Source organism: Clytia hemisphaerica, unplaced genomic scaffold, assembly GCF_902728285.1.
Source record: "Clytia hemisphaerica strain Z4C2 unplaced genomic scaffold, Clytia hemisphaerica genome assembly, whole genome shotgun sequence".
In the NCBI taxonomy this organism is placed as follows: domain Eukaryota; kingdom Metazoa; phylum Cnidaria; class Hydrozoa; order Leptothecata; family Clytiidae; genus Clytia; species Clytia hemisphaerica.
This window is the reverse complement of record NW_027104076.1, coordinates 907,996-1,048,215: the sequence shown is the minus strand read 5'-3', so window position 1 is coordinate 1,048,215 and position 140,220 is coordinate 907,996. Positions and strand designations below refer to the sequence as shown.

The window sequence follows — 140,220 nt, the reverse complement described above, 5'->3', positions numbered from 1 at the left end:
GTAACCGCGTCCTGGAACAACGTAAGCCTTGTAGAAATCGTGCTTTGTAGACGTGTGAGTATCGATTTGGAAACTGAAAGTGCTTTTGATGAACATGGTCATGATATAACTAGAATTCGTGAACTGGTTGATAACTGGTCTATTTATGAAAACAGACTAGCTTTGAAAAATATTCTTGAACAAGCTATCCCTAGAGCATAATACATAATCATTTTATTGCAGTTGGAAGGCTCAATAATTGGACTGACTTCTCCCCTTCACCTTCTTGCCCCTCTCCCCCTCATTATACTCCCAGTCCAATCCTTGAGACTTTCAACTTATTTTACAGCATTTTTAAAAAAGAAAACTTATTTTAATATTCATCTAGATATTCTTCTGTCGCCCTCCACATTCATTCGCCTTTAGACATTAGACCTTGACTATTTTTTTGTTTTGTTTACATTTAGCTCGGTTAGGCTCAGGTTTTGCTCTCAGGATTTTCACGTTTTCACTATGTCAGGTTTTACTCCCAGGCTTTTGATTTTCTTTCTAGATTTTCTCCTACATTTACTTCTTTCAATTTAGATATCGATTTAGTGCGAGGTTCTGCTCCAGGCTTTTCGTTCCTTGATTTGTGGTAGGGTTATAAGATTAATATTTATTTATTTTTGACAAAATAAAAACGATAAGCACTACTTGTTAATAACTGTCTATATATTATATATATATATTTTACATATACCAAATCTTTGGTGATGAAAGAGATGTTAAAAAAAAAAAAAAATTGAGGGACCCTATTTGTCGAAAAAGTTTACTAGATTTACAAGAAAGATTTGTTATTGCCCCCATTGACAAGGCTTCTGGCAATATTTCCTTGATTTGCAAAAGATTTTATGCCGAAGTTTTGGCAAGGGAATTAGGACTCAATGGCACAGGCTCTGACACTTACAAATCTGTACGCAAAAAGGATAAAACCATTATTTGTACACACAAAAAAGACCTTAAAGATAAATTTGGGATAGAGGTGTCAGTTGGAAATGAAAAACTACCCAATATCTATTGGCTACCAAAAATGCATAAAAACCCTCTGAAATTTCGCTTTATCATTGCAGCTCCTAGCTGTTCAGTTAAACAACTTTCCCAGGCAGTAACTTCAGTTTTTCGTCTCTTTTACAATCAAATTGAAAATTACAACATGAAGTGCTGTTATTATTCTTCTGTTAAAACATTTTGGGTTATTGAGAACAACCAAGAAGTATTGAAAAGTTTAAATAAATTGAATAAAAAAGGTAAAGCTAGTTGCATTTCCACCTTTGATTTTTCTACTCTGTACACGAAAATCCCTCATGACAAGTTGTTGTTTGTTCTAAACGAGTTGACTGATGTTTGTTTTAATGGGGGAGATCGAGAGCTGTTGTCTGTAACAAAGTCTGGTGCTAGATGGGTGACGCGACCATCCCCAAATGGAGTGATATTTACTATAGAGAATCTTTTAAGGAAGCTGTTATACTTGATGGATAATTGTTTTTTTACTTTTGGAGACCGTGTTTATAGACAGAAGATTGGTATTCCCATGGGTTCGGATCCAGCTCCATTCATGGCCAATCTTTTTCTTTATTACTACGAGTCAGCTTATGTCAAAAAGGTAAAAAAAGAAGATATTTTTATTGCCAGGAAGTTTCGACATACCTTTCGCTTCATAGACGATCTTTTGGCCATTAATGATGATGGTGAATTTGAGTGATGCTTTAAAAATATCTACCCTTCTGAATTAGAACTTAAGAAGGAACACGGTGACACACAAGTATCTTTCCTTGACTTAGATATTTCAATACAGGGAAGATTTTTCAATACTTCACTATACGACAAGCGTGACAGCTTTCCTTTTTCTATTGTGAGGATGCCTTTTAAATGCAGTAACATGCCTTCTAAAATTTTTTATTCCACCATTGGTGCAGAAATTTTGAGAATTGGTCGCGCAAGTTCAACATGTGAACCATTTATCAAGTCTGCCAAAGCTGTTATCGACAGAATGAAGAATCAAGGTGCCCATCCACAAAAAATTACAGACATTTTAAAAAGAACTTATGGTAAACATGACGATTTGAAAAAATTTGCAGCAGATTCGGTTAAATTTGCATCATCGCTTATCAATTGAAGCATTATTTTTGTTATTTTTCCTTGCATGAATCTGCTCTCGGGAGTTTTCCTTATTTACTTATAAAATTACAAAAAAATATTGGACTTGTCGTTTATTTCATTTTAACTTTACTTTATTTTGTTTATTTATTTTATTATTATTATTATTTCTTTTTATTTTATTTTATTTTTTTTTTTTTTATTTTTTTTATTTATTTATTTATTTAATATATATTTTTTTTTTTTCAATTTAATATTGTTCGTTATTGATTTTGTGTCATTTCTTCTTCCTCTCCTCTTTGAGGCGGTCGCTCGGGTACGGGACGCCGAACCGGGTTCTAGGCCGACTTTTCAAACTTTTCTTTTCTGCTGTACTTAACTGTATGGTCAGACTTTGTGCCTATGTTTTATTTTCTTTCTCTTCCTGATAAGCTGACGGGTGACTCTAGAGTGGCAGGAGATGCTTACTCGAGGTACCGCACCTGATCTCGGACTTCGGTCTTCAGCTTATTACTTCCTTTTGTGTCTTGTGCATTTCTTTTGTAGTTCTCTGTGCTATTGTTACTGTTAGTTTGTTTTTTGTTTTTCTTCCATGGTGTACTTGGGTTTTTAATTACGGATTGTTATGGTTAGTTGCTAGTTCGTATTTTCTTCAGTGCATATGACTTCATTATACTTCCTTACGCAAACATACGCTTTTGAGACAACACAACCAACCCCCTTAGTGCATAGTAGACGGTCCCTTTCTGGTCTGTAACTTTTAAATGAATGTAGATAAAATGTAACAAGTTGTATATAAGTAAATCATTTTTTGTTTTCTTTTTCTTATAGAAATTTCAGACCATAAAAATTTACTTTCTATATTTACAAAAAGTTACTCTCCTCATCAATTCAATGTAACATATATAAATAATAAAATGAAAAACATTAAAAGTGGTCTGCCGTTTAAAGTTGATGAAAGTGACCCCTTGCTTATGAAAGTAACCCCAACTGACGGTAGTAGTCCAGACTGTCCCACTCGATACAATTGATAACTTTTTCCGATCAATGACCAATTGATAACCAATCTATGGATTGGATATCAATTGGTTATGATAATTAATAGGTAATCAAAATCAGGAGTTTGAGGGGTGCTTTATTGATTGATCGATTAATTCATCAATTGAATTGATTGAATATTGATTAACCCTTTGATGAATTGATTGATTGATAAATTCATCAATTGAATTGATTGATTATCGATTAACTTTTTGATGATCCAACCCAAATGTTCAACAAATGGAGTCCTTGCTTCTTGTTAGACAGTCCATCAGTCGTTTGACAATTTACGATCAAATGTACATACAATATAACCAGACGATCTCAATCGAACGGAATCGCGATTGATCAAACCAATCAAAACACATGAAACGCAATCGACCAATTGAAATTCGATTGTCGAACGCAATCGAAACTCGATTGATTATTACCACAATTTTCAGATTCGATTGGTTTGATTGAAGACATTGAACGTAATTGAACATAGCCTGGAGATCCATGCTATGTATGATTTCTTTTTTATATACTGATGGCGAAATGGCGAAATGGATAGCATGGTCAGAGCTGAGAATTTGAATTTCAAATTTCCATCCAAAACAATCTGTCAATCAAAAAATCTACCAATCAAAACATGTTATTCAAAGCGTTATGACTAGTGGTCACACTCACTTTCTGAACAAATTCTTGAAATTCTAAAAAATTTTCTTCAGCAAGTGAGCACAGCAATAAAATAGGCTATTATTTTGTTTTTGAGTCTGAAAATGGACTGACAGCTCTGACTCGTCAAGTATACATCAGATCTAAATACGCAGACGGGTTCTCCTGTTTAAATCGAACAAGATTGAATGTAATCAATGGACGACATCGAACAAAACATCGAAGGCTAAAATGGCATGGAAAGAAACTTGTATAGCTATCTAAATGACTACCGTAAAGTCAGGTAACTTGCACCAGTGGATAGCGCGCCATCAAACTGACAAACTACTGTCAAATGGACTGACCACCAATCGCTGCGCAATCAAAACAAAGCAGCAAAATTTCAAAACAAATGAACTACAGGTTCAGGTTCAGGTGGTCAATGATTTGAGGACTATGTATGTTAGCCTCCACTATAAATGCAAGTTTCTAGCCAGATCTCATACACATGATGGTAGCCATCCCCCCATTTATAAAAAAAATAAATAAAAACTCCATGATATACCTATATACCGGGTTGGTGTAATTTAAGATTCACGATCTAACGATTTAAGATCCACGATGCGCGATCCATGCATGAAATATGTTAATTCATGCGTAATTATGCTAATCATGATAAAATATTTAGGCAATTTACAAACTTTCATTCGCTGAAACTAAATTATTTTTAAAAACATCATTTATGTAAGATTATACAAATCATATTTTCTCTTTTCAATTTAAATTCAGTCATAGATTAAAAAAAAGTGAAAGCCACGTGCATTCACCTTCTGTACTCTCTCTTTTTCATAACTTGAATCAATATAGGGGAATTTGTTTACCGAAAGAAAGTTCTTTCTCATAATAAAGCACCCGTTTTTTTTTGCAATATATTCTTTTTATTTGCTTTTTTAAAGAAAGAAATTCCTATGTTCGATTATGATTGTTGAAACTGACAGAAAAAAAAATTCTTGTGTATTGTCTACTTTCACTCTCTGTCTATGGTAAGATTATGTTCACAAGGTAGCTTCCATCATCAACATTATGTAAGTTAGTTTTTTTCATAATTTTACGGTCGTAATTATTCGTGGTTCCATTGCTTACTTATTTCTCTTTTGTTGCATAAATTTACCGTGGTAAACAAAAGCGAGAAAAGATTATGCCATTGTTTTAGAATTATGCTATGATAATTTAAGTTTTATGATAATTATTAGGAATAATCAGCATACTTTATGCATGGATCGCGCATCGTGGATCTTAAATCGTTAGATCGTGCATCTTAAATTACACCAACCCCTATATACCACTATATTCCCCATGTAAAGGTCATCTGAAACATGTTAAATTTAGCCAGCAATCGATTCCAATCAGTCTCAGGATACAGTCTATGCAACTACCCTGCCTAGACCTAGTCGAGGTAAAAAGAAATTTGTGGGAATTCGTTCCAGGAATTCCTTCATATTCCAGCATCCAGGCAGACAGGCGCTTTGTTTGCTTTATCTACTCATTCGCTACTTCAGCTACCATTTTAGACAATTCGAAGCTGCGAGGACGCTATGCGGCGCAATTCGGCTGTTGGTTATACCTTGCGCGACCTTTTGCACCCCTTGTCAGAATCCGATGAGAAAAATAACTCAATAAAAAGGCCAACAGCTCTCGAACTAGTTAGAGTTGGGGAATTAAAAAATTACCGGTCACCGAAAAAAGTATACATAAAAACATACATCAAAAGTCCGATTTTGAAAGTAAATGTAATATGAGAGTAATATATAACACATATAATACGTATAATCCATATAACACATATAATATGCTTATTTGCCTTAAACACGTGCGCTGAGAGCATGGAAAGCTATTTTCTACTGTCAATTCATATCCATATATATATAGTGAAGATATGTAATATCTGTCATTTTAGAAAAAGAAAAGTATTGATATATAAATAACTCAAACTGATAAAAACGAAAAAAGTTAAGAATATTTTTGTTAATTGTGTGTATTTACGATTTTTTTGGTATTTTTTATTTTTTAATCATTCCGAAACAGAGGGTAATTTAGCAAAAAGTTAAAGGGAATTTAAATAGTGGTATGTGAAAGAAAAACCTAATCCAAATGGAGATAGAAGAAAAGTAATAGTGGAGAAACAATGAATTGCAAAAAACTTTTTTGATAAACACACTTCCGTAAGTTCATCAAAATACATACAAAATGGGGACAAATACAAAAGCAAACACATCAAATAAAAAAAAAAAAAAAAAAAAAAAAAAAAAAAAAAAAGGATACATAAACAAAACAAAACAAAACCCGAAGTCCCAGACTTGTGACTGGCATAGTGACTTTCCACGTGTTTAAGGGCCCACACTCAGTCGCCTTCGGAAAACATAGTAGAAAAAGGAACTGACCAGCAGCTTCCAAATAAATAACAGACAACAAACAGACACTACAACAAACACAATCTTACATAAAAATAGAAAAAATCACACAAAAACTGAAAAGAATAGAATCGTAAGTTGGCCGAGAACCCGGTTCGGCGTGCCGCGACGGGAGAACTGCACAGGGCAAAGAAAAGTAGGAAATGAACACCTCCGATGCTAATGCTGATTCTTTAGGATTCTAATATATATATTCCTGCATCACATTGAGTATAAATATAATTCTTGATTAAGTGACTTTAGAATCATTGTATTTTATAATATTACACATTCTTTTTTATAAGCAACCGAGTTGCTAAGGGCTCAGGCCTCAAAATGGCCCAAAAAATAAGCAACTTGCTTAGCAACCCTGAGGCCTCAAATCCAAATTAGCAACTTTTCCCTCAAGCATAAAAAATAACTTTGACACAACTTTAAAAAGAAAACCTTGAAAATCTTCGAAAAATGCCTCTACTGCCCATTAAAAATTGGAAAAATTTTGAAAAATGCAAAAATGTGCTTTTGAACCATTTTGAGCTTGAAAATTTTTAAGCAACCTTACAAGCAACTTTGGGCCTGGATTTCGAAAAATCCTTAGCAACTCCAGGCCTGACCCGAAAAATGGAGTTGCTTATAAAAAAATGTGTATGATCAAAACCTTTATCAAAAAGTGTCAATTTCAATGATAAAAAGACAAAAGAAAGTGTCATTAATTTTCTAGCTTTATAAGCTATAAACCTCTACGAATTTTTTGAGGCTAAGACGACTGTCAATTTACATCCTTTTATACAATAAGCATCACTTGCAGTATGATTAATATTTTTTGGGGAATTTGTTTGACAATATTTTTACAAGAACGTGTACTGTTGTCAGCATTATGACAATGACATAACAGTACTAAGTATTTTAACTTTGCTATAGATAGCACATCACCATTTTCATGATCTTAAAGCCAACAATATGTTTGGTACTGGCTAATTTGAAATTTGTACTTTTGAGCTACATAAATTTAACTTAAAATTTTTCGTAAATTTGTAGCAACTCCCCAACTCGAAATTTGCAACTACCCAACTCCCCAACTCACCAACTAGAAAATTACTCTCTGAAAAATACAGGGGGCTCGTTAAAAAATCCAAAAAAAAAAGATAATTGTTATACGAGGAAATAAAATTCTAAGACCAGCAGGAAAGAAATTAACGCAAAAAAAAGAATAAAGCCCCAAAAAGATTGAGAATGAACATCGAAACTAGAGCGGGATTACGTTATGAATTGTGAAGGTTGAATTTATAGAGACGAATATACTAAAAATATAAACATACTATAGTCGTTAGCAATAAAGTAAAAGAAATAGTAACCTTGTGACCCTTAACAACTAGTCTCGCAACTACAGTAAATAAACCTCCAATTAACGGACACTCTAAGAGGCGGACATCTCTGATTGGCGGACGATTTTATTTTCCCCGGCCATTTTCTAGTCAAATCCTCATAAAAAAGTTTCCAAAAGGCGGACACTCAATTAGCGGACCCTCCAATTAGCGGACAAAGTTTTATGCACGAAATAGCCAAAACCTTAATATTTTCTCTCTAATTAGCGGACATTGAACATTAAACTGGTGACAGACTTAAAAGTCTGAGACAAGAGTAATTTATTAAACTATTTTTTAAAGATTTTTTAGTTTTTTGTACAAATTGCTTTCTGCAAGTTGAAACTTTATCCAGCCGATGAATTTATATGAGCCATAAAATTGGTAAATCACTGATACCTTAACTCTTATGATTTATTTAAATCAAATTTTTACGTTTCAATAATCTTTTTCTTATTCCTCTATGGCCCAATGTCTCTAGTTTAGTACTTAAGGACCAAAATTTCATATTTTTGATCCCTTAATATTGGCTAATACCAAAATTAAGCTCATAGTTCAAAAGTTTCTAAAAGGTGGACACTAACCTGTTTCCCCGATTAGAGATTCCACTGTCGAACGTGCTAACCGCACTGGCTCAACTTCAGTATCTTTTAAATTACTCGTAGGCCCAATTGTAAACATAAACAGACAAGTTTTAATATAAGATATAGACCCCGAAATGGAAATTTTCTAAAGCCTACAGATCATTAATTAACCCTACAACCAAGTGAAGTTCCAGCCAAATTTGAGCAATTATGATTCTAGCCTCATTGACAACGCCTGAATCCTTGAAGTCTTCAGGCTGCCCCAAAGTGTCTAGCCTCGTTTTGGGCCCAAAAGACGTGACCACGCCCTAAAAATCAACATTTTGAAAAAATGAAGAAAACACCCCCAGGTATTCACCCAAGGAACAAGTGTGCAAAATTTCAGCCAAATCGAACCATTTTTGAAGTCTCCAGCGTGCCCCAAAGTTTTTAGCCTCGTTTTGGGGCTAGAACTCATGACCACGCCCCTAAAATCGAAATTTTGAAAACACGAAAAAAACACCCCCAGGGATTCACCCAAGGATCAAGTGTGCAAAATTTCAGCCAAATCGAACCATTTTTGAAGTTTCCAGCCTGTACCAAAGCTTTTAGCCTCGTTTTGGGGCTGTAACTCGTGACCACCCCCTTAAAAATCAAAATTTTGAAAAAATGAAAAAAACATCCCCAGGGATTCACCCAAGGAACAAGTGTGCAAAATTTCAGCCAAATCGAACCATTTTTGAGGTCTCCAGCCTTCCCCAAAGCTTTTAGCCTCGTTTTGGGGCTAAAACTCGTGACCACGCCCTTAAAAATCAAAATTTTGAAAAAATGAAAAAAACACCCCCAGGGATTCAGCCTAGGAACAAGTGTGCAAAATATTAGCCAAATCAAACCATTTTTGAAGTCTCCAGCCTGCCCCAAAGTTTTTAGCCTCGTTTCGGGGCTAAAACTCGTGACCACGCCCTTAAAAATCAAAATTTTGAAAAAATGAAAAAAACACCCCCAGGGATTCACCCAAGGAACAAGTGTGCAAAATTTCAGCCAAATCGGACCATTATTGAAGTCTCCAGGCTGCCCCAAAGTTTTGAGGTGACTGACACACTGACTGACTGACACACACACACTGACATTCTCAGATTCTAGCTCAACTGAAGTTGAGAACTGTAGTGCTGTCTTCATAATAGATTTTTCGCATAAACTTACATAATTACTATCCATGCGAATTCCTTTTCTGGACTTCCTTGCTTTATTATCACAAAACCTCTCCAAGCAAAAATCTACGCACCCGCCGGGTAAGTGTTTGCTGAACGCATCAAAAGCCCTTTGGATAGTAAAGGGGTTGATTTTGTGTTTTTTTGACGTCATTCCAGGACCAAAATGACGTCATCAAAGGGCTAATAAACTTTTTCCTTCACTGTAATGAGTTTTTCATTGACCTAATAGATTTTCCTAATGATTCCCGATCCAATGAGGAGTCAACCATCCCTCAATTATTTTCCAAACTCGAGATATCGCATTTTTCCACTTTGATGACGTCATCGGACCCAAATTGCCCAAAAATTTAGCCAAAAATAAAAGTCATCCCCAAGCCCTATAACCCCTTCCATCGTAATCTCCATAAAATTTCTGATCCAATGAGGGGTCAGAGACCTCTCAGTTCAGCTCCAAACTCGAGATATCCTTTTGTTTCCCGTTTGATGACGTCATCGGACCCAAATGGCCTAAAAATTTAGCCAAAATTAAAAGTCGTCATCCTCAAGCCTCATAACCCCTACCATTGTATTCTCCATAAAATTTCCGATCCAATGAGGTCATAGACCTCTCAGTTCAGCTCCAAACTTGAGATATCGCATTTTTCCCTTTTGATGACGTCATCGGACCAAAATGGCCCAAAAAATTTAGCCAAAAATAAAAGTCATCCCAAAACCCTATAACCCCTTCCATCGTATTCTCCATAAAATTTCCGATCCAATGAGGGGTCATAGACCTCTCAGTTCGGCTCCAAACTCGAGATATCGCGATTTGAAGTTTTCCCCAGATTCGTGACGTCATAGGGTCCCTTTAACCCTAATAAAGTCAACGGTCAATTCGCAAATTTCATATCTTTTGCGGTCAATGGGTAGCATATGCCCCAAGGGTCCCAAAAAACCAAAAAACGTCAATTATTTCAACGGGAAAGTGGGTTAAATCTTTAGCGAAAGATTGACACTGCAACGACTTCTCTCAAAAGATCGCTAATTTTCACTCTTTTCCCCTTGCCACTTTCGCTTTCGTTTTCAACCCAAACATAAATCTCGGTCCCGTACGAATCTCCCCCTCCCATAATGGCCCCCTCGTAGCTCATACAAAATAACGCGCTTAGTATACCAACTAGCCGGTACCCGGCGTCGCACCCGCCTGGTAAGTGTTTGCTGAACGCATCAAAAGCCCTTTGGATAGTAAAGGGGTTAATTTGGTGTTTTGTGACGTCATTAGGACCAAAATGACGTCATTATAGGGGTAATAAATTTTTCCTTTACTGAAGTAATTTTTTTGACCAAATAGATTCTCCAAATGATTCCCGATCTAATGAGGGGTCCAACCATCCCTCAAATACTCGAAATATCGCATTTTTCCCGTTTGATGACGTCATCGGACCCAAATTGCTTAAAAATTTAGCCATTTTTAAAAGTTACTTCCAAGCCCTATAACCACCTCCATCGTATTCCCCATAAAATTTTCGATCCAATGACAGCTCCAATCTCGAGATATCGCATTTTTCCACTTTGATGACGTCATCGGAACCAAATGGCCTAAAAATTTAGCCAATTTCAAAAGTCATCCCAAAGCCCTATAACCCCTTCCATCGTATTCTCCATAAAATTTCCGATCCAATGAGGGGTCATAGACCTCTCAGTTCGGCTCCAAACTCGAGATATCGCGTTTTGAAGTTTTTCCCAAATCCGTGACGTCATAGGGTCCCTTTACCCCTAATAAAGTCAACGGTCATTTCGCAAATTTCATATCTTTTGCGGTCAAAGGGTAGCATATGGGTAAAGGCCACATTTTTGGTACACCTGTCCCTTCCGTTACGCTTTTGACTTTTACTGCTCATATCTTGAAAACTAGCATTTAACTTGCAAAACTTCCAATTGATTATTGATCTGGGGTAGAAAGTGCCCCTTACAATCAGAGTTTGGCCAGCAATAGGACAGTCTTTCCTCTTACAGACCCTGCAGAAGTCTAAATTTCACATTTTTCTACGAAAAATGCAAAAAAAATAAGATTCAAAATTGTTTTTTCTTCAGACAGATGCCTTCCCATGCAAGGGGATAGGCCTCACCAAAAGGTGAGGATCACAGCACCTCCTAAAGCTAAAGTGACCACAAAAAGTATATAACTAAGATGAAAAATGAAACATACTAAAGTAGAAAAAAAAAGGGTAATCTAAAGAAAAAAAAAAAAAAAAAAAAAAAAAAAATTATATAGACAAATTTCTAATCATTGCATTCCATTCCAAACGATTTCCAGCCATAACAAACCAATTATCAACATTTATACCACATTTAGACATACATTTTCGAATTGAACGACCATACGTCATCTTAGGACATCCCCTGGGTCGTTTCGATACTACCCATGAGGAAAGCATTTTCCGAGGAAGACGATCCCAGTCCATCCTACTCACGTGACCAATCCACCTCAATTGCTGTCTATAAATATACGTTTCGATAGATTCGAGCCCAACACGTTCAAGAAGCTCATCAGTTGAGATTCTATGTAGAAATGTGTGCTTTCGATTTACTCGGCACATACTACGTATACAACCATGGTAAAAGCTACGAATCTTTCTCAATAAAGATTCCGTCATGCACCAACATTCACTACCATAAAGAAGAATTGGTAAGATTAACGAACGAAATATTGATCCTTTGGCCTTATTGGTAATATCAGATGATGCAAACAAACATTTTCTCAACATTCCAAAAGCACCACTTGCTTTGGCAATACGGGTATCCACATCCTTTCATCGGTACAATCGTTGGTAACTATACTACCAAGGTAACAAACTCGTCAACAATGGGCAAATAACGCTTTTCATCAATAATTACATCAGATAAGTCGACATTATCAAGGGTTTCAGGGTTGTCATACATGAATATCGGTTTTGCACAGAACAATATCTCCGTTTTGGAGTCTGACTTGGGATTTATTGCACCGGTATGAATTTCCATTCCGAAACGATCAAAGTGGACGATTATTGAAGTAGCTCCCTGTTGGATATGATCTCGACTCTCAAATAACAAAGCCGTATCGTCTGCATATTCCGAGTCTGGAAGCTCGAAATCTTCTCCTTTCGTGGTTGTTCTACGACCGGTCATTACAAAATCACTCTTACTCCGAAATATGCAAAACGGTTATACCACAGGATAACTTCCAGGTTTCAATCATTGCGGTAATGTAAAAGGTAACAATAGCGGTCCCAAAATATCACCTTGTTTCACACGACGATGCTGTTAATGGTACGGACTACATCGCCTATAACGAATTTCACAGTGAAGTCAGCGTGTAAAACTATTAAGAGATTTATCAATTTCAAAGGTACTCCATATTTCTCAAGTACCTTCCACAAAGCGATTCTCGGAACACGGTCGAAAGCTTTAACTAGATCTAGGAATAAAATCCAGGTCTCCAGTCCATGTTCTCGTCTTTTCTTTATGGCAGTTTTAACGGTAAACACAGCATCCATACAGCCTCTACCAGGGCGGAAACCTGATTGACTCTCATGATCTAAACTTTCCTCAATCGGTAGAAGTCTACGATGTAGAATAATTGCAATAATTTTATATGGGATATACTTCAACTGGGATAAAATATTCACTTTCAATTTTTTTTCAGTCCACCTAATATTAATAGGAGTGAGTTTTCACAATATTTTGAGTAAATACTATTTTCACTGTTGCTCAGGTTTTGCATTTTTCTAAAAAGCATGTTTTGCGACTCTGATCTTGTCCCTTCCGTTACGCAAATTCATTTTCAAGAAAATCTTTGTCAAATAGCTATAGTTTATGTTAAATTCTCACAAGTTACCATTGGGATTACTCCAAATTCAATTTGCAAACCATTATCCTCTATTTTTGACATGTTTTTTCATTGACAGTCCTTCCCATTGGAAATGTGCCTTGGTTTTGTCCCTTCCGTTACGCAAACATTAAATTGAACAGCATCTCAAGTCTTTGACTTAAAAACTTTTCCTTTTGGTTGACTACTACCTTCATTAGACTTCTTACTTGCAGGTACATTTAAACTTTATATTAACAATGTGGTGGGAGTTATCTCCTTGGAAAATTTGATGTCCCTTCCGTTATGGATGTCCCTTCCGTTACGCCTTTTTTAAAAAGGGAGTGTTACAGGGACTTGGATGTTCATTATAGTGTTTCTTTCTTCAAAGCCAAGATATCTGAAGTTATTGCATTGTTGAAAGACCTATTGTAGACTGTTCTCACATTTGCTACACTACAATGACTTCTTTTTATCTCTTAACCCTTAGGCTCCATAGGACGCGTTTTCGCGTCCTGAAACAGCCAAAATACCAATTGTCCTAAAGCTGGGGTCCCATCTCCCTAGGACTTTATTTAAAGGGAAAGAAGCCAAATGTTTTTGAAAGAGTATAAAATTACCTTTCCAATGGTACCAAAACGAGTGTCTGAATCAAAAGTTACAAGCTTTTACGCTATTTTGAAATTTCAAATTTCAAAAAAAATCATTGAAATTTTTCAAAATTTTCAAAACTACTGCGCGCTCAAAGTGTTAACCAAAAAATTTTTGATTTTTTTTTGAAGACTCCAAACTGCTCAAATACCTGAAAATGACAATTAGGAGTTATTCAAAGTTGTTTTGACCATAACAAATTTTACCAGGGGTCTCATTAACCCTTAGGCTCCATAGGACGTGTTTTCGCGTCCTGAAACAGCCAAAATACCAAGTCCCAAAGCTTGGGTCTCAGCTCCCTAGGACTTGATTTAAAGAGGATTAAACCCAATGCTTTTTGAAAGAGTATAAAATTACCTTTCCAATGGTTGGTACCAAAACGAGTGTCTGAATCAAAAGCTACAAGCTTTTACGCCATTTTGCAGTTTCAAATTTCAAAAAAAAATCATTGAAATTTTTCAACATTTTCAAAACTACTGCGCGCTCAAAGGGTTAACCAAAAATTTTTGATTTTTTTTGAAGACTCCAAACTGCTCAAATACCTGAAAATGACAATTAGGAGTTATTCAAAGTTGTTTTGACCATAACAAATTTTACCAGGGGTCTCATTAACCCTTAGGCTCCATAGGACGTGTTTTCGCGTCCTGAAACAGCCAAAATACCAAGTCCCAAAGCTTGGGTCTCAGCTCCCTAGGACTTGATTTAAAGAGGATTAAACCCAATGCTTTTTGAAAGAGTATAAAATTACCTTTCCAATGGTTGGTACCAAAACGAGTGTCTGAATCAAAAGCTACAAGCTTTTACGCCATTTTGCAGTTTCAAATTTCAAAAAAAAATCATTGAAATTTTTCAACATTTTCAAAACTACTGCGCGCTCAAAGGGTTAACCAAAAATTTTTGATTTTTTTTTGAAGACTCTAAACTGCTCAAAATGCCTGAAAATGACAATTAGGAGTTATTCAAAGTTGTTTTGACCATAACAAATTTTACCAGGGGTCTCATTAACCCTTAGGCTCCATAGGACGCGTTTTCGCGTCTTCTTTTTTGAATGCTCAGTATAAAATTTTAAAGAAAAACTGAAATGCAAGTCACATTTTCGGTTTCAGGGGTCACCTACAGTGGGTCACCTAAATTTTAGGGATCATCTAAAACTTGGGATGAGGCTTGGATGGCCCAAAACAGAGCTATTTTCAAATTTTCAGAAAATTTGTCCCTTCCGTTACGCTTATTCTATACCTAATATTTACAATTTTTAGGAGTATTTGTAAGTTTATATAGTTAGTTCTGGTTAGTTCTATCGTTTTAGGTTAAAAGATCATATTTGACTATTAAAATTCAAACTATCTTTTGAAACAAGTTTTTTCTAGTAAGATGTTAATTAAAATTTGAAAGTTGTCCCTTCCGTTACGCAAATTAGGCTACCCCTCCAACCCGAAAATGTAAATTCATGAAAAACGATTAGGAATTGGTTAAAACACTTTGTAGAAACATTTTAAGAGTAAGTTTAGTCTTATAAGTGTCTCTTTTTTGTAGAAATAACAAGTTTTTAGTTATCATTTGAAAATGAGAAAAAAATCAACCACAACAACTTCTAGGGTCCTACAGTTCTGCAAAAAGGTAATATAGAGGAGCACATACTTGATTATCATCATAGAGGTATATACACATCCAAATAAATAGGTTTTAAGCAATTTTGAGGATGAAATTTTTTTAGCGTAACGGAAGGGACAGGTGTACCAAAAATGTGGCCTTTACCCATATGCCCCAAGGGTCCCAAAAAACTAAAAAACGTCAATTATTTCAACGGGAAAGTGGGTTAAATTTTTAGCGAAAGATTGACACTGCAACGACTTCTCTCAAAAGATCGCTAATTTTCACTCTTTTCCCCTCCCCACTTTCGCTTTCGTTTTCAACCCAAACATCAAACTCGGTCACGGCACTCTCTCCCCCTCCCATAATGGCCCCCTCGTAGCTCATACAGAATAACGCGCTTAGTATATAGACTAGCCGGTACCCGGCGTCGCACCCGCCGGGTAAGTGTTTGCTGAACGCATCAAAAGCCCTTTGGACCGTGAATTTTGATGAATTTTAATCATATTAAACATCTCTTTTTCATTTTAAGAAAGAACAAAATAAAGAATATATTTTGCAGACCCGGAAAAAAAACATTTTTTTAATTCCCGAAGAAAAAACGAAAAGAAAATATTTTGCAGACCCGGAAAACAATATCTTCATTTCAGAAGAAACAACGAAAAAGAAAACATTTTGCAGACCCGGAAAACATTATTTTCATTTCAGAAGAAACACCCAAAAAGAAATATTTTTTGCAGACCGAGAAAACATTTTTCATTTCAAAAGGAACAGCCAAAATTAAAAGAAAAATTTTGCAGACCGAGAAAACTTTTTTTTTCATTTCAGAATAACACCGAAAAAGAAATATTTTTGCAGACCGAGAAAACATTTTTCATTTCAAAAGGAACAGCCAAAATTAAGAAAATATTTTGCAGACACGGAAAACAATATTTTTTCATTTCAGAAGAAACAACGAAAAAGAAAATATTTTGCAGACCATGAAAACATTTTTCATTTCAAAAATAACGCAACCAAAATTAAGAAAATATATTGCAGACCCGGAAAACATTTTTTTCATTTCAGTATAACACCAAAAAAGAAATATTATTTTTTGCAGACCGAGAAAACATTTTTCATTTCAAAAGGAACAGCCAAAATTAAAAGAAAAATTTCGCAGACCGAGAAAACTTTTTTTTTCATTTCAGAATAACACCGAAAAAGAAATATTTTTGCAGACCGAGAAAACATTTTTCATTTCAAAAGGAACAGCCAAAATTAAGAAAATATTTTGCAGACACGGAAAACAATATTTTTTCATTTCAGAAGAAACAACGAAAAAGAAAATATTTTGCAGACCATGAAAACATTTTTTTTCATTTCAGGAGAAACAGCCAAAATTGAAAGAAAATATTTCGCAGACCCAGAAAATTTTTTTGGATTTCAGAAGAAACAGCCAAAATTAAAAGAAACCATTTCGCAGACCCGGAAAACATTTTTTTCATTTCAGAATAACACTGAAAAAGATATATTTTTTGCAGATTGTGAAAACATTTTTTTCATTTCAGAAGAAACAGTGAAAATTAAAAGAAAATATTTTGCAGACCCGGAAAACAATTTTTTCATTTCAGAAGAAACAACAAAAAAGAAATTTTGCAGACCGTGACAACATTTTTTTTCATTTCAGAAGAAGCAGTCCAATTTAAAAGAAAATATTTCACAGACCCGGAAAACAGATTTTTTATTTCAGAAGAAACACAGAAAAAGAAATATTTTTTGCAAACCGAGAACGTTTTTTTTAATTGCGAAAAATGATTTAATCGGTTTAAATTTTAAATATTTTCATGCATTCAAAGAGCGATATGAATATTTTCCAAAAGGAAAAAACGTTGTCCACTGCGAAAAAGATTTAATCCGTTGAGAAGTTTTTACGCTTTAGCAATGAATATTTTCCAAAAGCGGTGAACGTTTTCCATTGCGAAAAGTGATTTAATTGGATTAAATATTTTTACGCATTCAAAGAAGGATGAATATTTTCCAAAAGGAAAAAAAATTGTCCACACATTGAAACGGCTGTGAACATTTTTCAACAGGAAATAACATTTTCCACTGCGTAAAAGATATTATCCATTGAAATGTTCTTTACGCTTAAATAGCAATTAATATTTTCCAAAAGCGTAAAACGTTTTCCTTTGCGAAAAATGATTTAACGGGTTTAAATATTTTTACACATTGAAGCGGCTGTGAACATTTTATAACAGGAAATATCGTTTTCCACTGCGTAAAAGATATATAATCCGTTGAAATGTTTTTTACGCTTCAATAGCAATGAATATTTTTCAAAAGCGTAGAACGTTTTCTTTTGCGAAAAATGTTTTAATCGGTTTTAATATTTTTACGCTTTAGAACGGCTGTGAATATTTTTCAACAGGAAATAACGTTTTCCACTGCGTAAAAGATATAATCCGTTGAAATGTTCTTTACACATCAATAGCAATGAATATTATAGCGTTTTCCTTTGCGAAAAATGATTTAACCGCTTTGAATATTTTTATGCATTCAAGTGTCTGATATATGTAGGTATATCAGAGTTTAGATACATCAGCTTGTTTTGATTTGTGTCTGCCCTGACCCTGTTGGGCTGTGATTTCTCATTTAGCCTCTATTTCATGCACCCATATATAGCTGAACAGGGTACCTGGTGAGTCCTCTTTTCAGTTCTTCACTTTTGCTGTGTTGCTGATTTATAATTGCTATCTTTATCAACTACTATTATTACAATCTTGCTGAATTTAACCATTACTGAACTTTAAATCTACTCTGCAATATGTCTACCAATGAACTATCACCAAAGTCTGCTGAACACAGATCCTCAAGAGGCTCTTAATGTCCAGGTTGCCACATCGAACGAAAGAGACATGACTTTGGTTTACCTGGACCAAACTGCACAGGTATCCCTTCACCTTCTTCTGCTTCACATGAACATTCACATTTAACCAGTCCAAATAACAATAGGGACTCTCTGCGAACTCCTCCGAACGAGTCTACCATTTTGGATAATCAGCGAAGTAGACATCCTGCCGCCCAAACCGCCCATAACCAAATAGACATTTTAAAAGAACAATTAGCTCTTCTTGCAAATGAGGAAGAAGCTCTCAGACGAGATATCCAAGAGGAGGAAACAAGGGGGGCGTACGGGACTTCGTAATACCGATATACCGATCATTTTTTCTCTCAATTACCGATATACCGGTAAATTGTTCGTCCAAATACCGATACCGATCAATTTTTCCCATTTTTCATTTACCAGAGGGGGTACTTAGGCAAAAATGGGTGCTTGGTCTGTGTGGACATTAAAGGTCGGGTTTTTCATCATCCAAAGCCTCTATAACAATTACCTACCAAACTGTAGCGTGGTGGGTAATTACAGGTTGGGGAAGGAAAAGTAGAATTTTGGCTTAAGGTGCCCCCTTGTAGGCTTATTTTGGCACCCCTTGGCCGCATTGGTATACCGAAATTTTAAGTTAAAATTTAGATCATTTTAGATGCGAGCGAAGCGAGCAAGAAAAATTTGCGACATAGTTCATCGAGATGGATTGAGTAAAGCCTAGCAGAGGCGTAGCCACGAGTTTTCGTTTCGGGGGGGGGGGGGCGAGCGAAATATTTCGACGTTTTTTAGGGGGAAATTTTCAGAGAAAGTTTTTTCGTACAATCAAGGTCATAATATTTGAGAAAAAAGGGAAATTCCCCAGGAAGTCTTGAAACCACAATCGATTTATAAGTGCTCTAAAGCAGGTTGGAAGTTTAGAGTTTTAACTCTGAGTTTTAACGCTAACTTAGGATCTGTGGATCCAAAAGTTCAAAAATAGTCGAATGAGGCTCAGAATATAGCCTGGAAGTCTGCCAACCCCTCCCAAATTGAACTATTTGATTAAATTAAAGAGATAGCCCAAAATCGGCTTTCTCGCCTGAACTTCATTCGAAAAACGAGGAAATAACCAAAATTCTCAATATATTTTGACTCTGATTGTAACTTGTGCGCCGCATGCATAGACTTTTGCTGCAAGCTCAAAGTTAGCAAGAATATGGTCACAAAAAGTGCAGAAAGCATAAAATTTCATGTCGCAGAGAATTCTCTTAGCAATCTTGGTGCCGCAGGCGAAAATTTTGGTCTAAGAAATGTCATACAGCTTAAAGAAGGCCTTAAAAGGTCAAAGGTAGCCAGAAAATCGTCAAAAACTACAGACCCCTTCACATTCTGTTTGGAAAACTTTGACCTTTTTGGTCAATTTTTTTTTTGGGGGGGGCGGGGTGGCGACATGCAAAAAGTCAATGCAAAAAGGTTGACTCTGCTTGAGCAAAGCGAGCAAAAATTTTTTCCAGAATAGACCTTAAATTTGACCAAAACTTTAGTAAAATGCTAGAAATGAATAAGAGAGTGGAAAAACCATCAAGGGATCTTGAACTTTCATCGAAAATGGGAGCTTATCTGGTGATAAAATTTCAAATAGTAGAAAGTAACGGATAAAGATATTAATTTGATACTATCTCTAGATCAAAAAAATTTGAAAGAAACTACTGCGAGCGAAGTGAGCGAAAACAAATTAATGATTTCTAAAGTTATTTCTGGTCTTAGGGCGCGATTTAAAGCGAATTTAGGATAATTTTAAGATTTGGGCGTTCAAAAAAGCTCAACTTCCCAAAAGGAAGTTATCAGTTTTAAAACAAAAGCATCCACATTCACAAAAGAATTTACAAAGGAATTACATGTCAAATGACGTTGAGCTACTTGGCAAGATTATTTGAAAACGAGGCCTGCAATGCTTCTATGCATCTCGAGGAGAGTGTATTGGTAGCCTGTGAAAGAACTCTATTGCGAGCGAAGCGAGCGAAAAAAAAAATTGCAAGATTTTAAAATTTATCTCACCAAAATTAGTCTAGGAGCGCAATGGGTCACGATCTTTGATACCGATAGTTGACCAGAAATACCGAAATACCGACATAAAAAAGGGTCTTTTACCGATACCGAGATGATCTTAAAATACCGAGTACCGATCATTTTTTTCCTCTAATACCGATTTACCGATCTAAAAAAAGGCCAATACCGATGTACCGATATCCCGTACGCCCCCCATCTACGGCCGCCCCTCCTACTACATCAGTCCCGTCTTTGACGCCCATGTTTACCGCCCACCAGGGAATCCCCCGAACCTCCACTGAACGCCCTGGAATCGGATTCGAACAAGCGTTTCTTCGAGCTCCCCAAACAACGACGACGGCTGTCCTCCCACACATCGTTTCATCACTTACATCGGCTGTGAACCCTACTCAATCATCCCTACGTGAACAATCTTTCGATCATCAACGTCCAACCATCAGTCAAAGCGAGATCTTCTTACGCCCAACAAGAACAACTGACCCAACTCGTGGTAAGCCTCTACGTATTGTTGACTTTGTTTCGAGGTTACGTCCTTCAGAAGAAGAGAAAGTGTTTGCTAGTGACAATAACTGTGTTCTTAAGCTTTCCTTGCAAGATACAAAACCAAAACTTCCATCTGTTACGATCGAACAATTTAATATAGCGAACCTTAGGATTTTTTACGAACTTTTATTTACCAATAAGCTTTCTTCCATGCAGGAGATCAGGGAATATCTTGCCTATTCTATTAAGGTGCTTGAATTGGCGACTAAGTACACCTGGCAGTCTGTGTTGCACTACGACGACGAGTTCCGAGTTTTGCAACACACTTATGGCTATCCATGGAGTACAGACCACAGTCACCTACATGAAGTTCTTCTTATGCCGCGTTGGGCTGCAAAATCTACTGCGATAGGGGCTGGTTCTGGCTCATCAAACAACCCCAACTCCTCAGGCTCCTCGAAATCATTTGTTGCTAGCCTACCGAGTGGGGAAGAAATATGCAGATTGTACAACAGTAAAAAGGGTTGTCAAAGGTCCCCCTGCAAGTACGCTCACGTTTGTAACCGGAAAGTTGGTTCACAAGCATGTGGGAAGAATCACCCGGGGTGCCTCCATTCATCATCAGGAGAAGGCTTTCAAGGCCAATGACTCCTCTCTCTGCCGTCTTTGCCTTCATCTCCGCTTGTCCTTTCTGTTTGGGAGAGGGAACTTAGAGATGATCCGGATCGAGCCTTTCTTCTTGATGGGGTCGAAAACGGGTTTCAGCTCTTGCCCTCAGATTCTGTTATCACTTCAGCGGAGATGGAGAACTATTCGTCTGCTACCGGTCCGGTCTTCAAAGAGAAAGTAGACAAAGCTATTCTCGAAGAGATTGAGGCTGGAAATTATGTTGCTGTTGATTCCAAACCGTCCATTGTCAGTGCACTTGGAGCTGTTCCAAAGCCGGACTCTGATGACATTCGCCTTATTCATGACTGTTCTATGCCTCCGGGCAAAGGAGTTAACTCCTACATTTCTGTCGAAAAGCAGTCCTTTCAATCCCTAAATGATGCTACCAAGCTAATAGGGAAGGGCTACTTCATAGCAAAAGTTGACCTTCGTCGTGCCTACAGGTCCGTTCCTGTGCACCCGGCCAACTTCAAAGCTTTAGGGTTGAAGTGGAAGCTTCCAGGCGATGATCACTTCACCTACTTTGTTGATACCCGCCTACCTTTTGGGGGTAGTAGTGCCCCGGGTATATTTCATCGCTTGACTCAATCTGTTCGTCGTATGATGGCCCGTCGTGGCTTTTCAGACGTCGTTGTTTACCTTGATGATTTCCTTGTTGTGGGAAGAACCTATGAGGAATCTGAGGCAGCTTATATGACCTTACGCAGTCTTCTATTAGAGCTTGGCTTCACCATTAGCCCCTCTAAGCTTGTCACCCCCTGCCAGAAGCTAGTGTTCTTGGGAGTTGAGATCGACACAATAAAATTGACACTTTCTCTCTCCGTAAAGAAATTATCAGACCTCAAAGACCTTTTGCAGTCTTTCAGATCCAGGGTGAAGGCTACCAAAAGACAACTCCAGCAATTGGCCGGTCGTCTGAATTGGGCCTGTAAGGTTGTTTTTGGTGGTAGGACGTTCCTTCGCCGGATCTTAGACTTGATGAACACTTTGCCTAGACAATCGGCAAAGTGTCGTCTAGGAGAGGAATTTTGGAAAGACATTGACTGGTGGCTTCAGTTTCTAGAGGTTTTCAATGGGTTTAGTCATTTTCATGACCCCCGTCCAGTTGTTGACCTTCACACTGATGCTTGCTCTACGGGGGTTGGGGCTGAGTTTCAAGGAGACTGGTTTTACTCCAATCTCCTGGTTGATTACCCGGCCTTCTCAGGCTCACACATCAATTACAAGGAGGCCTTATGTGTTGTGCTTGCTCTGAAGAGATGGGCCCCGCTTCTTCGGAACAAGGTGGTCCACATTCATTGTGACAACACAGCAGCGGTAGCAATGTTGAACAAAGGTACCACTAAAGATCCAGACATGATGTCCCACCTGAGAGAAGCCTTCTGGCTCTCAGCTATTTTCAACTTTAGCATCAGAGTGTTTCATGTCCCTGGAAAACTCAATGTCCTCGCGGACCACATTTCAAGGCTCCACATGCCCTTTCATCTTCAGGCCTTTGCTCAACATTTGCTCAATTGGTACGGCCCTTGCCCCGTAAACCTTGCTGCTATAGGGCATATGTCTCCTCCTTCCTTTTTCTTTTTGGTTGGTCTGCTCCATTCTAGGTTCTGTTTCTCCTCTGTTTTTTAGGGCAAGACATCACGTCTTCGCTCCTGAACGATGTTCTGTTTTATCGTCAGGCTACATTAGCCCCCAACACACACAAGGCCTATCGTACTCACCGTAAGACCTATCTCCGTTTCTGCTCCATGTTGGACATATCGCCTGTTCCAGTCTCTACTCTACATCTGTGCCTATATGCTGCCTATCTGGCCAGGTTCTTGTTGCCCCAGTCAGTGTGTGTCTACATAAGCTATGTTGGCCTGCTTCACAAGGACTATGGCCTGGCTAATCCCTTGACTGACAATTGGTTCCTGAGCTATGTCCTTAAGGGGATCAAGCGCACCAAGGGTTCACCTCCAGTGCCTAGACTACCCATTACCACTGACATTCTTCTCAGCCTCCGGCGATGTTTGGACCTCTCCGATAGCAAGCATGCTGCTTTTTGGGCTATTTGTCTAGTTTCGTTTTTTGGGTTATTTAGGAAGAGTCATCTCCTCCCCCTCTCCCACAAGGATTTCTCCCCTTCCACCTTTCTTGTCAGGTCAGATTTCACCCTCGGCCCCTCTACTATCCTAATCAGAGTCAGGTGGAGTAAGACTATGCAGCTGGGTCAACGCACTGTCACTATACCCTTGGTTTCCATGTCTTCTCCCCTGTGTCCCGTTTCTGCCGTTCGACGGTCTTTTCAATTGTCCCCAGGGGCGGGTCCTCAGGATCAGGCCTTTTGTTGGAGGGACTCCTTTTTCGGCTCTAACAGGACATTCACCTACAGGGATTTCATGCTCTCTCTCCGTACCTTTCTCTCCAACATTGGCCTGTCTTCGTCTCAGTACGGCTCACATTCCTTTCGGCGTGGAGGAGCCTCCTTTGCTTTAGAGGCTGGGATCCCACTTGACACGATTGCAGTGATGGGTGATTGGAAGTCAGATGCTATGTATCTGTACCTCCAGATGCCTCTGTCGCAGCGCTTGCATGCCCGACGCACTCTCTCAGATTTTCTCTCCTCTTAGTCTTTCAGACTTTCCTTCGTTGTTTTTATTTTATTTTTCCTACACCTCACTTTGGATTTGGGCCTTTTATATTTCATAGTCTATTCCTATTTTACGTGCATACTATTTTCGAAGAACTGATATGATCACTGATATGCCATGACTCTGTTCCATCCCCTTGGGTTCCCCTCGGGAGGACTGTATGTGTTTAAGTGTCTGATATATGTAGGTATATCAGAGTTTAGATACATCAGTTTGTTTTGATTTGTGTCTGCCCTGTTGGGCTGTGATTTCTCATTTAGCCTCTATTTCATGCACCCATATATAGCTGAACAGGGTACCTGGTGAGTCCTCTTTTCAGTTCTTCACTTTTGCTGTGCTGCTGTTTTATAATTGCTCCGCCAGCCCTCCCCGTCAACTACATGGGGGAAAGCTTATACATTTACTGATTGCTATTATTTACTGTACATATTCACATTATTTCATCATTAAACCTTGTGCTATTATCCTACCTTTATTTGTCGCTTATTTTCTTTGAAATGTTATTTGTTTTTGTCATTATTGTTATAGATCGTTTTCAGTAGCTATTTACATTAGATATACATGTATATATTTGTGTTTGTGTCTTGTTACAGTGTCCCCTTTTATATTTCATAGTCTATTCCTATTTTACGTGCATACTATTTTCGAAGAACTGATATGATCACTGATATGCCATGACTCTGTTCCATCCCCTTGGGTTCCCCTCGGGAGGACTGTATGTGTTTAAACGGCGATAAAAAGAAAAAAGTTCTTTAAAAAAATCCAAAAATCTGTTGAAATGTCATTTTCATTTTACACAACATTTAAAAATCAAAAAGTTGAGCACAGGCTGATGGAATGGGGTTTGACATCAATCCTGCCCGGGCATATTTTAAAATCGACTGATTGATGACCCAAAGATTGATGGCCCACCGATTGATGATCCCACCGATTGATGATCCACCGCTTGATTGCCCACCGATTGATGAACCACCGATTGATGGATGAACCACCGATTGATTGCCCACCGATTGATGAACCACCGATTGATGGATGAACCACCGATTGATGAACCACCGATTGATGGCCCACCGATTGATGACCCACCGATTGATTGCCCACCGATTGATGAACCACCGATTGATGGCCCACCGATTGATGAACCACCGATTGATGATCCACCGATTGATGACCCACCGATTGATGAACCACCGATTGATGATCCAACGATTGATGGCCCACCGATTGATTGCCCACCGATTGATTGCCCACCGATTGATGGCCCACCGATTGATGGCCCACCGATTGATTGCCCACCGATTGATGAACCACCGATTTATTGCCCACCGATTTATGAACCACCGATTGATGATCCCACCGATTGATGGCTGATCGGTTGGTTGATGATGGCCGACATATATACACACACACCGGTTCTTGGTGACCGACCGACCGATCGACGGACGGACCGACCGACCAATTCTTCTGTACAATCTCTACCAAAAAGATTTCACTTACCTGTCAAAATCATTGTTGTGGCTCGGCAGGAAGTTACTTCAAACATAATCATGGTTTTGACAGTCATTTTTCTGGTTTATAAATCAATTCCTCAAAAAACAGCCATTTTTCAGTTCCAAGCTTTGTTTTGGTTGGTTCAAGCATAATTTCCAAGAAAAACTTTGTCAAAGTTATCCACAACTTCACAGTCACTTGCCTTACAATGATTGATATCAATTTTCAAGCCATACACATGCTTTTTTGTCATGAAAAGTAGCAAAAATGTCTACTTTTTCAAGAAAATCATGTTTCATATTCCAAACCATCAAAATGTTCACAAAACATCAAATCCAGCTGCCAATGCCAGCCATGATCCACCAACAGTCTTTAACAATTACAATTAGTAAAAATTCAACACCAAACTCAAGTCAAAACAACATAAATCCACTGATCAAAACTCAAAAGAGCAGTCGGTCGGTCAGTGGCAACCGAAAATCGGTTTGTTTATGTTTTGGTTCGCCATTTTGAAGTTTCGTAACGTCTTAGATACGGATTCCGAATCCGAATCGGATCAACACAGATTTAGAGCAACGTACTCGGATTCGAGCGCGGCGTATTCGTATTTTGAGACGTATGCCGTTTCTATACGTTATAATCGTTCCCGCCGCCTCGGATAAAAATCTTTGTTTACATTTTATTCGTTCTCTGATTGGTTAAAAAGATAGTTCGTTCGTTAAAAAAAATTATTCGACTATCACAACCAATGACAAACATAATCAGGGGGTTTGCATATCACAAAATCAATCGAAACCGAGGGGTAAATCACTCGAAAAATTATCGTACACTTCTACAAAAAGTCAAAAAAAAAAGTCAAAAAAGTCAAAAAAAAGTCAAAAAGTCAAAGAAAAAGTCAAAAAGTCAAAAATAAAGTCAAAAAGTCAAAGAAAAAGTCAAAAATTCTTAGAAAAAAGTCAAAAAGTCAAATAAAAGTAAAAAAAAAGTCTTGAAAAAGTCAAAAAGTTTCTTGAATGGGCAGATGGGTGGAGCAAAATTTATGGGCGTTTGGCGTTTTTGGACAGATTTGGGCGGCAATGTTGGGTGACCGAAGGCGGTGGGCGTTTTTGTCGGGAAAAAGTCAAAATGAAAGTTTGAAAAAAGTCAAAAAAAAGTCAAAAAGTCAAATAAAAGTAAAAAAAAAGTCAAAAAGTCAAATGAAAATTTAAAAAGTCAAAAAGTATCGTACACCTTTTTTCAAGTGATTTACCCCTCGATCGAAACAATATATCTATAATAGGAATTTGCTTGTAATTTTCTCAAAATCATTCATTGCATAATAAATATTCATACATGAAAAATAACAAAACAACAAAGAGTAATGTTAAATTTAGACAACTTGAATCGCTATAAACTGTGCAAACCCCCTGACAAAAATCATTATCTCCCCTCAAAATACGAACAAAATCAGGGGGTTCGGAGATAAAAAAAACTATTGAAACAGTACTTATAATAGTAATTTGCAAACCCCCGGATTAAGACTCCATAATGGCCCCCCCGCAGCTCATACAAACACAACGCTCTTAGTATATAGACTAGCCGGTACCCGGCGTCGCACCCGCCGGGTAAGTGTTTGCTGAACGCATCAAAAGCCCTTTGGATAGTAAAGGGGGTATATAGGGTATGTAAGGGTAAGAGAGAGATAATAATGGGCTCACAGAACAAAAACTACCTTTAAAACCTGATCCAAACTCGAAATAGGTCCAATTTCATGATTTGTGACGTCATTCGTGGCCCAAAATGACGTCATCAAAAGTGTAATAAATTCTACACTTCACTTCAATGAGTTTTTTACTGACCCAATAGATTCTCCATAAAATTTCCGATCCAATGAGGGCGGGTCATAGACCTCTCAGTTCGGCTCCAAACTCGAGATATCGCGTTTTTCCCTTTTGATGACGTCATCGGACCCAAATGGCCCAAAATTTTAGCCATTTTCAAAAGTCACCCTCAAGCCTCATAACCAATCTCATTGCATTCTCCATAAAACTTCCGATCCAATGAGGGGTCATAGACCTCTTAGTTCAGCTCCAAACTCGAGATATCGGGTTTTTCCGGTTTGATGACGTCATCGGACCCAAATGGCCCAAAATTTTAGCCAAAATTAAAAGTCATCCCCAAGCCTCGTATCCCCTCCCATCGTATTCTCCATAAAATTTCCGATCCAATGAGGGGTCATAGACCTCTCAGTTCGGCTCTAAACTCGAGATATCGCGTTTTGAAGTTTTTCCTAAATTCGTGACGTCATAGGGTCCCTTTACCCCTAATAAAGTCAACGGTCATTTCGCAAATTTCATATCTTTTGCAGTCAATGGGTAGCATGTGTCCCAAGGGTCCCAAAAAAATAAAAAACGTCAATTATTTCAACGGGAAAGTGGGTTAAATTTTTAGCGAAAGATTGACACTGCAACGACTTCTCTCAAAAGATCGCTAATTTTCACTCTTTTCCCCTCGCCACTTTCGCTTTCGTTTCCAACCCAAACATCAAACTCGGTCACGGCACTCTCTCCCCCTCCCATAATGGCCCCCTCGTAGCTCATACACAACAACGCTCTTAGTATATAGACTAGCCGGTACCCGGCGTCGCACCCGCCGGGTAAGTGTTTGCTGAACGCATCAAAAGCCCTTTGGATAGTGAAGGGGGTATATAGGGTATGTGCGGGTAAGAGAGAGATAATAATGGGCTCACGGAACAAAAACTACCTTTAAAACCTGATCCAAGCTCGAAATAGGTCAAATTTCATGATTTGTGACGTCATTCGTGGCCCAAAATGACGTCATCAAAAGTGTAATAAATTCTTCACTTCACTTCAATGAGTTTTTTACTGACCCAATAGATTCTCCATAAAATTTCCGATCCAATGAGGGGTCATAGACCTCTCACTCAGTTCAGCTCCAAACTCGAGATATCGCGTTTTTCCCTTTTGATGACGTCATCGGACCCAAATGGCCCAAAATTTTAGCCAAAATTAAAAGTCATCCTCAAGCCTCATAACCCATCCCATCGTATTCTCCATAAAATTTCCGATCCAATGAGTGGTCATAGACCTCTCAGTTCGGCTCCAAACTCGATATATCGCGTTTTGAAGTTTTTCCCAAATTCGTGACGTCATAGGGTCCCTTTACCCCTAATAAAGTCAACGGTCAATTCGCAAATTTCATATCTTTTGCGGTCAACGGGTAGCATATGCCCCAAGGGTCCCAAAAAACCAAAAAACGTCAATTATTTCAACGGGAAAGTGGGTTAAATTTTTAGCGAAAGATTGACACTGCAACGACTTCTCTCAAAAGATCGCTAATTTTCACTCTTTTCCCCTTGCCACTTTCGCTTTCGTTTTCAACCCAAACATCAACCTCGGTCCCGTACGAATCCCCCCTCCCATAATGGCCCCCTCGTAGCTCATACACAATACAACGCTCTTAGTAATATAGACTAGCCGGTACCCGGCGTCGCACCCGCCGGGTAAGTGTTTGCTGAACGCTTCAAAAGCCCTTTGGATAGTAAAGCTAAAGGGGTTAATTTGGTGTTTTGTGACGTCATTCCGGACCGAATATGACGTCATTTTAGGGGTAACAAACTTTTTCCTTTACTGAAATGAATTTCTCATTTACCAAAAAGATTCTCCTAATGATTCCCGATCTATTGAGTGGTCAACCATCCCTCAATCTCAAATAATTTCCAAACTCGAGATATCGCATTTTTCCCGTTTGATGACGTCATCGGACCCAAATTGCCCAAAAATTTAGCCATTTTTAAAAGTCACTTCCAAGCCCTATAACCCCTTCCATCGTATTCTCCATAAAATTTCCGATCCAATGAGGGCTCATAGATCTCTCAGTTCAGCTCCAAACTCGAGATATCGCATTTTTCCACTTTGATGACGTCATCGGACCCAAATGGCCTAAAAATTTAGCCAATTTTAAAAGTCATCCTCAAGCCTCATAACCCATCCCATTGTATTCTCCATAAAATTTCCGATCCAATGAGGGGTCATAGACCTCTCAGTTCGGCTCCAAACTCGAGATATCGCGATTTGAAGTTTTCCCCAGATTCGTGACGTCATAGGGTCCCTTTACCCCTAATAAAGTCAACGGTCAATTCGCAAATTTCATATCTTTTGCGGTCAATGGGTAGCATATGCCCCAAGGGTCCCAAAAAAACAAAAAACGTCAATTATTTCAACGGGAAAGTGGGTTAAATCTTTAGCGAAAGATTGACACTGCAACGACTTCTCTCAAAAGATCGCTAATATTCACTCTTTTCCCCTCGCCACTTTCGCTTTCGTTTTCAACCCAAACATCAACGTCGGTCCCGTACGAATCTCCCCCTCCCATAATGGCCCCCTCGTAGCTCATACAGAATAACGCTCTTAGTAATATAGAAAAAAAAAAGAAAACTATGTTGCAAAGTAAGAACAAAAAAGTAAAAAATGGGTAAAAAACAACTCAGTGTTACGATATTTCTAGCCAAGGTTCTAAGCTGAAAGTATAAAGTTTAAAGGCATAATAAATTTTTTTTTTTTTTTTTATTGCAAGATTTCAAAAAATTTTTTCTTAAACTGGTATATACTATTACCGGAGCCAGTCCCGGCACGGGTCTTTTGTGTTACAAAAGTTAATTGTCTTTAAAATTAAATAAATAAATAAAAATGAAAATATCACAACCTCACTCACGGAAAGACGACAAGACTTCGTTCAGCTTTTGATCTTTCAGTGCTACTTGGTCTGGGGTAAATGTGCGACTCGCACGTTCACCTCTCAGACAAGCAACAACTGATCGGATCAAGATGAAGGAAATCTTGCGTCGAATCCCGGCGATCACGACACTCTTCATGCAATTTTGCTTCTCTGAGATTTTCTCAGAAAGTCTATTTAAAAATATCGAACATTCACGGGAAGTTCCGCCAGTAGCACCAAAAATCAATGGTGTGAAAGTCCCTCTCTCAATTTCCTGGATTCGTTGGTTATAAGCTCGTTTCTTCTGCTTCTCAAAGCTTGCTAATGTAGTTGAAACGGATTTTTCACGATAACTCGGAGCTAGAAGGTTTGAAACCTTAACATCAAAGAATGCTCTCTGAAACCGTGTCCAAAAACCGTTACCACTAACATCGGCCCTTGCCTCATTACCACAAATAGCTGATTTTTTAAAATCAGCACTATCAGTTCTTGTGAGTTCCAATAATGCGGGTTCAATTTTCACATCATGTGCAACTTCTTTCAACATCATCGCTAACGCATCACGGATGTTGTTGTGACGATGAATGACGTAACCACCGAGGTGACAAGAAAGTGCATGTTCGATGGAGAAGGATGCTTGACATGCACATTTGACCGGTAGTCTCCTCATCTGCCAACCGTACCGCATGAAAATCGCATCAAAGAATTCTTGCTTGTTCAATATGAAATTTTCTTCCCTCAAAGGAAGAGTCGTCAACCACGATGAAGCACCCGGACATTGAGCAATTTCCAGTGCTTTGCGCTCAATGGATGGTAAAGAAGGCTCAATTTCCCGAAGGGTTTCCTCATATTCCTTTAGTCGTTGGTTTTTTCTCGATTTGATTATCGAAATCGAGCTTGTATAATCAACGGGCTCTTCACATTGTTTTACGACACGATCTCGTAATTCGGCCGTCGCACTTAGGCTCGTTTCGTGTTGGAATTTCGCTTCTTCTATTACATTTATGATACCAAGTCCCCCGAATTTCGTCGGCAAAGCCATCAAGCGACGTTCAGTATCATTGCATTGTCTTCCATCGCAGAAGGCGGGAATCAAGTGGAATCTGATGACGTTTTCGAGTGGTATCAGGTATTCGTCGAGGTCTTTGACCGTACGGAATATGTAGTTGAATTTTTGGCGATATCCAACTACGAATGAAACATACGCAGCTTGTGGTTGTGAACATGCTATCGTCGCCAAAAGAGTGAGCTCTTTGACCCATTCTGCAACTTTAGCTTCGATGTAATCCTTGCGGAAAGCTGCATTCCCGATCAGGGCGCCGAGATGTTTTCGTCCTTTGACAGTCACTTTGATAGAAGTTGTTGCGAAGACGCTTCTAGCATACTCTTCATATTCTGGTTTGACTATCAACCACGACTTGGAAGATTTCGGGTAATATCCGATATTTGGACCGACTTCAGATAGAACATCCCACCAAGCTTTCAGTGCATTAATCTTGCCAGCTCCTGTAAGATCATCTGCATATGCTACTTGTTTGATTCGAGCTGATTTCTTCTTGAGATGAGTTGTTAGTGGTAACAAACTTAGACCGTATAAAGCCATTGCAATGGGATCACCTTGTGTGGTACCTTCAGTGGATTTCAGCTCGACACCACCAATTACAAACAATCGAATTTCATGGCGATAGCAGTTTTCAACAAACAATGCTAAATGTGGACAAATTATCTTTATGTTCTGGATCATGACGGCACGATTAATGCTGTTGAACGCGTTGCTTGCATCCACCAGAAGAACAGCTTCAGTTTCAACGTCGTTGTAGATATCAGCCATTGCATGAACAGCAGTCTCGCAACCTCCGAGTTGTCCTGCACATAGTTGTAGGTTTCCAGCAGCATCTTGTATGTCTTTCTTTAAAATTGTTGTTATTGATTTCCCAACAATCCTTCTAAGTACTTCACCGATGCCAATGGGACGTACACCTGGATTCTTGTTGAGTGGTACAAGAGTGCACGAAAGAAAAGCCTCCATGTCACGGCCATTCTCTTTATCACATTTTTCGGTGCACATCGTGATGGCCATTTTGGCGATAGCTTTCGCCAGATCGTTTGAGCGGTCACCAAAACTTTTTGAAAGCAACAATCGATGCCACATGCTTGAGTCAAGTTGGGAGGGCCCCGATGACCCTTTTGTTTTAGCCGCCATCTTCTGAATCAGTTCTGCGTCAATCACATGAAATGTCAGGGGATGAACATCGACCACTGGACCTTCAAGAAGAAGATCGTCAAATTTGGGTTGTGCTTGTGGGTGCTTCTCTTGAAGTGTGTTGATGATCTGGTCATTGATCGGAACCAGACCAGTCGAGCTTTCATTTGACAAGAGTTTTAATGCAGCGTTGACTTTACCAAGGAACATCAGATCACTAAATCGTTTTTTGATCGTGGATATCTTCTTGGTGGTGGAGCTGAGAATTCGATTTTGGATAGCTCTGCTTTCTCTTGTCAGCTCGTCAAAATCACCCTGCTCCCAAAGATTCAGTCGTCGGTCCAAAAATTTGATGTGATCTTTGGATTTCGAAGACTTGGAAGGTTTTTGTAGCAAGAGACAGGGCATGATAAACAGAGCTTTGAGAGCGATGTTCGATAGAGTAGATTTGTTGTTCCATTCATTGATCAAGCGGGTGCATTCTTCTACAAAGCGCTTGCCGGCAGCACCACTGGGGAGGTTGAACAAATTTTTCTTCCATTTGGTTGTTTCGTTGTATGTTGCGCTGAGAATTTGTGATAGATCTTCGATTGTGTGTGGACCCCATAGTTGTGGTTCGTTGTTAAGTTCATTCATGTTGGATGGGTTGAGTTCCGCATCATGGGTAGCTTTTACATTCTCGTTTACGTCATTGTTGGTTGAGTTTTCTGACGTCACTTTTTCTGATGGTGAAATTGTCGTTGGCGCTGGAATGTCTTCTTGCTTTTTGACACATTTGTTTCTATGTCTCGTCCTTCCACCCTTGTTTTGAAATACTTTCCCACATACATCACATGAGTAGGTTTCTGAATGATTTTGTCTTGGTTGGGATAAGGGGAGGTTCTTGTTGTTTGGTGATACTTCTTGTTCCTGCAGTCGAGGTTTCGCTATTGCTTCGGAAAATAGCTGAAAGAACGATTTCGCTGGTTGTATCGTCTTTGTCGAGGAACAAGCAAGATTCTTCGTATTTTCGCTTATCTTCAGGCCTGGACCAGGTGTCGATTGGTCACGGACCTCGTCTTTTTCACATCCTGTCGCCATTTCTGAGGCAAGACAGGGTAAAGTGTGGTGTATTTTAGACTCTTCACTCGTTCGGCGAGACGCATCTACCTCCTGGCCGCAGAGGATTTTTCTTCGGGCTTAATATTCGAGCCTGTCAGTCCAACTGACCCTCTGCACCCTTGACTGCGGGCGTCTTTTCTTCGAGGTACACGTTCGCCCTCACTCTCACGCTACCTTGACTGCGGTAGTCTTTTCTTCAGGATTTTTCGACCTTGTCTAGCACCACTTCAGACTGTGAGACGGAATAAATTTGTATAAGTGCGAAGAAGAAAGTAAGTTCTGCTTGTGACACGAAAGACTTTGGTTGTATCACGATGCTTTCTTGAAGATTTCTTTCCAATATCCCAGATTTTTAACTCTTCTTGGTTATCTGTTCTCACCGGATTCTTTTCTTCTCCGCAGCATGACCGTCCGCCATCTTTAACCGTCGCAACCGTCCCAAGCATGTTTCATCTCATGATTTATGATGTTTGTCTCATACGAATAAAATTAGTTTTAATAAATTCCTACTCAAATAATATATATATTTTTTTTTTTTAAATATTTTCCTAGCCTATGAATCCTTCCTCAGGCAGGCTCTCAAACAAAAAGAAATTTTGCGTGATATGGGGTACTGTTAGATAAACTTCCCCCATTCACTTTATTTCTTCTTGTTATAACTTCAATTTCACATTTGTCTCGCGCTTGTGGAGAAAATCGGAAATTGAAATTATATCAAGAAGAAATGGAAAAAAATCGCATCTCAAAGAGAGTTCTAAGTGAATCCTGTACGTGGATTCTCCCAAAAACTCTGTATTCATGTTGCAATATCAATCTATTGGGCTCACGCTTGTGGAGCTGTTTAGAGATTGAAATTACATCTTGAAGCTGTGATATTTCTGAGAAATTAAGAAACTTTATTTAGGAGTATTGAATGTGGATAAGATTCTAATATTAGTATAAAATTAGACTAAGTGAGAAAAATTTCGCACTATATGCGCTGTCCCTAACAAGGCTATTTTTTGAGCTTCAAATTTATCAAATTTATGTACCTCAAGATTTAGTTTTTCAATATCCTTATCAAAGCATTTAAACATACAACCCATAGCACCAATAATGACTGGAGTGATATTAACTTTTGACAATCGCCAGAGAGTTTTTATTTCGGTGGAGAGGTCTGAGTATTTTCTTAGCTTCTCTAGGCGTTTTTGGGCAACACGGTAATCGATTGGGATGGCAACGTCAATTATGTTGGCGGTTTTGTTGATTTTGTCTATAACAACGATGTCCGGTTTGTTGTATTGGATACGGTGGTCAGTTTGGATCGGAAAATTCCACAGTATCCTAACATGATCGTTCTGTTCGACAATTTTTGGTTGATGTTGGTACCAGGGAATCACTTTATCGAGGATACCGTACTCGTTCAGGAGAAGCATGTGGATGTACTTGCATACATTGTCGTGGCGTTCAAGGTATTTGGTGGGTGCTAAGGATTCGCAGCTGCTTATGATATGGTGGATCGTTTCTTTTTCTTTTCGACAAACTCTACAAATGTCTGATTCTTCCGTGTGGAAGATGTGTTTTTTGATGTAATTTGTCGTTATCGCTTGTTCTTGTATTGCACATATGGCTGATTCGGTCGCACATTTAAGTGAAGCTGCAGTTAGCCAATGCATCGAGGCTTGTTTGTCTATGTGTGGTTCGTCAAGAAGCTTAGCGTACTGCCCGTGGAGATTTTTCGATTATGCCGTAAGGCATAATAACATTACTTTTTTCGAAGTCTGAATCGCCGTTCAAAAAATGCTGACGTAATTATAATCTTATAATTCATCTTTTCAAACCAATCATTAAAACATTAAAACAAAGAAGCGCGCGTTACGTCATTTAGTTGTTCAACTTGATATCAGAATGAGTGTTTTTTATATTAGATTTTAACGACCCGAAAGTTTGCAATGTTTTGACTTCAAAAATGTTGAATGAGAATTGGAATGAATTGTCTGTGTTTTTAAAGCGTTTTTGCAGTGTAGCAAACAGAGTAGTGAATAGACAAACTGCCTTTAAAGACATATACTATCAGCTTAGTTGCAAACAAACTCGGTAACAACTAGACTAGTAAACTAGTCGTTGAAAACAGAGCCATATACAAAAAATTCAAGCCCCCCCAAAAAAAAAGAATCGAAGAGGTGAGGTTGTGTGTCTTTTCTGAATTTCATTTTATTTTCCTTTTCTCTCACGCGCGCTGAATATTTAATTAGTGTTTACATTATTTGATTGACAGTTTTATTATAAGGTCGTAAGTAATAACCGACTAGTTTACTAGTCTAGGTAACAACATGCTCGCCTTTGCCGAAGACTTTTCTTATTCCCAAGGCAATAAAAATGTTCTGTTATCATCAAAGTCCAAAATAATTACATCTACGCATAGACATATGAACAAATTTTCTCTCTTTGTTTGAAACGCGTTTTTTTTATCGAAACAATCAGAAACGACAAATTGTCGTTTTGATTGACAGGAAAATACTAGAATCTGATTGGGTGCGGTAAAACGAGCCTCAAGAAGATTTGTTTGCAATCAGGCGTTTGTGTAAGTGTACAGTATATGGCCCCCAATATGCAGGTGGCCCCCAATATGTAGGTTTCAATTCAAATGAGAATTCTGACCTGTAGAAATGAGATGATTTTTGATCATTTTGGTAGGTTAGTATTTCTTCTTTAAGAAAAACATGTTTTTGGTGGTCTAAAACATATTTGAAGTAGCTAATTTACTTCAAAATGAAAAAAATGTTACATCAAAATCTGCCAGAAATTGTATAGAACTCTCTGTGGCTCCTCAGATATTGAAATTAAGTTATGAATATGGGGTATAGGAAGCTTTCTATACCTAATACCTATCCGAAAATCCTAGTGTTTTTGTATCTTGAGAAGTTGGATGAAAGATATAGCACTTTTAAATCAACCAACATTTTGGGGGCCCTTGAATTAGTATAAATAGAATTGAAAATTCTAAAGATGGGTAAAAGCTAAAAACTGTGGAATTCTTTGGCTACCAACTTAGCTTCATAGTTTGCAACAGAAAATTAGCTTTATGTACAAAAATATTTGCTGAATCAGCAAAAACGGCAAAAATTGTCAGTTCCTTGAAAAATATAGCGGGAAAATAACTTTAAAGCCTCATATCTTTTGATTGAGCCGAGTTTTAATTCTGAAATTTTCACAGTGTAATCCATACCCAAATAGAATTATTTTCAAAAGAAAACGATTTTCAATCAATTCAATCAAAACGTCATTTCATCTAAAGATTCATTTTCGAAATTTCAAATTTTCCGGTATTGACTTTGTATTATCGAAAATCCTGAAATCCTTTAGAAATATCAACAAATTTTACATCAGTCAGATGGAAAATTTATTGGAGAACAAGCATATGTCAGTGGTTTTTCACTCTAACATCACTGGAATATACAATTTGATTTTAGGCAGACCTACATTTTGAGGGCCACAAACCTACATATTGATGACCAAGGGATACTGTGAACATTTTATCGAGCAAATTTATGCCCATAATCTTTCAAATTATAATGCTAGACTATGGTCAAAATTTTATATTTGTATCTTAAGTACATCTCGAGAAATCGCAAAAATTCCAAACCTGCATATTGGGGGCCATGAAAAAAAAGCTATCTGTCTTCAAGCGACTGAACAATATTGTTAAAGTTGAAACTTTCAGAAAAGAATTTTTGGGAAAAACAGTAGAGATGCCTGAAGTTTTAAAAGTAGAAAAAATTTTTGTAAAATATCTTTTCCTGCGGATTTGAGAGAGCTTTCAAATTCAACCTACATATTGGGGGCCATATACTGTAGTGAAAACTTTAGTGAACGGAGGTTATACATCACGCCTGACACTCTGGCTACGATATTTCGTTAAAAAGATTTAATAAAAAGTGGTGCGTAGTTATAAACAATATGTACAAATGGGAATACTTACAAAGGAATAAAAGGAGTGGTTGAATAAAAACGCTTATATAACCCTTCTTGTTAATTCAGGACAAAAAGCAGCGAAAATCAAAAAGAATAATTATCAAACAGAAGAAAGAGATGACTGATGGAAGTAGTAGATAACATAACTGTGCCGTAGGCATGCCCGTATAGATCATACCAAGCAGTCCAAAAAGGGCGTTCTCCCGAAAATGATAATAGATAATATGTATGGTGTAATGTTGCTGATACGGTACGGCAAAGAATTTGCCGATTCAAGCAATCGGCTGAAACATATACGGACACACGGACACACGGTCATTATTGGTCCAAATATTTGTTTGATCCTTTTGAATTTGATCCTTTAATATGTCTTTTTCTTTCAATCTTAGCTTATTGCTTTCAAAATAAGAAAAAAAAATCATAAGTGTAATGTTGATAAATCGTACACACCAAGCCAAGTTCATTATGCAGACACAAGAAACGGCATTAAATATGTCGATATAGATGGAAAAAAATTCTTGTTTGAAAAATACCCCAGAGAAAATTTTCGTCGGGGAAAAATGACTAAAATTTTAGTAAGTGACAAATATTTTCCCCGACGAAGCTTTCCCCGATAAATGGGGAATTTTTTTTTGATTTAAATTAATAGTTAAATTTTCTGATTTTTCTGATTTTTCTTGTGATTTTTTTAAATATTTAATGGGCGCGCTTCTTGTGTTTATTTAACGAATTTGCGTAATCGTACGATAGATCACAGACATCGCACTTATATGATTTTCTTTTATTGTGCACTCGATGATGTTTCGACCGATTGCTTGAATTCGCATATTCTTTCCCGCACCCAGCAAATTTGCATCTCCATTTTCCTTTTTCAACACCTAAAAGAAAAAGAAATGTAACTGTAAATTCATCTATAAAACACGAAATTAGTCTCCAAAATTATCCCGAATATCATTTCTTATCTCCTTCATCTTAAAAGAATTTCATAATTTCTTTGAAGACAAGGGGACTTTTAAAAATAGTAATCTCAAACATAAACGTCTTCAACTTCATCAACTTGGCTATTTTCAATATACCCTGCTTGCCCGGTTTGAGCCCCTGGAGTTCCTTTTCAATTTTGAGATTAGCGTTTTTAAGAATATGGACAATTTAAACTAGTCTGATTCGCAGACCTCAATAAAACCCAGAGGCGTAGTCACGAATTTTCGTTTAGGGGGGGGGGCAAGATTGGAAAAAATTCGACCTTTTTTGAAGGATAAAATTTTTCTTGTGATTTCAGCGTCGCAGGCGTAAATTTTTCATCTAAGAAAGCTCAAGTATAGGAAGCATGATTCTTAGAGGATACCAGCATCCTAATATTTTCCAGGAACAACCTGGAACAACCCATTGTGAAAAGGTCGAATAGAGGGGCAAATATCAAAATACCCTTGATACAAAATTGGAGGAAAAAGATTTATTTTGAAACTGCAACTAACCAGAGTGGCGTTTCAGGTGCACCAGAAACTTAGCTTTCGTTTCGAAAGTACTTTTACACTCGCTCCAGGAACACACAAAAATTGGCTTCGCATGACAGCCGATTAGGTGTTCCTGGAGCTCTTCTGATGTCTCCATCAATGCTTTGCAATTTTTCTAAAAAGAAAGGAATATTAAAATTATAACTGCGGTGGTACTTCAAAAAGTAATAAAATTTGCCGTGGTGATTCAGTAGCTTGACTGTACGGACTAAAGCTCCAGAAGGGGATGTCCTTTTCAGAAGCCTTGTCTCACAACTTTCTGCAAAAAATTTCCCCAATGTATGAGTCTTAAGGAAGGTCAATTCCCGCCAACCCATTTGGTTACGACCTGTCCCCCGGGAAAACTACAACGAATTTACTGGTACGGCGCAAATTTCCTAAAAAAACTCCCATAACGCCCTTAGGAAATTGAAAGAAAAAAGACCCCCCTTACAAAAATTTTTGAAAGTCTCAGACCCCCTAAGGATAGGGGGTAGAATCTATGTTTATGTTTCAAAAAAAAAATCATGAAAATCTTTCACCATTTTCAAGCGTGTTCAAAGGGTTAAGATAAGTCTTATGTTCACAGAAAATGAAGATTTGGTTATTAAATTTTATGTAGCACAGCATTTTGGTAAAAACAAAATTTGTAAACTGAATTATGCATATAGACTTACATTAGGGTCATGAGCAGCCTTTCGCTCTTTGCATTCTCGTATTGCTAACAACATCTTTTTACGTGGTCCAAATTTACTAAGAACAAAAAAATGGTTGTAAAGGTAAACAAAAATATTCTGCGAATGTCTCAAACTTTGACACAAGAAATATTAGAACATGCTGGTGATAAGAAGAAGTGATTGTGATTGTGATAACCATAGCTGCAAAATCTCATTTGATTTCAGTATTTTTTTTTACTTCTTCTGCTCATAAACTTTCATTGACAAGAAAAGAGCGATTCATACGAACCAAGTAGCCAGTATCAAATTGTTCGTAAAGTTTTTGAGTACATTGTACCGTAACACTCTCTAAACCCTTCAGGGTTTGGGTCAAGGAGCTTATTTCTCCTCAAGGGACCACAAATCTTACGGGGCATTCGAATTTTTTTGAAAACGGGGCATCCAATTAACGAGCGTAGACCATACAAGGCTGAAGTTGCTTCAAAAATCAAACGAGAAAATATTACAACTTACTCAATGCCCAATTCTTTCAAATCGTTATCGCACAACTCCAAAAACGTTGCTACATCCAACGCTTCACCTTCCAGCTTCGGTAAATACATTTGAAGATTGTATTCTGCTAGCAGTTCACCCAACGTGTCTGGTAGTTTGGGCGGAAGGGGGCTGATGGGTGGATTCTGATTAAAAGCGTCGATAGTATACGAATTTGTATACCTTTTTTGATTGGGCGGTTCTAAAAGCAGAAAAGAATTACAAATTATTAAACATTGAATTTTTAGTGAACTAACTCTCCAGGCCAAATTTCATATCAGAATGCAAAATTTATTAACGCATTGCGCAATCTACAAAGATTATTTTACAGTCAAGGGTCTTCAGTAATTAGCGGCTATAATTAGAGTCATCTTCAATTCCAAATTCTAAGACAAGAGGGGTGCAAACTTTGTTGTAGGAGAGTAGATTTTTATGACAAAGCAATTATCTATTCATAGTATATAAAGATAATTACTATGTCATAAAACTGTAATTTGCACTCTTGTCCTTTGGACTTATGGCCAGACTATGTCAATTGAACGAAAAAATCTCACTCAAAATCTATCTCTTTTTCAATATTGTAATTCTTAGAAAATTTTCAAAATTGTAATTCTTTCTTGGTTTTCAAAATCTATTTTCTGGAATATGCAATAGAATTATTCTTGTCATTAATCGAAGGTATTGAAGACTTATCAAAGCTTATCGAATCTAAATCGAAACTTATCAAACATTTATCCAAGTTATCGAACATTATCGAATTAATCAAAGGTAATCAAACTAATTGAGAAAAACCTTGGAAAATTCGATTAATTCGATTACAGCTCGATAGTTTCGATTAATCGAAGCCTAATCGAAGTATTAATTTCGATTAGTTTCGATAAGATAAATTCGATTAAAAATAGAATTTGATTTTGTTCGGTAGATTACGCCTGGATTTTACCATCAAATTGGCCTAGTTTATTCAGTTAGGGATACCAAACGTATACGGCGAGTTTCTCAAAATTAACATAATACGGCATTTTAAAAATAAAATGGACGGTGAATGATTTCTTTTTCTCGGTGAAAACTTTTCTCTTATGTTTAACTTTGTTAGAAAGTAAAACAATTCTGTGAATGGACATTTTAAAGTTGTGAATGGGCCCTTAACATTGGGATTTGACACGAACCAAACAACAACAATCAATATGCTGATATGGGCCTGCCTAACCAATGCAAACAATAGCCAAAATTAGAGCTGCTAATAAAGAAAAAAATGTGTAATCTGAGCAGGCAATTTGAAACAAAATGTAAACAAATGATGTCATCAAGAATCTGTCTATAATTACAGTGGTGCACACGTGCAAAAAAGACAAGCTGACAAAAAACCTCCAACCATATCTCTCCAATCCAGTAACCAGTGGACTTTGTAAAAATAACACAAGACTTACCATTTAGTCGGTTTATGGCTCCTACTCCACGTTTCTTCTGAGAAAGTTCTTGCGATATTGAATTCATCATTGTTGTGCTTGCTTGTGTTTGCGGTTAGAGCTTGTAGCACTGATAATGGCGGTTCACACCAGAGAGTTAAGCCGACGGGGCTTGGGTACTAAATTAAAATTTCGCTTGCTGAAAGAAAAGTCTAGCTTGCTGAAGAAATCTACTAGCTATTATTTGAAACATCAAAACAATTATTATCTAGCGCCGCCGTCGCACCTTGGCTAAAGTAATGAAAAACAGCAATTCAATTCAATTCAATTCAAAGTAATTTATTCGCCTGCATATCATTAAAAATTTACATATTTTAAGTTTGTATAAATTAGGGGAGGAATGCAGGCCAGGAGTCCATCCAATAGACTAGACTTTGGTATCTAATCAAATGGAATGAACACCTGGTCGCGTGAGCTGGTCATGTCGAATATCATTATGGGAGGTATCTTAAGGGTTATTAAAACTATTTAAACATTAACAATCAGAATAAAAACAATGTTTACATCTAACCATAAATAAACAATAAAAAAAGGAAAAAATAATAACAATGCATACAAAAAAATATGACATCAACTATTGAAAAACCTGAAAAATATTAATTGTCATTGTATGTGAATTTCAAGGTTTTGTAGAGATGAACTTTCATTTTCAAGGTATGCGAGAGGATTAGATGTGAAGGAAGTCTCTAACCTTCTTTTTGATCGTATATTCAGATAATGGTCTAAGATCAGTCTTTGTATGTAATAATAGTTGGTTCCAAATTAAAAGTGATTGATATTTTATGGATCTCAATCCAAAGTTGAGTGTTTTTGCATTCTAGCGTACAAGTGCTTTAGCGATCATTGTAAAAAACTCGAAATGCAAAATGACAAAATGGTAGTCAGCAGTCAGTATAGTTGATTCACTTTTCGCTTGAACGAACTGCTGAGTTGCAAAATTTTGCAAAAGTTTCTCCCAAAATATGTGATGGAAGGATTTGCTTGCGACAACTGCAATTTTGAATCACAAACATTGAAACTTTTGTTGCGTCATATTTACTGTTCACACAGCCAAAGTTTGAATTTCAGAACTAAGTGTACTCTCTGTGAGCTTTACTTTACGAAACATAACTCACTATATAAGCATACATTGAGACATCACAGAGAACTGTTTAATGCTGGGATTTGTGCAGATGCAGATCAAAATTTACAGGAAAATGAACGTTATGTTGAGCAGGAAAATCATGAAGATGATTTTATTAATCAAGACTACCATGATGATCATAATGATGACAGTGAAAAAGATGATGACAGTAGCTTAAACGAGACACTCTCCTCAACAGAACTTTCAGATCATGAAGATACAGAAAATTCAGGATTTTCTGATGACAGTAGTGATGAAGCAAGTGATTTTGATGAGGATGATATGGATATACCTCCTGAAAACATACACGAAGAGGAAGATCAGGTAGCTTTAGGGTGGGCTCAATATCAAAATATAATCTAGCTGTATTAATTATCCATACTGTAGTCCTTTTGAATAGTTTTGCTTAATACTTGAGTCCAACTGCTGTAATGAGTCCCGGACAAGGAATAATTATTGAAATTATAACACTCACTTATTGCTGACATAAGCATGGGTGCGCATCAAGAGGAAAAAACTTTTTATTACCGAATAATACCTTTAGGGTAGAATTTTCAGATTTTCATCTCCGTTCAATGTATTTCTTAGACAAAATCTTGTCACTCAGGAATTATTCAGCTTAACGACAGATGTATTTCCAAATGTAAGCCACAAAATGCTCTCACTCTATGAGCAAATTTGTGGCTGACTGTAAAAATGTCACAAAACAGGGGTTAATTTTTGATTAGCATCCATTGTGTTTTCTATTTTCAAGGACGACCCAGATTTGAAAGAAGCCTGTTGTTCCTTTATATTAAAAGTCAAAGATAAGCACAATCTTTCGCAGGTAAGACTGTATGTTTTATGGTAACTTAGAGAGGTTCCACTAATTTCATGTTATAAACCATTCATAATAACACAATAAATTTTCGCAATTTTCGTGTATTTTGGCCATTTTCGCGAAATTTTGTTCACGCAAAATTTTTAACATTGCAATTTTTGCCAAAACCCCTCCGGAAAATGAAACAAGTACATACGGTGAAAAACAGGCTGATTCGCAAAATTTTGTCCACTTGAAAATTTAATCCACTTAAGGTCAAAGGTGTTTTTAATATTTTAGGTGTCATTGGAGTCGATCATGGAGAGTACAAAATATCTATCAACCATTTCAAACCATTTATTGAAGGAGAAAATCAAAGGCGTACTTGAGAGGCACAATTTTCCACACATACAAGAGACTGAAAATGTATTCGATGAAAACCCTGGGCTTTTTGAGGGCCTTGAGACATTACCGTTACAAAATCGCTACATCGCCGAACATTACGATTTGTTATCTTTCAAAGAAATCTTTCTGGGAAACAAGATGAAGTATAAAAAGAAAGGTTCTAAACAGGTGATTGCCGAAGATCAAGATACGTTCATTTACATTCCAATCATTGAAAGTCTACATCAGTTATTAAAGGATTCAATGATGAGAAAAGAACTGTTGCGGGAACCGCAAGCTAGTGCAAAAGATGTTTTATTTGATTTTCAAGATGGTGAACTGTTCCAAAATGACAAATACTTCCAAGATCACAAAGATGCTATCGCTTTGATTATTTTTCATGACGAAATTGAAGTGTGCAATCCATTAGGAAGCAAAGCCGGAAAGCATAAATTAGATCTATACTACTATAGGGGGGGGGGGGCGTACGAGGTTTTGAATTACCGTCATCCCGGCCATTTTTTTGAAAATCACCGTTATCCCGTCCAAATATTTCGAAAATACCGGTCCCGCTGTTTTTTCCATAAAATTCTAAAGACTAGAAGTCAAAAATTCGGCAAAATGGAATAGAATGTGTATGAGGTCGATCACTATTTTTGTATTTTGTTTCGATTGCAAAATTTCAGCCTAATCAGACAATTTTATAAGTTTCTAGTCTGCCCCAAAGTTTAGCCTCGTAAAATTCGAATCTTTGTCTGGTTTATCCTAGGCTACGGTCATTATCTCCTGCGCTCCGGACGTAAAACTTCTTCTCTTCGAAGAGATGCTCAAGTGGAACAAAGGAGATATGACATAGCCTAGTTTCTCCGCGAACAAAACATTTTCATAGGATGGAACCGGGCTTTATAAAGCCCCGTGCACATCTGCATTAACGTTTCAAATAAGGTTTTTTATGAAATGTAAGATCCTTATTTTTTGGGTGTTCTTCGCGTTTTTTCACCTTTGCTGACTCCTGTGACAAGCTTTTTTATAGTCCGAAAATCTTATGTACACCGTCTACGTATCGCTTTTACCGAAATACCGTTGTTTTTTATGAGAATTACCTCATCCCGGACGAAAAATCAGGTGTTTTACCGTCACCGTGGCTCTTGCAAAATACCGTTTCCCGAACACTTTTTATCGTTTTTACCGCTTCCCGGCCCTAAATTAGGCCTTATCCCGAATACCGCAAGATCGTACGCCCCCCACACTATACGGTTGCAAATCTTTCTCCGAAGTTTCGTTCTCGACATTCTGCTGTTAGACTATTAGCCATTGCAAAAAGCACCCTTGTGAAGCAATACGGTGTAAATAGCATTTTGAAACCAATTGTCGATGACTTGAAAACCCTTTACAATGGGGTAGACTTGACATGTGGAAATGTTGTTGTGAAAGTATTCGGAAAAGTTTTTGTCTGCACAGGGGACACACTTGGACAACATTTGTGGGCAGGATTTAAGGAAGGAGTTGGAGTTTCATTCCAAAAATGCCGGCATTGTTACATCGACTTTGATACGATGCAAACTACATTTGAGGAAGATAGTGAAACATTGCGAAACAAAGCAAGTTATGAAAGAGAAGCAGATATGGTCGAAAATTCAGTAAATGTAGCAGTTCGAGAAACATTTAGTTTGCTTTTTGGCATTAATAATAAAACAATTTTATCATCTCTTCCTGAATACGACGTAAGCAAACAAATGCCGCAAGATATAATGCACACTATAGCAGAGGGCGTGTTACAGTATGAGACAAGGTTGGTTTTACTTAACTTGATCAAGGCCAATCAAATAACATTAGAGCAATTAAACAGTGCCATAGCGAGTCATAACTATGGCTACACAGAAACTTCGGATAAACCTCCTCCACTCAAGGAAACAGTTTTTACCAAGGATGGCTATAAACTCAAATATAATGCCTCTCAGGCTAGACTTTTCCTTCGGCTTTTGCCATTTTATTTAGCCCCTTTTGTTGATGCTGATGACGTTTATTACGTCTTTTTAATTAATTTGTTGGAGATTGTGCAAATGATTTATAGCCCAGTTATAATGAAAATTACAGTACCTGCTTTAAAAAAGATGATTTCAGATCACCTCAAACAATTTAAACAATTATTTCCAAACAGCAACATAATTCCGAAGCAGCACTACACGATTCACATCCCAAGTCAAATTCTTCTTTTGGGACCAGCAATAAGATCGTCCTGCTACAGTTTTGAAGCGACCCATAAGTATTTTAAGAAAATTGCCCAAAAGCAAAACTCTAAAAACATTTGTCTATCACTTGCAAAGAGATACCAACGGCTTAATTGCGTTGACTTCGATTTAAAACAAGACACACCACAGAATCACCCACTTTTTTCCAAGTCAATGGAGCATGGTGTAGTGCGATCGGTAGGAGTTGAGGCTAAGAACAACCTCCGTTTGGCTTTTGATAAATTCTCCCTTTTGCCAGGAGTAGAACTTAAAGACGTTTACACTCTTAGTTGGACAGTTTTACATGGTACAAAGTATGCTATTGGTGGCCACGTGATGATTTCAGTGAGTGAAAATCCAATCAAACCAATATTCGGTAAAATTACAAGGATATGGCTTGTTAGTGGATACGTTTATTTTGAATTACAATATTTAAAGACTGTACAGTTTGAACAAAATTTTCAGGCATATTTGGTTGAAAACACAAACCACGTTGTTTATTGTTGCTATGAAGGATTAGTGGACTACCTCTTAGGGGGTCTAAAACTTAATTTTAAGCAGTAACACCTAATTATGTCATCTGGCCACCTGTCAGATGACGTCATCAGGTGGCTGGGCAAAAAATTATTTTTTTCGAAGTTTTCAAAATCTGATGATTCCATCGGAAAGAACATGAAATTCTGATGAAAATTCTCAACCAGAATAAGGGCTTTCAAACATCTTTTTTTCACTCAATTTTTTGAATTTTTTTTGAAAAAGCCGTGGATTATTTTCCTAAAATAAATTCATGTGGAAAGGTGTTGCCGCGTAAAGACTCGCGTAAGGCCACACTCAGATTTTTGTAATTCTCCGAACGATTTCCAGAATTTTTTTGAAAAATGTCTCTACTAGCTACCCCTCCCCCCTACCCTGAATGTCAGAGGTCGAGTTTTCAAAGAAAATATCAACCTCTGACGACAAAGTGTAGAGATTTTATCGCGCATGTGTCAATCTAATAGCTATAAAAAGAATCAAAGATGAAGAGCAAATTTTACCATATTAATGTCTAGTAGACTGTATCAATATACATGTTTACTATTGATGAATTCCCTAGAAGCCTCCAAGTGTAATTGAAATGAATTTTGTTCAAAAGAAATCTTTTACATGATTCCCAAGTGTATAATAGTAATTACTAAACTATCAATTATAGTAATGTTACGTCAATGGAATCAAAATAATAGAAAGACTTTTATGTTATGATTCTCTATCACTGACTCTTTTGTGGACTTTTGTGAAAGCATTTGGGATGATTTCTTGTTATGTTTTCAGCGACGGGAATTACAATGTCAACTTTGAACTTAATCCAAGATCTTAGATTGTCGTCATGGTTACTTATTGTTTTCGTTGATGCGCGATGAATAGAATCGCGATTGGTCGTCACAGCCTACAATTTGATTGTAGCTGTGACTTTCACGGTACCTCCCCCCTCCTCAATGCCAAAAGCAAACTTTTACATTGCTAACTATTTTAAAACTATGCGCTTTTTTAAACAAAAACATGCAAGCAAATAGTCAAACCTAAATGTATTCAGTTCTATGTATGCCAGTATCTTTGCTTTTAATCTGAAGCTAACAAGATCAAAGCAATTCTTTTTAAACTGCCTTTAAAAAGAATGACTGCTTGGCCCCCATCTCTGCAGTTATAGGGAAGTTTAAGAAATTTGACAACAAAAACTATCCAGTAAAAACCACAAACACCATACACCTCAAGTCCTAGATATACACCAGGGAAGGACCGACTGAAAGATAGCAAATAAGAATCACTCACGACAGCCTAAAAATGCTTTTCAATTCGAATAAATAATGGGTGACAAACCTTTTTGAAGAATCCTGTGTTATAAAAAATACCCTACCGAAGTCTCTCTGCTTTCATGGTCACTTCTCTTCCTTGTTGCTGGAACAATCAAACCCTCACTTTGATGATGCTTGAAAACGTGGTAAACGAGTTAAAATATTCAAATTTCCTCCATGCAAAGTTCGATATCCGATTGCAGTAGACATACCTGATTGTGTTGAAGTTTGATGTCTCTCTTAGCAGATGGTGGAGTGTGGATGATAGGATTCAATTCTTTGGGTACATTTGAATTTGCTGGAGGGGGATCTTTAGGGTGGTCTTCCATAGTCTGTTGATGGTTGGTAAGGTTTGTTGAGGACTCGTCTTGATTTGTGGTGTTTGGAGACTGATCATGCTGAATGACGTCATCTGCAGGTAACACGGGCAATTGGTCGGTTTCTGGTGATTGCTCCATTGATAATCTGGTGGTCTTCTGTATCGTGGTGAGACTGAGTTGACATATCAAGTGGTGCTTTTCGACCGTCCGATGCGTAAATTGCAAAGTCAAATCGCGGGAGGTTACGTCTCGGGCGGTCTGTCATGAACGTCAATGGTACTTGTGTGAACAGTTGAATATAGTTGAACACGGTTTCTGTTTGAATGTAGTCGAATTAGATTTCGGCAAGATAGATAAACTTGAGTTGACTAAGCAACGTTTGTAACATTTAATGAAGATTCTTGAAGAAGCGTAGCGCTCAAACTAAAATACAAAATTGAATGACTAATAAATAAACTGAAAATATGACAATGTGTGAAAAAAGTTTAAGTCCGAAAAATCGAGTGAAAATGACTAAGTATGATGAAAAATTGACTAAGTATGAAAAATTAGTATTGAATTCATATAGATTGATTAACAAAAAATAATTGAAAAATAAGGCTTGATTGAGTAATTGAAAATTGAAAACGTTTAACTAAAAATGAAAAATGAGAAAATCCAAGATGGCCGCCAAGACCATGTGGCTGACCTAAGCCTAACCTAACCTAAGGTGACTTGAGGCAAGGACACACTTGGATGAAACAAAAGGCTGAAAGAAACCAAAAGCAAAAGCAAACAAGAAAGCTTACCAGCTGCCATATGGAATCTTGCTGAGTGATGAAACAATATGGCTATCTGATAGCTGAGTTGAACATTCAAATGTTTGAGTATAGTTGAGTGAATCAAAAATTATTAGCTTAGAAAGATGACATCCTGACTTGACCAAGGTCAGGTGTCAACTGTGTCAATTCTCAAAAAGTGGGTGTGGTCAAAAAAGTGAGCCATGCTGTGGTGTGAAAAGTCACCAAAAAGTGATGATGTCATCATGTCAAAATCAAAACAAATATGGTAACCTAAAAATGTAAACAAAGCTACCAAACTACGAAATATGAAAATTATAAAATAAATGAAATTTCTAAGAAAATATATTGACTTATCTTACAAAAATTTCCTATCAAAAGTTATGAGGGTCCAAAGGTTTTCGATGACGTCATCATAAGCCTTTCCAGGAAAAACTGAAAAAGCTCATAATTTTCGAGCCAGTTTACCAAAATTGATGTTTTTTATATGGATTCATGTCAGAATTCGGCGCTCTTTCTGATGGTGTTGCTTTTAAACAGCATCAAAAGCTTTAAAAGATACGAAATATTCAAAATTAATTTTTCACTGTGTTTGCTTGCGAGAATAGTGCAGAGTTTTGCGTTGAAAATCTTGAAATCTAATTTTGGAATATTTTGTGCATTTTGAAACTTTTGTTGATTGTTTGGGCAGCACCATCATAAACATAAAGAGCACAGAAATTTTATATGCTGATTATGGAAACCCAGGTCTAAGTATTTTCAGAGAATTTTAAAAAAGAATTACAGTGGGGCAGTATCAGCTTTCGATACCTTTAAAAAAGACCTGTTTTAGGCAGTCGAGAAGGACCAATTTTCAAAAATTTTCTCCCGTCGGCGCCAACCATGGTGGCGCCTCCTTAGTGAGTAAAGCATGGTCTTCCCTCCACGACACAAAAAATTTTCACCGTACCACCTCTTAGGAGCATGCGGCGTCTCTGTTTATCAAAAGAAAAGATGATTTTCTGTCGTTTAAGGCAATAAAAAAATTTTTGACAAATTTTCAACATAAGCCCCTGGAAATTTGCCAGTTTTTAATTTAGCAACCTCGTCCCAGTCTCCAAAAACCTTTAAAACTCGATATTTCGGCTTCAGATTTTCGTAGAAATAAAAGTGACCCCATTTTCGAACGCAGAATTTTTTCCTCTTTCCAATAAAATTGGTTTTTAAAATTCAAAAATAACTTTTTAGTTTAGTTTTTTTCAAAAAACTGCCAAAAAAGGGACTGGGAACGAGTTTTGAAAATTTTAAAATTTTGAATTTTTTTTGGAATTTATATTTATAGATATTTATAAATATCCATTGGTTTGGCAACATAAAAAGAGTATATAAGCTAAAGTGAGGCTAGTGGGAGAATATTGACCGTATTTTACCGCCGTGGTCTTTCAAAATACACATTTTCTTGGAAATAGCAAGAGATTCTCCATTCATTCATTCATTCGTTCGTTCGTTCATCCATTCATTCATTCATTCATTCATTCATTCAATTATTCATTTTGAAAAAAACATGAGCAAATAAAAATGTGGAGGAAAATGTAAGTCATGAAATTTTTAAAAAACTTGGAATTAGCAGAACAGTGTAAGAGAAGATTCAGAATTTATGCTGTCCGTGTTGACACAGGTTTTGAAGAATTTCTGTAATGTATTCATATCTGTTTAGTTTAAAAGCCAAAACGAGGAATTTACCTCCTTCTCAAAAAACATGTCTTACACGTTTTTTTTATAAAGAACACGTTTATAAGGAACTCGAGGCTGAAAATGGTCCAAAGAATAAGGAATTGTTAAGGAACTGCTCAGGCTGAGAATAAGTGGATTTGAAAATAATGTAACTTATTGGGACTAATTTGACCAAATTTTGATCTTTCAAGGGGCAAAAAGTTCAAAATTCCCTATGTCAATAAGGAACTCAATAAGGAACTTTAAGGCTGAAATTCTCTGTAAAAATAAGGAACTCCAGGCTCAGAGCAAAGTTAAGGTTCCTTATAAAAAAAACGTGTATCTTGATAGATTCACACAAAGTTATCACTGGCTCTAAGCCAAATTGGTCTTACATATTTCTATCATAAAAAAGATACAAAAAACACCTTAAAAATTGTATACAAATTTTTTTAATAAGCAACCAGGTTGCTAAGGCTCGAGGCCTTGAACTTGCCAAATTTTTTTTTCACTATTTCGTAAAGTAAAAGCTTTTTAGAAAATCTAACTATGAAAAACGATAGCCCTTGACCCAATAAGCATAAATATGGTATAATATTAGGGGTGGTCAAAATAAATTTTTCAGAAAATGAGCCAGAATGGAGTTGCTTATGAAAAAAATGTGTACTTAATTTTCAATTCTTTAAGGTGGAGTCCTGGTAATTCACCATTTTTTCACTTAAAATGCTCCGATTAAGCTGATTTTTGGACCAGAGGTAGGTTTTTATGAGCAGAATGGGATTTCAACAAAATTTTTGAAATTTTCAATTTTGTGTGACGTCACGAGTCGAAAAACCTCGAAATTAGGGTCAGGAAACGGTATTGCCCTTAACAAAAATTTGAGCTCCGATCTCATGCTACCGGGTGTCCCAGAAAAAAGTTCCGCTCTTTGAAGTGAATTTTCTCGAGTTCTATGAACTTTTAAATAATGAATCTTTTTGCATTGGAAAGAGGAAGGATAAACTTAAATTTTGAGGGGTCATTTATTAAATTAAGTCAACTTGATCAAAAGTTATAGCCTAAATGCTAAAACATCCCTTTTCAAAAAAGTCAAAAAAAGATGAAAAAAGAGGAGATCAAATCATCATAAAGAAAGCACTTTTTTTGCCAATTTATTTACGCTCAAAGTTTTTTCCATGCAGTTTTTTAAGGTGTCTTTATTTTATTGTTAATTCCTTTTCTTTTCTTTGTCTAATTTAACGAGCTCCCATGGGCATAATCAAGGGGCACGATGCTTTTTCGAGCTCCAAACATTCATCAAAATCTTACCAAGAGTTTCCAAAGCTTTTTGTGTCTTTGTCTTACAATGAATTTAATCCCCTCTTTTTTCGTCTTTTTTTGACTTTTTTGAAAAGTGATGTTTTAGCATTTAGGCTATAACTTTTGATCAAGTTGACTTAATTTAATAAGTGACCCCTCAAAATTTAAGTTTATCCTTCCTCTTTCCAATGCAAAAAGATTCATTATTTAAAAGTTCATAGAACTCGAGAAAATTCACTTCAAAGAGCGGAACTTTTTTCTGGGACACCCGGTAGAGGTCGATTGAACTGTTTCAAATTGTTTTATGACAAAGAATTCGTGTATTGAACGAAAGGGTTTAGCTTTAAAGTCATTTAAACGGGCTCCAACTCCAATGAAGCTGAAAGTCTACTTTTTCATAAAATGGTGATTTTCGACCCCCTCATAGGATACTGAAGACTCTGTAACCCAAACATTATGCACCATTATGAATTTTTCTTTCGTTCAAAACACGCCCATATAAGGCCACTAACTGCTTGCAAAAATTCAAGCTCTGTGCTTTACCAAGTAATTTGATATTTTTGTTGAAAGATTCGACTTTGCTAATTTTGGCTGTTTTGAGAAAACAAGCTTTTTCTGCTTTTGCTTTTGAGAACTTCATCTCGAGTTAGTCACAGAGCCACTAGAATCAAGCAATGATCCCATTACTACTTAGAAACACGTGCGGTTAGGCTGCATTGTGTGATCTAGTGAGTGTTACTGTTTTGAGGAGTGTCTCCTAGTGTATCTGGGTTTTATTCATTTGTTGCCCTTTAGTGTTTATTTCGTAATCGTTGAATCGAGTTGGTGGTCGACGTGCCCTGTTTGGTCGATCGATTGGAGGTTGAACTGCTGGAATGTTGACTTGTTGGTATTCTTCAACATGTGGGTGTTCGATGTGTTGCTGAACATCTTCTGCTTGTTGTTCCGCTGTTTCTTCGGCTGGGTCCCAAGTGTAGGCATCTCTGTCAGCGAGTTGCAGGTTCTTGTAGTCTGGTTTCTCTCGACGTGTGAATTGTTTCCATTTCTGGGCATCTCTGGTGAACGTCTGGCGTCCTCTTGTTGCTGTGATCTGGTGTCCTGTGATGGATGTGACTATGTACGGTTCCGGGTCATATGGGGGCTTAGATTTTGTGCTGCGTTGCTTCAGGAGGACTTGGTCGTTGATTTTGATGTTGTGTGGCTTGACGTACCTCTTATTGTTCTTTGCTTCAGTTTGTTTCCTTTTCGCCTCTCGGTCATGTTGTTTTGCGTCTTCTATGTTTCCCCTTGGGCGTATCTGTGGTCCTCGCGGTAGTCGGCTTTGAAATTTGCAACAAATCTTCATGAATGCTTCTGCCAGTCCGTTGGCTTCGGGGTCTTCTGCACTGTGGGTCGGTTGGTGGTCGATACCTGCCCAGGAGGCAGTACCTGAAGTACTCTTGCAGAAGATGGTTTTCATTGCCATTGAATGGTGGTCCATTGTCAGTCTTTAGGCGTTCGCAGTATCGTGTATGCAAAGATTGCATCAAAAGCTTCAATGTTCTGTTCTGCGCCTGTTCCCTTGACGACTGCGACTTCAGGATATCGTGATAGCTCATCGATGACCACTAGCAGGTGGAATCCGTCAGGAGTTGGTCCCCAGTGATCTGCCGAGAGTTTCTGCCATAGTTCTTCCGGTGGTGTAGATGCTATGTTTGGGTCCCTGTGCTTGGTGTCAGTTGCGCCCTGGCATGTAAGGCAACCCCTCACAACTTCCTCGATTCGTTTGTCCATGGATAGGAACCATATTCTTGTTCGTATGAACCTCCCTTTGTCACTGGTGACGTAACGTCGGTGAAAGTAAAACAATAAAAAGGTCTCACCTGCACGGTCCGGGGCTAACCCGGTGTGGCTTCGCTTGGTGAGACGGTTGGCAGTCTCAAGTTCTTTGTCTTGGATCTTGAGGCTTGACCAGTTAATTGTGTTATTGAGTGTATGGTCGTTGCCAGTTGAACAGCCAATTGTTTGTGAGAAGTTGAAAATTCATTTTTACATGCACATTCAACTTTTTCATGCATTACCGGTACCATACAATTTAAACAATATTCACATGATGATACCCAGGTAATATTGGTAGGCAGGAAGATTTAACTTCAATGTACATCTTCAAATAATCTAATATTAACAACCTCTTATCATTGGGTTATCACTTCGGAAAACATGCTCATACAAGCAGGTATTAAAAAATCTTGTATTTAGCTGAAATTTATCCCAAGTTATCAAAATATTCCAGCTCATATACTTGTATACTCGTTTCATTATATACAAACGTCCCAGTGGACGAAGCCATAACGCGTTGTGCAGAATTGTTGTATAGTGGACGCTACCAAAAACCACCTGTGTCAAAAGAGACATTCATTAGGTTAACAGAATTGTGCAGTCTGAATGTTTTAATGCTTACACCTCGTGGATATTACCGCCAAAAGGATGGCCTAGCGATGGGAAGTCCCCCAGCACCGTACTTGGCAAATGGTTGGCTCAGCCAGTTTGATGATCGGATAAGAGGAGAGGCCAAAGTCTTTGGGAGATACATGGATGACGTGTTACGTAACATTAAAGTAGCCCAAATCGAAAGTAAATCAAAAGAAATCAACGAGTTTCATCCAAACTTAAAATTCACGTGTGAGAGAGAAGATAAAGGTAGCATTCCCTTTCTTGACATGAGAATCTTACATTCAGGAGATAAATTAACATCTACATGGTATACGAAAAACACTGATACCGGTTTGACAATGAATTACCATGCACTAGCCCCGTCAAGGTTCAAAAAGTCAAATGTGACAGGAATGGTTCATCGTATTCACCGAGCGTGCAGCACACCTGAACATTTTAAAGCAAGTTTAGAGAAAGCTAAATTGTTGCTGCGAAAGAACCAGTATCCACCATCATTTTATGAGCCCATCATAAAAAAGACAATAGAGAAAATCTCAAAACCTCCACAAGTAGAAGAAGAAGATAAGGAAGAACAACCGGAGTTGAAAAAGTTCTTTATTCGATACAGAGGGAAAGTTACAGAACAGTTCGTAAACGGATTGAAAAAGTCGGGAGCTCCAGTGCAACCCATTTTAACCATCCGAAAATTGAAAACCGTATTACCATCTTTAAAAGCACCTGTTGCAAAGCCATATAAGGGTTGGGTAGTATATCAAATTAATTGTTCACGCTGTCAGTCGTGTTATGTCGGGCAAACGGCCAGGCATCTACTATCCCGTATCCGAGAACACAGGAACGTTAACACACCGGTTGGAAATCATTTTAATAACTGCAATGTTGAACTTACAATGGATGATGTTAAAATAATTGCTCGTTCTAATGTATCAGAATTCCATCTTATGGCCCTAGAGGCCTTATGTATACAAGCCATTAAACCTTCGTTAAACACAAAGGATGAGTACAAAAGTAGGACACTTGTCATAAGAATTTGAATTGCCATGGGTAATTGATCAATTATCAAGAGGATAATTGGTCAATTATCACATGTTAGTTTGAATTTCTTGTGACTGTGTTTGGAAATTGAATTCATTCTCTGAGTTGACTTTTGATCGTTATAGAGAGAAAAAATTGATGTGTGTAAATATTGAATCTTTTTAGCAAGCAGTTTTACTGTATTTTAACATTTTAACTTTTATTTTTTAGACCTGATGATGATACTTAGTATATCGAAATATATTGTCAAACATAAAAAATCACATTGTTGATGAATTTAAAAAATGCATATATACTTGTACGTATAAAAAATTCAGTATATATTGAGGTGAAATTTATCCAAAGTAGAATTTACCAAGCAAATCATTCAACCTGGAAATAAAAAGAAATTAACTATAGAGAATAATAGACATTTTGCAAATATATACAGGCAACTGGTCAACAGACTATCTTCATCCGGGGGGGTACTACCCTTGCCAACTGACGGGGGTGTGCCGCTGCACAGCAAATTTTAGAAAAGTAAAACAAGAAAAAAAAAGTTGAAAATAAACCAAAAAAGTTTAGAATTAGGCATTGTTGGTTTTGTCCGACAGTTAAGCCTAATTACGCTTAAATTAGGATCAAATTTTCTTAAGATTAATTCAGCTTAAATTAAGAAAAAAAGGATTTAACGGGTGGGTGGTAGAAGAAAAATATTATTGTGACATTTGTTAGCAGGTTTTTGTTTTTGTTTAAAAATAATCTTACAAGAAGAACTATAAAGATGAAAAGCTAAGACCTAAAACTATAAAAGTTAAACGAAAATATACCGTATTTAAAAGCACCACTTTCAAAAAAAACTAGCAGTCAGTTCAATGCAAAATCTCGTATTACCATATTTGGAAGAAACCATTGCGTAATGTTATATAAATGTACTACATCACATATAATGCGCATGCGTAAACTTTAACCACAAGCGATTATTACACGCGATGATATACCACAAAATGAAGACGAAGGGGTGGACACTCTTAACGGTCGGGGATGTGGAGGTTCCTTATAAGAAACATTTTTTATAGGAATATCGACTTTTTATAAGAAACATTTCTTATAAATATCGATGTTTTATAAGAAACATTTTTTATAAGAATATCGATCATTCCAGTTAGGGTTAGGGTTGGAGACCCAAACAATAGCATAATTATACTAATTATGCTATTAATGATGTAATCTTTACTATACGAGATTTCTCATTGACCGCCCTCCTAGTACAACATTCAAATGCATAAATTCGGATACAGCTGCGGCGGTACAGTTGAGATGAATCAAGCTGGCACGTTAACATAAAATTCTGACTTCCTCCAAAATTACTGAAAGAAAAATAATTTAGTACAAGATGCTAGGTTGGTTCGTTTCTCTAAATTAAGGTTGAGCCTAGGATTGGAAAGTTGAGCCAATGTACGATTTGTAACTTGTAATGTAAAAACATATGTAATATAAAAGCTTTGTTGTTTAAACTAAAAAAACTAAGACCTAAAAATATGTAACGACTTGCATGTAAATATATATAATATGCATTTGCCTAAAACCTTTCCTAAAAATTGTTTCTAAGGAACTAAAGAAACATGAAAATTTGGCGGATTTGTCTGAATTTAATTTATCAATGTTTATAAAAATTACAGGCCTTTTTTATTATGATTTTGTGCTTTTATTTATTTTCATATGGAGAGATAGAAAAGAAAATAGAACAAGAATTCAGGGTGTAGGTTTTATACTTACATCCAGTTATCTTGTCTATTTTTAGAACATCTCCTCCTTATGTAAAATGCGAGAAAAGAATTACAACATAAATTACAACTAAATTCCCGCCAAAATGTTTCCTACTATGTATATGAAAAAATGTACAGTTCGTTCACTCTAACTTGGTTAATGACTTTTTTACAAACACTCAATTTCCATTTTTTAATAGTTGAAAGAAAAGAATTCCACTTGAAAGTCATTAGTCATTAACCAAGTTAGAGTGAACGAACTATAACGTAATGCAAAAAAATTAAGATAAAATATAACTCGGCAACTACCGCATCTGTATGTACATGAAATATAACGTTATGCAAAAAAAACCTAATCAAAATATAACTCGGCAACTACTGTCTCAACCGTTCAATCTTAAATTTAGAATATGCGTCGTCGAAATTGTCCAACGTTTTCTCCAAGTTCTTTGGGACGATAGAATCACCAACTACTGTCTCAACCGTTCAATCTTAAATTTAGAATATGCGTCGTTGAAATTGTCCAACGTTTTCTCCAAGTTCTTTGGGACGATAGAATCACCAAAGATAACGTATTGCAAAAAATGGAAACCAGTATCATAATTAAGCGGGTAATCCATGTCGAAAAGATAGTAGTAAGCCAACATGGTTGGCACAGCGTCTACTAAGGAGACTGTTGTAAGATGTTTTCCTCTGAGAAACAGCTTCATTTTTTCTTCTTCATAAACCATTACTATTTGATCGAAATTCGATAAAACTTGCACGTTTGGACGGTTCTGGAAAATGGAAAGGAAAAAGTTAACGATGTACATAACATTCGGCATTCTAATAAAAAAATTGTAAACTGAAACATTAGTCAATTCAAAGTGAAAGTTTTCTATCTCACGGTAGAATGTACATATGGATATGTACATGTGTGTCTGATTGTAGGGGGCATTGTAAGTAAAAGTACTGTATTTTAGAATTTGAACGTTAAATAAAAGTTAGTTAATTAAATAGTTACTTAAATAAAACCCCTTATTTGATGATGCAGTGAAATTTTAAAACTAAATTTGACACTTACTTTGTCAGAATAAGCAACATCGTGTACAAGTTTTTTCGAAAGTTTTTGCTTATTCCCAATGATGCATGGTAGGTTGTTGAGTAAAAACGTTAGTCTTGTGGCTGCAATCTCCCTTGAAATATATTGAGATTTTAGTGTATTTTAACGTTTTTCAGAATTTAAAGTTCGGGCGAGAATTGCTATTTTAGCACTTCCACTTTCTTCCATTGAATATTTCGATTTTAGAAGGGTTTGGTGGCTTCTAGGCTATATTCCAAGCCTCATTCGAGCAAATTTGAGCTTTTAAATCCTGAGATCCTAAGCTCCTAAGTCTTAAGTCTCATGTTAAAACTCAGAGTTAAAACTCTACTTTCCAACTGTAGTTTAAGGCGCTTAAAAATCAATTGTGGTGTTCAAAATTACACCGGGAATTCCCCTTTGTTTCAAATATTTCTTGAAGGATTGTGGAAAGGAAATGTTATTTTATAAAAGATGAATCAAACAATCTTGAAATTACCTTTTTTGAGGGAACTAATTTTAGCGGTTCGCAATTTTGAGATTTTTTGCGGGAAATTAACTTAGCGGGATTCTCACTTGGAAGAAAATTAGAGCTATTTTGTGATTTATTTGACCAGTTTTTCGCATGTGATAAATTTTCAGGAACTAAATTTTGCGGTTTGGGCCCAAATCCGCAAAAATTAGTTCCCTTAAGGTAGAAGTTTTGCCAGGTTTTGAGGTTTAAGGAATTTTTTATCTCTGAGCGCCAAAATTTCTACCTTAAAGGTGACAAGAGTTTTTAATTACCTGGCTTATTGTCTTTAGGCATCATCTGAAGTTTTAGAGTTGCCCATGTTATTAAATGGTCGATTTCAACCTCTAGTCGGTCGGTGTTGCAATTCGTTAGCTTTTTGATTTTTCGTTCGTGTTCGATTACTTGAAATGCTTCGTGGATTACCTGAATTTGAAATTTGGGAGTTCTTGAATGGAAATCTCAAACTTTTATACTAAATCCTGTATGAATGGTAAAACTTCTCGAGTCTCTAGTAAACATACAAAAGATAATATCAAACTGGACTTAATAAACAACGTACAGACGTGAAATCAGAACTTGAATAAATAGACGTACATGGAACTTGAATAAACGTATATAGGAAAAGCTGGGCTAAAATAAACGTCCAGGGGAGAAAGAGTTCCAAACATATACGTATTTATAGTGTATGCCCTTTGGTCAGGCTAGGTCAGGCTCGAATCCAGGCTGAATATCATGCGTGTAGTATGCTTATCGGTTTAATACATGGAAAATAAGTGCAAAGTAAAGGCTATGTCTCCTGTTTAAGGGGAATATATTCGAGCAAACTTTGTAAACTTTACAAAATTATTTTCAGGCCTGTATGCTTGCTATGCCTAAGTAATCAGCAAATCTGCTTATGCTTATAAGGGGAATTTAGTAAGAAAAGATCCAAGGCACAAAGACATCTTTGATAATGATAGCTTTGAAAGCATCTAACCCATTCAAAGAAGAAGAAAAAAATTACCATTCTGTGATCTTGAAAGCATGGATATTTCTTTAGCACCTCCACATGGTGATCTTTATTCTTGGCAAGTCCGGCAATAAACGAGCGTCTAAATTTGTAGTCTTGGTCTATGTACGATATCAAAGTTTGTAGGTCGAATTTCTTCTTCGCATATTCAGCTCCAATCTTTTGCACAATCTTTTCATGCATGGCTAAGAATGAAAGACATTTTGGTTATTATCCTTTTCCCTATTGACATGGGTCAAGAAAAGCAACAAAACAGTAACCGCAGACATCAATTTGGAAGACATAATTGGAATAATTCAGGTTATCTATTGTCTATGCTGCAAAATCACATACCTGGAGTGGTGATAATGGCTCGTTCCATACATCCAGGTCCATTTGTCCCTGTTTAAAAGATAAAGATACTTAGAAAATACAAAAGAAAAACTTTTCCTTTTAAGCTAAGCAAAATGTCCAGAAAGGTAATTTATAATGGGCCTGTAGGTTGATTGATGAATGGGAGTGACTCGTTATTGATTGCAATGGTTTTAAAAGGCTTACCAGACGAGTACAAGGCTTTTGTGGCAGTTACAACTCAAGCAGAAAATGTTACTGACTTTGCAAAATTTAAAACTTCTCTTAGACATTTTGAAGAAACCGAAAATTTGAGAACCCAATCTAACCCTACTGATCAATCCTCCGCCATAATGAAACTCTATGCCCAGGAAGGAAGGAAACCAATCGTATGTTACTCCTGTGGAACTCCAGGACACAAATCAACCAGCTGTGACAAAAAGAGTAAAGGTCGGTGGTGTAGTATCTGTAAAAACAAAAGTCACAACACTAACAAGTGTAGGAAGAAAAAGGACAGTGCAAACAAAACGTCCACCAAAGGAGAAGATCACTCTTTTGCTTTCAAAGCTAGTGATACAAAGTCAAACATTGAAGCTAGCTCGAATACGTTTCTCGTTGATTGTGGTGCTACTACTCACATAGTGAATGACAAGTCGTGTTTCCTAGACGTTGATTCGACATTCAAATCAAGTGACCACTATATCGAATTAGCTGATGGTACAACAGTGAATGGTGTGGCTAAACAGAAGGGAACTGTTATTACCAAATTTCGAACCAACGAAAATGAATTTGTTGAAGTAAAGTTGAGAGATGTTTTGCTTATTCCAGACTTTCCACAATGCATTTTTTCTGTTAAATCAGCCACAAGTCACGGTTGTAGAGTAATATTTTCGGAGGATAGGAATGAACTTATCGCACCAAATGGAACTATTTTTCCAATTTTCCAAGAAAAACGTTTGTATTACCTTTGCAAGTCAGTCGTCAACTCTAATCGTTCAGAGAGCCTTCAAACGTGGCATCGTATTCTTGGTCACTGCAACACGGCTGACATCCTGAAGATGGAGAGCGTAGTCCAGGGAATGAAAATCAGTGACAGCCAAACCAAATTTGACTGTGAAACCTGCATCATGGCCAAACAACCGAATACTCGCAACCGTAACCCAGACGTAAGAGCAACTGAGCCATTTGAACTGATTCACACCGACCTCTCTGGACCTATAGATCCAATTGCTAAGGATGGCTTCAAATATGCCATTGTGTTTACTGACGATTATTCAGGAAATATGTTTACCTATTTTCTCAAGGAGAAATCAGACACCACTCGTGCCACAGAAAAATTCTTAGCTGATGTTGCCCCGTATGGGAAAGGTTAAAGTTTTCATGAGGACATTTTTCCATCAGGAGAGCCAAAACGTGTTCGATCAGATAATGGTGGGGAGTTCATTTCTCATGAGTTCAGTGATCTTTTGATTAAGCATAAAATCAAACATGAGAAGAGTGCCCCATATTCACCTCATCAAAATGGTACCGCTGAAAGAAGTTGGCGCACGTTGTTTGAAATGGCTAGATCATTATTGTTAGAGGCAGGTTTACCCAAGAATCTGTGGACGTATGCCGTCATGACTGCAACTCACATCCGTAACCGATGCTACAGTCAGCGGACTAAGAACACTCCGTATGGACTTATTACCGGTTCCAAACCAGACGTTGCTCGACTTCAAGTTTTCGGATCGATTTGTTATCCTATCACCATCAAACCAAAGAAACTAGATCCCAGGACATCTAAAGGAGTCTTTGTCGGATACGATCGAGATAGTCCCAGCTACCTAGTCTATGACCTTGAAACCAAAGCAGTCTCAAAACATCGTCTCGTAAAATTTCTACCCACAGTCAACCAAATACCAGTTGCTGACGATACCTTACCAGTTGCTGATGAACCGACCGTCAAACCAGATCCATCTGACGATAAGCCTATGACCGTAACCGCTAAATCTGAACCATGGAAATCGTATCCTCTCAGATCACGTCAACAACCGTCAATCCCAGATGAACCAAAGAATGAACCTGATGAAATTGACGCTGCCAAATTCGTGCATTATTGTTACCACGTTAACACACCTGCATCCTTCAAAGAAGCCCTGTCCTGTCCAGAAGCCAAGCAATGGAAACAAGCTATGGACAATGAATTTGAGAGCTTGAAATCGAATCACACATTTATCGAAAAAGAGCTTCCTTCCAATAAATCGTTAGTTGGGGGAAAATGGGTTTTTAATTTGAAAGGTGACCCTGAAAACCCGACTTTCAAAGCTCGTTTTGTTGCAAAAGGATACTCTCAAGTTGAAGGTATCGATTACCATGAGACTTTTTCACCTACAGCCAGAATGGAAACCGTTCGTACCCTTATCCAAGTTGCTGCCCATCGTGATCTTGATCTCCAGCAGATGGACGTCAAAACCGCTTTTCTTCATGCACCTATTGAGGAGGAGATTTATGTTAACGCACCAGAAGGATACAAGCCAACCAACCCTGCTTTTGTTTGGAAACTACAGAAATCCTTGTACGGACTTAAACAAAGTGGTCGTAATTGGAATTCCACTTTTCATGATCATCTTAAGGACAATGGGTTTGTTCAATCGAAAGCTGACCCTTGCCTTTTCACAAAATCAATCAATGATTCCGTTAGTTATTTACTTGTATGGGTTGATGATATCATGCTTGCGTCCAATGATCCAACGTTAATGACCGACACCAAATCGCACCTGAGCCAAGCCTTCAAAATGAAAGATCTTGGAATGTTGAAGCATTTTCTCGGCATCGATTTCTGTCGCATTAAAGGCCAAATCCTCATGAGTCAGGAGGAGTATATTTTGAAGATCCTCAAGAGATTTGGCATGTCCAACTGTAAACCACGTGCAACGCCTTGTGAACCGAATCCGGAAGTGTACGAAAAGGAAGGAGACGAGCCAGTCGACCAAACCTCCTACCGTCAAATGGTTGGTAGCCTTATCTATGCCATGGTCTGCACGCGACCCGACCTGAGTTATGTAGTTACGAAACTATCACAAAAGTTATCGTGTCCAACAGCAGCTGATTTGATGATGCTGAAACATGTATTCCGTTATTTGCAAAAGACATCAAATTATTGTTTGAAATATACGAAATCGACCGACGGATTGCAAATCACTGCCTTCTGCGATTCTGATTGGGCTGCCTCGAAGGATCGGAAAAGTATTTCTGGTTACTGTATTGCATTAAATCCTGCTGGTCCTCCCATTCCATGGAAATCGAAACGCCAAAATTGTATTGCATTATCCACATGTGAGGCAGAATATGTTGCTATGTCAATCGCCTCGCAGGAAATTGTTTATTTAAAGCGAAATTTGCTTAATGAGATGTTAAGTGAAAAGTTATATGCTATTATGTATTGTGATAACCAAGGAGCCCTAGCGTTGTCCAAAAATCCTACCAATCACTCAAAGGCGAAACATATTGATATCCGTTTCCATTTTGTACGTGAGTGTCAGAACACTAACCTGATTAACTATAACTATATTCCATCAAATGACAATTGTGCGGACATATTCACAAAACCGCCCAAGAAATTTCTATTGGAAAAATCTTCAGATTTTATCTTTGGAATCTAGATTGATTATTTTTTAGGCTATTTTTTGCTTAGGAATTTTGTTATGTATACATTTTTTGCATTTTTGTCGAAGTAGTCGTCAAGTTGGGGTGTCGATAATTTGACGACCACTTTCGTTTTCTGCTTTTGTTTATATTAGTCGTTACCGGACATTTAGTCTCACATGTCTCGGCTCTAGTCTTCTTTTTCCCGTACCAAAATGGTACCACAGTTGCGAGCTTCTAACTTCGATTTAAACTGCTGTAAGAAGAAGATAGTTTATTTACTTGTACATCAACTTGTCTCCAGATTTATTTCTTCCATCAATGCTGTCCACTACCATGTCTTCCATGAACTCAACATGCTCTCCTACACAAAGTTTGCGCCCCTCTTGTCTACGCTACTGCATTATAAAATTTTAATCTTGTTTCATAGAGGTCAATAGACCTGCGACATTTCTATAAAATAAAATATAGTTTTTGACTTGAGACTTTCACCAGTGATAGATATTAACCATATAAGGCAGTGTGCAAAATTTCAGTTCTGTCCCCTGCGTAGTTGGTATTTTACAGACCGGTCAGTATTTTACCCAAAATGCTCACGTTCTGCATAACCACTTATCCGATTTCGCTCAAATTTTGACAGCAAGCTTGTATATTGTATTGCCAATACCTAACACTAGTCAAAATTTCAAGTCAATAGCACTTTCAAATCCTGAGATATAAAACCTGGGGCAGATTTAGGCAAAAAGGGAACTCGTGTAACTTGGCGCAAAAAATTGGGGGCCTTAGACATGTTCATTTATACCTTTAAAGAAGCGCATTATGATGTAGAATTCAAAAATCACTGTTAATAAAATTAATTTTTTCACCAAAAAAAGTTATAAGGGAAAAACCAAAAAATGCTGACGTCAGCAAAATTTGTTTTTTGAATACCAGTTTGGCTTATGATATAAACATGAAATTTGGACCAAAGTGACACATCATTAATAGGATCATTTTTGAAAAAAAAATTTTTTTTAATTTTGCTGACGTCAGCACTTTATTGCAAAATTTCGTATTTTCGAAAAAATATTATATGCAAAAATGTTTCTACTAATGATATGCAACTTTGGTCCAAATTTCATGTTCATACCAATAGCCAAACTGGAGTTATTCAAAAAACAAATTTTGCTGACGTCAGCATTTTTTGGTTTTTCCCTAATAACTTTTTTTGGTGAAAAAATTAATTTTATTAACAGTGATTTTTGAATTCTACGTCCGAATGCACTTCTTTAAAGGTATAAATGAACATGTCTAAGGCCCCCAATTTTTTGCGCCAAACTTATGGCATCTGGGACATGCCATTACCGTGAAAGTCACAGCTACAATCATATTGTAGGCTGTGACGACCAATCGAGATTCTATTCATCGCGCATCAACGAAAACAATAAGTAACCATGACGATAATCTAAGATCTTGGATTAAGTTCAAAGTTGACATTGTAATTCCCGTCGCTGAAAACATAACAAGAAAGCATCCCAAATGCTTTCACAAAAGTCCACAAAAGAGTCAGTGATAGAGAATCATAACATAAAAGTCTTTCTATTATTTTGATTCCATTGACGTAACATTACTATAATTGATAGTTTAGTAATTACTATTATACACTTGGGAATCATGTAAAAGATTTCTTTTGAACAAAATTCATTTCAATTGCACTTGGAGGCTTCTAGGGAATTCATCAATAGTAAACATGTATATTGATACAGTCTACTAGACATTAATATGGTAAAATTTGCTCTTCATCTTTGATTCTTTTTATAGCTATTAGATTGACACATGCGCGATAAAATCTCTACACTTTGTCGTCAGAGGTTGATATTTTCTTTGAAAACTCGACCTCTGACATTCAGGGTAACATGCCATAAGTTACACGAGCAATTTTTGGCCGGTCTGTAAAATACACGATACCAACAGGTGACAAAAAATTGACCCTACACCCTAAAAATACATGTCAAGTGGAGTTGCCTCGCAAAATTTGAGTAAAAAAATTAAAGTGAAATAAATTTTGGGCATTTTCAAAAGATGATGACGTCATTAGATGGCAATGACGCCATCAATCATGCCGAAATTTTCCCCAAAGATGCCGATTCACATTTGGTGCACACTGGCAAAATTTCATTTTGATTGGAGAAGTATTTCAAAAGTTATCAAATGCACGAAGGGTTAATTTGTCCTTTTATTTGAAGAATTAGTAAATAAATTTAACAAGAGATTAACAAAGCCATTATGATGTTTAAAGGCATTCACAAAATTTCACCGAGCTACCTCTGTAACGAGGTGAATCTCGTCAGTGGCGGACATCAGAGAACAAGGTTTGCTGCTGAAAACAACGTTGTGGTGCCTTTATCTAAGACTCGTTTCCACTGATCGAACATTTATTAATTCTGGCTCTTTATTATGGAATGACCTCCCAACGGAAATCGGACCTCCCAACGGAAATCAAAACTACCAAATCAATATTCCAGTTCAGAAATATTTTTTATCCTGTTCTTTTTTCTTGGTCTTGTTCTTGTTTCTGTTCCCGTTTTTGTCCCCTTCCCCTTCCCCTGGGTGAGACAATTTTCAAACTGCCTGAAAGTTTGAAAATTATTCCATGGCCAGCCACTATAAACCGCCCGGTCGCCACTCCGTATTTCAAGCCCCCATTGGGGCTTCCCCTGGGCGGAGTCAGAATTCAGTCATTTCCTTTACCTCTGGTGGATCCTCAACAGCAATTGTACCCTTCCCTATTTCCCTGTAAAATTTCTTTGCGTCCATCTGAAAAACTTTATTCTGTCTAAAAAACTTGCTGCGTTTGTCAAATCGACGCAGTCTTTGTGCCTTTAACTGCATAACTTGTTTCACTTTTTCTTTGGCACTAGCGAGTGATGCGTTGTCTACAATACCATGTTTTGTAAGTCTTTTGCTCTTTTTCGTTCGAACTACAGTGCCTCTACTGATTTCGTCAAGAATTGAGAGCTCCGCCCGCAGAGTCTCAATTTCCTTTTGAAGTTTCTGTTTCCATTTGGGAGGTTTATTGTGGTGTTTCGGATTGCCTCGTTTCTTTACTTTCAGACCAATGTTTTCAGTAGCTGCCTTGGCTGTAGCATAAATCAAAATATTCACAGTACCCATGTCAAAGCCTGCATCACTCAGTTCATCAATAATTCTTGTGAGAGCAAAATTATAAATTTTCACCTTTTTATGTACTTTGAACGTAAATGGTAGCTTTGGTAAGGTTTCCCTATCTTTCAAGTCAGTAGCCTCAATTTGACCAAACATGCGGATGATATCATCGCGAGCTTCAGAAATTTGGGCCTCATTCTCCTGGATGAACAAAACATCTAATAATTCTTCCCCGAAAGGTTCTTCTTCTTTGGTTTCTTCATTTTCTACAAACTGGCCAGGATCATACGTTCCAATTCGTTCTGACTAAGATTTCTAACATTCACAACTGGTTCTACATTTCTTTCAGAATTTCTTTCTCTTGTATATTGCTGAACTTCTCTTCTCAACTCAAGTACTCAATTTGTGCGTCATTTAGTCTTTTTTGTTTAATGATGTCCCTACGCACGTTTCCTAATGTGTTTGGATTTAAATAACTACGAAAATCGTTGCCTACAATATTTCTCCACTCGTCATAAGTTTGTTGCGTGAGAGTAGTTTTTGGGTTTTCCTGTGCTCTGAAGAAAGCACGGAGGACGTTCTTATAATCCTCAATTTCCCATTTCATTTTTTTTGGTTTTTGTGATGGTTTTTCAATCACCACAGGATCAGGATTGGGGATTGCCCGGTTCTGATGTCCATGTGGATCATTTTGAGAGGATTTCATTCCAGTAGCAGACTTTTCGACCCCAGACTGGTTTCCCTCTGGGGGACGCGACCCTTGTTTAACCGCGGGACAGCCGATGCGGGATGAGGTTTTTTTTGGTTTCATTCAAATGAGATTTTCCATTTTTACCTTACTGGCAAGGGGTTTGTGGTTTTCCTTCCTGGCATTGAGTATTCCGCCCGGTCGCATTATTATTATTATTATTTATTATTATTATTATTTACTCATTTCTTTCCGTATATAAGGTATAAAGTACAATAGAGGATTCCTGTTTATAATTTATAAAGAGTACACCTCGTACTAAAATAAATACTAAAAACATAATATAATACCGTTGATATTGATTTCAAGACTTGATTGTGAATTTTTTGATTTTCAAAACTAACAAGAGCTTGGAGTGCTTCAAGCTTCAAAAAGTTTTCAACTTGGATGAAAAGATCTTAAAGAAAGTCGGCCAAAAAAGTTTGTTTTCCTAGAGAGATAATATTCAAAATAAATAATCTATTTAGAAAAATAAATAACTATGCCGTAAGTTTATTAAAGGCCTATCAAAACAAAGTTATTTCAAAGTTATGGATAACTTGAAGAGCTTGATTGAATTTAAAAGTTGTGGAATCAAGAGTTGCTAATTAAACTTGAAAATATGTTGTTTCAAAAGTTAAGATGGTGTGTTTAGTAGAGTTTCTCAAAATTTGATTTCAAACATGCTAGGTAAATAATAGAAATATAAAATTGTCTTTTAAATTTGTATTATTTCTTAACCGCTCGAAACTTTCCTTTGGGTTCTCCTTTTCAACCATGCGCTTATCAGTTGTATTGAGGTATGCAAAGCTTGTTTTGCATTCCTACGTTACTTGTGATAAGCCTATTGTTTTACGAAGATCCCTAATTTAAGGTGGCTTGAAGAGTAGTTTCTTAGAAGACTAGACTTACAACTCGACTATGAGGAAATGGGCTCCTATCTTTTCGGCAATATATATACTACTTGCCTTACGTGTATCCCGGGCTTTGAAAAAGAGTTGAAAAAGTTTTAAAAAATTTTCGAGAAAGTTTATTGTCTTTTCTTAACTATAGAAATTTTAAGCTAAAGTGAAAAAACTTCGGACGACATGTGCTGTGCCTAACAGCGTTATTTTTTGGGCCTCTGAAATATTAAATTTATTTTGAGTCAAACCAAGATTTCCTACATCATCACTCAATCCTTTGTGTATCACACCAGTTGCGCCAATTATGATTGGGACGATTTTAACTTTATTCAGGTTCCATAAAGTTTTTAATTCTACTGCCAAGTCGGTGTAGTTTCGGATTTTCTCAATTCGTTTACGGGGTATGTTGTAGTCGGACGGAATTGCGATGTCAATGATCAGTGCTTCTTTCGTTTGTTTGTTTAGGAAGACGATTTATTATTATTATTATCTCATTTCTTTCCTTATATAAATTCAAAAGTACATAATAGAGATTTCCTGTTTATAAATTATAAAGAGTACATCTCGTACTAAATAGTAGCAACATAAATTACCCTGAGGTGTATTTGATCGAGAAAAAAATCGGAGCTTTTCACACATCAGTTTAAAAACGTAAATTGATAATTTGATTTGAAGAAGCTGTGGTTACTTCCCTGATGCTAAAAAGCACACTGTGATTTGAAAAGCGAATTGGGAAAAATTCCGCTTTAGATCGTTAGATAGGTTTCGTTCCTAGATATAAATAAACTGATATATATATAAATAAACTAAAAGATATAATAAACAGTATATATTAGATAATATCTTCTTATTCTGGACTATAATTTCCGGATTTTGGGACTAGATTTATGTTTGAAAAGACGCTGTAAAACACTGAAAAGATTCACAGAATATTCATTGGTGACTCGATAAGGATTCTGAACAAGCTTGTTTTGTCTCATGGTTTATAATGTTTGTCTCATACGAATAGAATTAGTTTTAATAAATTCCTAATCAAATAATATAATTTTTTTTTTTTTTTTTAAATATTTTCCTAGCCTATGAATCCTTCCTCAGGCAGGCTTTCAAACAAAAAGAAATTTTGCATGATATGGGGTACTGTTAGATAAACTTCCCCCATTCACTTTATTTCTTCTTGTTATAACTTCAATTTCACATTTGTCTCGCGCTTGTGGAGAGAATCGGAAATTGAAATTATATCAAGAAGAAATGGAAAAAATCGCATCTCAAAGAGAGTTCTAAGTGAATCCTGTACGTGGATTCTCCCAAAAACTCTGTATTCATGTTGCAATATCAATCTATTGGGCTCACGCTTGTGGAGCTGTTCAGAGATTGAAGTTACATCATGAAGCTGTGATATTTCTGAGAAATTAAGAAACTTTATTTAGGAGTATTGAATGTGGATAAGATTCTAATAGTAGTATAAAATTAGACTAAGTGAGAAAAATTTCGCACTATATGCGCTGTCCCTAACAGGGCTATTTTTTGAGCTTCAAATTTATCAAATTTATGTACCTCAAGATTTAGTTTTTCAATATCCTTATCAAAGCATTTAAACATACAACCCATAGCACCAATAATGACTGGAGTGATATTAACTTTTGACAATCGCCAGAGAGTTTTTATTTCGGTGGAGAGGTCTGAGTATTTTCTTAGCTTCTCTAGGCGTTTTTGGGCAACACGGTAATCGATTGGGATGGCAACGTCAATTATGTTGGCGGTTTTATTGATTTTGTCTATAACAACGATGTCTGGTTTGTTGTATTGGATACGGTGGTCAGTTTGGATTGGAAAATTCCACAGTATCCTAACATGATCGTTCTGTTCGACAATTTTTGGTTGATGTTGGTACCAGGGAATCACTTTATCGAGGATACCGTACTCGTTCAGGAGAAGCATGTGGATGTACTTGCATACATTGTCGTGGCGTTCAAGATATTTGGTGGGTGCTAAGGATTCGCAGCTGCTTATGATATGGTGGATCGTTTCTTTTTCTTTTCGACAAACTCTACAAATGTCTGATTCTTCCGTGTGGAAGATGTGCTTTTTGATGTAATTTGTCGTTATCGCTTGTTCTTGTATTGCACATATGGCTGATTCGGTCGCACATTTAAGTGAAGCTGCAGTTAGCCAATGCATCGAGGCTTGTTTGTCTATGTGTGGTTCGTCAAGAAGCTTAGCGTACTGCCCGTGGAGATTTTTCGATTTTAGAGTTTCAACTTTCATATCAGTTCGTTTATTTTTAATTTTGTTTTTCCGTTGCTGTTTGTTGAGGGTAGACATTTGTTCAATTTCAAACTCGAGCTCCTGGCAATAGATTTGCGCCCTTTCATGTATCGATTTTGCGTTTCTAGAGGCCTGCCAATCAGAAACCAAGTTGAGGAGGGCTTCATTGGTTGATAGCAAATAGGTACTGAAGTTGATGATCGAGTTTTTGAAGTGTTCAGTTAAGTTTATCAGACCTCTACCACCCTCCTTTCTTGCGATGTATAATCTCGTTATGTCGCTTTGGCTGTGCATTGCGTGGAACGATTGCAGCATCTTGCGTGTCTCGCGGTCGATGATTTCAAGTTCGGTTATGGACCAATCCAGTATTGGAAAGCCGTATGACAGTGCCGGTACTGCCCACATGTTGATGGCGTTGATTAGATGTTTACTGGAAAGTTCACTTTTCAATATCATTTTAAGTCGGGAGAAATATTCCTTTTTCAATGACGATTTCGTTTCTTTATCAGTCGTAAAATGTTCTTTGAACCCCAGATATCGATATTGTTGGTTCGGTTGAAGAGATGTTAGGAGCTCGCCGTTATTGAGAGTGATGTCTTCTGATGGTTTGATCTTTCCTCTGATGATGGTGGTTTTGTTGCATTTATCGATCCCAAACTGCATGCATATGTCATCACTAAAGGTTTTGACGATAGCAATCATTTGACGCAGTTGTTGGTCATTTGATGCATACAGCTTGAGGTCGTCCATGAATAGCAGGTGGGATATGGTGTTGTTCGCGAATCGGTATCCGAGGTTCGATCGTTTTAACAACCATGACAATGGTAGCAGGGACATGATGAACAACATTCCGGACGGGCTGTCTCCCTGGAATATGCCTGTGTTGATTGAAAATTCGTTTGTCGTAATCGCGTTTTCGTGAAATGGAAGTGTGATTGAAGTTTTCCATTCTTTCATGGTTGTTTCGATAAAACTGATGGTTGTCGAGTCGAATTTATGTATCTTCAGGACATTGATGATCCAATCATGCGGGACGGAGTCGTACGCTTTTCGATAATCGATCCACGCCGTAGATATATTACGCTTCTTGACTTTGGCGCTCTCCATAATCATCTTGTTGATTATCAGTTGGTCGATTGTGCCGAAGGTATTGCTGGCGTTGCCTTTCTGCTCTTCAGGTATCAAGTTGTTAGCCGTGATGTGGTGATTCATACGGGTTGTTATGATACTTGAGATGATTTTATACATGATGGGTAGACAGGTAATTGGTCGATAGTTAGATGGGTTCTGGGTTGGTGGTTTCTTTGATATTAAGGTGGTTCTCCCGGTGGTCAACCATTTAGGGCACGTTGTTGGGTCGACAATTGTGTTGTTGGAAAGCTCAGCAAACTTGGCATGAATATTTGGAAGGTTGCACCACCAGAAATTTTGGATTTTATCGATTCCTGGGCTTTTCCAATTGGCGAATTTGTTTGTTGCAGACATGACTTCATCTGACGTGATATCACTGTACTCGGACTGCGCGGCATCGATAGACTCTTCATACTGTTGTAGCCAGACGGATTCTTTGTTGTAGCACTTCCGTGTTTCGTACATCGGTTTCCAGAACTGTTCGATACTTTCTTTCGATGGTGGGTCTTTGACTTCGGTCTTATTTCCTCGAAGCTCGTCGAACAATTTCGAAGGTTTCTCGATGAAATCGTTGTTCTGGCGGAATTGTGTTTGGCGTTTTTGGTATCGTGACAGTCTGTTGTTTAAAGCTAGCATGCGTTGCTTCAAAGTTTCTAATATTACTTCTCTTTCGTATTCGTCAGTGATGTTGTATTTTTGCCGCATGGCGTTGTTGTTCTTTTTCATTTTCGTAGAGGGATTTGGGTCTCGCATCTGTGATACTCGGCTTACGTCTCCTCGGATGTTGTCAATTCTCATTTTCATATTGAACACCCAGTTATCTCCCTTTCGTTGTTTTTTATTTGTTTTTCGGTAGATACAACATTTCTGCGCACTGATCTCATTTATAGCTGTGATCGCGGCCGCGTACGTCAGATTGTTGAGTTGATTGACGTCAGAAATGTCAGTTAGCACTGTAGCGTCTTCGAGAACTTTGTTTACTTTTCCCAAAGATTTTTCCAATGTTTTTAGGGTCTTTTTGTTAGGTTTTTTAAAATTATACCTTTCTTCAAAGGGTGTGACGATACTATACGCATAGTTTTCGAGTAGTCTTTCCTTTAGTTGTAGGTGTTCGTCTTCCTCTGGTTGATTTTCGTCCAGAATCTCGATATTTTCCGGTTCTTCTTCGGGTTGTCGAGGCGGTTCGTTTTCAGGTGGTTGTTCGTGTTCTGGACCGGTTTCTGCCTCTGGTTGTTCGGTTAGTTGGTTTCGTGGCTGGTTTCTTTCGTTGTCGATCTCATCTTGAATCTCATTTCGAATTTGTTGGATTTCCAGCTCGGTTAACCAGCTTCCTCGTGTATTTTCTCTGGTGTTGACCTTCTTTGTGATGACTTGTTTCCGGTCACAAATCTTTTGTTCTGTACACCGGATTTCGGGGTGAAGGGCTTCCCATCTACGGTGGAACTCCTTTCGGTAAGGAGCGTCAGGGTAGCGCAGAATTGTGTTGAAGAAGCAACGGATAACATCTGAGTTTAGGTTTTTCGTCCATTTCATCCGTACCTCTCTTTGATGGTTTTGCGTGTTGTTTTCTTCTGAAATAACAGCAGGCTCGTCATCTCGGTTGTTCTGCAGTTGCTGTAGGTGTTGTTGGTTGTTTCTTAGTTCATTTTGTTGAAGAATCACGTTGCGTTCGTGACTTTCAAGAAAACTTTCGTTCATTTTCGTCAGAGCACAGATAGACACGTCTGCACTCTTTCGATATTATTATTATTATTATTATTATTATTGCCGCGGAGGTCAAATCCTGGTTTGGTGTCCAGCGCGGGGTAACTCACCACTTTCCAGGAGACTTGTCTCCTGAGTTTCAAACATTGAAGTCGCAATTGCGCATATTAAAATTGTGGTGGTCCTGTGACCTCCACACGTCAGTTGTTTGTGGGTGAGCAGTGCAAACGCTGACGTAATGAAGACTGCTCCGAAGATCCTTTAGTCAGTTTTTAGTTTAATCAGTGAGTGTGAGAGTTAGAAGACTTGCAGGTTGCTTCACTGTCCCTTTGCCGCTTGTTGGGGCCGGGCCTGGGTCGTGACTTGCATAGTCTAGTCTAGATAAGGATCTTTAGCTTTCCAGTCCCTAAGCCCCTGGTCAGGGGCCGGGGCTGGTTAGTAAATTCAGCCTCCAGGGTGAATTCCATCTCCCCTGGTGAGCTTGTTGTTTTTACACAAACCTTTTCATTATTATTATTTTTTTCAGATAATTTTCCAAAAGGGGTGGGAAAGGTAAAAAAAATTCAGGAGGGAGATTCTGAAAAGGGGCAAAGATATACTTCTAAGGGGGATTGTAGAAAGAGAGCATGAAAAATAGAGTGCAATTTATTGAATTTTTGAGAGATCTCATGTCATTATTTGCAGTAAATTTTATACTTAGTCATTCATAAGGGGGGAGGAAAATTTCCTAGGGGGAACCAACCCTATACGAAACTATGTCGATTAGAAAATACGATAACTTACTTCAGCCTTATTTGATTTTATAACTAAAGGCGACGTAGCCGTTTCCGTTGCGGTAACGACGTTCGTGTCCGTGGTGGTAGATGAAGGAGCAGATTGAGTTGATGTGAGAGAGGTGCTATCTGAAGCTTTTGTCCTAATATTGAAAATATATATAATATATAACAGCATAAAGCTTGAGGTCAAAGAATTTTTAGAATATTGTTACAAGAGCATTTAAATGCATGACATTACATTTCTGAGGGGGGCAGGTTAGTGAAAGCTATGGCTAGTTTATCACTAAGACCAACCTCGTGACTTTTATGGCAAAAAGGTTTATTGCAAAAAAGAGGAGAGATGGGAGTCAAAATCGGTAATCTGAGGCACCATCTTCGGTGCAGTAACAATCTCTTTTCCCAAACATCATTGGCACTAACAAGAAAGTTTATACAAGAGAGTGTTGTTGTTTTCTTCGCTAATCAGATTTGATCGAATTGTGGACAATATTGGTGGATAAGGAGGCAACCATAGTTTGCGCCGACAGAGAAATTTTTTAAATCTCGGACCCTCTTTATATTATATCTTTTTCACTAATTCGCCATTCAAATGTCTATGGCTCCCTAATTTCTTTGGGACGTCAGAGGGTACTAAAAAAGGGATGACGAAAAATTTATCAAATTAAGGTATGTGGACACCTTTCTTGACACATTCTCTTTTATTGGTCACATCTTCAGAACAAAATTTTTTTTTATATCAAAAGTATATATTTTCTAAAAGCCAGTAATATTCTCTTTCTAATGGTAAAAATTTCAGTTAAATTCTAAAAACTGGGCAGGATATAATTAAAATCTTAACAATTTTAACCTTGCCCAGTTCAAAGAAGTTAAAGTCACCCATAGCTTTTGATGAATTTTGGAAAAATAATTTCGATACCATGTGCCCAATAGATTAAAGTAAACTAGCCGGTACCCGGCGTCACACGCCGGTGTTGCTAAACGCATCTAAAGCGATGATAAAATTTAGATCATATCTAAACACTGGTCCTCTAATTTCAATATCATCCCTGTCGCTTGGCTCGCTTTAAGAAGTTATGCGAGGACCAAATTTACTAGACGGTTCCCGTCGTCGCAAACGCCGGTTATGTTTTGGCTTACGCATGAAAAGCCCTTTGGATACTGAAGGATAAGAAAGCAAAAAGAGAATTACTTCAAAAGTTACAAGTATTATTTCTCATTTAGTTTTAGCATTACATTGTTTTTGAATAAAATGACACTATCATTAAACGGTAGTGAAACTTTCTGTTCCGCAAGAAACATATCACACATATAGTGAAGACCTCTGTAAGTGTAAAAAGTGGATTGTCAACTTTTTCTTGACCGAATATTTTTTTAATTTTGAAATGTCACCACACCCGGCAAGACAACTTAATTCCAAAGATATAATCAATGGATTGAAAAGCAACCTCATGCCATTGGTAAGTACTAAATTATTCCATTTATCAAATTGAAACTTGATTTACGAAACGCTTTGAAAGTTTGCTTTATTTTTTTTCGAATTTTTTACTCTAATGAAATAAAAGTTTTGCTCGGAAAAATTTGGTGTAAGAACACAAAAATGGGCACCCCTGTATCATTTACGCAATATTGACCTGATTCTTTTTCGTTTCTAGATCAAAAAAGATGATTCCGTCACAGCCTATCGTATTGTGTTCTCGGAAGAAAACAAATTAAAAATCACAAACGTCCGTTACGTATTGGACGATATACTTGCAAATTTGAACCTGAAATTCTTTGTTTCATGTATTTCTGGTACAGAATCGAACCAAAAGTCCAAAGGGGCACAGAGGAACTCGACCTACCGACCATGCATTGCGTTTTTCATTGTTTTATGAAAAGGCGCTATTGAAAGAGCACGAAATATTTCAAAATTCGACGCTACTGGATTCGAATTCGAAACCAAGCCAATGACCAGCAGAACGCAAGATGAAAGAGAGGCCATTCTCGCAATGCTGAAACAAACAGTTAAAGTAAGATGCTTAATTTAAACTCTTTGAAACTACATGTCTTTTTAGCAGCTTGGCAAATATGTATAACAGATTTTATCAATGTCAAATATTTCTTTAAACATTCTTTATAGCCTGCCCATGAATCAGAAAAGTATTTTAAAAATCTCATGTTTCTCTTCAGGATCACAGCCAAGAGTGCATCATGAATTTGATTAATGAAAGCATGATTCATTGCTTCAAAAATGCCAACCCAAACATTTCTGACAGAGAAGCTTCTGAGAAATCTAGAGTTGAAAACCATCTTCCGTGCCGTCTTCATTGCAATGACGCAAGAATTGCTAAATCATTTGCTAATGCTAGCAAAAACCTACACAAATTGAAGCACATGTGCGAATTCTTGGACAGTATCAAAGAGTTACCCGAAGTACCACCCTCTGGACCATTATCAACGGCTGCACATAAAATCTCTGCGCTCATGACAAAATTAAACTACAGACTTTATCGTGGCATGGTCTACGCAAAGCCAGAAGAAGGTAAATTTATTTGTTTCTTTTTAAATTTTCACGTCAAGCTTTTTTTTTTGGAAATTTTTTTGAAAAATTGAAAGTTCTCCCATAATTTTTCTAAGAATTGCTACATTGATGACGGAATGTCGAAATCTTAATCAGCTTGAAAATTCTCAGACTACAAATATAAAAACTTTGTCATAGAACTCTATATTTTTAAGTCGAGAATTTCAATGCAGGATATCTTTTACTTTATAGCCAAATTCACGTTCAAACTTGTGTGTGATGCCGATGAATTCCTAAACAAACTTCAAACAAACCAAAGTCTCAGAGAGTGCATTCTTTCAAATCAGACAAATCTTTTGAAGCAAATGTCAAACATACACACTGTGGTAAGAATCAGTTTTCAGAAATCTTAGAATTTTCAAACTTGTTCTATTTATTTGATCAAATGTACTAACTCATTGTCAGACCGTCGAATAGACCGTAAGACCGTTTGTAGGCCGTTAGATTTATGAGAGTTTGTACTTGAAGACCGTAGACCGTCGATTTTAGAGGTGATCGCTTTTGAAACTTGATAGAAACCTATTCTCTTTGAATTTTCAAACTATTTTTCAATTTTGATAAAACGCACTAATACACAATCAGACCGTCGAATAGACCGTCAGACCGTTTGTAGGCCGTTAGATTTATGAGACTTTGTACTTGAAGACCGTAGACCGTCGATTTTGAACGTGATGGCTTTTGAAACTTGATAGAATCTTTTTCTCTTTGAATTTTCAAACTTTTTTCAATATTGATAAAACGCACTAAAACACAATCAGACCGTCGAATAGACCGTCAGACCGTTTGTAGGCCGTTAGCTTTATGAGACTTTGTGCTTGAAGACCGTAGGCCGTCGATTTTAGAGGTGATCGCTTTTGAAACTTGATAGAAACATATTCTCTCTGAATTTTCAAACTGTTTTTCAATTTTGATAAAACGCACTAATACACAATCAGACCGTCGAATAGACCGTCAGACCGTTTGTAGGCCGTTAGATTTATGAGACTTTGTACTTGAAGACCGTAGGCCGTCGATTTTAGCGGTGATCGCTTTTGAAACTTGATAGAAACCTATTCTGAATTTTCAAACTTTTTTTCAATTTTGATAAAACGCACTAATACACAGTCAGACCGTCGAATAGACCGTCAGACCGTTTGTAGGCCGTTAGATTTATGAGACTTTGTACTTGAAGACCGTAGGCCGTCGATTTTAGAGGTGATCGCTTTTGAAACTTGATAGAAACCTCTATCTTTGAATTTTCAAACTATTTTTCAATTTTGATAAAACGCACTAATACACAATCAGACCGTCGAATAGACCGTCAGACCGTTTGTAGGCCGTTAAATTTATGAGACTTTGTACTTGAAGACCGTAGGCCGTCGATTTTAGAGGTGATCGCTTTTGAAACTTGATAGAAACTTTTTCTCTATCTTTGAATTTTCAAACTATTTTCAATTTTGATAAAACGCACTAATACACAATCAGACCGTCGAATAGACCGTCAGACCGTTTGTAGGCCGTTAGATTTATGAGACTTTGTACTTGAAGACCGTAGGCCGTCGATTTTAGAGGTGATCGCTTTTGAAACTTGATAGAAACTTTTTCTCTATCTTGAATTTTCAAACTATTTTTCAATTTTGATAAAACGCACTAATACACAATCAGACCGTCGAATAGACCGTCAGACCGTTTGTAGGCCGTTAAATTTATGAGACTTTGTACTTGAAGACCGTAGGCCGTCGATTTTAGAGGTGATCGCTTTTGAAACTTGATAGAAACCTATTCTGAATTTTCAAACTTTTTTTCAATTTTGATAAAACGCACTAATACACAATCAGACCGTCGAATAGACCGTCAGACCGTTTGTAGGCCGTTAGATTTATGAGACTTTGTACTTGAAGACCGTAGGCCGTCGATTTTAGAGGTGATCGCTTTTGAAACTTGATAGAAACCTATTCTGAATTTTCAAACTTTTTCAATTTTGATAAAACGCACTAATACACAGTCAGACCGTCGAATAGACCGTCAGACCGTTTGTAGGCCGTTAGATTTATGAGACTTTGTACTTGAAGACCGTAGGCCGTCGATTTTAGAGGTGATCGCTTTTGAAACTTGATAGAAACTTTTTCTCTATCTTTGAATTTTCAAACTATTTTTCAATTTTGATAAAACGCACTAATACACAATCAGACCGTCGAATAGACCGTCAGACCGTTTGTAGGCCGTTAGATTTATGAGACTTTGTACTTGAAGACCGTAGGCCGTCGATTTTAGAGGTGATCGCTTTTGAAACTTGATAGAAACCTATTCTGAATTTTCAAACTTTTTTTCAATTTTGATAAAACGCACTAATACACAATCAGACCGTCGAATAGACCGTCAGACCGTTTGTAGGCCGTTAGATTTATGAGACTTTGTACTTGAAGACCGTAGGCCGTCGATTTTAGAGGTGATCGCTTTTGAAACTTGATAGAAACTTTTTCTCTATCTTTGAATTTTCAAACTATTTTTCAATTTTGATAAAACGCACTAATACACAATCAGACCGTCGAATAGACCGTCAGACCGTTTGTAGGCCGTTAAATTCAGAGACTTTGTACTTGAAGACCGTAGACCGTCGATTTTGAAGGTGATGGCTTTTGAAACTTGAATGAATTTTATGGAAGACAAACTTTGATCTTTGAATATCTATAGTTTAATCAGGTAAAGATTTCTGATCGATGATTTCGGTTTCTTTTAGTTGTCTGGATGGTTGGATTCCTTAGATTAATTATTTTTCTAATGATTTTTTTTGTTTTCCCTATTAGCTCTTTCCAGAATCAAGATCAACTATGACTATATCGAGGTCAAAAACAACCAATACCTGAAATTATCAAGCAGGGCCTACGTTGCTTGCCCATTCACTGATGATGAGTTTGGAGTGATAAGTCCTCGTAACTTTTTTAATTTCGACCCATTCCGAACCGAATGTCACGGAGGATACTTGGCTTCTGCAATCGCCCACTGGTTCCCAAGTCTCCCCGACCAAGTGGACCTCGCCCATCGGATTTATCAATGTCTCCTTTGTCATCAATTTCCAGACAAAACCAAGAAATTGACATTGGTTGGAAAAATTGATTCTGGCAAAACGTCACTGATGAACCTCTTTCATCAATCATCCCGAAAGAAAAAATCGCCATTTTGACAAAAGAAAGCACTTTCGGTTTGTCTATGATCAACGACGACACGGAGCTTCTGTTTGTGGATGAGTGGTCAAAGGAGATGACACCACCTGACATTGCTAAAACCCTATTTCAAAATGGAAGATTCCCCCAAGCTGTCAAATTCAAAACGCCGAGAATGCAGACCATGCAGGCGGGTGTTTTCTTGACCTGCAACGAAAAGCCAAAGTTCGACACTCAGTGTGACCAAGAGTCTGTCGAGAGGCGATTGGCAATATTTGAGACACGGGCTTTGAGCACTCTTGACCCTGCAGCCCCTGGATGGATCAAGGATAATGCCATGAATTGCTTAACGTACATCATGAACCTGGTCAACAACAACATTGAGATGATTGACAAGGACGACTTGTCCTACACGCTGCCGGTCAACGTTAAATGCGAGTCCACTGTTTTAAAAGAAAATCTCGACCAAAAGCAATTAGAAGGGATCCAAACGTGTTTGATCGATCAAGACAAGTCTGTTGGGTTGGCAGAATCGCCCATCGATGGATTGGAAATCTTCCATCTAGAAGAATTTGACGTTGATAGTAAGTGATCATTTTTCGTTTCATTTCCTGGTCTTTAGATTCTCTGTGATATCTTCATATGTTTTTAAAATGACTTTGCCCATAAAGTTCCATGGAAGCCAGATGTATTTCAAAATATACTTTTCGCTTTTCTCAGAACAATCGAAACTTGTGGATCACAACAGCTTGACGACGTAGATTTAGTCACAACTAAACGTCCAATGAAGGATGGTATGTCTAATTTTTGTTTTGAAATTTTCCTCAAATGGCCTTATTTAATCATGGCAGATTTTATTCAGCTCATTGGCTTACACACAAGTCTATCTTGAAAGCTTGATAGTACGACATTTCGTTAACATGAATGAACTTCAGCGGAAGCATATTTGTGAACAGTTCTTTTCGTATTTTCTCTCAGATCAATTCGACACGGAATCTCTTATCGGGTTCATTTCCACAACAGATGTCGACTCGGACATAGAGCCCCCAAAGAAACGTGCACGTAAAAACTGGTTCAACAGCCCACAACGAGAGACCGACAAAGACGCTGTGGAAAGTGTTGTTGAATATCTCGTACGAAACGGTAAGAGCACTTTTTTGATGGTCTTTGTAATCCAAATATGTTGCTTTGCAGGTATAAAGTAATTTAGCTTTAGTTCATTCTCCATGCAGCTTCAATTTTTAAATAAGAAATTTTTGTTATTTCAGTTTCATCAAAAGACGTCAATGGATCATCGACGTTGAAAACACAAACTAATACAATGCCTACACAGGATGGTAAGTGAACTATTTACGCTATCTCCAATTTTTGAAAACAAAGGGCTCTGATTGGCCCAATTTAAGACAACACATAACAACTTGTGGTCCCACAAAGTGAGAAAAGTTTTTTCTCTTTTTAGCGGTCGAAAGTCCCATCAAAGACAAAACGTTCATCAAGTCACCAAGACGCTTCAAGGTGGAAGATATCAATAAACCCGAGTATTGGCGTATGGTTCGTTCATACCTTCATCACAACTTGAAATTCAAGACGTTAAATGGACCTGTTGCTCACTCCTTGTTTCGTCTCTTTGAAAAGTTTGAAGGTGCATTGAAAAGTCCTCGACCACCAACGATGGCTGATCCAAAGCTAGATGCTTCATTCTTGGTTATAAATAAACAACGCCCAAACTTCAATGTATCTGGATTTTTGAAAAAGTATCCTTCCTGTGTTAACACCATCAAAGATATACGTGGGAAAATGGTGTGAGATACAGCTCATCTATTTTATAACTCGTTTTTAAGATATACTGAATATTGATTTTTTCTACTTACTCAAATCTCTCATCTATTCTTAAAAGTATTGACATCCCAAATTCGACGGTCTGATGGTTTCCCCATAGAAACTCTTATAAATCCACCAAGCTACCCCTGGTCTACTGGTCTACAGAACGGTCTTTATTTTCAAAAGAGTATAAATCGAATTTGAGGTAGGACTTTGAAAATTTTGATGCTTTTTTACATTCCCTTTGACTCTGGAATCTCAAATTCGACGGCCCTGATGGTCTCCCAATAGAAACTCTCATAAATCCACCGGGCTACCCCTGGTCTACTGGTCTACAGAATGGTCTTCATTTTCAAAAGAGTATAAATCGAATTTGAGTTAGGACTTTGAAGGGGGGGGCGTACCAGTTTGTCGGTGTGTCGGTATTGACCTTTTTTTGCGTCGGTATTTCGGTGATCAACAAAAAATGTGTCGGTATTTCGGTGTTTGAGATGCTTTTCGGTGACGGAAAATGTTAGATTTTCAATCGGTGATACGGTAATTTTTCTCAAAATGTCGAAGAAACGGTGCTAAAAATGTTATTTCTCAGAAATCCCTCCCGTGTGGGATATGTCATATTAGAATTTTGAAGAAAAAAAAAACATGATAATAAGCAAAATGTTATATAACATTTTTTATTTAGTGAAATCGTATTCAATTGAATTGAGCTCTTTAGAGACAGGGGCAGTAGAAAAATATGTGTTTGAAGAAGGATATATCACTCTCCTTCGCTACTCTTTTTATGAAATAAATAAATACTAGCACTTTTGAAGATTAATTTAAGAGATAGTGTTGCGGGGAGCAGCGAAGGAGAGTCTTGAAAAAATTATTTCTCACATGAAAATGCACGAATGAAAATAATTTGCAAATGAGGTCTGCAGTTGAAGTGTTGAAATAGAGGTGTTTATTTTTGTTGATGTTTTTTTGGAATAATAATGTCGACAGATATAATCAAGTGTCGTGCTTTATTTTATAAATTCGGTACCTCTGGAAAGAACTACCTGGAGGCATTCAATTTCCGTGTGACAACAACAAAAGATGCCAAAACCAATCTGAAGATGTTTGCAGAACAAATCGAGTAAGACACTTTTCTTTATAATGGGCTTGAAATCAGTACTTTCTTAGTAATTTCTGAAATCTGAGGCTCGGATTGTTCTTATTCTTAATTTGTTCTTAGGTTTTTTTTAATTTCAGCCTTGTGTTCTTATAAAATTGTTTTTATAAAAAAAGCATGTATCTGGCATCAAAAAATATCTCAGAGGTATTTTAAGGCTTATTATGAGGTATAAAATAGGGTTTTTATCTTTTAAGTTACGAAGTGTTTTTCCTTCGAAATTCATACGCAACTTTTAGCCTAAAATTCTGAAAATCCATATAGCAGCCAGAACCCGAAATCGTAGTTGCTTATAAAAACAATATGCAGACAAGATATTACCGGGGTGATGTGGTAAGACTGCATATCCCGAAAATCTGTTGCCAAATAAAATAATCACCTATCTATTGTTTTTGCGTAAAGATTAAGTGATGGATATTAAGAAATAAGATAATAAACACATCGTTCGCTCAAATGTCCCGATCAAATGTCGAACATCGAACTTTTGCTTATTTTCAGAGCTCAAGGTGGAATCAAAGAGTACGCGAAAAAAATTGGGTTGACAGCACCATATGACATCAGACTCGCTCGTAAGGAAATCTCTCGTGATGGTCCAATCATGTATGCCATCAACACTAGCGAACAGTTGGCATTTGAAATACCCATGGTAATCAATGGATCAGACATAATACAAGGTAAGCAAATTAAGGATCTCGTTGCAAGTTTTATAGTTTCAATGCTGTTTCTATTCGAATTGCACTTTCTGATAAGCCCAACTGGGTCTTAAAACGTTTTATCTCAGCGTTTTCAATCTCCAATTTTTTTCAATCTCTTTCGAAATGACCTATATGTTAACGGAGTCGGTCTAATTAATTTTGAATCGTTTTTCAATTTAGTGATGGTACACGAAGTGAAACTGAACTTTTCGAAAAATACACCGGTTATCAATATCGTTGTTGGTGAAGAAAGTAGTGGCTCTTCATCATCAAGAAAAACAGAAACTGCCGTCGAATTAGAGGAGTTAGATATAGATGAACCTCAGCTGACTGAGTTAAAGAAAGGTAAGTAAAATGGTAGTCTTAGACCGTGTATTTTTGTCAGTGGATCTCCATCTATACATGATACACCTAAGTCTCTCCAGAAAATTGCATTTTCAGGATCTCTAAGCCGATCAGATGAACGCAGATACTTCTACTACAATGTTCCTTCTTCTTAGACCAAATAACCAAATGCAATACAAACATTACAATGATGCTCAAAAAAGGTATTTTGTTAATATACTAATATCTTGAATTTATTTTTCAATTCAGAATTGGATAAACGGAATGGGTCACTCCCTATAAAAGGACAGACTGTAAAAATCAAAATCCGTCGTAAAACAGTGGAAGTACGCTGGTCATGGAAAATCAAATGTGGTTTATGCGGAAAGCTGATTGTGATGAGGCCTGACTCAAATGTAAATGGACGCGTAAACTTTTTTGAACGACGTAAGTCCTTTCTCTTTCGTAAAAGTAATAATATGCTGCTTCTCACTAAAATCACGAAAAGTTTAACTCTCTTCCTAGCAAGTCGTTGAAATATTTGAAGACTAAAATGAATTTTAAAACCTCTCTATTTTAGACCACTACACGGATTGCATCTCTAAACGTGGACAGAAAAGGAAATCAACAAACATACGCCCAGCTGAATTATTTTTCGAAAAAGTTAATTCCTACAAAGGAGACGGGAAAAAGGAACCACAACTCGTTTATGAGGAAGACCAAGAAGTGAATGACGACAGCTACCTGTAAGGATTGGATTTTTCGTAAAATCAAAGACATTTACCAGACATTCCATTTATGCCTACAATTTTTTAAAGTATTTACGGCGCTATTCTTATGTTAAAAAAATCTACTAGCACTAAGAAAATACGTTTCAATCAATTTCAATTATAGGAGAGATAAATTTAGTTTTTCATTCTACGGGCAGATCGCTCAATTCACTTTCATTTTCAAGCGAAAGTGAAGTTTTTTAAGACCTGCAAAAGATGCAATTTAAATATCAGAATTTTTAGAAATTGAAGCGCTATCGAAAATAAACATGTAAATTTCATATCATAAAACGTAATTTTTTATTTTGCAATATTCTGCATCTGATCAACATGGAATTGCGTGTTCTCCATCTCAGATATTTTTCAAAGTAGTTTCAGATAATTACACAGGTTATACCTGTGGCCTAACATGTCTGGTATTCACGATAAAGGTGTCGGTATTATAAACTTTTGGTGTAAACCTGATTTAGCGAACTCGTATACTTACCTGTTCAATAAACATGTAATAAAAAAACGGGTTTTGTCTGCTGCTTAGGCTTGGGTTGACCACTAGAGTGACGACGTAAAAAAAGCCTTTGGTAAGAATTTCTTTTTGAAGGATGACCGCTAAAAGAAGGTATGTCCACTACTAATCAGAGAGGTGGAGCTCGAAATTTTTGTAATTATTTTTGCAATTCCTTGCAAGAAACGCCGTTAAGCCCGTAGAAAAACAAATGAATTTGTCTCCCCTCATCCCTAAGCTCATTTCTCTAATTTAGTGTGGTCGCACTAATTATGTGAGGAAATAAGTTACTTTGAACCGTTAATATAAAAAAGGAAATACTGCACTAGGAAATTCTTAGCCTGTCCGCAATAAATTGGAGGAAAATGCATTTGCATGTAATAGTGGGCATTCTTTGTTTTAAAGACATATTTTGATTTATAGATTGCTAAAAAAGAGCCTAAGCAGAATTTTAACAACATTTTTTAATGTCCGAGGAAATTAACTTTATCGGTATGAATTAGGGTAAAATTAGACTCACACGCCAGTCGGGCTGGAACGGTATCACGCGGGAAAAGCGAGCGTAGGAATTAGGTAAGCGTTGGAAGAAATTTTGTCAGTGGCAAGGGCTGAAAGCCCTGTTAATCAGCAGTTTCTCACCAACTTTTTCTCGTTCTCCTACGCAGCTCCTATTCTAGCAAACGCCCGTCGCCTTTATGTTCCCGCCCTCTGACATGATTAATTAACAGACTAGTTTGCTAGTCTAGGGGATAATCAGAAATAGGTAAAAAAGCGCCCGCATTAATTTTTAGAGGATAAATAATAAATTAGTCCAACTGGGCGCACTAAATTAGAGAAGTGACATTAATTGAAAACAGGACACTTTCCAAATATTAAAGATATATATCTACCTGTAAAAATAGTACTTTTTTGCAATCAGACCTTTAAAATTATTGAATGAAATATGTGAGAACGTTTTCAAAAAAAATATAATAGCTTATGTAAGGAAACTAATCTCTCGGGAACCAATCTTCGTGGCGTAAGGGTATAAATCAGCTTTTTAGAACTAACTTCTGTGATTGGTGTAATTAGTGTGACCTGATTGATCTCGATTTTGGACAGAATTTCTAGAACCTTTCACAGATTCATGGTAAAACTCTTATTACTTCATATTACACAACCAAAAATGTGAAGTCTGTTAATTTCCAGCTAAGATTAGTTCCTATTATGCTAGTTTGAGCCATTTCATGCATTGTTTATAATTTTTTTGCGATGCTTTAGTCGATAGAAACATTGCGTAATTTTCTGTTATTAAAAAGTTTAAAACAATGTATTTGTAATTCAATTTGTTAGAGGAAATATGAACTCCAGCATCTTAATTATGAACAATCTGGGTCACTCATCACATCCCTGAAAAAGCTTTTTAATATCTTCAGGCTAGGTATCAGAACGAAAACCCTATTACCCTTTTATTGGTATCAATTTTTATGTATAAAATTTTTGTCATTTTCAGATCAGACAGTAGTGGTCAAGATCAAGAGATGAGTGAGATGGAGTTTATTTCTTCTGATGAGGATGTAGATGACGAGGATTCATTTGAAGTTGTTGACGAATACGAAGATGTATTAGACATAGAAACATGCATAGAAACGTGCTACATGCAACAAGCATCAGAGAAGGACGATTGGAGGATTCATGGTTGTAATTTCGAGAAGGTCGATGACCTAGCCGTCAAACTTAATAAATTGCTGCGAGATGGAACTATTTCGAGAGACAGGATATTTTACAAATACTTGAAAGACGTCATTGAGCGATTTTATGACCATAATCATTCTTATGACCCTGAAGTAGTTGAATTTTATTCTACCATCATTTACCTCGGTGGAAGAAGAACCTTTAACTTTATAAGAGGTCCAATGTTTTACGGACAGGGAAAAGCATTTGACGAAAATCGAGATTTCAAAAATCTTCGTATGAACCTCGGAGGTCCGTCTGAAACTCAATGCCTCAAAGGAAATGTAGCCTTTTCTTCCGAGTCAGGGATTATAAAGTGTTTGAGCCTATTAAACCTTGAACTATCCTCATCGGCTGACAAAACTGACGCGACTGAAGAAACACCAGAGCCACTCATTTCAAACCCACGACTACTTGTTTTCCCGTGTTGTTACAGTAACGACGGCACAGCACTGAAACCGGCAGTCGAATTTGATCCTGTCACCAAACAAAATATTGGGTTAGCAGTTCCTGTTGACATCGATTTTGTGAAAAATAATGACCCGCCAGACCCTGAAATGCTCAAGGAACAGTTAATAACCGAAGCTGTAGTAGGTTCAGTTACAACTCTAGATGATAAGGTTTCGTTACCTGTATCTGTCGAGTATACACCCAAAGCCGGAAAGTCAGGTAAAAATCTAAAAGAAATGTTCACTAAACACTTGAAAATTCTTCAGATTTGTAAGGCATGTACTGTTAAAGCTAAGTCAGATAAGCTAATCATGGGTCCTTACGATGGTTGTGATTCCCTTTGTAAAAACTGTTATAAAAACGGAGAACTCTGCAGTGCTTGTATTGCTGATGGCCAGGTCAGCATTTATCCTCAAGCTCGAGCGTGCCGCCAATGCCTTACAAGTAAGCAACAATGTATTAAACGGGCAGTCTTGGTGATTGCAACAGACTGTGAAGAGGGGAATAAGCAAATGTTCCTTTCCCTTAAGGACGAAATCCAAAAGAAGTGTATTGACCCAGCCTTAGCACTGACCGTCCCTCTTCCAGATCCACCTCATCTAGGGAAAAGCCTGAAAGCTTCGTTTAGTAATTGGCTCTTAAAGTTATTGGATGAGAGAGGTTCTTTGGCGTTCCTTCATACCTTGAGAAATAAGTCGAGTGACACAGAAATGAAGATCGTCAAAAAGCTGATTCCTAAAAACGATTATGTTCGTAACAAGGACCGACAAGACCCCGTTGCCGTGTTGAAACTTTCAGATAGAAAGCTGCTCGAGTATCTGGAAGATGTCGGTCCTGTTGTACACACCCTTATACCCGAGACAACCAAATTTACCAACAAGAATCGTGTTGGAATGTTTAAAAACCCTATCGATGTTTGTCTTGGTTCGGTAGGATACATTTTTTTACTGACGTATGATGACTCTACCAGTGAAAGCAAAGTGTATCGTACCCAGTTACACAATCCAGTGGACAAGATCGATATCGTTCATTCCGTTATTGCTCAGCAAATGTGGTACGTGGATAAACGTCTTTTTTTCTTCCAACCTGATCAACAAATATCATTCATTTCCTTCGGTTCAAAAGAATTGGAAAAAATGAGATCAAAGGATGAAGTTGTTGCTTTTGCTAGTTCATTTGGTCTACATATCGAAAAGAAAAAACACACATTGGATCAGTTGAGGCAACGGGTGAAAAGAAAACAGGATCAGCTAGCAAACGAATACAAAACACACGAATTTTCAAAAACCAATGTTAATATTGAAGACAAACCCTGCTATGGAGCATTATCACTTGAAGAGGACAGTCGCAAGAAAGGACAAGCTACATTCTATGCATATGATCATTTGAAGAAGGAGATACTAAAGATTGAAACCAAATTCGACGGGTAAACTTTTATTTTATTCATTTATAATTGATTAGTTCTAATAAACCATTAATTTGACAAAGTAAATAAGTCCTGCTAAGACTGCAATTGAGCTCTCCACTCTTCAGTGAGTTAAGACACACTCCTGTTTATAAGAAAAGCGTACTTTGGCTGATGGTAAAGTATTCTAAAGAAATTGCAGAAATTGATGGCGAAATATTCTCGTCTTTTTTAATTTTCAGGCTAGGCCTTTATATAACCCATATAAACATGAAATGAAGTGCACATCCGGAGCTAAAAACAAGTTTTAATTTTACTCCAACGATTTAGGCATTATTGTTACAAAATGATTATATTATTGTTATCAAAATTTTTCAAACTCATCCTGGGATTCTAATCTTCTCTTATAGCTACGGCATTATTGGCATTTCTACATTTCTGACAGATGTTCCATCTGGGATAGAAAGAGCTCAATCAATATGCGTCCACAAAGATCGATTGTTCTTATCCGATGAAAAATCTGTCTACATGAAAGGTTGGTGAACTAACCTTTGCTCATATAGAATATAACTGTGTGAGCGGAAGCCATTCTCACGTATAGCTCAATCAGGTTGCAAAGTATTAGTCTGTAAAATTTGATTTAATTCCAAACCGATTCTTTTAGATTGCAATGGTTCCAACGAAGGAGTGAAGGTAATTGAAAATTCCCACGCACACACTATACTCCCGTATAAAGATGGAATTATTATGTCGCTACCCACTCGGCATAAGATTGTCTTTTGGAATGAAAACTCAGGAGCTAAAGACTTAATTGGTTCAGGAATAGAAGGCAATTTGGATGGTAAAGCACTTGAAAGTGAATTGTTTCAACCGGTTGGGATGTGTACCGAGTATGATAATGTTATCTATCTCACTGACTACCGTTCTTCGTGTGTGAAAATCGTTTCAACTCTGAAAAACACTGCAAAGTTCCTTGGAGCAATCGGCAATCTGATGCAAGCCTTCTCTATTCACGAAAAAAGAGGTATCTTAAATCATAGGAGCCTTTGTTAAAGATTTACTCTATTCTAATGAATATTTTATTCAGATTCACTTAGGTACGACACACATTATAAAGCAGCCTCGCTGTTCCACCGGGTAGATTTTATACTAACAAGTAAGCAACTAGGAACAGCGAATTCTATTAACTTTGGTTGAATTGCTTTATCTTTTAAAGGAATGTGGTTTTTGGTGTGTATTTTCCATTCCAGAGACTCCCATTTGGGTTGTGGTAACTCTGATATAAAAGATAATACAGATCTAAACATTAATTACTTTCATTTCAGCTACCTACAAGCCGAAGACTTTGGAACAAGGACTGGAGCTAATATCAAAATCCTTATCCACAATGTCTATGTTAGAAGCTGACATCAGAGAAAATGTCAACAACCTTCCAAAATCTCTCACTGGTGCACAAGGATTCGTTTCCACAAAGTCGTTTATCTCCTTGGAGATGACACAATGGTCCGTTTCAAAGTTGAAAGATACATTGGCAACTTTTCACTACGAAAAAACTAATCTTCTCAGCATGATGACATTGTCAGTTGAGCATTTCCACGCAACTACTCACACTAAGCACGTCCTGATGACTCAGCTACAATATTCCCGAGAGTTTATGAGATCCGTTAAGGAATCTTTAAAAAGGGGATATCCATGGTCTGCGTATTACTTTACGAACAGAAAAGGCAGTTGGTATCCTCTTCCGGATAGTTTTTGTAATTTCAATGAGATAAACAAAATCCTTCCACCAAAAAATCTACCTACCAAGATCGAAAAGCGAGACGAAGAAACGCTGCAGAACTGGGCGACAAACTACACGAGGGCTGTGCGTCAACGAACCGTCAGACAGGAAACCACCATGTGTAAAATGGGTACCATGCCACATTATGTGTATACCACATCTGAAATCGAAGAGACTGCAAAGCAGACGGTGCCTTACAAAACAAAAGCGAGCGAAGCCGGAAATGTGGAAGAGGAAAAGGAAGAGGAAGAAATACCCGACAGATTTGATGAGTCAAGTGATGATGAATTTAGTGAAGATGATGAAGAAAATGCTTCAGATCGTCAAAGAACAGATGAAAATATCATTGGACTAGATAGAGGGTCATTATTTTTGGTTGGACGCTCGTCACGATTTGGGCGATCGATTAAAATAAACAATAAACTTCTATTATAGTTTTTCTATTATAGTTTTATAGTTTTACATCAATATCCTGATTACATACTGCCCGGTTTTCCATCCAGATTTTGGAGAAATATCAAATATAAGTTTTTATGCTCGAAAAATAGTACCAAAATTTACAGGTTCTTAAAAAAAAAAGAGTGAACTTTGTAAATTTAAAATGATTTACATCTTAATTTAAGACATTCTTTTAAAACTCATGCGTGCCTCGTTTCATCTTTAATAAACCTCTTTTATTAAGACATTTTTTATCTACTTGGAAATACTTTTCATCTTTTGTCGACAGCTTGAAAAAAATGTCGGTGTCGGTATTTCGTAAAATATGTGTCGATGTTGCGGTGATTTTGTGAAAAACTGTCGGTATTTCGGTGTCCAGGACCCCCGTACGCCCCCCACTTTGAAAGTTTTGATGCTTTTTTACCTTTCCTTTGACTCTGGAATCTCAAATTCGACGGTCTGATGGTCTCCCAGTAGAAACTCTCATAAATCCACCGGGCTACCCCAGGTCTACTGGTCTACAGAATGGTCTTCATTTTTCAAAAGAGTATAAATCGAATTTGAGTTAGGAATTTGAAAATTTTGATGCTTTTTTACATTCCCTTTGACTCTGGAATCTCAAATTCGACGGTCTGATGGTCTCCCAATAGAAACTCTCATAAATCCACCGGGCTACCCCTGGTCTACTGGTCTACAGAATGGCCTTCATTTTCAAAAGAGTATAAATCGAATTTGGGTTAGGACTTTGAAAATTTTGATGCTTTTTTACATTTCCTTTGACTCTGGAATCTCAAATTCGACGGCCTGATGGTCTCCCAATAGAAACTCTCATAAATCCACCGGGCTACCCCTGGTCTACTGGTCTACAGAATGGTCTTCATTTTCAAAAGAGTATAAATCGAATTTGAGTTAGGAGTTTGAAAATTTTGATGCTTTTGTTACCTTCCCTTTGACTCTGGAATCTCAAATTCGACGGTCTGATGGTCTCCCAATAGAAACTCTTATAAATCCACCGGGCTACCCCTGGTCTACTGGTCTACAGAATGGTCTTCATTTTCAAAAGAGTATAAATCGAATTTGAGTTAGGACTTTGAAAGTTTTGATGCTTTTTTACCTTTCCTTTGACTCTGGAATCTCAAATTCGACGGTCTGATGGTCTCCCAGTAGAAACTCTCATAAATCCACCGGGCTACCCCAGGTCTACTGGTCTACAGAATGGTCTTCATTTTTCAAAAGAGTATAAATCGAATTTGAGTTAGGACTTTGAAAATTTTGATGCTTTTTTACATTCCCTTTGACTCTGGAATCTCAAATTCGACGGTCTGATGGTCTCCCAATAGAAACTCTCATAAATCCACCGGGCTACCCCTGGTCTACTGGTCTACAGAATGGCCTTCATTTTCAAAAGAGTATAAATCGAATTTGGGTTAGGACTTTGAAAATTTTGATGCTTTTTTACATTTCCTTTGACTCTGGAATCTCAAATTCGACGGCCTGATGGTCTCCCAATAGAAACTCTCATAAATCCACCGGGCTACCCCTGGTCTACTGGTCTACAGAATGGTCTTCATTTTTCAAAAGAGTATAAATCGAATTTGAGTTAGGAGTTTGAAAATTTTGATGCTTTTGTTACCTTCCCTTTGACTCTGGAATCTCAAATTCGACGGTCTGATGGTCTCCCAATAGAAACTCTTATAAATCCACCGGGCTACCCCTGGTCTACTGGTCTACAGAATGGTCTTCATTTTCAAAAGAGTATAAATCGAATTTGAGTTAGGACTTTGAAAGTTTTGATGCTTTTTTACCTTTCCTTTGACTCTGGAATCTCAAATTCGACGGTCTGATGGTCTCCCAGTAGAAACTCTCATAAATCCACCGGGCTACCCCAGGTCTACTGGTCTACAGAATGGTCTTCATTTTTCAAAAGAGTATAAATCGAATTTGAGTTAGGACTTTGAAAATTTTGATGCTTGTTTACATTCCCTTTGACTCTGGAATCTCAAATTCGACGGTCTGATGGTCTCCCAATAGAAACTCTCATAAATCCACCGGGCTACCCCTGGTCTACTGGTCTACAGAATGGCCTTCATTTTCAAAAGAGTATAAATCGAATTTGGGTTAGGACTTTGAAAATTTTGATGCTTTTTTACATTCCCTTTGACTCTGGAATCTCAAATTCGACGGCCTGATGGTCTCCCAATAGAAACTCTCATAAATCCACCGGGCTACCCCTGGTCTACTGGTCTACAGAATGGTCTTCATTTTTCAAAAGAGTATAAATCGAATTTGAGTTAGGAGTTTGAAAATTTTGATGCTTTTGTTACCTTCCCTTTGACTCTGGAATCTCAAATTCGACGGTCTGATGGTCTCCCAATAGAAACTCTCATAAATCCACCGGGCTACCCCTGGTCTACTGGTCTACAGAATGGCCTTCATTTTCAAAAGAGTATAAATCGAATTTGGGTTAGGACTTTGAAAATTTTGATGCTTTTTTACATTCCCTTTGACTCTGGAATCTCAAATTCGACGGCCTGATGGTCTCCCAATAGAAACTCTCATAAATCCACCGGGCTACCCCTGGTCTACTGGTCTACAGAATGGTCTTCATTTTTCAAAAGAGTATAAATCGAATTTGAGTTAGGAGTTTGAAAATTTTGATGCTTTTGTTACCTTCCCTTTGACTCTGGAATCTCAAATTCGACGGTCTGATGGTCTCCCAATAGAAACTCTTATAAATCCACCGGGCTACCCCTGGTCTACTGGTCTACAGAATGGTCTTCATTTTCAAAAGAGTATAAATCGAATTTGAGTTAGGACTTTGAAAGTTTTGATGCTTTTTTACCTTTCCTTTGACTCTGGAATCTCAAATTCGACGGTCTGATGGTCTCCCAGTAGAAACTCTCATAAATCCACCGGGCTACCCCTGGTCTACTGGTCTACAGAATGGTCTTCATTTTCAAAAGAGTATAAATCGAATTTGAGTTAGGACTTTGAAAATTTTGATGCTTTTTTACCTTTTCTTTGACTTTGGAATCTTAAATTTGACGGTCTTACCGTCTTTCAATAGAAACTTTTATAAAATCATCGGGCTACTCGTGGTCTTCCGGACTACAGAATGGTCTTCGGTTTTTGTAACATTTTGGATTGGGTTTAAATAATTAAGAAACATTCCTTTTATTTTGACTTTTTCCTTTTCTTTTTCTTTACTATAAATTCTTCCACCTCCACTGTCACACTAGTTCTTTTGGTTTTCTTTTTCAATATTTTCTCATCTTCTCCACTTTTTCGTTCTTCATCCGAAGATATCACAATGACGTCGGGCTCTGAAAATAAAGAAAAAATTATGAAAGTCATGTTCTGTCCAAAACTTAACCTTTAAGACGCAAAAAAGGACGAAATTGAAAACGAGCTGAGCTTGTAAGAAAAAATCAAAAGGGTCACCTTTTGGCTTTGGTCCATACAGCTTGATCATAGTTGATTGGCTAAAACAGGCACAATTTTGCAGTAGCATTTCCTCCTCTTTCCTCTTTTGTAAATCTGTCATTTTCTCGGAAAGGACAAGAAGAGTGTGTAATATTTCCATCTTCAGTGGTCCTTTTAACAGGTCCAGAAATATAACCCGAATTGGAAAACTACCGGTACACAAGAAATCGGGGAAAGTTTTGGTACTCTACCTTATAGAGAGAGGAACTAAAATGGTGTAATGGTCTATAGAACGGTCTTCACTTTAAAGAAAAATAGTATTGACCTCTGTTGGAAACACTTAAATTAGTTTTAATTTTTTTTACCAATCTAATTTGGAAATTTTGACGGTCTTTGAATAAGAGATTTTAAGTTTTTTCAATTCAACATATCAAAATATTTAAAAAACTGGCATAGAAGGGAGGATTTAAAATTGAAACATTCCAAATTATTTCAAACATTATCAATGAAATTTTCAAAATGAAAAACACGATTTAAAAAAAAAATTTAAGTAAATTTACAAGTCTGTGCCCTACGACATAATGTTGCACCCTGTCTTGACGAATGAAATGAGAATTCAGGATCAGCCAGAATCTTTGACCATGCACACCCATATTTCTGAATTCCTAGTTTCAAGAATTTATCTTCTGTCGAAGAAAATGCTACTTTTTTCTGGCGTTGACCTTTTGCTTTGGTTCGATTGTTTTGTGTTACAGAGTCTGAGTGTGTGATATTAAAGTGCGGGGCTTGAAGAGTCGATGTATCTAAAATTTCTGTAATTTTTGATAGAGCATTTCTTGATGGAGTCTCGTCAGTTAATTTTTCCATAACTTGTTTCCCTTTCGATGCAACATCTCTAGATTGAAGTTTTTGATAGTGGACTCGCGCGACAAACGAAGTATGCTTTTGGTCTTGGGAGAGAACATGCTGTTCTTCGACTGTCAATTTCGCTGCGCTTTCCGTTTCAATGATCTGTCGATATCTAGTTGGATTGATGTACTTTCCAATAGCTTGAAAAACTAACCTTCCAAAGACGTCACTTAGACGTGAAAGTTGCGTTCCGTTCCTAGTAATTAGAAGATAGTCACATGTCGGATTCATTCTTGATCTAATACATTTGATGTATCCATTGACAATATCTAAGACTTGTTTTGTAAAAATTAAGGTGTCGAATCCGTATTTTTCCATAGTTTTGAACACTGTTTGGTCGATCATTCCATTTTGGTCAACATTTTCAATCATTTCTACAGTCAGATATTGAAAAGTCATAGGTCTAGTAGCTTTTACCATAAGGAACAGAACTGCAGTGAGAAACCCAGTACAAAATGACAGATCGTGTGACGATGGACGAAAGTCCTTAGTTGAGGTACTAAGTAAAATTTGAGTAAATCTTTCGGCATGATGAGGAATAACTGATTGCATATCTTCTAGGCTTGCCCAGCAATCGATCTTAGACAAATAATCAACACTAAGCAAAATGTTCCACTCACATCGCATTTTTCGAGCCAGCGTTTTCTTAACACGGTCAATATAAATCTCTGATACCACATAGGTTTCGTTAAGTGCTGTGCTGTTCATTCTCCTAAAATCTAGAACATGCGACAAGGAGTTCATATATCCTATTAAACCAGCATAGCCAACACACCAATCCTTTTTTAAGTATTCGATAAAGTCTGAGATAGAAGAAATTGAACCGACACAATAATCTACGATGGTTAGTGGTATGTCCCACTCAGGGTAGCAATCTTGACAGCAAAATGTTAAAAATTTTAAAACTCTGCAACTAACTTGGCTTGACTGTTTATAGCTTTTAGAGCCACCGACGGCACTACACAGCCAGGATTTAAAAGAAATGTCAAATGAACAGTCTCGATTGAAAGATGGTATGTCCGTAGTCCTACTGCGTTTCGTTCTTTTTAGGGTTGTAGATGTCACAACCTGCTTTGGTAAAACATCCTCTACATTTGGCTTTTCGTCAAAAAAATAATACCACCCATGCCTCTGATAAACATGCTTCCTGCAACCTCGTTTTGTTTGGTACGATTCACTGTCACAATTCTTTACAGGACAATTAAATAACCCATCTCTATCTGGAACCAAACTCAAGCGTTTTGGTTTAGAAGCAGCTCCTACAGCATCTTTCCAAATTTTCTTTGATAAAAGTTTCTTTGGCATTCCTTTTCCACGCACAATATACAAATAAAACCAATCTCGACCGAATTCACTCATTCGAAAAGAAAATTGCATAAACTTGTAAAAAGTAGCAAAAGCACCCCGATTTGTATTCAAAACAAAGAAAATCCGGGGACATCCTATCACTTATAAATTCTGAATTCGAATTAGCATAATTTAACAAAATTTACATTTTAACCAATCTCTATCCAGTAAACGAGTCGGTCGTTTGTACCCCCAGTCTTTCTTGAAAATGAAATCGTAAGAACGAAAAGACTCACTCAATATAGACACCCCCTTGAAACTTCAAAAAATGCAGCTAAAATTACTAATCTCAGCTCTTTAAAACGGAGGTACTTGATGAGAAATTTCTTATAGATAAATGGGAACTACAAAGCCCACTAAAACCCCCTAATTTTCTCAAGTAATCAAGCTTTTAAAATGAGACTCTGATAATATCCAGGGTGTAAAGAGATGTAATACAGTTTTATTGAAGAACGTATATCAAAACAGTCCTAATTCGTCCCCTTTTTGGTCAGTAAAATGCTCATCTAAAATAAACGGAGTAACGTTAGGTAAAATACGCTTATTCAAAGATTTTCTTATAAATGACAATAATTTCGATAGGAACGAAAACGACCTCATTAGATGCTCTCAAAGGACCGTTTATTTTCTTTTGATTTCTAGTGAAAAAGGAATCAAAAAGTCCTTAATTGAAACACAGAAAGGAACGTTTGTAACAATTTAATTGAATACCCAAGCAAATATACTACAATCTCCTTTGAGACGCCTTGTACCTTTTAAAGTATTCCCATCCATAAAAATGGCAGATATACATTTTGGAAATAAAAAAAAACAGTTGATTTTGACTTGAACAAAAGGAACATAATTATTATGAAACGTATATAACGGTAGTGAAACTTTCTGTTCCGCAAGAAACATATCACACATATAGTGAAGACCTCTGTAAGTGTAAAAAGTGGATTGTCAACTTTTTCTTGACCGAAAATTTTTTTAATTTTGAAATGTCACCACACCCGGCAAGACAACTTAATTCCAAAGATATAATCAATGGATTGAAAAGCAACCTCATGCCATTGGTAAGTACTAAATTATTCCATTTAACAAATTGAAACTTGATTTACGAAACGCTTTGAAAGTTTGCTTTATTTTTTTTCGAATTTTTTACTCTAATGAAATAAAAGTTTTGCTCGGAAAAATTTGGTGTAAGAACACAAAAATGGGCAATATTGACCTGATTTTTTTTCGTTTCTAGATCAAAAAAGATGATTCCGTCACAGCCTATCGTATTGTGTTCTCGGAAGAAAACAAATTAAAAATCACAAACGTCCGTTACGTATTGGACGATATACTTGCAAATTTGAACCTGAAATTCTTTGTTTCATGTATTTCTGGTACGGAATCGAACCAAAAGTCCAAAGGGGCACAGAGGAACTCGACCTACCGACCATGCATTGCGTTTTTCATTGTTTATGAAAAGGCGCTATTGAAAGAGCACGAAATATTTCAAAAATTCGACGCTACTGGATTCGAATTCGAAACCAAGCCAATGACCAGCAGAACGCAAGATGAAAGAGAGGCCATTCTCGCAATGCTGAAACAAACAGTTAAAGTAAGATGCTTAATTTAAACTCTTTGAAACTACATGTCTTTTTAGCAGCTTGGCAAATATGTATAACAGATTTTATCAATGTCAAATATTTCTTTAAACATCCTTTATAGCCTGCCCATGAATCAGAAAAGTATCTTAAAAATCTCATGTTTCTCTTCAGGATCACAGCCAAGAGTGCATCATGAATTTGATTAATGAAAGCATGATTCATTGCTTCAAAAATGCCAACCCAAACATTTCTGACAGAGAAGCTTCTGAGAAATCTAGAGTTGAAAACCATCTTCCGTGCCGTCTTCATTGCAATGACGCAAGAATTGCTAAATCATTTGCTAATGCTAGCAAAAACCTACACAAATTGAAGCACATGTGCGAATTCTTGGACAGTATCAAAGAGTTACCCGAAGTACCACCCTCTGGACCATTATCAAAGGCTGCACATAAAATCTCTGCGCTCATGACAAAATTAAACTACAGACTTTATCGTGGCATGGTCTACGCAAAGCCAGAAGAAGGTAAATCTTATTTGTTTCTTTTTAAATTTTCACGTCAAGCTTTTTTTTTTTGGAAATTTTTTTGAAAAATTGAAAGTTCTCCCATAATTTTTCTAAGAATTGTTACATTGATGACGGAATGTCGAAATATTAATCAGCTTGAAAATTCTCAGACTACAAATATAAAAACTTTGTCATAGAACTCTATATTTTTAAGTCGAGAATTTCAATGCAGGATATCTTTTACTTTATAGCCAAATTCACGTTCAAACTTGTGTGTGATGCCGATGAATTCCTAAACAAACTTCAAACAAACCAAAGTCTCAGAGAGTGCATTCTTTCAAACAAGACAAATCTTTTGAAGCAAATGTCAAACATACACACTGTGGTAAGAATCAGTTCTCAGAAATCTTAGAATTTTCAAACTTGTTCTATTTATTTGATCAAATGTACTAACTCATTGTCAGACCGTCGAATAGACCGTAAGACTGTTTGTAGGCCGTTAGATTTATGAGAGTTTGTACTTGAAGACCGTAGGCCGTCGAATTTAGAGTTGATGGCTTTTGAAACTTGATAGAATGTTTTTCTCTTTGAATTTTCAAACTGTTTTTCAATTTTGATAAAACGCACTAATACACAATCAGACCGTCGAATAGACCGTCAGACCGTTTGTAGGCCGTTAGATTTATGAGACTTTGTACTTGAAGACCGTAGGCCGTCGATTTTAGAGGTGATCGCTTTTGAAACTTGATAGAAACTTATTCTCTATCTTTGAATTTTCAAACTATTTTTCAATTTTGATAAAACGCACTAATACACAGTCAGACCGTCGAATAGACCGTCAGACCGTTTGTAGGCCGTTATATTTGTGAGACTTTGTACTTGAAGACCGTAGACCGTCGATTTTAGAGGTGATCGCTTTTGAAACTTGATAGAAACCTATTCTGAATTTTCAAACTTTTTTTCAATTTTGATAAAACGCACTAATACACAATCAGACCGTCGAATAGACCGTCAGACCGTTTGTAGGCCGTTAGATTTATGAGACTTTGTACTTGAAGACCGTAGGCCGTCGATTTTAGCGGTGATCGCTTTTGAAACTTGATAGAAACCTATTCTGAATTTTCAAACTTTTTTTCAATTTTGATAAAACGCACTAATACACAGTCAGACCGTCGAATAGACCGTCAGACCGTTTGTAGGCCGTTAGATTTATGAGACTTTGTACTTGAAGACCGTAGGCCGTCGATTTTAGAGGTGATCGCTTTTGAAACTTGATAGAAACTTTTTCTCTATCTTTGAATTTTCAAACTATTTTTCAATTTTGATAAAACGCACTAATACACAATCAGACCGTCGAATAGACCGTCAGACCGTTTGTAGGCCGTTAAATTTATGAGACTTTGTACTTGAAGACCGTAGGCCGTCGATTTTAGAGGTGATCGCTTTTGAAACTTGATAGAAACTTTTTCTCTATCTTTGAATTTTCAAACTATTTTTCAATTTTGATAAAACGCACTAATACACAATCAGACCGTCGAATAGACCGTCAGACCGTTTGTAGGCCGTTAGATTTATGAGACTTTGTACTTGAAGACCGTAGGCCGTCGATTTTAGAGGTGATCGCTTTTGAAACTTGATAGAAACTTTTTCTCTATCTTTGAATTTTCAAACTATTTTTCAATTTTGATAAAACGCACTAATACACAATCAGACCGTCGAATAGACCGTCAGACCGTTTGTAGGCCGTTAAATTTATGAGACTTTGTACTTGAAGACCGTAGGCCGTCGATTTTAGAGGTGATCGCTTTTGAAACTTGATAGAAACCTATTCTGAATTTTCAAACTTTTTTTCAATTTTGATAAAACGCACTAATACACAATCAGACCGTCGAATAGACCGTCAGACCGTTTGTAGGCCGTTAGATTTATGAGACTTTGTACTTGAAGACCGTAGGCCGTCGATTTTAGAGGTGATCGCTTTTGAAACTTGATAGAAACTTATTCTCTATCTTTGAATTTTCAAACTATTTTTCAATTTTGATAAAACGCACTAATACACAGTCAGACCGTCGAATAGACCGTCAGACCGTTTGTAGGCCGTTATATTTGTGAGACTTTGTACTTGAAGACCGTAGACCGTCGATTTTAGAGGTGATCGCTTTTGAAACTTGATAGAAACCTATTCTGAATTTTCAAACTTTTTTTCAATTTTGATAAAACGCACTAATACACAATCAGACCATCGAATAGACCGTCAGACCGTTTGTAGGCCGTTAGATTTATGAGACTTTGTACTTGAAGACCGTAGGCCGTCGATTTTAGAGGTGATCGCTTTTGAAACTTGATAGAAACCTATTCTGAATTTTCAAACTTTTTCAATTTTGATAAAACGCACTAATACACAGTCAGACCGTCGAATAGACCGTCAGACCGTTTGTAGGCCGTTAGATTTATGAGACTTTGTACTTGAAGACCGTAGGCCGTCGATTTTAGAGGTGATCGCTTTTGAAACTTGATAGAAACTTTTTCTCTATCTTTGAATTTTCAAACTATTTTTCAATTTTGATAAAACGCACTAATACACAATCAGACCGTCGAATAGACCGTCAGACCGTTTGTAGGCCGTTAAATTTATGAGACTTTGTACTTGAAGACCGTAGGCCGTCGATTTTAGAGGTGATCGCTTTTGAAACTTGATAGAAACCTATTCTGAATTTTCAAACTTTTTTTCAATTTTGATAAAACGCACTAATACACAATCAGACCGTCGAATAGACCGTCAGACCGTTTGTAGGCCGTTAGATTTATGAGACTTTGTACTTGAAGACCGTAGGCCGTCGATTTTAGAGGTGATCGCTTTTGAAACTTGATAGAAACTTTTTCTCTATCTTTGAATTTTCAAACTATTTTTCAATTTTGATAAAACGCACTAATACACAATCAGACCGTCGAATAGACCGTCAGACCGTTTGTAGGCCGTTAAATTCAGAGACTTTGTACTTGAAGACCGTAGACCGTCGATTTTGAAGGTGATGGCTTTTGAAACTTGAATGAATTTTATGGAAGACAAACTTTGATCTTTGAATATCTATAGTTTAATCAGGTAAAGATTTCTGATCGATGATTTCGGTTTCTTTTAGTTGTCTGGATGGTTGGATTCCTTAGATTAATTATTTTTCTAATGATTTTTTTTGTTTTCCCTATTAGCTCTTTCCCAGAATCAAGATCAACTATGACTATATCGAGGTCAAAAACAACCAATACCTGAAATTATCAAGCAGGGCCTACGTTGCTTGCCCATTCACTGATGATGAGTTTGGAGTGATAAGTCCTCGTAACTTTTTTAATTTCGACCCATTCCGAACCGAATGTCACGGAGGATACTTGGCTTCTGCAATCGCCCACTGGTTCCCAAGTCTCCCCGACCAAGTGGACCTCGCCCATCGGATTTATCAATGTCTCCTTTGTCATCAATTTCCAGACAAAACCAAGAAATTGACATTGGTTGGAAAAATTGATTCTGGCAAAACGTCACTGATGAACCTCTTTTCATCAATCATCCCGAAAGAAAAAATCGCCATTTTGACAAAAGAAAGCACTTTCGGTTTGTCTATGATCAACGACGACACGGAGCTTCTGTTTGTGGATGAGTGGTCAAAGGAGATGACACCACCTGACATTGCTAAAACCCTATTTCAAAATGGAAGATTCCCCCAAGCTGTCAAATTCAAAACGCCGAGAATGCAGACCATGCAGGCGGGTGTTTTCTTGACCTGCAACGAAAAGCCAAAGTTCGACACTCAGTGTGACCAAGAGTCTGTCGAGAGGCGATTGGCAATATTTGAGACACGGGCTTTGAGCACTCTTGACCCTGCAGCCCCTGGATGGATCAAGGATAATGCCATGAATTGCTTAACGTACATCATGAACCTGGTCAACAACAACATTGAGATGATTGACAAGGACGACTTGTCCTACACGCTGCCGGTCAACGTTAAATGCGAGTCCACTGTTTTAAAAGAAAATCTCGACCAAAAGCAATTAGAAGGGATCCAAACGTGTTTGATCGATCAAGACAAGTCTGTTGGGTTGGCAGAATCGCCCATCGATGGATTGGAAATCTTCCATCTAGAAGAATTTGACGTTGATAGTAAGTGATCATTTTTCGTTTCATTTCCTGGTCTTTAGATTCTCTGTGATATCTTCATATGTTTTTAAAATGACTTTGCCCATAAAGTTCCATGGAAGCCAGATGTATTTCAAAATATACTTTTCGCTTTTCTCAGAACAATCGGAAACTTGTGGATCACAACAGCTTGACGACGTAGATTTAGTCACAACTAAACGTCCAATGAAGGATGGTATGTCTAATTTTTGTTTTGAAATTTTCCTCAAATGGCCTTATTTAATCATGGCAGATTTTATTCAGCTCATTGGCTTACACACAAGTCTATCTTGAAAGCTTGATAGTACGACATTTCGTTAACATGAATGAACTTCAGCGGAAGCATATTTGTGAACAGTTCTTTTCGTATTTTCTCTCAGATCAATTCGACACGGAATCTCTTATCGGGTTCATTTCCACAACAGATGTCGACTCGGACATAGAGCCCCCAAAGAAACGTGCACGTAAAAACTGGTTCAACAGCCCACAACGAGAGACCGACAAAGACGCTGTGGAAAGTGTTGTTGAATATCTCGTACGAAACGGTAAGAGCACTTTTTTGATGGTCTTTGTAATCCAAATATGTTGCTTTGCAGGTATAAAGTAATTTAGCTTTAGTTCATTCTCCATGCAGCTTCAATTTTTAAATAAGAAATTTTTGTTATTTCAGTTTCATCAAAAGACGTCAATGGATCATCGACGTTGAAAACACAAACTAATACAATGCCTACACAGGATGGTAAGTGAACTATTTACGCTATCTCCAATTTTTGAAAACAAAGGTGCTCTGATTGGCCCAATTTAAGACAACACATAACAACTTGTGGTCCCACAAAGTGAGAAAAGTTTTTTCTCTTTTTAGCGGTCGAAAGTCCCATCAAAGACAAAACGTTCATCAAGTCACCAAGACGCTTCAAGGTGGAAGATATCAATAAACCCGAGTATTGGCGTATGGTTCGTTCATACCTTCATCACAACTTGAAATTCAAGACGTTAAATGGACCTGTTGCTCACTCCTTGTTTCGTCTCTTTGAAAAGTTTGAAGGTGCATTGAAAAGTCCTCGACCACCAACGATGGCTGATCCAAAGCTAGATGCTTCATTCTTGGTTATAAATAAACAACGCCCAAACTTCAATGTATCTGGATTTTTGAAAAAGTATCCTTCCTGTGTTAACACCATCAAAGATATACGTGGGAAAATTGGTGTGAGATACAGCTCATCTATTTTATAACTCGTTTTTAAGATATACTGAATATTGATTTTTTCTACTTACTCAAATCTCTCATCTATTCTTAAAAGTATTGACATCCCAAATTCGACGGTCTGATGGTTTCCCCATAGAAACTCTTATAAATCCACCAAGCTACCCCTGGTCTACTGGTCTACAGAACGGTCTTTATTTTCAAAAGAGTATAAATCGAATTTGAGGTAGGACTTTGAAAATTTTGATGCTTTTTTACATTCCCTTTGACTCTGGAATCTCAAATTCGACGGCCTGATGGTCTCCCAATAGAAACTCTCATAAATCCACCGGGCTACCCCTGGTCTACTGGTCTACAGAATGGTCTTCATTTTCAAAAGAGTATAAATCGAATTTGAGTTAGGACTTTGAAAGTTTTGATGCTTTTTTACCTTTCCTTTGACTCTGGAATCTCAAATTCGACGGTCTGATGGTCTCCCAGTAGAAACTCTCATAAATCCACCGGGCTACCCCAGGTCTACTGGTCTACAGAATGGTCTTCATTTTTCAAAAGAGTATAAATCGAATTTGAGTTAGGAATTTGAAAATTTTGATGCTTTTTTACATTCCCTTTGACTCTGGAATCTCAAATTCGACGGTCTGATGGTCTCCCAATAGAAACTCTCATAAATCCACCGGGCTACCCCTGGTCTACTGGTCTACAGAATGGCCTTCATTTTCAAAAGAGTATAAATCGAATTTGGGTTAGGACTTTGAAAATTTTGATGCTTTTTTACATTTCCTTTGACTCTGGAATCTCAAATTCGACGGCCTGATGGTCTCCCAATAGAAACTCTCATAAATCCACCGGGCTACCCCTGGTCTACTGGTCTACAGAATGGTCTTCATTTTTCAAAAGAGTATAAATCGAATTTGAGTTAGGAGTTTGAAAATTTTGATGCTTTTGTTACCTTCCCTTTGACTCTGGAATCTCAAATTCGACGGTCTGATGGTCTCCCAATAGAAACTCTTATAAATCCACCGGGCTACCCCTGGTCTACTGGTCTACAGAATGGTCTTCATTTTCAAAAGAGTATAAATCGAATTTGAGTTAGGACTTTGAAAGTTTTGATGCTTTTTTACCTTTCCTTTGACTCTGGAATCTCAAATTCGACGGTCTGATGGTCTCCCAGTAGAAACTCTCATAAATCCACCGGGCTACCCCAGGTCTACTGGTCTACAGAATGGTCTTCATTTTTCAAAAGAGTATAAATCGAATTTGAGTTAGGACTTTGAAAATTTTGATGCTTGTTTACATTCCCTTTGACTCTGGAATCTCAAATTCGACGGTCTGATGGTCTCCCAATAGAAACTCTCATAAATCCACCGGGCTACCCCTGGTCTACTGGTCTACAGAATGGCCTTCATTTTCAAAAGAGTATAAATCGAATTTGGGTTAGGACTTTGAAAATTTTGATGCTTTTTTACATTCCCTTTGACTCTGGAATCTCAAATTCGACGGCCTGATGGTCTCCCAATAGAAACTCTCATAAATCCACCGGGCTACCCCTGGTCTACTGGTCTACAGAATGGTCTTCATTTTTCAAAAGAGTATAAATCGAATTTGAGTTAGGAGTTTAAAATTTTGATGCTTTTGTTACCTTCCCTTTGACTCTGGAATCTCAAATTCGACGGTCTGATGGTCTCCCAATAGAAACTCTCATAAATCCACCGGGCTACCCCTGGTCTACTGGTCTACAGAATGGCCTTCATTTTCAAAAGAGTATAAATCGAATTTGGGTTAGGACTTTGAAAATTTTGATGCTTTTTTACATTCCCTTTGACTCTGGAATCTCAAATTCGACGGCCTGATGGTCTCCCAATAGAAACTCTCATAAATCCACCGGGCTACCCCTGGTCTACTGGTCTACAGAATGGTCTTCATTTTTCAAAAGAGTATAAATCGAATTTGAGTTAGGAGTTTGAAAATTTTGATGCTTTTGTTACCTTCCCTTTGACTCTGGAATCTCAAATTCGACGGTCTGATGGTCTCCCAATAGAAACTCTTATAAATCCACCGGGCTACCCCTGGTCTACTGGTCTACAGAATGGTCTTCATTTTCAAAAGAGTATAAATCGAATTTGAGTTAGGACTTTGAAAGTTTTGATGCTTTTTTACCTTTCCTTTGACTCTGGAATCTCAAATTCGACGGTCTGATGGTCTCCCAGTAGAAACTCTCATAAATCCACCGGGCTACCCCTGGTCTACTGGTCTACAGAATGGTCTTCATTTTCAAAAGAGTATAAATCGAATTTGAGTTAGGACTTTGAAAATTTTGATGCTTTTTTACCTTCTCTTTGACTTTGGAATCTTAAATTTGACGGTCTTACCGTCTTTCAATAGAAACTTTTATAAAATCATCGGGCTACTCGTGGTCTTCCGGACTACAGAATGGTCTTCGGTTTTTGTAACATTTTGGATTGGGTTTAAATAATTAAGAAACATTCCTTTTATTTTGACTTTTTCCTTTTCTTTTTCTTTACTATAAATTCTTCCACCTCCACTGTCACACTAGTTCTTTTGGTTTTTTTTTTCAATATTTTCTCATCTTCTCCACTTTTTCGTTCTTCATCCGAAGATATCACAATGACGTCGGGCTCTGAAAATAAAGAAAAAATTATGAAAGTCATGTTCTGTCCAAAACTTAACCTTTAAGACGCAAAAAAGGACGAAATTGAAAACGAGCTGAGCTTGTAAGAAAAAATCAAAAGGGTCACCTTTTGGCTTTGGTCCATACAGCTTGATCATAGTTGATTGGCTAAAACAGGCACAATTTTGCAGTAGCATTTCCTCCTCTTTCCTCTTTTGTAAATCTGTCATTTTCTCGGAAAGGACAAGAAGAGTGTGTAATATTTCCATCTTCAGTGGTCCTTTTAACAGGTCCAGAAATATAACCCGAATTGGAAAACTACCGGTACACAAGAAATCGGGGAAAGTTTTGGTACTCTACCTTATAGAGAGAGGAACTAAAATGGTGTAATGGTCTATAGAACGGTCTTCACTTTAAAGAAAAATAGTATTGACCTCTGTTGGAAACACTTAAATTAGTTTTAATTTTTTTTACCAATCTAATTTGGAAAATTTGACGGTCTTTGAATAAGAGATTTTAAGTTTTTTCAATTCAACATATCAAAATATTTAAAAAACTGGCATAGAAGGGAGGATTTAAAATTGAAACATTCCAAATTATTTCAAACATTATCAATGAAATTTTCAAAATGAAAAACACGATTTAAAAAAAAAATTTAAGTAAATTTACAAGTCTGTGCCCTACGACATAATGTTGCACCCTGTCTTGACGAATGAAATGAGAATTCAGGATCAGCCAGAATCTTTGACCATGCACACCCATATTTCTGAATTCCTAGTTTCAAGAATTTATCTTCTGTCGAAGAAAATGCTACTTTTTTCTGGCGTTGACCTTTTGCTTTGGTTCGATTGTTTTGTGTTACAGAGTCTGAGTGTGTGATATTAAAGTGCGGGGCTTGAAGAGTCGATGTATCTAAAATTTCTGTAATTTTTGATAGAGCATTTCTTGATGGAGTCTCGTCAGTTAATTTTTCCATAACTTGTTTCCCTTTCGATGCAACATCTCTAGATTGAAGTTTTTGATAGTGGACTCGCGCGCGCGACAAACGAAGTATGCTTTTGGTCTTGGGAGAGAACATGCTGTTCTTCGACTGTCAATTTCGCTGCGCTTTCCGTTTCAATGATCTGTCGATATCTAGTTGGATTGATGTACTTTCCAATAGCTTGAAAAACTAACCTTCCAAAGACGTCACTTAGACGTGAAAGTTGCGTTCCGTTCCTAGTAATTAGAAGATAGTCACATGTCGGATTCATTCTTGATCTAATACATTTGATGTATCCATTGACAATATCTAAGACTTGTTTTGTAAAAATTAAGGTGTCGAATCCGTATTTTTCCATAGTTTTGAACACTGTTTGGTCGATCATTCCATTTTGGTCAACATTTTCAATCATTTCTACAGTCAGATATTGAAAAGTCATAGGTCTAGTAGCTTTTACCATAAGGAACAGAACTGCAGTGAGAAACCCAGTACAAAATGACAGATCGTGTGACGATGGACGAAAGTCCTTAGTTGAGGTACTAAGTAAAATTTGAGTAAATCTTTCGGCATGATGAGGAATAACTGATTGCATATCTTCTAGGCTTGCCCAGCAATCGATCTTAGACAAATAATCAACACTAAGCAAAATGTTCCACTCACATCGCATTTTTCGAGCCAGCGTTTTCTTAACACGGTCAATATAAATCTCTGATACCACATAGGTTTCGTTAAGTGCTGTGCTGTTCATTCTCCTAAAATCTAGAACATGCGACAAGGAGTTCATATATCCTATTAAACCAGCATAGCCAACACACCAATCCTTTTTAAGTATTCGATAAAGTCTGAGATAGAAGAAATTGAACCGACACAATAATCTACGATGGTTAGTGGTATGTCCCACTCAGGGTAGCAATCTTGACAGCAAAATGTTAAAAATTTTAAAACTCTGCAACTAACTTGGCTTGACTGTTTATAGCTTTTAGAGCCACCGACGGCACTACACAGCCAGGATTTAAAAGAAATGTCAAATGAACAGTCTCGATTGAAAGATGGTATGTCCGTAGTCCTACTGCGTTTCGTTCTTTTTAGGGTTGTAGATGTCACAACCTGCTTTGGTAAAACATCCTCTACATTTGGCTTTTCGTCAAAAAAATAATACCACCCATGCCTCTGATAAACATGCTTCCTGCAACCTCGTTTTGTTTGGTACGATTCACTGTCACAATTCTTTACAGGACAATTAAATAACCCATCTCTATCTGGAACCAAACTCAAGCGTTTTGGTTTAGAAGCAGCTCCTACAGCATCTTTCCAAATTTTCTTTGATAAAAGTTTCTTTGGCATTCCTTTTCCACGCACAATATACAAATAAAACCAATCTCGACCGAATTCACTCATGCGAAAAGAAAATTGCATAAACTTGTAAAAAGTAGCAAAAGCACCCCGATTTGTATTCAAAACAAAGAAAATCCGGGGACATCCTATCACTTATAAATTCTGAATTCGAATTAGCATAATTTAACAAAATTTACATTTTAACCAATCTCTATCCAGTAAACGAGTCGGTCGTTTGTACCCCCAGTCTTTCTTGAAAATGAAATCGTAAGAACGAAAAGACTCACTCAATATAGACACCCCCTTGAAACTTCAAAAAATGCAGCTAAAATTACTAATCTCAGCTCTTTAAAACGGAGGTACTTGATGAGAAATTTCTTATAGATAAATGGGAACTACAAAGCCCACTAAAACCCCTAATTTTCTCAAGTAATCAAGCTTTTAAAATGAGACTCTGATAATATCCAGGGTGTAAAGAGATGTAATACAGTTTTATTGAAGAACGTATATCAAAACAGTCCTAATTCGTCCCCTTTTTGGTCAGTAAAATGCTCATCTAAAATAAACGGAGTAACGTTAGGTAAAATACGCTTATTCAAAGATTTTCTTATAAATGACAATAATTTCGATAGGAACGAAAACGACCTCATTAGATGCTCTCAAAGGACCGTTTATTTTCTTTTGATTTCTAGTGAAAAAGGAATCAAAAAGTCCTTAATTGAAACACAGAAAGGAACGTTTGTAACAATTTAATTGAATACCCAAGCAAATATACTACAATCTCCTTTGAGACGCCTTGTACCTTTTAAAGTATTCCCATCCATAAAAATGGCAGATATACATTTTGGAAATAAAAAAAAACAGTTGATTTTGACTTGAACAAAAGGAACATAATTATTATGAAACGTATATAAAGATTAAATGACTTTTCTTTGAGACAAAGGAAGCAAGCAGAAGCACTGGGGAGGCAAAATTTAAAAATGTGGCAATGTGGGAAATTTTGTGTTAAAACTAATTTTTTAGGATTATCTGATATTCCGATGGAATATTACTTAAGAGCCTCCCACGTTTAACTTTCATGATAGAAGAAGCGAGCTAACGATTCTTCGCTTTGCGAAAACGGAACGCTCGTTCCGCAACCCCTTTCACGTTGATTAAAATGCATGCAATACAAAAATAACTTTTGTAATCAATGAACGCTTCGAAAGTTCTCCTTTGTTTCAGAAACCGTGTTTCTATGGGGTTTCTAGTGGACAAAAAATTCGCCTCCGGCAACTAAAGTGTTTTCGCATGCTATCATCCGAAATTCCGATAAATTTGTTGCACAGCATTGATGATATGCGGTTGTGGTTTGTTCTGCCTTGACAAACATGAAAGATCCAATATATAAGTAGGATTATTATCGTTTTACTAGCATGAAATTACTGTTCATAGCAACATTTTGTATTATAAGTGTACATATTTGAAAAAACTGCTATTTTTATAGCAACATTTTGTATTATAAGTGTACATATTTGAAAAAAACTGCTATTTTTATAGCAACATTTTGTATTATAAGTGTACATATTTGAAAAAACTGCTATTTTTATAGCAACATTTTGTATTATAGTGTGTGTTTATTATATACTTATTTTTTAGAAAAACAAGGTTACATTGGTTTTGTGTGTCAGTTTCTGTTTAGACTAAAGCATTAAAATTCTGAAAATTTTCTATATAGTAGGGGGCCAATCCTTAGGATCCGTGACATCTTTTATGCGACGCAACCGCATGTAGTTAGTCCGAAAGTAGGAAGGTTTTTAAGACTTTTTTGAGAGGGGGCCCGCGAATTAGGCCCGGCAAAAGTTTTTATGACCAAAAGACTGACGTTTACAGGCAAAACTGTAAGGGAAAAAATGAGTAAAAAATTGACGTTTTTCAAAAGTCGAATTCGAAAGAAATGAATGAGACTATCGGAAAGAGCATGAAATTCTGAGCAAAAAAATATACTGCAACAAGTCTCTAAATTGAACACACAAAGAAATACGGCCATCTAAAGCTCGAAATTCTGTGTGTCAGACTCAGTACGGTTTAGACAAAATTTGACGTCAATCGTACTCTATCTGACAGAATTTCAAACTTTAGATGGCTGTATTTCTTCTTGAGTTCGAGTAAGAGACTTGCTGTAGTATACTTTTTTGCTTAGAATTTCATGTTCTTTCCGATGGTCTCATTCATTTCGCTCGAATTCGACTTTTGAAAAACGTCAATTTTTTACTAATTTTTTTCCCTTACGGTTTTGCCTGTAAACGTCAGTCTTTTGGTCATAAAAACTTTTGCCGGGCCAAATTCGCGGGCCCCCTCTCAAAAAAGTCTTAAAAACCTTCCTACTTTCGAACTAACCACACGCGGTTGCTGTCGCGAACGCGATAACTATCGAGAACATTCGAGCAATGACTCAACAAATTCATGAAAATGCGCACGTAAACGTATTTGACTTGAGAACATTCGATAAATGACTCAGGGCATGAACTTTGTACATAAAAGAACAATGAACCTTTTGTTTATCATTATAATAGGATATTTCTAGAACCGAACTTTCGAGATATTTTACTTAGGGTATGTAAACGTAGGAATTTATGATATTTTAGTTACGAATTTATTATGAGAAGAAAGTATATGAAGAAAACATGAAGCAAGATATCTACGAATTCACGAATTTACGAGCTAAGCTAACTCAAATTAAGATCTGTCGCAACAGTTGCGTCGCGTAAAAGATGTCACGGATCCTAAGTGTTGGCCCCCTAGCAGGAGCTTCTAGAAAAACACAACAAAATCTAACAAAATTCTGAAAAATCTTAAAATTTACACTATTTTTACACCAATTTTACAAAACTAGAGCTCTCTACATTTATCTCAAGCTGTTTCCATTAACCCAGCTTACAATCAAATGGAAGAAGATACCACACTCGAAATCTCGACACCCAATGAGACCGCAACTTCAAGTTCTCTCAGATGTTCTGTTACAAAATGCTACAACGTCAACGAAGAAAATACACTCCAATGTCTGAATTGTCATCGCTATGTACACTACAGATGTACTCAGCTCCCACCCTACCAAGTACAGATGTTTGTAAACAAAAATAAAAGACTAACCACCTACACATGTCCCAACTGTGTTACAGTCTCAAAAGATGTTGCGGACCTCTGCAAACAAGATGATCAAGACATAGCCTCATTGAAAACTGATATCTCTGAACGTGATAAAGTCATCACAAAAAAAGAAGAAAATGAGGCCAAACTCCGAAGGGTTATTGAGATTCATAAATCCAAAAATACTAAATTACAGGAGAAATCCATCCATATGTCGACTGTCGAGCATCTCAACAAAACCATACAAGAAAAAATAGCTGAACTTGGTGAAACCATGAAAACTTCTATCATAAACGAATTAAAGACTTCCTTGACTAAGGTGGAAACCCAAGTTACAAATGTAAAGCAGTCATATGCGAATGCAACTAGTGGTCAAGTACCTACAACAAGTGGCTTAAAATCTATTATTAAGGAAGCTAGGTACGAGGAGATAAAAGAAAAGCGTGATCATGACCAAAGACAAAGAAATCTTATCATCCACGGAGTAACCGAGAGAGCCGAGAGTACCGGTACTCAACAGTCAGATGATGATCAAAAATTTGTCACTACCCTCATCGAAATTATCAGAATACCGAAACCGACTATCAAAAACATCACCAGAATCGGTACAAAATCTGCCGATAAAAATCGTCCCATCAAAGTCGTTCTAAGTACAGAAAAAGAGAAAACCTCCTTCCTACGTAACCTTTCTGCTTTAAAAGGCAATAAAGATTACAAAGGAATCAGCGTAACAGAAGATTTAACACTCACCGAAAGATCCGTCCTTAAAGAATGGACAGAGAAAGCGAAAGATCTGAACTTAGACTATTCCAACGTCGTATACCGAGTCCGCGGGGATTCAAAAAACGGATACTACCTAAAGAAGTTCCCGAACTCGGAGCGTCAATAACACCGCACGCTGCAAACAAACAAATAGCAAACGATGATAACACAAGAAAAACAACCAATAAATCAGATGTTCAACATCAAACACAAGATGAAGCATTAAACAAAGATAAATCAAACACTGGAGAAGAAAACAAGAGGTATGTAGATGGTTTTCCACTGCTTAATATTTCCATTGACTCGTCCTATGAAGAAAAAGCCATGAAAAGGATCCGCCTAAACAATATCAAAAATGTCATTATAGGACAACTTAATATAAATTCTATCAGGAACAAGTTTGAAAATTTAAAATTAGTCATATCGAAAAATGTAGATGTATTTTTAGTTTCTGAGACCAAGATAAATGAATCTTTCCCCGAAAATCAATTCAAAATTAAAGGCTATTCTCGCCCGTATCGTCTCGATAGAAATGAATACGGAGGTGGACTACTTCTCTACGTTCGGGAAGACATTCCCTCTAAACTTATTCGAAAAGAAAAAGACTATGAAGCTTTTTTTGTAGAAATAAACCTTAAAAAGCAGGTTTGGCTATTACTAGTATGTTGCTCTTACAATCCCAAGGAACAAAATATAGATTCTCATTTAACCAGTCTACAACATAGTATTGATGCAATCGGCAACTATGACCGACTCCTCTTGCTAGGTGATTTCAACTGTGAGATTACTAATTCAAACATGTCCGAATTTATGGATAGCAGAGAACTTTCAAACTTAATCAATAAACCAACATGCTTCAAAAACCCGATTAACCCAAGATGTATTGATCTTATGCTAACAAATCATCAGAGAAGCTTTCATAGCTCTGATTCCATAAGCAATAGCTTATCAGACTTTCATAATATAACGGTTAGTGTCCTTAAGACAACTTTTGAAAAGTGCCCTCCAAAGACAATAAAATATAGATGTTACAAAAAATTCAAAAAACAAGAATTTGGGCTACAAGTGACTCAGATAATCAATACAACTGTTGGCTTACAAGCACAAGTAAACAATATTATAGATCATTTGAACCGGATAGCACCCATCAAAACAAAAGTAGTAAGAGGTAATGATAAGCCTTTTATGACGAAAAGTCTTCGTAAAGCCATCATGCATCGCTCCCGATTGAAAAATATCCAAATGCGATACCCATCTGATCTCAATAAGTTCAATTATAACCAACAGCGAAATAGATGTCTTTCCATTCTAAGGGCTACAAAAAAGAGATTTTATGAATCTTTGGATGAAAAGAGGATTACAGATAATAAAAAATTCTGGAAAACTGTTAAACCTTTCTTCTCAAACAAAGGACCCGATAGTGAAAAAATATCATTGATTGAAAACGAAGATCTGATCAGAGATGATAAAGAAACAGCAAAAATCTTTAACGAGTTCTTCATTGACATCACGAAGAAGCTCAATCTCACTGTTCCTCCCTCAGAGCCTCTACAAGAAGACCTTGCTCCTCCAAACTGGGATGTGCAAAAATTCAACAATCATCCTAGTATCATTGAAATCAAGAAAAAGGTCTCTGCAATTAAGAGTACATTCAAATTCAAAAACACCACCAATGAGGAAGTCAAAAAAATCGTCAACGGTCTTAATCCTAACAAATCTGAAGCAGAAAATGATCTACCTGCAAAGATAATTAAGCTTTTCCCTGATATTTTTGCCGGTTGCCTTTCGAAAGCTATCAATGACTCTTTCAGCACCGGTACATTCCCGAACATATCTAAATTAGCTGTTGTCACCCCAGTACATAAAAAAGATTCAAAAACTGAGAAAAGCAATTATCGACCTATCAGTATATTGCCAATAATATCAAAAATTTACGAAAGAGTCTATCATAACCAAATATCGGAATATTTTAACCAATATTTTGATGAGCAACAATGTGGGTTTAGGAAAGGATATTCTACACAAACTTCCCTTTTACCACTAGAAGAACTATGGAAGCTGGCTAACGACAAAAATGATGTATTTGGAGCTTTATTGATTGACCTCTCTAAAGCATTTGACTGTATGTCGCATGAATTATTAATAGCTAAGATCAGCGCATATGGTTTTGATGATCTTTCCACGATGTTGATAAAAAGCTATCTTTCGAATAGACAACAAAGAACCAAAATAGGAAATGAATTAAGTGAATGGCTCCAAATCAAAGATGGAGTTCCTCAAGGCTCCATCCTTGGACCTCTCCTTTTTAATATCTACATATCTGATCTATTCCTTATCATCGAAGAAACCCAAGTCGCTAACTATGCAGATGATACTACGCCATACACAAGTGCACCAACTTGGTATGAAGTTAAAGATAATCTAGGTACAGTAGCAAATTCGATTTTCACCTGGCTTTCGTATAATCAAATGGTTGGCAATGCTGATAAATGTCAACTTATAATAAACAAAACTGATGACAATTTATCGATATTGGTGAAAGATGAACATATTTTCAATACCAAAACATCTAAGATCCTTGGCGTTACTTTTGATAACCTTCTAACCTTTGCTCCACACATAGAAAACCTTTGTAAAAAAGCTAATCTTAAAATAAGTGCCTTGGCTAGAATGAGTGTCTACCTTAGCAAAGCCAAAAGAAGATATCTGATGAATGCTTTCATCAAATGTCACTTCAGCTACTGTCCATTAATATGGATGTTTCACAGCAGAGCACTAGAACACAAAATAAATAGTCTCCATGAACGCTGTTTAAGAATAGTCTACTCAGATACAACATCAACATTCGAGGACTTGCTTGAATTAGACAAAAGTTCCACATTTCACCAAACAGTCTGTGCCACTAACCCGATCGGGAAGATTCTTCCGAAATGGGAAGAAACTTCCCGAACGGGAAGAACTAAGGCAAATTTTTTCTTCCTGATTGGGAAGATTCTTCCTCTTTGGGAAGATGAAAAATGACTGAATCTTCAGCGAAACTGTACGATGACCGGCGAAAGTTGAAACATTTTGGAGCTGATAAAGCATCAAATTTTAAGATTTTTCACCGAAAGAAAAATAAACTTTACCGTGGAAATTTGGTTTAATTTTGAAAAAACTGCGTTAACTTCCCAAACGGGAAGTTTCAACTCGATCGAAAAGTCCTAGGTAAGTAAAAAAGCGGGAAGATCTTCCCGTTCGGGACTCAAGTTAATTTCCCGTTCGGGAAGGTTCTTCCCATTTCGGAAGAATCTTCCCATTCCGGAAGAATCTTCCCGATCGAGTTAGTGGCAAAGACTGCCAAAGAGCAATCCAATTGTTAGCAATAGAGTTATTTAAAACTAAATTAAGCGAATCAAATGATGAGAAGATCTTCAATAAAAACAAAAGCAAAATCAAAACTAGAAAAAGGAATTCTTTTCGTACTAGAGAAGTAGAAAGTGAGCTAAATGGAAAATCTTCATTAGCTTATTTAGGGCCCAAAATCTGGTCCATCCTTCCAAAAGAATACAAAACACTGACAGGCTTGGATGAGTTCAAAAAGGAAATAAAACAGTGGAAGCCATCTCCATGCCCTTGTAGGAATTGCGAACCTACATCCCAGGCGTCGGCTTTATCGATTAATCTCTAGAATTGTAAATTAGTTGACTTTTATTAGCATAAATGCTATTTTTATCATTTTTATTTATTTTATCCTTATTTATTATTACTATTGTACATAGTCAACTTTAAAGAAAGATATACATACATACATACATACATACATACCCCTACTAATATACATTCAGAAAAAGTTTCTTTTAAGATTGAATCTGGTTATTTAGGCTAAATTTTTATGAATCTTTTAAACTTTGGTTACAGAAATATAAAAAGCAATACATGTAAATAACATTAAAATATGGATGATGAGGAATCAGGACTTCCAGTTGAAGAATTGCAAACATGGTCAATAAATGCACTCAGAGCATTCCTTCACGTGCGAGGAAAAGTTACTACAGGATCTTTGGATGAATTGATTGCAAGGTAAATTTGTTAAAATTAATTTAAAAAGCTCCAGTTAGTAAAATATCAACTCATAAGCTGATTAAGAATGGATTATTCAAGCAAGTCTTATCATTTTAGGGAAGTTATTTTTTGAAAATTGAACTACCTAATAATATGTTATATTTTTTCTCATCAGGGCGTTTAGTTACTGTTATGATGTAAAGAAATCAGGGGTAATCCCCGAACATATTATGTTCGAATTCTAAAAGTAAAAACATTCGAAACATAAAAGAATCCCTTATCAAAACAGGGACGCCGCACCGGGTACGGGTGGTACGGTGCTCTCCGTAACAGATTTTTGCCAGTAAATATTTGTTGTTCAGATTTTTAAAAAAGAATTGTTCAATAACAATGAATGTAGCTTTGATACCCTTGAAAAAGACCTGTTTTAGGCAGTCTAGAAGGGCCAATTTTCAAAAATTTTCTCCCGTCGGCGCCAACCTTGGTGGCGCCTCCTTAGTCACTAAACCATGTTCATCCCTCATCACACAAAAACTTTTCACCGTACCACCTCTTAGGAGCGTGCGGCGTCCCTGCAAAATAATGAAATAATGATTTAACATGACTTTTTTAAGCGTTTTCTGTGTATAATTCGAAAAAATTACCGACGGGTACATAATGCATAAAGCATAATGCATAAAACATAATACATAATGCATAAAACATAATGCATAATGCATAATAGTTGAAAAAACTCCAATTTTAGAGGCTGAAATAAAGCTAATCTGAAAGATTATACCTTCAAGATAACAAATGTATCATTCTTCATAGAAATCATGTAAGAAAAACAAAGAAAACCTTCATTTTTAAGGATGAAGAAAACATGTGGTTTACTGAAAATGAATGCCGCCATATTTGTTTTATAACTTGTATTTTACATAACGCAGCACCGTGCAAAACATACACGAAAATATGCCAGCCTCCCCCTGTGAGTTTTTCCAAACCAAGTTTCCTACTTCCTGCGCAAAAGTGGCTCTCTTTCTCGCACGCGGGGTTTCCCCTAAATGTAAACAAAACAGGACTCTAAAGAAAGATTAGAAAGGACATTTCTACCGGGGGGGTACTAGGGCAAAATGGGTTACGGGGATGTGCCGCTGGTCAGGGTACCTTTTTTCACTTCCACGAGTCCCAGGTAGGGTCGCAAAAACACCAAAATAGAAAAATCAGTCTTTCGTAGGGTGCCTTTTTGGGAAAATTGGGAAAAAAGTAGAAAACTTTGAGAAAATTTTGGAATTTCAGTCCCATTTAGGGTCACTTTTTTCCCAAAATGGCAAAATTTTTGTGGAAAGTTACCCTCTCTCTACAAGTGGCTACTAAGTTGCAGATACCCGCCATTCCAATATTTATTTTAGAGTTCAGTGAATGAAAAATTACTCGACTCTTCGGATCAAAAGGGGAAATATTATAAAAAAAGTTTGTTAGAGTTGAACAGCAACATTCGAGGCCTTTCGTATTTTGCTTTTCTTAATGTTTTCTGCGAGTAAGTCACAGTCATATGTGAGTCGATTCATCTTAATTGTACTGTTACGATGTAAAGAAATCGGGGGAAGTCCCCGAACATATTATGTTCGAATTCTAAAAGTAAAAACATTCGAAACGTAAAAGAATTATCAAAATGGGGAAATAATGATTGATCCGCGTGAAATATCAGGGCGCAAGTAGGGCGTGAAATATTTTCTTTCCTTTTTCTTCATTCAAAAAGCAGTGAAATAAAAGTTTATTTTAAACTACTAATACGATAGATTTTCGAACTAACTTTCTTGTTTTTTTGCAAAAAGATTGGCTTTCAGGAAAAAATTAAAAAAGGGCGTTTGAGTAGTCTAGCATGCTAGACGACTTAACTCAGTAGAAAGTAGGAAGTAGAACACTTGACAGGAGCATCAATATAGTTTATTTTAACCATATCCCGACATAAAAATTTCCCGCTTCCAAAAAAAAACGTTATAAACGACTGGATTCCCAGTCTAGCGTTTGAGAAGCTTTCATCGTTCATTTCATAAAACAAGCGTGCTCAAACATCAAAACATAAACAAAGATGGCGGCATTACAGCTTGTATTCTACATGGAAAGCCACTTTTTGCATGTAATGACGTTGCTGCTAGCTCAATGTTTATTGTAATTTGTTACCTAAATGGTATTTGATGTATTTGGACAAAGTTTTGTGATGGCTTCTCAGTCCAAAGCCAACTTGCTAAAGTCACACACTCTTTTTTTACATGGATCATAAACAACATGGTTTACACACACTGAAATGACTTGATGGATTTTTTTGGCATTCAAGCTGCTTTTTGACTATGTTCAAATATTAATCAAGTGGAAAAAAAATAGGACATCTCATGTTTCGACTCACGAACAATTATTGATGAGGTCAACTCTGGTTTGGTACGTAGCTATGAATAACACAGGAAGTAGTCAAAAATTTCAAATTTTTGATTTTAAAAGTCAACTTCATTTGATGTAAAAATAAACTATGGTAATAAGGTATTCATTGAAACCACATTCTACCCTAAATTTGATTGATCGTAGTCAATAGACTTTTTGCAGAAACCATCAACGAACTCAACGGTCAATGTATGCCACAAATGCCTGATTTCGATCGGTTAGCAAGAGACAAAACAATCAAAACAATGGTTGGGAAATTGAGCACACTACACTGAATATATTCAGCATGAGCTGGAGAATTTCTCTTATATTGTAACTTAATGCTATAAATATGCAGTTAATGGACCACGATGAAAAGCTAAACAAATTTCAATTTTTGGATGTTCATTTATAATATATAGAGTGTTTTATAGACCATTTTTCAAAGACTATGACTCAGACTGCACTCAACGCAAGTGTACTGATCATCCAATGATGGCCTGGGCGAGCATCAAAAGTTATGTTCTGTTTGTGTCATAAAACACCCTTTTGAGATCTAGTCCCTGATGAATTAAAGTTGGCAATCAGGTTATCTGATTGACCCTATCGTCATCGAGTCGCTGAATTTCAGTTTGAAAATTTTAAAAAGGGTATGTAAAATCTCCAATAGAACTCAATGTGGGTTGCGTAAGCAAAAACCTGTAGTGAATGATGATTCAAAGAGGTGTTTTGCTATCAAAAGATTATTCTGACATTTTTCCGAATCATCCGACTTGTGACTTGGGATTTCTGTTTTAAAAGTGAGTTGGTCTAGCGACGCAAACAGAACATATTATTGATGGTTGCCTCAGGGCCCGTTTACATGGATTTTCGGTACGGGCGTACTGAGATTTTTTTGGTACGGTCTACGGTCTGAAGTCTCATATCGTTTACATGCCAGACCGGTCTGAGATTTCAGTACGCCCCACCCCAACTTTCAGTACGGTCAAAATCACAGTACCGAAATTTCAGTACGGTCCAGAAAATCCATGTAAACGCTAAAAAATTTCAGTTCGGGGTGGTCGTAGCACTTTTTATCGGGCCGATTAGAACAGAACTCAAAAATGATTACTGGAGCGGCTTTTTCTAAAGCTTTCTAACGACAGGAGAGATTTTCATTTTTGAAGTCTGTGGTAAACATTCGGCCCGCTAAAGTACTACGACCACCCCGAACCGAAATTGAAAATCCAACCCGTACTGAGACACTCCATGTAAACAAGACAGAAATTCAGAACGGTCTTCTGAATCTCAGACCGTACCGAAATTCCATGTCACCCAGTTTTATATGATCCTATGGTATGATTTTCAATTTTAGTTTTAACTAGCCTGGATATTCAGACTGTAACCTTTTTTTTCTATTTCGATGTTATGTGTTTACAGGCTGGTCAAGCGAGCGAATCACTGTTTGTTAAAGATTTGGTATATATTAAAATTTTTGTTGCTGGTATTAAATTAGGGATCAGCATATTATAAATTGAATAATTAGGGCCGGGCTAAAAAGAATCTTTTGGAAAAACCTGTTCAAAGAAATTTAGTATGTTAACCCTGGTCAGTGCCCTAATCTGTACTATTTTTAGGATTTTTTAAAATACCATTTTGAATTGTTTCTTGTGAATAGTTGATTTATTTTGTGAAAATTTTTTAAATTTTTTCAAAAGTTATAGCAAATGTAAAAAAATGACTTTTTTCTCAATTGATTGACCAGGGTAAATGTTGGTAAAATTTCCTTTGAAGGGCATAACATTTTCAAACTATACATTTTTTACATAAGCATAATATTTATAAGCATAATTTGGCTCAAATTCTCTAAAAAAGCATAATGCTAAACATATCTTGAGGCTGAAATACAAAAAAAATTGTGCAGCTTTTCTAAAACGTTGAACTTTTTAGGGTTACTTTTCAAGCTGTTTAGAGCTTTCTTAGACCAAAGATTTTTGCCTGAAGTGTTACAAAGAAAACTTTCATTCTTTGAGCCGAATCAATGTCCCGACCTTTTTTTTGAAAGAATTTCGGTTGAGTGAATCGCATAAGCTGAAACTCATTTGCAATCTTTTGCATGAACTTAATTTTGCGGTTTGGGGTCACACCCACCAAATCTCAAAATTTATTGCCCGTAAAAATAAGTTCCCTTTTAAAGTACTTGCACTTCCCGAGTTTTCTGTATTTTCGGAAGTTTTTTCTCAAAAACTTTTGTAAGCAATTAAAATTATAATAGAATTGAATATCATTTTTCATGTATATTATGACCCTTTTTACGCCGGGCCTTTTGGCGTCATTTTTTCGTTGCTGGAGTTAAAAAGACCCAGTGTAAGGGGTTGGCATTGATTTGGGGCCATGCCGAGAAGGACAGAAATATAGCTGTAGCGTAATAAAAGGTGCCATAATTGTATTAAGAGTGAGAAGCGAGCGTTTAACTTTCATGATAGAAGAAGCGAGCTAACGATTCTTCGCTTTGCGAAAACGGAACGCTCGTTCCGCAACCCCTTTCACGTTGATTAAAATGCATGCAATACAAAAATAACTTTTGTAATCAATGAACGCTTTCTAGTGGACAAAAAATTCGCCTCGGCGTCACGGAAAGATAATTAGGCACTTTCCGCAATCACAACGAGTACAATGAGGAACTTGCAGGCAAAACTGTAAGGGAAAAAATGAGTGAAAAATTGACGTTTTTTTAACCCTTTGAGTGCCAGGGTCCTTTTTTCTAAGTTTTTTAAAAAAAATCGCTAGTTCAAACTTTAAGGGCTTATATCTCCTGATCTAGAATGAATTAGAAGCTCGTATATAGCTCGTTTGATAGCTTAGAGTCTCCTCTTTCTTTTGGGCGCCTTCGGCGCCGCTCGATTTAGGAAGGGCGTGGTGGGCGGCGGCCAAGGGGGGTAGGTTAGGGGAATTTGAACTGATGGAAAGGTGCCCAGTGGTAAAACTTCAAATCGATTCACTAGAAGACAGAATAAAGTAAAACAAATTGGGCCAAATTTGGAGGTTCTTGGATCACTCGTTGACCAAAAATAGTCAAAAAACGGTCAGAATCTCAAAAAAGTGAATTTTTGTCAATGTTTTGCATTTTTTTGACTTTTTGGCTTAAAATCTCGCTGGAAAGACTCACTTTTGAAATTTTTTTTGCTTGACCATAAAGGACAATCTAATTCCTATGAGTTCGACCAAAAATAACGATTTCTAAATCAAACTGGGCATTACAGGAGGGCTTCGCCCTCCTATATAGCCCATGTCGTATATATACGACATGGGCACTCAAAGGGTTAAAGTCGAGTTCAAAAGAAATGAATGAGGAAATTGCAGAAGAAATTTTACCTTTCTATCTCCATCATGTTTTGTCCATCTCCATGCCTCCGTCCCTCCATCCTGTCCAGGGCAATTGGCGTTAGCTCTAAAAATTATAATTCCAAACGTATTTCAAGTGAACTTTTTCTATACAATTGTCTTTTTGTGAACTTTGACAATATTTATGCAATAAATAACTGGTTTGGAGGTCAATACGGTAAAATATTGACCGCAGCCGAAGTAAGACCGACCTTGCGAGGCCCTGCGCAGGATAAGGTCAATATTTTACGTATTTTCCGAGAAAACAGTTATATTATTAATTGTGTTTGTTAACTGGTGAACATTTTTATTTGTTTTTGGCCAAAAAATGCATTTTTAACTCATTTCCCATGATTTTTTCGTTTCTTTTTCGATATTACTATGATTTTCAACACACTAACAAAAATAACAATTTTCTGCAGTGAGCATGAAATATTTCATAATTTTTGCAAGTTTGAGTTTAAACAACGTTTATTGCTTACCCAGGACTGGATACGTAAAATGTTTGTTTTTGGCTATAAAGAAAAATTGACGATACTTGAAGAAACAGTAGGTTGGAAGGGTAGAGTTTTAACTCTGAGTTTTAACATAAGACTTTTTAAAGACTTAGGACCATACAATGTGAGGATCCAAAAGTTCAAAAATAGTCCAATAAGGCTCAGAATATAGCCTGTAAGTCTGCCAAACCCTCTCAAATTGAAATATTCGATTAAATTAAAGAGATAGCCCAAAATCGACTTTCTCGCCGGAACTTTAAATCTAGAAAAACGTTAAAATAACCAAAATTATCAAAATATTATGACCTTTATTGTAGCCTAAAACTCTCTGTTAATTTACTGGAGACTTAAAATAGTTCCATAGAAAGGCTTCGAACAAACCGTCCCTCACATGACTTAAGGTTTAATCTCAAAATTATTACCTTATGAAATTTAGAGTTTTACTGTGGTGGTCATCTTTGAGATTGAGATTGCCCTTTTTTCATTTTCTTCCCTTACAGTTTTGCCTGTGAACGTCACTTTTTTAGTGATAAAAACTTTTGCCGGGCCTAATTCGCGGGCCCCCTCTCAAAAAAGTCTTAAAAACATTTCTACTTTCGAACTAACCACACGCGGTTGCGTCGCATAAAAGATGTCACGGATCCTAAGGATTGGCCCCCTACTTACTAATGGTGCTGCCCAAACAACAACAACAGTTTCAAAACGCACAAAATATTCCAAATTAGATTTTAAGATTTTCAAGGCAAAATTCTGCACTACTCTCGCAAGCGAACACAGTAGAAAATTGATTTTAAATATTTTATTTCGAGTGTATGCACTGGCACAGATATGTAATTTTTGCACAGATATGTAATTATTTTGCGCAGAATATGTAATTTCTGCACAAATGTGTAATTCTTTTGCGCAAATATGCAGTTTTTTTTTGCACAGTTATGTAAAACCCGATCTTTCACATCAATATGACATATGGACATACTTATTTTTTCTTATAAAGACTTCATAAGAATTGTTTCAACCGAATAAGTAGGACATCATTTCGATGCCCGGCTTCGGATAGCACGGAGTACGACACGGGATACTTTATTGTCGAACCCTTCGTGCATCTTGCTTGGGGGGCTTTAGTCCCCCCCCCCTTGGCCGAAAATTTTTAATAATTTTTGATAGGCCAGTGGGACTTAATCATGGATTGACACCTTCTGACAAAATTTCGTCATTAGGGATGGCGTTATTGCCACCTGATGACATCATCCATTTTTGACACCTACAAAAAAGACCCCCCTGCTCCTCTAATGTTTTTTCGCTTGCATATTTTTTGCTCAAATTTTGTGTGAGAACTCCATTTGACATATGGATATGGGGCACATGGTCAATTTTACTCACTTGCTATAAGCGTGTATTTTACAGACCGGCCCAAATTTGCCTTTTTTGCCTATATTACACATTGTCACCAGGGGGGAATTCACCGGGTGGGAATTTTCCGGGGGGAATTCACCAGGGGGGAATTTACTGAGGAGAATTCACCGGGGGGAATTCACCAGGGGGGAATTGTCCGGACACGGTCTCAGATGGTCAATACCTCTCACTGGTGAAAATTTCAAGTCAAAAGCTACTGTAGTTCCTGAGTTCCGGAAAAGGGGGTGTGTATTTTACAGACCGGTCTGTAAAGTACCAAATTTCACCCTAGAACAATTTTTTTCAGTATACTTTTATTTAATTTGGCAAATGAACGCAATTTCAACAAAAATTGTTAAGCCAATCGGCTAATTCATTCTAGCAGCTAATTTAACATTCTGGTCTGTAAAATACCAACTAAACAGGTGGCCGACCTGAAAATTTGTAAATCGTCTCCATTTATTAATATATGCTACTGGTCAAAATTTCAAGTTCGTAGCACTTGTCAATCCTGAGATCCGAGGGGGGCCTTTTCGGCCCCTCAAGATGCTCCGCATATAAAAAAATAGGAAGATGCACGAAGGGTTAAAGACTGAGAAACCTCACTTATTTCAAGGTAAAAAGGAAAGAATCCAAACCATCATCGAGGAACCCGAAATTCATCTGCTCGCTAGATGCCCGCCCCTCTATCGACGAACAACTTTTTTTATCTAGAAGAAGTCTGCACGTTATCAAAACCATGGAGCTTCAACAGCAACGATATTTTAAGGTGACTCATATTATCAGGTAACATTAAACTGTTGATGATAAAACTTAGACTTGAAACATTTTTGCAGAAAATTTTTTTTCGAATTTTGCTGACGTCAGCAGAAATCAGCAAAATACGCAATACACCGTTTAGTAGTGTCGACTGCGCACGCGTCCAAACAATTTTCCATTGTTTTGATTTTAGCGATCACGGGAAAATTCACTCTCCCCCGTAAAAAAACGGTAGGTAAACATTTGGTTCTCATAAGGAAACATAGCAGAAAAACGGTAGGTAAAGAACTCATTTTAATCATAACTTCTTTTCCTCTTGATGAATTTTTGTGAATTTTCAGGAGAGACTTATAAAATTATCATTGATATCATGTTCAAATATCTAAATCATTCTCTTTAAAGGAGAGAAAAAAATTCACAATGTTTACATTCCTCTAACCTTTCACAGTACTAAAGTGCGCATTTTTACCTACCATTTTTACCGGACCTCTGCAATGGAGTACCGTGAAGATAGCGAGACTCCTAAACGGTGTATTTTGCAATAAAGTGCTGACGTGCTGACGTCAGCAAAATCTCAAAACATTATTCAAAATGATCCTTTTAATGATGTGTAACTTTGGTCCAAATTTCATGTTTATATCATAAGCCAAACTGGAGTTATTCAAAAAACAAATTTTGCTGACGTCAGCATTTTTTGGTTTTTCCCTAGTAACTTTTTTTGGTGAAAAAATTAATTTTATTAACAGTGATTTTTGAATTCTACGTCCTAATGCGCTTCTTTAAAGGTATAAATGAACATGTCTAAGGCCCCCAATTTTTTGCGCCAAACTTATGGCATTTGGGACATGCCATAAGTTACACGCACCGAGTTCTGTGTGGAGCTTGTACCCGCTGTTTTTTGACTATTTTTGGGTTATATATGAATTTCTTTGGTCAAAAGGCCTCCAAATAGGCCGCTGATGATGTCACAAGCCTTAGATGAAGCTTGGGGTCTTGTACTGGCATTCACCGGGTTGGCCAAAACACTAAAAATCGATAAAATTTGAAATACTGTGTTTTCTGCCTTTTTTGCCCTATTTCAAACATTTTTCTTGAGGTTGCAGCTCAGATATCTGGTCCAAAACGTTCTTCTTGCAAGATTTTGCCATCATGGGCATTTCAGGGGTATGCACCGGGTTGTCCATAGCACTAAAATTGTGCAGAAATTGTGAAAATCGTCAAATTTAGCCCTGAAATAATGCTTTTAATTTCTGATACTAGGTACGATTTTAAATCTTGGTTTTCACCTAAATGAGTTAGTTTTCTCTAAATTTAGTGCTGACTGTAGTAAAAGTTCAACCCAAGTTGGCTATAATACTAGAATAAAGACAATTTTTGCAATTTTCTGCGGCATTTTCGTTGTAACCATTATGTCTCTCCTCTAGGGTATTTTTAGCAAACCAATTGAATATCTGCACCTGGTAATAATCTTTTAGAACAGCAATTGAAGCATTTGGTCAATTCAGAAGACTGGAACTAGTACGAACCAAGTTGGCCAATGTTCTAAAATTGGCAGATTGTCAAATATTGGAAAATTTGGCTTTGTATCGGATATTGTTGCATTGTGCTATTAATAACCAATAGCAAACTTTGCCAAAATTATCTTATGATTTAGCTCTCCGCGCTAACTATTGTTATAGTTTGTTGCTCAACAACCATATTTCTGCCAATTTAGTAATTTGGCCAACTTGGTTCATACTAGTTCCAGTCCTCTGAATTGACATAATGCTTCAATTGCTGTTCTAAAAAAGTAATATATACCAGGTGCAGATATTCAATTGATCTGCTAAAAGTACCTTTATAGTAGAGACATATGGTCATAACGAAAATGCTGCAGAAATTTGTTAGTATCGTAAGTTCCGGCTGATACGATATCCGTAATGTTTGTTACTTTGAACCCGGTTCAACTTCTCAATTAATCTGATTGGCTCATTCTCAAAGTTATGACGTGATCGATCGAATCCAAACAATCAGCTCGTCGGGTTGCCATTTTATTGAGCGGATTATAGCGGATCACAACAAAACGAAAGAAATTGAATGTTTTGAGAGATAGTTTGTTAGCTTTTGCTGGGCTTGGGATGGATTAAATTTTTCAGTTTGGTTTTGTTTTCTCTGTAATTCTACAAGTAAATCATTACACAGGTTCTGCAAAAGAACCTTGAATGTATTTATGAGATTTTACCATCAAGAAATAAGAATATGGGTTTTAGCACATGCTTGCCTTTTTGTGGTGATTAGTATAAGAGTATTCTAATAATGATGCTGCAACCACTATTATTCCCCCTATAATTAGAATCATTATTGTGCAATGAAGTTCATCAAAAAATGGTCTATATATAGTTGCTATTTTAACCAGATTCAATATGATATGGCCGTAACATTTGGCGAGACCAAATTAATTTGTTGTTCTACGGGCAGATTATCGGGAAAATATGGGTCGGTCGGTCGACAAAAGTAAAAATAATTTTTTGTAATTGAAGGTCGGCAAAGTGTCAAAACATCTTCAAAAGTTTAACCCTTTTTTTGATCAAATTCATATTTTCATTTGAAGTGCTTGGGTGGGTCATTTTATGCTTGCGAAAGTCTGTGGTAGAAATTTTCAGCAAAAATAGGGTTGGTCCGGCCCGTAGAACAACAAATTAAATTTGTCTCGCCTTATCGGAAATGTCTACAACTACACCTGTAGGTACACCCCAGTCATCACGATTCCTAAAGTTTTCTTAATACACCAAAAATATTTTATCAAAGATTACAAAAATACAACCCTTGAACTATAATATGAATACTTTTTATTTAATTTACCTATATGTCAAAATTTTTCTAATTTTCTATGGCTGCACACCCTGTTGCTAAGATATTTGCTAAAAATGAAAAGTGAAACCAAAATGTGAAGTCCAAAACAGAAATAATGTACATGTAATATCAAAAAAGAGAAAGGATGCCTTTATTGAATTAATTGATTGTGTTTTAATTTAATTGTGCTCAATTGATGAATAATGTTCGAAGTTTTTCATTTGTCATTGCTAGGACTAGGGACCAAATTATCTTTACGTGTTAATGGAAATTTTTAGCTGGCTTATACAGCCACACACTCTGCCATACTCTGCACACTGACTTTGTTTTATTGTTGTTTTTTTTCAGCTTTAACTTGATATATACCAAAATAAATAATAAATTCAAAACCTGTATCACGAAGTACAAAATTTGATACCAGTTTTTAACCAATTTCAATCGAACAATGAATAATCATCAATTACCTTTGCCATTAAGGAGTTGAGAAATATTTTCAATCGCATAAGAAACTTGTAAAATTTTGGAACTGTTTTGTAGCTTCAGCTATTATGTATTAATTTTAAAAAAAATTTTAAAATTGATTGATGTTTTGATAAAAAGTTGAGCCATTTTTATATACCGTGCAAGCAGTCATGTTGGTAATGGAGGACCATGGAGGAATTAATTTACAGTCAGTGAATTGACTTTGATAAGACAAGTGAATTCACTTTATTATAACTGAGACACCAGTTTGTGTGTGATCAAGAAAAATGTTGGAATTTATTTGTATGTGATTTATATTCCAAGATTTTATTAAGAAATTGAAATCAGTGAATTGAATTCATTTAAAACAATGGACATTGCTTTCATACAAAAATTCAGAAATAGAAATAGAAATTGGATTTTTAATCGAAACAAATATAATGCTAATGGAAAGTGAAATTTTTAATTATTAATAATAATTATTAATAATGATCAACTTTATGTTATAATTATTTTATTATTATTTTTAGTACATACGTATCCATATTTTACTTAGTATATAATAATAGTAACTGTGCATATTTATTTAGTTAGTTTGGCTTGACATAGAAAACCATACAATTAAATTTAAAAAATTGTTTCTCTGTAAAGTCCTGTAAATTGCCTGCTTTATAAAGGTGTAAAAATGTGACAAGTTTTTTTTTATGTAGGTGGCATTTAGTGGCAACTATGGCCTAGTTCTAGAATTATAGCCAACTTGGGTTGAACTTTTACTACACTCAGCACTAAATTTAGAGAAAACTAACTCATTTAGGTGAAAACCAAGATTTAAAATCGTACCTAAGTATCAGAAATTAAAAGCATAATTACAGGGCTAAATTTGACGATTTTCACAATTTCTGCACAATTTTAGTGCTATGGACAACCCGGTGCATACATGCATACATTTTGAAAGAAAAGTGAAACGTTTTGGGAGGACCTGAAATAAAATATATATCCTACTTTTACGACACAAAATGCCATTCTTGGCACGATGATCGGCTTGCTGCAGAAATTTCATTTCGTCCAGGCACTGGCTCATCATAATGTTTTATTTAATTTGATCTGAAAATAAACAAGGAGAAACTATAATAAAAGCAAAACAACGATCGTAAACGGGGTTACGTTTGGAATAATTAGGGTGTGGGAAGGGCACAGGGGCACAGAATGCTTAGAGACAGTTGAAACCTTAATTTTGTGTTAGGCATATTAAACTTTGACCTGTTTTTTCATCGTATGCTTACAAAAAGAATACTATTATACTCTTCAAAAAATCACAAAGAAAATGAAGGGGGTATAGATTATGCGGTATCACTCAAAAATATTTCTTACACGTTTAAAAAAAATTCAAAGGAAATCAAGCAAAGAATAAAATATAAAAAATAAAATATAAAAATTTCGAAAACTTTAAAATTCTTATTAAACAGCTTGATTATAACTTCAAAATTATCTGCGTAACCGAAACCTGGTGCAAAAAAGACGAAGCGGAAAGCGAAGAAAATCAATGTAAGAAAAGCTTCTCTAATTATTCTCTTCCGGGGTACAAAGTTTTACACCAAGCAAGACCACATAAGAAGGGAGGAGGCCTGTGTATCTTTGTACACGAGTCTCTAAATTTTAAACGTAAAGAAAATCTTTGTGTGAATGATAATGATTGTGAAATCTTAACAATAGAAATATTAAACAAAATTTCTCGAAATATTTTAATCTCATGCGTATACAGACAACCTTCTGGCAATTTAAAAAATTTTTAAAACAGCATTTAAAAAAACACTTAAAAACAACAATAGTTTAAACAATAATAGTATTTACTTAGCGGGTGACTTCAATCTAAACCTTCTTCATTATGAAAGTAATCAACATGTTAAAAACTTTGTAAATACTCTTCTTCAACATAACGTTTTACCGACAATCAACAAACCGACACGAATTACAAGAACAACTACAACTTTGATTGATAACATCATAACGAACGATTACTACAACAATTTTACGGGCGTGATAAAATGTAATGTTTCAGACCACTTTCCAAATTTTCTCATAAGTGAAAAAAAGATTGAAACCTTTGAGACTGAAACTACAACCTTTAAACGATTCATTGACCAAAAGTCAATAAAAAACTTTCGTGAAGCCTTATCAACTATGAATTGGGAACTTGTAACAGAAACACATCATTTAAAACATTCATTTCATGCTTTTAACGAAATTTTCACAAGAACATACAAAAAGACTTTTCCAAAACAAAGAATCGAAATAAAACCAAAGACGATTAAATTTCCGTGGATGACAACAGGATTATTGAAATCTTCAAAACGCAAGCAAAAATTTTATGACAAATTCTTGAAAAATAGGACCCTAAAAAATGAAAACGTCTACAAGGCGTATCAAAAACTCTTCGAGAAAATCAAGAAAAAAGCCAAAAAGAACTATTTCTCAAAACGTATCAATAAATTTCAAGGAAATTCCAAACAAACATGGAATGTAATTAGTACTAGTAATCGTATGGTTTGGAGTGCAATTAACGATTAATCACGAGTAACAAAGGAGAAAATAGTAATTTGCACGAGTCCGAAGGACGAGTGCAAATTACGGTATTTTCTCCTTTGTTGCGAGTGATTAATCGTTAATTGCACGACAAAACATACGATTCCGAGGTAATCGTCAGTAAATAATAGTTTTGAAAAAGAATCCTTTTCTAACTTTTATATTTTTGTAAACATTCGAAAACCTCCTTTTTTTCTTTTTTTTTAAAAGAAAACATTGCAGTGTAATTTTTCTTTGTTTTCAATTAAAAGAAGCTATTGTAACGTAAAATTTCTTTGTTCTTTTTTATATTGAAGAAAAAAAAGTCTTTGTTTTTTTTATTATATAGTAAAAAAAAGTCTCTGACACAGGACTTGGGAGAGAAAAGAATAAGGGGACAAAAGTGACCCCCCGCCGAAGAGTGCAAAAAGTGGTAATAGTGCAATTAACGATTAATTGCACTCCTCTAAACCAATCAGATTCGAGTAATTTTGCACGGCTGACGATTAAAGATATTATCGGCAAATCAAAAACTTTTAATAGATTTCCCCAAGAACTTACTTACAAGAACATCAACTATGATAAAAAAGAAGACATAGCTGATATCTTTAACGACTTCTTCTCTACCATAGGAAAAAATTTAGCATCAAAAATACCACAAACAAATCAAAATGTTTTGTCATATATTGAAAACTACCAAAGCTCTATGAATACAGAACCTTTAACTCTCGACGAACTTGATAAAGCATTCAAATCTCTACAAGCTAACAAAAGTCCAGGAATTGATGAGATTGACGTCAATGTTGTCTTCAAAATATATGACATTATCAAACCTTTTCTTCATCATATTTTCAACCTCTCCTTAAAACAAGGCATATTTCCGAATGAATTAAAAATTGCTAAAGTTACACCCGTTTTTAAAACAGGAGACAAAAATGACCCAGGGAATTATAGGCCAATCTCAGTTTTACCATGCTTTTCAAAACTCCTCGAGAAAATCATGTACAACAGGCTCTATGACTATCTTCAGCAGCATAAAATTCTATATCAAAAACAATTTGGCTTCCAACAAAAACACTCGACTGAACACGCTCTACTCGAATTAATCAGTGAAATTTCAAATTCTTTCGAAAAGAATAAATTCACCATTGGTATTTTCATTGACCTTTCAAAAGCATTTGACACTGTTAACCATGACATACTAATCTCAAAAATGGAACGATACGGAATAACAGGTACTAACTTAGACTGGTTTAAAAATTATTTGACTGGACGTAGACAATGTGTGGCATATGACAACTCGACAACGACCACTAGAAAAATTGACTGTGGGGTTCCCCAAGGCTCAATCCTGGGACCGCTACTATTCCTGATTTACATAAACGATCTACATAACACATCGAAACTACTTGATTTTATACTATTTGCTGACGATACTAATCTTTTCTATTCAAACAAAGACCTAAAAACACTTTTTAAAGTAGTTAACAATGAACTTAACCTTATAAATAACTGGTTTGCCGCTAACAAATTATCACTGAATGTTAAAAAAACGAAGTACATACTTTTCTGTAAACGCAGTAAAGTTGACGACCTACCTTTAAGACTCCCTTCCTTACGAATTAACGATACAGAAATTAAACGAGTTTACGATACAAGCTTCCTTGGAGTAATAATTGACGAATCCTTAAATTGGAATAAACACATTAAAACCATTGAAAATAAGATCTCTAAAAAACATCGGAGTTCTTTTTAAAGCTAAGCAAGTCCTTGAACTAAACTCGCTCAAAAAACTTTACTTTGCATTTATTCATAGTTATTTAAATTATTGTAACATAATATGGGGTAGTACTTTTAAATCGAACTTAAAAAAACTCTTTAGTAAACAAAAACATGCACTCCGCATCATGTTTGGTGTAAATAAATTTAGTCCGGTTAATCATCACTTTAAAGACTTAGGCGCGCTTAATATCTATCAAATAAACATCTACCAGACAATTGCATTTATGCAAAGCGTTAAAACTAAAACCTGTCCTGACTTATTTTTTAACCAATTTCCTCAAATAAATCATATATACCAAACAAGATACTCAAAAAATGCTTTTAAAATACAGGGTGCACGATTAGATGTCAAAAGGTTTGCTATTAGATATAGGGGTCCTTTTATGTGGAACAATGTTCTTAGTAGTGATCTCAAAGAAACTTGTGGAGAGAAAAATCAAAACTATGTTTCCAAAAGGCTGTAAAGAAATATATTTTTAACACAGATGTTGAGAAATATTACTAAATGACAATTTATCACATAGGTGTAAATAAATTATATAATCCTTTTTTTCTTCTTTATTCTTTTATTTCTCTTTTTCTATTATATGAAACATGTAGCAGATGTAAATAAACACTTTCGCAATCAAGGGGATAGGTGAAAAGGTAGCAATGCCTTCTTCTATCTCCTGCGAATGTTTTTAGCGTAAACATTTTTTTATCTCACAAACAATAGCTATAAAACTTTTAACGTGTAATTGTATGATAGCTTAGTGATTAAACGCAAATAATTAAACGGAAAAAAAAAAAAAAAAAAAAAAAAAAAAATGAGGGTTATTTTAAAAAGCATGGTACCCCAATTGGTGCACCAATCGGGGTACTCATTGGGGTACCCATTTAATTCACTGACCAGAATTAAATCGTGTAAAAAAGAATAACATTACGCTTTTAAAAATAAATGTAGAATGAATAATAACATATTATACAAATATAATATGTTTTTTTATAACATAATATTAATTATGCTCGTTTGCTTTAAAACACGTGTACTACCTGTCGGAAAACGGCAACTGTGACAAAAGTTTTGTGACAATCTTACATCTTACTTTATTAAATCATCAATGAAAGATTGTAGCACCATATTATAATGAAATTAATAAATGTCATTTAACAAAATGGGGTACCATGCTTTTTAAAATACCTTATTACATGAAAATAAATATGGAAGTATTTAACACGAATTGAAAATTTTCGTGTTAATAAAAACCCCGTTAATTTTTTGCTCGTGTAAATTTATCCTCCCTTAATTAATGGATATGTTAAAAAAACCTCCCTTAATTAATTCCCAGCGTTAATTTTTAAAATCACCCTTAGATTGAACGGGAGATGATATTTTATGGCAAATTGATTATTTTCTTTCTTGCTTTTTAGAAACTACAATATAAAACTCTGCTATTCGTTGATCAATTCGATTTTGTTCTCTCCATCTTCTACCTCACATTCACTGTTTTCGTCCATTTCATCACCTACTAATTGCATTTTCTAGTTCTAACATAGTTTTAATGGAGATTCATTAATTGTCTGTTCCTTCCTTACTTTCCTTATGTTTTACGCCTTTTACTTAAGTATTTTTTGACAAAATCGTGTTAATTAGGTACCTTTTGGATTATTAAAAGGTGTTATCCGTGTTAATTACCACTCACTCTAAAGTTTAAACCTAGCCATTCGTGTTAATTTCATGTCGTGTTAATTTCAAGGCGGCTAAATACTTCCATATTTATTTTCATGTAATAAGGTCGGTAACCCAAAACATGAAGAAAATTCAAAAATCTCAAAAATATTTAAGAAAAAAATTAAGTCAGAAAAAATCAGAAAAAAATGAAAATTCAAATAATGCCAGGGAAATCAGGAAAAATCAAATAAAAATAATTTTATAAATAAATCTCAATCTATAGTGTTAAAGAGCGGCCGAGAGAGCGGCTAGTATGAAACGCTTTTTCAAAAGGAGAAAAGGAGAGGTCAAGCCATGAATCAGAAAAAAAAGTCAGATAAAAAGCGAGATAAAAAGCAGAAAAAAATCAAAAAAAAAGTCAAATAAAAATAAAAAAAAATCACGAATTCGATTTCGAAGGATGCCAAAAATTTCGTATAATATTGTAAACAACAAGGTGTGTAAAGTATATCCTATCTCTTCAATATCCAACTATCAACTAAATAATATATTCATAGAATTATATTTCACAGGTCTATCGACCTCTACGCCGTTGTTTTGTACAAAAGATAAACTCAAAATGTGATGCGAACAATATATTGTATAGTATAAAAGAACAATAACATATCTATTATCTTGTCTCGATGTCTCTGTCTTTACGTAATAAACACAGATGCGAAAAACATTCTGTCCGGAAAAACATGTATTGAATTGAATCTGCTTTCTGTAAACATTAACTCTTGTGAAGAATAGCTCAAATATTCAAATATTCCAGACAATTTTCAGCACATTATACACAAATGTTGCGACACAGCAACTTTAAAGAACAGCCAGGATTTGAAAAGAGCTTTATTCATAACATAACTTCAAGATAGATCTACATTCAATTAATTTTTTGAACTTCGCAAACTTTTGACTCATACTTACTTATTTGATATTTGATTTACGCGCTGAAACCAGAAGATGAATTTTGATGAATTGCAAAAAAAAACGAAAGAAGATTTTACTATTGGAACTATTTTATATCATATTGACTCTATCAAATATGCCACTATTTGTATTGTAAACAATTAGGGCAGTGGGAAAGATTTATGCTAGATTATTTGATGATTCTTTAGGGGAAAATCATCGAGCATCAAGCCTCTAAGCTATACCTGACTTGAAGTTCAAAATCCTGTGAGGATGAATCAAAACACCAAAATCCTCACAAAATCAAAACAAGGAACTGTAACTTTAAAAAAGATTTTAATCAGGATGTTGAGCATTGTTATATACTTGAAATCTCAAATTTGTCTTTCAACAACAGAATACAAAAAGCCAACAATAGCTAAACTTTTAATTCTACCTTTCCTTACTCGAAGCTTTATACCCTTTTCTTAACCACTTTTGGGTTATTGAAAGTTTTGCGTTTAGTCTGTTTACCATGCGGTTGTTTTTTTAAATGATAGACTAGTTGAGGATGCAATTACCGCTTACCCCCCATTTGAATAGTGATACCGTAAAGTTGGGTAACTTACATCAGAGCCATCAAATGACTGACCAATCAAAGCAGCAAAATTTCGAAATAAATGAACTACGCAGCTCCACTCGCAGTTCTACTCTACCATTTTTGTTTTGATTTAACTTTGTATTTTAATGACCAGACAGGTCATTCATTTGAGGGCTATGCATGTTACCCTCCACTGGTGCAAGTTATCCCATCTCAGGGTAAGCGTGTAATTGCACTCTTGAAAAAATCTTTTATCTTGATTGCCGTGTAGCTGTGCATTTAAATCTTGGAAGTTAAGTAATTAAGAGGATTTCCCACAAAGGTAAATTATTATATGTTCAGATTATCAGTAATTTTCGCACCCATTATTACCCCTCACCAATAATAGCCAATAGCAAAAGGAGTGTTGCAATTTCAAAATTTAAAAACAATATTGATGATTTCAGCAGAAATTGCAGAAGTTCGATTTTGTTCATCATCAATAGTCAATCATTCTTTGACTACTTACTCAAAATTTAATGTAGAAATGACTGAGTCCATGTGACCATTATCACTAAATTTGAAAAACCTGAACCCTACTCATCTGCCCAAGCAATCTCAACCAGGGCAGGATTAACATGAAATACATTTTGATTGTCATTGTGTACATGATAGTATAGCTCTAACTCTTCATACAAAATCTATGGGAAAACATACACATTTGAACTTTGTACCGTCAACTGCTTTAACTTGGGACTATCTGACAAAACATGGGACGGCAATTCAGCCACCATTTCACCAAACCTCTTGCAATAGGCAGTTAGGCGACAGGTATTCTCTAATTCTCTGATTGTCGTCAGGTCAATTTGAATGAAAACAGTTAAAAAGGACGTGCTGTCAGTGAAAGTTATTGTGACATGTTATGACAGAAAGTATGATTGATAAACTTGGTGGAGTTATCAAAACAAATTTGTTGTCAAAGAGATTTAACAGTAAGTCAAAATACAGGCCAGATATTGAACAGTCCCATGTTTCGACCAATTGTCCCAAGTTTAGAGTAGTTGACGATAGGTTTTGTAATCGATTTTCAAAGTTTCTTGTTTTTACGTTATTTTTAAAACCTCTTACAGTAGTAGGAGAATGTGTCATTCAATAAGGAATTTTATAACACTTCATGGTAAATTGAAAAGATAATCAGTCTATTTGAGATATTTTACTAACTAGCCCAGAGAAAAATTTAAAACCTTTATTATTTGAACGCATGCCTTTTTAATACTCAAACATAAAAAAATTAAAAATTTTCAACTTCATGGTCATTAGTCAAAAAAGTCTCTGCGATGGAGTGCAAGGCTGAAAGCCACATGAATATGGTTCATCCTATAAAAGGAAGTTCATTCTATGGTGGCCTATCTTGAAGTGAAGGTGGTTGAACAAAATGTTTTTGGCATTTTGATGTAACTGATAATTAGATAAACGAAAGTTTCCTTGTTTTTCATTTTTGCATTTATGGGGCGGGGAAGAATGAAATTTTCAGAAGATGCTTAATTCGATATGAGGATTCCAATTTCCATAAAATCGTGATTCCCCATGGTTGCAAAATGGTAGCTATGGGTAATTCCTTTGTTCTTTTGCTATTTTCTTTTGTTCTGTGTGATGTATAAAGACGCTTCGCAAATCGAAGAGTACTTCCTATAACTGCCTGGTTGACGACCCTGCCGGTGCACTCAACAGTCGGGTGCTGTTGTCGGGTGTTTGAAGTTAGAAATTTAAACACCCGACAGTCGGGTGCACTTTTGTCGGCTGCTACTTAAACATACTGCTAAACCATATACTTTTCTGCTGAAAGCCTATGATCAGGGCTCATGATGAGCTCGTCGACGTTTTAATTTTTTACTGTCATTAATAATGCTGACATCATCGAAATTGCTATTTTTCGGACTTTTTTTTATCTTGGCTGGGCGCTTTTAACAGCACCCGACATGTACAAAGTTAGGAATTTTAGCACCCGACTGTTGGGTGCGCTATTGTCGGGTGTTTTTGCAAATTTAGAAATTTCAGCACCCGACAAAACACCCGACAGCACCCGACTGTCGGGTGCACCGGCAGGGTCGTACTGGTTGAAGTAAGAATTATACCGTACTTTAGAGTTGTGTCTTAACACCAAATTTAACCACATTCATACTGCATCTGAAGTAGCCATAAATCCAGAAAATATTACCATAAAAAGTCAAAAATTGACTGCACAAAAAGGGAGTCAGAAGTAACCATCAGCTTTAGAGTTGACAGTTGAAACTGTTGACCACGTGTGTGTACACGAGGTCCGAATCTCGAAATAGAATGTTTACATTGATTTCGCAACCTTTTCAGAACAAGATGGGAAATCCTAACTGAATAGCTCAAGGTGTAACAAAAAAACAAAAGCCGCAAAGATGTAGATACCTTATCAAGAAAAAAATGTCGGAGTTGATCAAGTACTTTATTGAAGTCGGGGTTTTTGTACGGGGTTTTTGTACGGGTTTTTTTTTCGTCGGGGAAAAATTTTGTCAGCCATTTTTGTCACTCCCCCCCCCTTTCCCCCGACCAAAATTTCAAATTCGTCACTTTTCTCCGATCAAATTTACTATTTAGTCACTTTCACCCAACCAAATTGTCCAAATGAAATGGTTTCTTGCACGCACTAGCTCGAAAAAAGATCTTGTAATTCGACGTTTAAGGCACTAATTTCGGTTAATAAAGGTCCGATGAACAGAACAGGCTCTATCCAGAACAGCATTCACTATCCTAGGATAGGGAAATCACTGCACTTACCTGACTCTGCCAAATCGTACTCGCGACACACAGAACTTTGAGAACTGTAGTGTATAGTTACTGTACTCGAACGACTCGGGAGGACAATGTATCCTCACATGGTCGAACCCTGACAAGTAGTAGCAACCACACTACAGAGTCAGGCATAACTCCTCAAAATATTGTATCAGAGCATGGTGCCCAATTCTCCTCACATGGTAACACCCGGGCGAATGTACATTCACTTGCCAAGTGAATCACAGTACCGAGTGGGGTGGAATCGGGGTGGAATCGAACCCTGACCACCTGTACAGAAGTCAAAACTAATGACCACTTTACTACTGAAAGTATTAATGACAAATTGTCGTTTATTTTTGCTGATACACCTAAAATACTAGAATCTGATTGGATGGGATAAAACGAGCCGCAAGTAAGTTTGTTTGCAATCAGGCGTTGGTATAAGTGTAGTGAAAACTTGTTGAACGCTGGCTAGACATATTATGTCTGACACTGACTACAACAATAGTAACCAGGGCAATCATCCAGGATCTTGGATAAAAGCCATACAAATCAAATCACGAATAAAAAACGTAAAAAAGTTTCGCAGTGAAGAGTAATCTCAGAACATGACACACATTTTCTTCTATTTTCTTATAAATATTCTTTGGATATCGATGTTAATGTGATTGAGACATGCGTGATAAAATTCTTACAGTTTGTCTCCATAGCACAATTTCAAAGAAAGCTAAGCTGTGGTGTTTATGATACAAGGCAAGAGTCCACAAACAACGGGGACTATTGCAAATTAGACTACG

General features: G+C 36.6%; 9 protein-coding genes across 14 annotated transcripts; 6 read left to right on the top strand and 3 right to left on the bottom strand.

Annotated features, from left to right (window-relative positions):
* The first annotated feature begins 21,652 nt into the window (after positions 1-21,652).
* On the top strand, positions 21,653-23,246 carry LOC136812548 (uncharacterized). The gene is made up of 2 exons (XM_067069075.1): positions 21,653-23,037; positions 23,150-23,246. The coding sequence occupies exons 1-2, from the start codon at positions 21,653-21,655 to the stop codon at positions 23,244-23,246; spliced, it is 1,482 nt and encodes a 493-aa protein (XP_066925176.1).
* Positions 23,247-25,136: 1,890 nt separating this feature from the next.
* On the top strand, positions 25,137-25,517 carry LOC136812546 (uncharacterized). Its single transcript, XM_067069074.1, has one exon. The coding sequence runs from the start codon at positions 25,137-25,139 to the stop codon at positions 25,515-25,517; it is 381 nt and encodes a 126-aa protein (XP_066925175.1).
* Positions 25,518-38,279: 12,762 nt separating this feature from the next.
* LOC136812609 (zinc finger protein ZIC 3-like) lies at positions 38,280-41,882 on the bottom strand. The gene is made up of 5 exons (XM_067069142.1): positions 41,747-41,882; positions 40,302-40,521; positions 39,789-39,864; positions 39,190-39,247; positions 38,280-38,496 (listed from the first exon to the last, which is right to left on the bottom strand). The coding sequence occupies exons 1-5, from the start codon at positions 41,814-41,816 to the stop codon at positions 38,315-38,317; spliced, it is 606 nt and encodes a 201-aa protein (XP_066925243.1). The 5' UTR covers positions 41,817-41,882; the 3' UTR covers positions 38,280-38,314.
* Positions 41,883-42,645: 763 nt separating this feature from the next.
* LOC136812545 (uncharacterized) lies at positions 42,646-47,676 on the top strand. Its single transcript, XM_067069073.1, has 5 exons — positions 42,646-43,232; positions 43,663-43,734; positions 44,008-44,576; positions 45,395-45,883; positions 47,631-47,676. Exons 1-5 carry the CDS (start codon positions 42,753-42,755, stop codon positions 47,674-47,676), a joined length of 1,656 nt encoding a protein of 551 aa, XP_066925174.1. The 5' UTR covers positions 42,646-42,752.
* A 7,042-nt stretch (positions 47,677-54,718) lies between these two features.
* On the top strand, positions 54,719-55,705 carry LOC136812544 (uncharacterized). The gene has a single exon (XM_067069072.1). The coding sequence runs from the start codon at positions 54,719-54,721 to the stop codon at positions 55,703-55,705; it is 987 nt and encodes a 328-aa protein (XP_066925173.1).
* A 1,974-nt stretch (positions 55,706-57,679) lies between these two features.
* Positions 57,680-130,212, bottom strand: LOC136812607 (uncharacterized). 6 transcript variants are annotated; one of them, XM_067069135.1, is made up of 10 exons: positions 130,119-130,212; positions 123,657-123,689; positions 123,166-123,241; positions 74,654-74,786; positions 62,766-62,839; positions 60,371-60,418; positions 60,032-60,222; positions 59,301-59,451; positions 58,518-58,618; positions 57,680-58,230 (listed from the first exon to the last, which is right to left on the bottom strand). In XM_067069135.1, exons 5-10 carry the CDS (start codon positions 62,833-62,835, stop codon positions 57,925-57,927), a joined length of 867 nt encoding a protein of 288 aa, XP_066925236.1. In that variant the 5' UTR covers positions 62,836-62,839; positions 74,654-74,786; positions 123,166-123,241; positions 123,657-123,689; positions 130,119-130,212; the 3' UTR covers positions 57,680-57,924. The 6 variants fall into 6 exon arrangements, with proteins under 6 accessions (XP_066925236.1, XP_066925239.1, XP_066925237.1 ...); XM_067069138.1 differs by lacking the exon at positions 62,766-62,839; XM_067069136.1 differs by lacking the exon at positions 123,657-123,689.
* LOC136812543 (uncharacterized) lies at positions 66,701-73,864 on the bottom strand. The gene is made up of 2 exons (XM_067069070.1): positions 70,325-73,864; positions 66,701-67,411 (listed from the first exon to the last, which is right to left on the bottom strand). The coding sequence occupies exons 1-2, from the start codon at positions 73,862-73,864 to the stop codon at positions 66,701-66,703; spliced, it is 4,251 nt and encodes a 1,416-aa protein (XP_066925171.1).
* Positions 80,396-82,155, top strand: LOC136812542 (uncharacterized). The gene is made up of 5 exons (XM_067069069.1): positions 80,396-80,937; positions 81,070-81,143; positions 81,328-81,492; positions 81,618-81,686; positions 81,809-82,155. The coding sequence occupies exons 1-5, from the start codon at positions 80,396-80,398 to the stop codon at positions 82,153-82,155; spliced, it is 1,197 nt and encodes a 398-aa protein (XP_066925170.1).
* Positions 97,937-104,600, top strand: LOC136812606 (uncharacterized). Its single transcript, XM_067069134.1, has 9 exons — positions 97,937-98,134; positions 98,311-98,667; positions 98,828-99,179; positions 99,413-99,546; positions 102,369-103,311; positions 103,448-103,522; positions 103,707-103,871; positions 103,997-104,065; positions 104,189-104,600. The coding sequence occupies exons 1-9, from the start codon at positions 98,060-98,062 to the stop codon at positions 104,557-104,559; spliced, it is 2,541 nt and encodes an 846-aa protein (XP_066925235.1). The 5' UTR covers positions 97,937-98,059; the 3' UTR covers positions 104,560-104,600.
* Positions 130,213-140,220: the final 10,008 nt, after the last annotated feature.

Bases quoted from the DNA above. Each gene is read 5' to 3' on its own strand.
- LOC136812606 (XM_067069134.1), top strand. From the start codon at position 98,060: ATGTCACCACACCCGGCAAGACAACTTAATTCCAAAGATATAATCAAT. The intron at 98,668-98,827 runs GTAAGATGCTTA...GTTTCTCTTCAG, and splicing joins TGCTGAAACAAACAGTTAAA to GATCACAGCCAAGAGTGCAT. The intron at 99,180-99,412 runs GTAAATCTTATT...TTTACTTTATAG, and splicing joins CTACGCAAAGCCAGAAGAAG to CCAAATTCACGTTCAAACTT.
- LOC136812543 (XM_067069070.1), bottom strand. From the start codon at position 73,864: ATGAACGAAAGTTTTCTTGAAAGTCACGAACGCAACGTGATTCTTCAA. The intron at 67,412-70,324 runs GTACATAAATTT...GATCCTGGCCAG, and splicing joins TTGAAAAACTAAATCTTGAG to TTTGTAGAAAATGAAGAAAC.
- LOC136812542 (XM_067069069.1), top strand. From the start codon at position 80,396: ATGATCAACGACGACACGGAGCTTCTGTTTGTGGATGAGTGGTCAAAG. The intron at 80,938-81,069 runs GTGATCATTTTT...CGCTTTTCTCAG, and splicing joins GAATTTGACGTTGATAGTAA to AACAATCGAAACTTGTGGAT. The intron at 81,493-81,617 runs GTAAGAGCACTT...TTGTTATTTCAG, and splicing joins TGAATATCTCGTACGAAACG to TTTCATCAAAAGACGTCAAT.
- LOC136812607 (XM_067069135.1), bottom strand. From the start codon at position 62,835: ATGAAGAAAAGCGGTTTTGACGTCCATCTGCTGGAGATCAAGATCACG. The intron at 60,419-62,765 runs GTACGAACGGTT...TCTTTTAAACAG, and splicing joins GGGCAGCAACTTGGATAAGG to GGACAAATGGACCTGGATGT. The intron at 60,223-60,370 runs GTATGTGATTTT...TTTCATTCTTAG, and splicing joins AGCCATTATCACCACTCCAG to CCATGCATGAAAAGATTGTG.
- LOC136812545 (XM_067069073.1), top strand. From the start codon at position 42,753: ATGGAAGGATTTGCTTGCGACAACTGCAATTTTGAATCACAAACATTG. The intron at 43,233-43,662 runs GTAGCTTTAGGG...TCTATTTTCAAG, and splicing joins TACACGAAGAGGAAGATCAG to GACGACCCAGATTTGAAAGA. The intron at 44,577-45,394 runs GTACGAGGTTTT...TTCTGCTGTTAG, and splicing joins TACTATAGGGGGGGGGGGGC to ACTATTAGCCATTGCAAAAA.
- LOC136812548 (XM_067069075.1), top strand. From the start codon at position 21,653: ATGGAGAACTATTCGTCTGCTACCGGTCCGGTCTTCAAAGAGAAAGTA. The intron at 23,038-23,149 runs GTACGGCCCTTG...TCTGTTTTTTAG, and splicing joins GCTCAACATTTGCTCAATTG to GGCAAGACATCACGTCTTCG.
- LOC136812609 (XM_067069142.1), bottom strand. From the start codon at position 41,816: ATGATGAATTCAATATCGCAAGAACTTTCTCAGAAGAAACGTGGAGTA. The intron at 40,522-41,746 runs GTAAGTCTTGTG...TTCTGCTTTTAG, and splicing joins AGCCATAAACCGACTAAATG to AACCGCCCAATCAAAAAAGG. The intron at 39,248-39,788 runs GTAAGTCTATAT...CTTTCTTTTTAG, and splicing joins AGGCTGCTCATGACCCTAAT to AAAAATTGCAAAGCATTGAT.
- LOC136812546 (XM_067069074.1), top strand. From the start codon at position 25,137: ATGAACCACCGATTGATTGCCCACCGATTGATGAACCACCGATTGATG.
- LOC136812544 (XM_067069072.1), top strand. From the start codon at position 54,719: ATGGGAAGTCCCCCAGCACCGTACTTGGCAAATGGTTGGCTCAGCCAG.